The 142957-nt window shown below is 48.7% G+C and overlaps 2 protein-coding genes across 4 annotated transcripts; one reads left to right on the top strand and one right to left on the bottom strand.

The window, feature by feature from the left end:
- Nucleotides 1–2652: 2652 nt before the first annotated feature.
- On the top strand, nt 2653–94976 carry UNC5A (unc-5 netrin receptor A). 3 transcript variants are annotated; one of them, XM_028718449.2, is made up of 16 exons: nt 2653–3836; nt 77912–78133; nt 78581–78724; nt 78985–79088; nt 79538–79718; nt 80627–80794; nt 81540–81704; nt 83818–84006; nt 86589–86888; nt 87439–87526; nt 89129–89297; nt 90532–90765; nt 91156–91305; nt 91687–91851; nt 93201–93379; nt 93857–94976. In XM_028718449.2, exons 1-16 carry the CDS (start codon nt 3734–3736, stop codon nt 94020–94022), a joined length of 2727 nt encoding a protein of 908 aa, XP_028574282.2. In that variant the 5' UTR covers nt 2653–3733; the 3' UTR covers nt 94023–94976. The 3 variants fall into 3 exon arrangements, with proteins under 3 accessions (XP_028574282.2, XP_028574284.2, XP_077780771.1); XM_028718451.2 differs by lacking the exon at nt 2653–3836 and adding an exon at nt 75208–75631; XM_077924645.1 differs by lacking the exons at nt 2653–3836; nt 80627–80794 and adding an exon at nt 75208–75631.
- A 214-nt stretch (nt 94977–95190) lies between these two features.
- Nucleotides 95191–114081, bottom strand: HK3 (hexokinase 3). The gene is made up of 17 exons (XM_028718447.2): nt 113117–114081; nt 111046–111194; nt 109605–109724; nt 107357–107455; nt 107153–107252; nt 106580–106763; nt 104960–105115; nt 103766–103999; nt 102694–102998; nt 102019–102167; nt 101719–101838; nt 100942–101037; nt 97864–97963; nt 97277–97460; nt 97035–97190; nt 96001–96231; nt 95191–95542 (listed from the first exon to the last, which is right to left on the bottom strand). The coding sequence occupies exons 1-17, from the start codon at nt 113745–113747 to the stop codon at nt 95419–95421; spliced, it is 3138 nt and encodes a 1045-aa protein (XP_028574280.2). The 5' UTR covers nt 113748–114081; the 3' UTR covers nt 95191–95418.
- Between the last annotated feature and the right edge of the window lie 28876 nt (nt 114082–142957).

Below are 142957 nucleotides of genomic sequence, written 5' to 3' on the forward strand. Positions count from 1 at the left end.
TTCTGCCCAGTTGCCAGCTCAGCACAACAGTGAATGCCTGCTCCCCAAGTCTCTCTCTCTCTTTCGTGTGTGTGTGTGTGTCTCATCCTATATTTCCTAAACTGCCTCTAACATTATCAGAATGTGTTTGTGTGTGTGTGTGGGGGGGTGTTATCTGTCACTCTTGGGGCCATTTGCTGTCACCTTTCACTGACATCAGAAGAGCAGCCAAGTAACCAGAACATGACCACAAGCAGGGATCAGTTGTGCATTCACATTTACTTGATACTGCTCAGTACCTGAAATTCCTCTCCCCGTCAAAACCATTCAGGGGATGATGAACACCTGCTGGCTCATGGCCAGATCTTCCCCTCAGCCTCCCATCAGCTCTGGTCAATGTGTGTTGAAAAGAGGGGGGTGTTTCTATGGAAACCCCAGTGCTGGGCAGTGATGTCACTACCAAGGCAGTGTCTCATGCAAGGGGGGGGGGGCTGTGGCTGCCAGGATGGGCGTCCCCTCAGAGAGCATCACCCCCTTTTCCCCTCTGACATTTAAAGTGTGCCTGTGCTGCTGCATGCTCTTTGCAGGATGCTGAGACCTGTGGTGGCAGAGGTCGGGCAGTACTGACAAAGCAGAGCAGGCTCAGGCTGGGATCTGTGGTGGGGAAAGCACCCTCCAGCGAGACTCTGGGGGTAGGGCATGGGCCTGGCAAAAAAGCTCTCAAGATAAACACACACACACGCAGCACAAGAGCATTCTGTAGGAAGCTGCAGCAGGAGCAGATTTATTCAAAGTTCTATAACAGACAATTCCATTCAAAAAGCCCAATGCATTCTGGGCCACAGGGGAGTTGTGTGTGTTAAGAAAATGCAAGCTTCAAATAAGCAGAAGAAGGGGTTGGTGTGTGTGTGTGTGTATTTAAAGGTTGTGAACTTCTTACCTTTGGCTAGATCTGCTCCTGCACCTACTTCCAAATTGCTCTCAGGCAGCCCACCCTGCTTGAGGAGCAGTCAAAGGGTGAGAAATTGGGGTGGGGAAGGGGTTACCCTCAGCCATGTGTTTTGCTTATCCCTTGGAGTGATGGGATGACTGTATTACTGGCAGCAATGCCTGGCTGGCACTTGGTGCTGCAGAGGAGCTAACTGTGGCCAGCAGTTTCCCTCTCCACAAAGTCAGGGTAAAAGATGGAAGCCCTTATGCAGCTGCCAAAGAGATCCCCGGAGGATGGATTTGGCCCCACTTCCCAGCGCCCACAAGACACACAGCAGTGCGTGTCTTGCAGATGAGGGATGGGAGACTCAGGCACAAAGCTCACTCGTGACCTTGGGCCAGTCCTTGCCCCTCACTCTGCTCTACCTCGCGGGGTTGTTGTGAGGACGGAATGGGGACGGGGAGAACCATGCAAAACACTTTGAGCTTGGAGAAAGTGTGGAACAGAACCAAAGGGTGGTATTCAGCTCCGCCCTACTCAGAGTAGACCCATAATGAATCTATGCGAGTTCGGTCCAATTCATTCCAGTGAGACTACTCTGAGTAAAACTTAGTTGCAGAGGCCACCCTAAATAAACAAACAAAGTGTAAGGGGAAGGCTCCTGCGTCCTGCCCTCCTAGTACCATGTGGTGAGCGTTGGACCTGGTGTGTTGAACTACGAGCCCCGCTCTGTACAAAGAGGCAGCGCTGTCGCCCTTGCCTGGCGCGCGCGAGAGAGTGCCCGGGGTCTGCTCCTGTTCCGTTTGGTCTTTCTGTGCGAATTGTCTGTTGTTCTTTGTGTTGCTTTGTCTCTTCGCCTCCCGCCCTCCCTCCCGCTCCCCTCCTCCTTCGGCGCGTCTCCGTTCGCCGTGTTCATATTCTGCGTTGTGTTGACATGCGATGTGCATGCATGCATGTGGCTTGCGGTGCAACTCTCCCCGCGATGCCATGTGCCCGCCGCCCTCCGTACGTGCGCCGGAGTCTGCCCGTATTGTTCCGAGCCTGTTTCGTCCCGTCTTTTGTGTCTCTTCCTGCAAGAGCGGCGTCTCTCTCCTCTCTCTCCCTGTGCCTCTCCTTGCGTTGCAAGAGGCGCGGGCTTCTTCCTCGCCAGCCCCCTCGCCTGACCCTGGCGCCCTCCTTCCCCGCCCCCTCGCCGGGCAGGGTTGCCCCGCGGGCTCCTTCACACCCTGCGCCCTTCCTTCTTCCGCCCGCCGCCTCTGCTCCCCGCCCTGCTGCGGCAGAGACGGCACCGGGAGAGCGCGGGGGTCCCAGGCAGCTCCTCAGGGGACGTTTGTCCAGAACATAAATGCCGGTGATTGGCAGTCCCTGCTCCAGACAAGCCCAGGACTGGAGTCCGGACGAGGCGGCAGCCGGACGGGACTCTCCGGACCCCTTGGGAACGACGCCTTGCGCCCTCAGAGACGTTGTGGCCACGGGGGGGGGGGAGCGGGGGACTGGAGCCCTTTATGAGGGGAAGGGTCCACTCTCCTGGAGCTGGGGGGGGCTTCTTCCTCCCTCCCTCCTCCCCTCCTTCCTCAGCCCTTCTCCCGCTCTTTCCCTTCTTCTGCGATGTGTGAATGCTGCTCGCTCGCCTCTCAGGAGTGCTGTGGAGGTGTGATGATGTCTCCCAGAAACAGCAGAGATGGCTAAGGGGGCGGCGGCGGCGGGATCGCTGCGAGGGGGGTGGGCCGCTGCGGGGCTGAGAGACCTTTGGCCCCGTCCTGTGTGAAGAGGGGGCTGGGGGGGCGGAACTGGGGCTTCCTTCGAGGAAGCCTGCTCGCCTCGCGCTGCTGCTGCTACTGCCGCCTGTTGCTCCTCCGGGGGCGGGTAGGGAAGCCGCGGGCCCGCGGGGAGGGAAAGTGCTGTGAGGCCGGCCAGTCGAGAGGATTCCTCGCGGAGCCAGCCTCCTGCCCTACCACGCCATATAAAAAGAATAGACTAGCAAGCGCCGGGCGCCCTTGGCCCCCGAGCCCACCTCCCTCTCCGAGCCGGCGGCGGGCTTTCCCTCCCTCCCTCCCTCCCTCGCCGGCGTTGCCGAGCGAGCCCGGCGCGGGAGGTAGGTGTGCTGGGCTCCGCCTGGCGGCTGCGGCTCCCTCTCCCTCCCAGAGGAGGGCTTGTTTGCGTCTCCGGAGCTTGTCAGTCTGGAACCAGCTGTTGCTCCGTCCCTTCCCGTGGCGGATTCCAGTCCGGGTTTTGCAGCCCCTCGCTGGCTCTTTCTTCTTTCTCTTCTGCATTGCCGCGGACAAGGTGCTTGCAGCCAGCCCGGCGCTGCCTGGCAGTGAGTGGCAACGAGGGTGAGACAGGCAGAGAGACAGGGAGAGAGAGATTGGCATACGCGCAGAGAGAGAGAGAGAGAGAGAGAGAGGCGCGCGCACACACACACACGCAAGCCGCGCCGCCGCGACCGGCCGGCGAGGGGGTCTCTGCGGCTGCCCGGCACGGAGCTCCAGTGCTGGCTGCCGGATCGAGCCCCCTTCTCCTGCCGCCGCCCCCTGCCAGCTGCCCCTCGAAGCCCTGGCGGCGGGTCCGCCCGGCCATGAGCAGCAGATGGAGCGCGCAGGGAGCCCGCGGCGGGCTGGGGTGCTAAGTGCCCCCGAGGTGCCTTGAGGAGTTGTTGCGGCGGCGGCGGCAGCAGCGCGGAGCAGACTCCAGCTGGGACACCCCCGCTCCAGTGCTCCCTGGGCCGTCCCCATCCCCTCCTCCTCCTCCTCCTTTCTCCTTTCCTCTCTCCCTGGGCCGGATCCTGCCCCGTCCTCACACGACGACCCTCTCTCCTGCCGAAGGATGGCTTTATGGCAGCAGCTGGGAGCCGGTGCCCGCCTGGGCACAAGACTATGGCATGTCCTGCTGGCTGGCACGATCCTCACTAGCCACATTCATCCCAACGGTGAGTCAGAGCGCTTTTTACGCGCGGTGGCGTCGGTCTGGTTGGAGCAGCGTGAGCGGCTCTCGCGGTCTGCTCGGGTGCCTTCCTTGACGGGTGGCAGCCTCGGGGACGTGGGGGGGGGGTGGCGGCGGCGGCGTGAGGGGGCGGCTGGAGCGGAAGAGGCATCTGAGTTCGGTTCGACGGGGAGTACGGTGGGCACTGGCAGAGGATGCGGCGCCGTGGCTTCAGCCAGGGGGCCAATGGAGCCGCCAGGTGGCATCGTCCTAGGAGTGGGCACGAGGTGTGTGTTATGGAAGCCAGGGGCTCGGCAAGCGGGAGTGGGCGCGGATCGTCGTCGTCGAGGTGCGCGGGGAACCCTGGACTCGACAGGGAGCCACTCGGCATCACCAAGTGTAATCACAAACTTTCCAGGCCGACTGCACCCCCTGCTCTGTCTAAAGCAGCCATTGGGCTCTGTGCCATGTGCAACGCTGCCTCTGCCACCCGCTGCCCTGGCACTGCCAAAGTGTGTGTTGTGTCTGCAGCAGAAGGACCCTCTTTTCCGGGGCTCCGTCCTGATCTCTCAATGCTTGCCTTTCTGCCCATTGCTCCTACCCTTTGATTGAGTTAAAACAAGAGCTGGGGGGCGTGGGGGTGTCTGGCTGCATCTCTGCCCCCTCCCCACCCACCTTCTTGCCAATCCTCTTGGCTTCAGTGGAGCTCACAGTCTTATTTGTCTTGCTTCTCAGATCTGGCAGGCAGCTCTTTTTTTTTTGCAAGGTGACCGAAAGGGTTTTGTAGGAAGGATGTGAAACAGAGACTGCTTGACTGCTCTGGCCTCAGCAGGATAACTGGGACCTCTCTGTACAGGAGGAATACTGGAAGTGGGACTTCCAACAACTACGGGGGCAGTTGAGCCTAGAGGTTGGCAGGGGAAGTTTGTGGTTGGGGTAAGGGGAGAAGATTATGGTACATAGATTTAACCTGAAAAGCCCTGGGTCTGTGATGGGAACCCCAAGCTGAGGATTTGACGAAAGGCATGGGGCCTAGTGGTGCATCTGCGTTCAGTTTGCCCTGTGCCAAAGAGAGGAATATTGATGTGGGAAGGGGTGTGTATGTCTGTGTGTTATTAGGATGACAGAGGGTGTCTTCAGAGGGTTGGCTAATTGTTTCACATTCCTCTCCAACAAAGACACCCATCTGCTCACCCAGAGTTCAATGTCCGGCTGGGCTCAGAGGCAGTTAGTTTCCTGATCAGAGCAACATCCAAGGCTTGAACAAAAAACAACAACAGTGCAGCCCTCCAGCCTCCATGAGGCCTGGCAGGGCTTTGATTCCCAAACTAAATAGTGGCGAACTGAGGCCCAGAGCCTTAGGGACATTGCCAAGGTCAGCCAGCAGGTCAGTAGCAGAGCGTGGAACCGAAGGAGGACAGCCATTCTCATTCCTCCCACCCTCCTTCTCTAAGCAGAGTTTGGGGGAAGCTAACCTGGCATGCACAGGTGTGTCTCTGGAATTGCTTCTGGAGCCTCATCAGCAGAAGGATTTCCAAGCTACAACCCCAGCCACTCCGTCATAATGCACCAAAGATACACACACACACACACACACACACACTCATGGACGCACGCTTTTCAGGATCTCTTGAGGATTAGAAGGGTCCTTTGCAAATTGTTTGCAGCTCCCACCAACCCCATACAGCAAGAGGTTTGAACATATGCTAGGCACTCGTGTGCATGCATGACAAACACAGACACATTCACAAATGCAAAAGATAATGTGCACATATACAAACACACACACACACACACACACACACACACACACGGTGATTGCATTGTCAGCAAACAACCACAACTGCACACATGTTATGCTGCCTTTGATCATAACAACTCCTCTCTAGGCAACACGCCTCCTGGCCACACACTTGTATGTCACAGAGCCCTTCAGTTACGCACCTAGCCAGAACACCTGGCAATGAGAAATACATGCCCTCTACAGAGCAGCCACTACCAACTGCACAAACAAGCTGCCTATTGTAGAGCTGCACAGTGATTCTTTGAAAACCCACACATGCCACAGGCTGCTTTGAAGGATGAGGACCTGGACCTGGCAGCAGAGAGGAGCATGAGTGGATACTGTTTTGTCTTTTCACTCCGCTCTTCTCACTGATCTCAGTGCCAGCCTGTAGGGAGACAGCCAACTTTCAAGCCAAGCAGGGGGTAAGTCTTCCCGTCTAGAGGCACAGTCACAAAAGGGGCCCTGCTGAAGATGGTGGGCGTTTCACCTGCCTGGAGGCTGCAGCTCATCCTGGCAGCATAGGAAGCCTTTCGCCTATGGATGAGGGCAATTTGACCCCTTTGCACAGAGTGGGCAGGCAATTCCAGAATGCAGACAGTTTGTTCAGTGCTTTCCCAAATCTACAAGAGCCCAAGCCAATTGCATCATCAATTATTGTGCTGTTCTGAGGACTCAGGGAGCCACGGCGGTATCAGCTGTAGCCAGGCACAGTGTCAGAGCTAAAACAAGCATTGAAAAACTGCTGGACTAATAATTGCCTCTCCCCCCTACCAATGCTCCATAATCCTGACTTTCTCAGCCTGCTCCCTTAGGATCACACAACTACCTTTTCATCTCAGGTTGTCTTTGTCCCTTAGCTCTCTTTTTGCTCCCATGCATTTTCCCCAAAGTCGTGTCTCTTGGTTTTCCTCACTGGCTTCTTAAGACAAATGGCCCTCAGTTCAGCTCTATGATCCTCCACTGCCTTGATGCCAATTTCCCTCCACAGTTCTGTTTGTGGGGAGTGAGCAAGGAGATCATATGGAGTGAGGTGACCCAACCACTATCAACACATAATACAATATCACCCCATCTTATACTGCTAGCCTATGGTTGGGTGCATTCCCTGCACAGCACCGAAGTGGATTAAAATCTTTTCCTCCATTTCATTTCCTCCAGAACACCCATGGTCCACCCATTGACTCTCTTGGGCTGCCCTGATAGCTTGATGGTTTGGTTAAAATAAAAAGTAGTACAGTATGGGGTAACTGATCTCTGTTGAAATTGATCTTGTGACCCCGGCATGTGCTCCAACGGAGTGTTGATTGGAAAACTCACAGTGGACTAAGATGTCAGAAATCAACAGCTGTAGATGAAGGATGCCTCTGAGCTGTGCCTGGGGTGAGATATAAGGGGCCAGTGGATGTAAGTAGGAGGGATCTGAAGCCTGCATTTCAGTTGGTGTATTACTGGACTGCCTCTCCATTAGGCAGCCAGGTCTGTGATTTGCCCTGCCTATATGCCAGTGGTGAGATAAGACAAGGCATCATCTGTTTATTTTCACAACTTCATGGTGCCCCCAGAGTGCTCCTTGCCTAAGTTAAGCTACAAGTTAAGGAAGCATACAATCCCACCTCCTTTTGATAAGCAAAAGGAAAGGACAGGGTTGTCAGATCAAAATAAAAACAAAGGACACCCTGGAGATGTGCCTTGTGCTCCACAGAGTTATGCGGAGGTGAAATGTTCTTAGATAAAAGGGGTGACCTGTCTGCTTGGTGTTCTTGATTTGCTTGGATGTGAGGTGCAACCCTCTATAAAGCCTGAGATTTGGAACAAGTGAGCTAGTGACAAAAGACAACTCTGGGAGAATCCCATGGCAAATGTCATACGGTACCGGGTCTGGCGTGAGAAGATATGTTCTCTCATTCACTCACTAGAAGATGCTGTCTTCATAAGGACCTTTGAGTCTGGACTCTGCAAAGGCAGAGAGAAGGATGTAGGTACAGTAGGGGAATTCTCTTGGCAGAACTAGAAAGGTGAAGGATTGGCGAGGTAAAAGAAAAGACTGTGGTGGCAGGCGCCAGGTCCCTATGTTCCCATAATTACCTAATTAAATACTAATGCAGAGATGTGGAACCTGTGGACCTCCAGATGTTATTGTACTACAATTTCCATCATCCCTGATCACTGTTCATGCTGGCTGGGGCTGATGGGAGCTGGAGTCCACAGCAGCATCCCAACCCTGGTACAAACAGCACACAGTGGCCATGGGATGCTGATGGACTGTTGGAGGGAAGGAGAAAGAGCAACAACAAAAAACAGGGGTAGGGACATGGAATGGAGTAACCTGGGAGAGAGAGCAGGGCTCTAGCCAGCCAGCCAGCCAGCCAGCCATGAACAGGTGCACTCCATGCTGCAATATTTTACTGTCAATCTCTCCATGTGATCATTCTTATGGACATGGGTGGCCATACTTAGAAGCTGAGTTATGAACCAAGGGCCCTGCTGTACAAGTCCTCAGATGCTACCCCAGCCCAGCCAGAAAACCTCAGAGGCATGCTTTGTAGAAAGAAAGGGGGAGCCCAAGAAGATTCCTGATCTAGGGACTGGTCTCAGTGCACCAGATGGCCCTCCACAGTCTTTCACATGCCTTATATAAGCACCTCTGAACTGCAGTGGTTTGCAGGATTTCCCAACCTGGTGCCCTCCAGGGAGGTCTTGGTTGGACCACGACTCTTGCTATCCTTGACCATTGGTTGTGCCAGCAAAGGATTATGGGAGTTGATACTCAAACATCTGGAGGGAACCAGATTGTGGATGCCAGAGCTGTTGTGTCCATGAATACCAGTTGCTGGCAACTGCAGGTGGGCAGAGTTCTGTTGTGCTCAAGTCCAGCTTTCAGGCTTCACCATCTGGTTGGCCATTGAGAGAACAGGATTAGTTGGACTGGACTAGTTGGCCCCTTTGGCTTGATCCAGCAGGGCTCTCTTCTTATGTGGAAGGCAGGGGCTTCAGGTGTGGCACAATATATTCATTTTCTCCATGCCACAGAAACAGAGGCAAGCTCCAGAAGGGCTGATTGCAGCCCAGAGCCATTTCTAAACACTATGGTGGTTTCCACAGTTTTGGAAGCCTTGGTTTTGATAATGCCAGTATGGCTTAGGGAGGATGGGGCAGTGAGAATTGTCAAATTTGCACCTTTCTGGAGTGGGAGGGAGGTAGCAGTCCAAAACCAGGGTGGGCTTTGAGAAGCCTTTCCTATGCTGACTCCCTCCCATTGCCTAGACGGACCTCTATGGGTTTTTGTCACCTCCACCCCTTCTTCCAGCAGTCTTGGTGGATCACCAGCATATAACCTTTCTGCCCCCACAGCTCCAAATCAAAACCAGCCAGCCTACTCAGACTGACAGCTGAATGTCACCTTTCCCAGAGATGGAACTTGGTTGAGAGTTCTCTATGAGTCTCTCTGAGAAATACATATGAAGATAATTTAGGGGAGCTGTCATAAAGTAACACATTTTTATTCCCGATTAATCACAGTCACCAATGTGGATTAGCATCACCACTCTAGCTTTTAATGCAGACGTGAGGAAACTACCTCTGTCCAATAGCCACATTCCTTCCAAAGGGCCACATGCCGGTGGTGGGCGGGGCCAGGGCAAAAGTGGGAGGAGCAAGGGATGTAAATTTTGCCTTTGCAGACCTGGACAATTTCTAAATACACTCACACACCCAGGCACCCAAGAGGCATGATCAAAGCTCAAGGACACATTCCAGCCAGGCAAAAACATTCAAGGAGGGTATGGAGCAGGGGAGAATCCTGAGGGCCATATAGAGGGGTTTGAAGGGCCTGAGGTTGCCCACCTCTGTTTTATTGTGTGTTCTCAAGATTACTTAATGTGTGTTTAATCATCCTTTTGCTTTGCGTAATTGCAGAAGCTAAAGCATAGTAAGTTGATGGACTCCCACCTCCTTCTCATTCAGTGCATCTTCTGGGGAGTGTACTCCCAATTCCGTGCTAATCTGTGTTTTTTATTCTGGGCTAATTAACACAGAATGTTCCTTTATAATCCTCAACAGGTAGTACAATCACCTTTCCATTCTTGGAACATTCTTTGTAAGAGAAAAGAGGGGTGGTCCACCTTTTTTGCTAGTCTTCAAGCATTCTGGTTATAGAGTGGTTTTTCATGCGTTTTAAAGTCTATGGAAGGTTAGCCTTATATTATCTTGTAAACAACCCCTTAAATAAGCAGGGGTCATTGCAGCAGGAATGAGAAGACGGTGACGTTACCTTTGTGTGAATCGTGAAGACAAACATTGCTAAAACCTGCATCCTGAGCCCTGCTTATATTGCAGTTTTTAATTTTTTTAAAAAAACGTGTCAGTAAAAATGTGTTCATAAATCAGAGGAAGTAGGGAGAAGCTGTAAGAATAACTGGAGGGCAGGGAGCCCTGCCTTACCAAAGCAGTTCGATCTGTTTAGTCTCTCCAAGAGAAGGGTAAAGGGTGACTTGATCACAATCTCTAAGTACCTACATGGTACAGAAGGAGATTTCTGACGGCAGGCGGCTCTTTAATGCAGCAGACAAAGGCAGAATGAGAGCCCCCGGCTGAAAGCTGAAGGCAGACAAATTCAGACAAGAAATTAGGTGCAGATAAGCTGCACCCTCTTAGCATGGGGAAGAAAGAAAGTAACCACTGGAACAATCTAGCTAGGGAATTGCCAGACTTGCCTTGCTGCTACTGCTTTTTTTGGGGGGGGGGGAGCCCTCATTCACAATAGCCCCTTACGGCAGAACGAGGTATGTGCAAGATCTTTCATTATCTCTGCGTTCCAAGCAATGTGAACACCAAACGCTTCCTGGTGACTTTGGGATGACATCAGCTGGGCAACTTGCACTGAGCCGTTTCATTTTGTTTCTTGCCAGCTCATACTGGGGTCAGGTGCGTTCAGCTCCTTCCTTCAATATTGCAGGAGAAGGAGACGCGAGGGGCACTCTCTTCTTTTCTTGAACCAGAGAGGCGTTCATGTGAAGTGAGGCTAAATGCCACCCAACCTTTCCAGGAGCTATATGCCAAAGTCCCTTTGAATGTTTGGGTAAGAATCTCTGGCCCAGAAGGTGCAGAAACTCACAATGGACACTTCCAATGTTCTGATATTGGGGTCAGAGCTCAGTGGTAAAGCTTTGCATACAGAAAGCCCTGGGTTCAATCCCTGGTGTCTTCATGTAGGACTAGGAAAGACTCTGGAAAGCCACTTCCGGTCAGGGCTTTCACAATACTGAGTTAGCTGGAGCAATTGTGTGGCTTGGAATAAGGCAGCTTCTAAGCTTATACCGATGTCCCTACAGTTTTCTCTTCTACAGTTCCAGGGTTTGAGATCGAACGACTTTCATCCTACCTGCAGTTCCTTGAGAATGCTCAGAGGAGGAGCTTCAAGTCTTTTTGCCTGTTATGTAGTTCTCAGCTCCTGGTGAAAGGAGAGAGAGAGAGATGCAGGAATTAGTTCCCTGTGGTATGGTAGGGGGCCTCTGTATGTGTCCATGTGTGTATGAGAGAGAGAAACAATATCACAACTACGTGGACAGGACCGATCATGCATCTCTTTCCCATGAGACTGAAATTGGCCTGCTACTGGAGTCGTAAGCAATGGGGAAAGACCCAAACAATCAGCACTATCTGCATGCTTTTTCTTGCTGTTGGCATGGCTGGTCCACCCATGAGGCAAAATGAGACAACTGCCCCAGATGGCAGGATCCACAGGGGCAGCAGATCCAGCCTCCAAGGAATGCATGTTGATTGATTGACCCACGACAGTAGGAACATTGGAACCCCAATAGATCAGACCACTATTGTCCACACCAAGGATGGCCACATTGGCTTTCCCAAAATTGTTGTTGGACTACTCCTATAATCTTCAAGTATTGGTCATGCTGGCTGGGACTTATGGGAGTTGGGAATCCAAAAATATCTGGAGTGTTACAGTCTCCACCCTTGGTCTACCCTGACTGGCAGGAGATCTTCAGTGTTTCAGGCAGCTATATTTGGAGAGACTGCAAATTGAATTTATGCAAGGGCTTTGTTTTTGCACACCAGGTTTTCCTTGTCCAGGTAGATAGAGGAAAACAATACTGAGTGAACAACCCCTGCAACAACTGCAGGCACTCGTGTTAATATAATCACACCAATATAAGAATAACAGAGATCCTGAAGTGCATCTAGATATGAGAATTTTGCCAGTGGTGTGACCCTCAGTCCCTGCCAGCATCTGCTAGTATCTCCATTTAAGATTCCTCCTATTCAGGCCTTTCTTGTACTGCCACCCCAAGTCTGACCCCCCTCCAGGGTTGTTCTGATTCTGCACCCCTCTAATAGCCTACAACTAATCCATAGTTGTAGCTCCCCCACTTCCGCTGTACCCGAACTGAGCTTCAAATGGGACCACAAGAGCATAAGCCACTGTCCCTAATGCTGGAAACTCAAATGACCTTTGGATCATCACAGGCAGGTCATGATGAAGATTTGTTTGTCCCCAGCATGTGTTAATTAGAAGTAAACTGTTCCTGAATATAGAATTCCTTTATTCATTCTCATGGCTAAGACACATTGATCAAACTATCCACCATTAATTTGACTGATCCTCATGGCCTCCACCACATCTTGTGGCAATAAATTCCACATGCTAATGATGTACTGCATGGCTATATTCTTAAGTATCCTGAGTCTGCTGCCAATCAATTTTTATTTGGATGATCCAGAGGTCCAGTATTTTGAGAGAGAAATCTATCTATTCATCCTATTCACGCCATTCAAAATTTTATAAACCTCTATTATGTTCTTTCTAAGTCATCATTTTTCCTAACTAAGAAGCATCTCCCTTTTTAGCATTTCCTTTTAGGGAAGATTCTCCAACTTCCTGATTTGTTCAGTTGACTTTTGCTGCGTCTCCTGCAGCTGTGCTGAGGATGTCCCTCATCAAGTCCTCCCTATTTAGACTAAGTAGGCTGTCAGAAATTAGGGCATGTCCCCCCCCCCCTAAGCAAATATTGATTAAGGACTTTTTTCACTCATGACTCAACAGTGCATGTCTGTTCAGATACATCGGGGTTTTCCAAACTTGGGTCTCCAGCTGTTTTTGGACTACAGTTCCCATCATTCCTGACCCCTGGTACTGCAAGGTAGGGATGATGGGAATTAAAGTCCAAAAATAGCTAGAGACTCTAGTTTGGGAAACCCTGATATACACAGACACACAATGTATTCAAATGGGGGAAAGGCTCTTTCTGCAAAGTTAATTCTACCTCATACCCCCTCATAAGAGCAGCTCTGCTGGATCAGACCAAGGGCCATCTGGCCCAGCATCCTATCTTCACAGTGGCCGACCTGATGTCTATGGGAAGCCCACAATCAAGACCTCGTACCTACTGATAGCCTCATCCTCCATGAATTTGTCTAAGCCTCTTTTAAAGCCATCCAGGTTGGTGGCTGTCACTGCCTCTTGTGGGAGAAAATTCCCAAGTTTGCCTCTGTGCTGTATGAAGAAGTACCTGTCCTGAACCTTCTAACATAATTGTTTGTATTTGTTTATTGCATTTATATCCCACCTTTTCCTCCAAGGAGATCTAAGTGGCATGCATGTGAGGTAGGTTAGGATGAGAGGCAGTGACTGCCCCAAGGTCACCCAGTGACCTTTAGGGCCAGGTGGGGATTTGAACTCTGGTCTCCAAGATTCTAGTCTGACCCCTCTTAACCACTACACCACACTGGTTCTCCATTAGGGACAGGTTGCCTTATACTGAGTCAGTCAATTAGCTCAGTGTTGTCTGCACAGGTTGGCCACAGTTCTCTAGGGTTTCAGATGAGACTTTGTCCTATTGTCCCAGCCCTACCTGAAGATGTCAAGGACTGAATCTGGAGCCTTTGCCATGGGACAAGAGTCAGCTTTGCCTGCTGAACAGCAGCCTCAAGGGGGAGAAAGGGGAGTGACTCTACCTGCATCTGATCAACCTTCAAGGACTTAAGAGGAGAAGGTGCTGATGAGAACCAGCTGGCTTCAGCCTTCTTAAGCAGAGCTTCAAGCAGCAGGTGGATGCTGGTAGCAATGCTAGTAGCTCCTGGCCCTACCTTGCTGTTTCCTGCTTGTTGTGACCCTGGACCCCATGATCAACAGGTTCCCTGACCCCTGAACCATCTGACCCCATGGATCACTGTTCATCCAGCCGTAGGACTGGATCTGACTTTGGATGCTGCCTCTGCCTCCAGGCAAGTACACCTCAGAGACCATGACAACCTTCTGTATGCAATGCATATTCTCCGTGGTGGAGCAAGGGCCATAACCTAAACATTCAGCTTCACTGATAGTCAGGGTTCTGCTATTATGAGAAAGGGAGAAAAGCTGCTCTCTATCTGCTTCTTCCACACCTTGCATAATTTTGTGTGCCCTCTGTTATGCCTCCCCTCACTTACTTGCTCTCTACTCGAGTTTCGGAACAGAGGCAAATCATTCCACTAATACAAATGGTACTGATCGCTTGGGACTGAACCACCACTTCAGAATGCAGGACAATATTGTGTTTCGATGCCCCCACCCCAACACACAATCTCTTATTGCACATAGAAAATGAGGAACATAAGCACATACAGAAGAGCCCTGCTAATTTAAGTGGTGTTCTAACCTTTGGGAAAGACACAAGCAGAGCTTAAAAGCAGCAGCCCATTTTGTATCCCCCACAAGGAGTATTCGGGGGCTTCTGATCTGTACCATTCAGAAATTGAGGGGAAAGCTTGCGAGAATCCTCTCTGGCATCCCTCCCCCCCCCCACACACAGGCAAGAGATGCGTGGTGTGTTGTGTTTTGTTTTGATGATGTGGAGCTTTCCCTCCTATGAGCCCCTCACCTGCATTCCAAAGTGGTACACTCCTAGGACAGCAGCACCATGTGCTATTTCTGGAGGTGTAGTTCAGCTTGGAACTCTTTCCCGGTCTTTCTTAGGCTGGATCGATCTTACTGCCTGAGGGCCCTTTCAAGTGCTAATCCTGTCTGAGTCTTGGATTTTCCTTCATTTGTCCCTGTATTACAAAACCAGTCCCATGGGTTGTGGGGCTTTGCATAATAGGCGGCTATGGGGGTTCTCTATAGGAGAATATAGGAAGTCAGACCATTGGTCCACCTCGCTCAGCATTGTCCCTGCTGACTGGTAGCAGCTCTCCAGGGTTTCAGGCTGGTTGCAAGGTGGTAAACGGTTATCTAATGCTTCCTAGGGATGCCCTGGGAGCAGCAGAGCTTACTTCTCAGACAACCTGACCATCGATCCTCATATAGAGGTGGCAAGCCCAGCCCCAGGTCAGACTGGGCTCCCAGGAGGGATCTCCTAGGCAGCTTGCCCTCTGATTTCTGACTTCCGTATGAGAAACCACAGATGTGCGTGCCGGCCCAAATGCATTGAACAAGGCAGAGTAAGGTGTGTGTGTGTGTGTGTGTGTGTGTGTGTGTATTTGTGTTGGTATGGTGCCTGGGGATCTGTAGCAGCTTGTGCTTATATCTCTGAACTGGGCTATGGATTAGCTTGCGGTACTGAACGTCAGCCCAGGAGCAGGGACTGAGAAATGGATACTGCTCCAGAAGGGGGGCTCTATAATTTCCAGAAGATACACCTCCCTCAGTAGCTGACCCGCATGGTAGCAACCTAGATGCCCCACAGCCTCTAGAGTAAACCTAAGGGGCTGTGAGAGAGTCCCACATCCATAGCTGTTCTCTGGACAAGGTGGTTGGTTGTGTGCACGTGTTTTTGAACTCCAGCTTGCGTCAGCCAACAGGGCCAATGGTCAGGGGTAATGAGCACTGTCATCTGACAGCAGGGTGGCTCGCCCCCCCCCCATCCCTGCTATGTGTGCATGCATGGTGGAAGCAAGGGCCAGGGAGGAAGGATCAGTGATGTTTGAGAAAGTTTCCTGCGGCTGTAATTATGTGCTTGGGTCATCAGACAAGCGCTGGAGCCAACCCAGCCATTTCGTGGAACGAAGCAAGGAGACCCCCTACTGGGCAACTCTAGACTAACTGGCCTGGAGCTCTCTCCACTCAACCTTTAGGAGTTTCCCCCAAATGTCACTCAAAGCCATTACGCTGCTATTTGTGTGCACATGCGGGCACTGTTTATGCAGGCTTGAAAGCGAAAAAGAAGCATTAACACCCCCCAATGCAAGTAGAAATTGCATTTGAATTGCAGAAGAGATAAATACGCACACATCAGATGTGTGAAAAGGGCCACAGAAGAGGCTGGCTGGCTTTTGCCCTGGAATGGAAAAGGAATTGTATGTTAGGTCCGTGGCTGGTCATGCCCGTGTCAGAGATCTATCAGAGCTTGACAAGCCCCAGCCACACATAATAGATCTATATGCTTTTGCGTTTTTGTTACTGTGACAATCACTATGGCTCACAGAACCGGCAGGGCTGGAGCAGACCACAGAGACAGAACAGCTGAGGAAGGTGCTAATTGTGCAAGGCCTTACCTGCCAACATTTCCCTACTTCACAAGTCTGCTTGCTAAATAATTGCCCCATCTCCACATGGATGCATTTTGTGAAGGAGGCCAGGAGACAGGAAATGTGTGAGGAACTGGAAATCTCCCTATCTTGTGGGACACACCAGAGGCTGAACTGGGAGAGAGATTGCAGCGGGGATGGGTTTGTGGTGGTGGTGTGGGGGGCACCACCACCTCTCAAAATTACATCTCCCCTTCCAGGCAGGGCAAGTTCCATTGCACCAAACACCATTTGCCTCCAGGGAGGAATAGGCAGAGGCACTCTGTGCAGGGCGAGAAGAGCCGAAAGCCCTCTTCCCTCACTGCATGTTCCTTCTAATGTGGGGCAAGCTTGAGATCCCATTGCTGGGCACTGGCTGTGCGTATGTGGGGAGTCTACAGTGGCTGCCTCTGCCTGCTGCATCCCCCCCCTCCTCCTCAAGGCCTCTGTCTCCTCCTCCACTCTGCAGCTGGAGGGACCAGGGCTCAGGGTGACCTTGAGGCTCCAGCAGGAACGTTATTGAATCCAAGCGTTTGATCCTCAGTTGCAATTAAAGGAGAGGCAAAGAATTTGCTTGGCCTCCTGGAGCCACCGTGACACTCCCTGCTGGAGCAGCTGCTGTATGTAGTCTTGCCCCGGAGGGTTGAGAGGAAGGGAGAGAAGGGGATCGCAGGAATTTTCAGTAGTGTGGTCCCTTCCTACCCAGAACCTCAGTTTCTTCTCCTCCCCCAGCCCGACAAATGCCCCACAGACCCCAGCAGGCACACCCCTATAGCTTCTCTTCTTGCACCAAGTCTTGCTTTCATCCTTCTGTCTGAACCTGGCCCTCTCCCGCTCCGCCACCACGGTGATTCCGACTCCGAGCTCCATCCCCCTCCCCATCTCCAACTCTGCAGCGGCCCCTAAATCTGGGACAGGTGGAAGTGGCTGTGGCAAGCGGTTGCTGAGGTGAGTGGTTGCTACGGCAGCACGGCTGATGCCTGACGACCGGGGAAGCATCTGCCATTAATCAGGGCAATAAGTGGGTCTCTCAAGGCAGGATGCTTGGTGCAGATCAGCAATTAGCAAGGGCAGCCTCCCTGTAATGAGCAATTGTGGTAACAAGGGGGTGGGTGGGGAGAGGCAGGAGAGAGGCAGCGGGAGGAGAGTACCCGGCAGCCCCTTTCCCTCCCCTCCACCACCCCATGAAATGCCTCTGTGCTGCAAGGGAGCTGTTAGCGGCTTCTGTGCTGAGCTTGTTGGAGCCCAGCTGCCTCTGCCCCAATTAGCCCAGTGCCCTTTCCGCTATAAGTCGATGTTACCAATGTCGGGTTTGTAGTCTGGCCTTTGAAAGAAGCCGCTTTAATGTATTCAGTGACAACTGGGGAGCTGTGTTAAGATATCGCTGTCAGAGCAGGAACGCAAGCTCTGGATCTTTGTTGACCTAGACACTGTCTTGCACCCCTGGCAAAATAGCAGAGAGGTGAGCTGGTGTGTGAGCGAGGCTGGTAGGCTTATAGATGCTCTTATCTGTTCATCCTTCCTTATGTCCAGGCTCCACTGCTTTCTGCTGCTATTCTTGATGCATACTCCCTCCAATGTATGCTCTGCCCCAGGATTCAACAATGAGTTGGTCCGACTATTGAAGTGCTGTCCACGTCCGAAATACTGCCAGGTTTATGATCCTAATTTAACATGACATGCGTTAATTCTTGGGCCTGATTCTCTTCCTCACTCAGGTGATAAATTTGTGTTTACTTCTGGCTTACTCAACCTCGGCCCTCCAGATGTTTTGAGACTACAATTCCCATCATCCCTGATCACTGGTCCTGCTAGCTAGAGATCATGGGAGTTGCAGGCCAAAAACATCTGGAGGGCCAAGGTTCAGGAAGCCTGGTCTACTTCAAACCGCAGGCGGGAACTTGAGCAACTGAGTGTCGCTATTCTGTACAAAATACTCCCTGCACATAGAAAACAAGCTGTCAAGTAGGGAAGTGTTCTAGCCTAGACTATTCTGCCTGGCTTCCAGTCCCCCCCCCCCCCCCACCTCTAATGTGCAGGCAATGTTAGGAAAACACTCCACAATTTAAGTCCCGTCCCCCCTGCAATTTGAAGTGGTATAGTCTAGGCACATGTTCACCATAGTGGTGAGAATTAGGCCTAAGAAAGGTTAGTAGGAAAAAAGCAACAGAAAATGGAGTATGGCTGTTCCTTGGGCACAAGCATAGGAAGGAACGATGGGTTAAAAATGGGAAATGACGGCCTCTACTATCACAGCTGTGTCACTTCAAAGCGTCGACCAGGGCTCCCGCAATGAAATGCTATTCCACACAAACAAAAAACCCCTATGTATAAAATGGTAGTATATAAGGGAGATTCCTGTCCTTAGTAGACCTGTTGCCTCTGGCAAGCTGGCTGGCCCCAGCTGTGTGATTGGTTTTTTCCTTTGATAGCTTTTCTATGATCCAGTTACTAGACCCACACCACTTGGGATGATCATATGGGACTTGGCTTCCCAAGATGTAGAACTAACTCAGTAATTCCTATAATACAGGAGCTCCGTCATTGTCACCATCACATTCCATAATGATGCAGATGCACTTTCCTGTATCAGGGAAGAAGAAACTGTGCTCCCCCCCCCCCAAGTTGTTGGGCCCTAACTCTTGTTAGTATCAACCAGCATACCCAGTGCTTGGGGATGATGGAAGTTGTTGTCTTGGTCAAGATAGCAAATTTAATTAAAAAATTTAAAAACAACCTTTGGAGGGCCACAGGTTTGCTACCCTTACGCCATACATACCCCCAGCAATGTATGTTCTCTTATTTTGCCCTGGTATTGGGGAATGGGGTGGGATCTGATTATGCTACAACACAAGCGCCAAGGATTTCTGAGCAACACACCCTCCATTTTGGGATTCTGGGTGGTCTTTGTAGCCCAGCCCTAGCCCTGGGGATGTGCTTGTTGGCTGGAGGGGCGGCAGCAGAGATCTTTGCAGCCTCTAGTGCTTTGCTAATTGCATGTAATGGGAGAAGTGTTATCAGCTGAAATACTTAATTAGCTAAATTCCATTGTGATGCAAAACCGCCACTGACAAATTCATTTATAACAATCACTGACTTAATCAGCACTTGGCCCTACCGTTTATTGCGAGTACAACATGAGGCTGGGAACTGGGAACCAACTTCAGTCTCATGAGCGCAACTCCGTTTGGCTTTCCAGCCGAGAGCCTGGCGGCAGGGAGTGTGATAGAAGCTGTGTGTGAGAGAGAGGCACTGGCTGAGGAAGGAGCTCCTATCCTCCTCAGGTGGCATGGCAAACATTATACCTTTGAAACACATCCTTTCCCTCAGAGAATTCTGGGCACTGTAGTTTACCCTGCACAGAACCACAGTTCCTGGCAACCTTAACAAACTCCAGTGCCCAGAATCCTTTGAGGGAAAGAACATCCTTTGAATGTGCTTCAAGAGGCATAGAATGTGCAGAGCCAAAGTTGCAGCATCCCAAATTATGACAGTTGGGTCTGGAAAAAAATAAAGGAGTGGTGGTGAGACAGAATCAGATACAGTTCTGTGATGCTGGGTAAGCTATGAACTGCTGCGTTTTAAACTATGGTTTTAGGGCAGTTTCCCCCAGCCTGGTGCCCTCCAGATGTACTCAACTCCCAACTCACATCAACCTTAGTATAGACAGGGGTGATAGAAGCTAGAGTTTAATAACATCTGGAGGACACTAGGCATGGGGAGGTAGATTTAAATGGGCACCTGGTGCCCATTGAGACTGGTAGGGTGGAAGGCAGGGAGCCCAACAGCAGGTGGCGCTAGAGTCAATGAGAGGCAGAGCCAACTAATTCCAGTAACTTCCTCTTCCCGGCTGAATTCTATAATAGCAACACTAAAGGTTTTCCCACACTTACCTCTTGCCCTACTCTTTCCAGACACAGGGCCACTCTTTAATGCTACATACATTGAAGCATTTTCTTTTTTGCCCCAAGCTTTCCCTGTAAAAACACACTATTTAAAGCTGAATCAGGGCAAAAGTCAGTTCAGGTTTTCCACCGATTGATGTTTCCTCTGATTGAGCTTTAAAGAGCGGGTTTTTGGCAGGGAATGCTCTGGAGCAAACAAAAGGGTGCTTTGACACGGAACTTTAAACCATGGACTATATCTAGAAAGCAGAGGGAAGGCAAGTACAGCGGTACCTCGGGTTTCATATGCTTCAGGTTACAGACTCTGCTAACCCAGAAATGGTACCTCGTGTTAAGAACTTTGCTTCAGGATGAGAACAGAAATCGTGCTCCGGCGGCACGGCAGCAGTAGGAGGCCCCATTAGCTAAAGTGGTGCTTCAGGTTAAGAACACTTTCAGGTTAAGAACGGAGCTCCAGAACGAATTAAGTACTTAACCCGAGGTACCACTGTATGGATAAGTCCTGAGACTAAGGAGGAGGCTGACAGCCAAGGCTGCCCCCTGGAATGGATGCAAGAAACGCATAAGACTTTCCCAATCTGGGTTCCTTTAGAACAGGCATGGCCAAACTTGGCCCTCTAGCTGTTCTGGGACTAAAACTCCCATCATCCCTAGCTAACAGGACCAGTGGTCAGGGATGATGGGAATTGTAGTCCCAAAACAACTGGAGGGCCAAGTTTGTCCATGCCTGCTTTAGGATGAAGCTAAGGACATATAATTAGTAACAGCAACAATAATTATTTAAAAGGCAGGCAAGTGGAGGCTGCTTAGGGTAGATTGAGGTTGCTGGGGCAAACCAGCCTCCATTGCTGATTTATGATATGACTCCCAAATATAGGCTCTAGCCGGGGTTAATTTATGTCAGGACCCAGCCCTCCCTCTCCATAAATGTTCAGCACTATGGTAGAATAATAAACATTTCTTGAGCATGTGCAGAGTGCCTCCTCCCCATCTCTCTCACCCACCCCAAGGTGTAAAAGATAAGGAGTTGCTTCAGCCCCGACCTCTCTGATTCCAGAAATGATGTACCTGCTCTTGCCTGGTTCCATCCTGGGTGGGCCGTGCTCACTCTTGACAAGCCCCTCGTGGGGAGCTATATTTTGGAAATGGCACATCTTATCCTGTCAGTGATACCTCTGGCTTGATTTTGATAAGAGTGGGAACTCTGGCCTGTTTTGCATCCAACCTCTGCTGTGTGGCTGCTGCAAAGCGCCTTCGCTGTGGCTGCTATTGCAAAGCATGGGTCACATGTCAAAGTGCCACTCAGTTGGACTGGCCCAGGCCCCATAGGCACCACGCATGCCAGGGATCACCCCCTGATCGGGGCTGCAGGTGCCTGGGACTTTTACATATTTCTAAAAGATTGCAAGGACCAGCCACAAGGAAGCTGCTTTGTGGTGGCAATCGCACCTCACAGGGACTTCCTGATGACAGTGACAACAGCAGTGGGTCTTGGGTAACTCAGACACTGTCAGTTATGGAGTTGTTTGGCACTGGGATTCTCAGGGATTCCTCCAGGCAGGAAAGAGGTGGAGGTGGGTGAGGGAGAGAGCAGCTTTCTGTAAACCTCTTCATGGCTGACATGTCCTCCCACCCCTTTGATGCTCCTGGCTTCAGCCTGGCTGGTGGGCACAGTTCCAGCTCCACCAGCCAGGACCTCCTGCCAGATCAGCTTGGCCCAGGTGTGGTGGATGTAGCTTGCTCCTCATGCAGAGCCAGTGACATAAGCAGTGCATGGATCTTGCAGAATGAGGTTCAGCCTGCCCAGTGCTCAGTGCGTAAAAGGACTTGGGGGAACCCAAAGGACCAGGAAGAGGCCCCAGAAGTAGAAAGATTTTAGATCTTTCTCAATTTTTTCAAAGGAAGACCTGTGTGTTTGTGTGTGTGTGCGTAACAGAAGCAAGGAACTTGTTGGGAGGTACTCACGTGGGCAGCTGGGTAGGCCTGTAAGCAATGTCTTGCACCTCTCTGTTCTGTTTTTTATGTCCAATTTTGCACAGTGTTCATCACCTAAGCAAGTCTTTAAAAAAATAGTAGTAGTCCAGATACTGTTTTTCAATCTCACCCAGTTATGACTTCCCAACCTACCTCTACTCATTGGGGTGGGGGCATCAGGTTGATGAAATCTTATGTAGAAAAGAGCCACTTTTGCAAAGAGCATGATTGCAACACTGTTTACAAAGAATGGGGAAATTAGTTATCAAGTTCTTTTCTTTTTGCAAAGGCATATAATAGCTTTTGCAAATAGCATTAGAGAAACCAACTGTCCCAGAGGCTACCAGTTACCAATCAGTGCAAGCTCATCCCACTTCCAGTTTATGGGACTGGAATATCCAGAAACCACTTTGCCCTAATACTACCCCGATATATCCCAATAGTGTCATCAGGTGTAGTCTCTTCAGCTCCAGTACATAAGGAACCGAGGACCTACCATCAAAATCCTCTGTGAAATGAAAGCCTTGGAGATAGCAGAAATGTTGCCCGTGGACTGCTTCTCTCCTTTTGCATGAGGATCATGCCCAGTGCAGAGTCAGGTCCCCTCCTGGGTTCTCTCCTAGTTCTGGGAGTGTTTGTTCTGCAGAGATCAGTAACCTGGCTGTTGTTTGCTTCGTAAACCATCTAATGCCTTTCGCATTGATGTACAAACAAGAAATCAGTCTAGAGGTCAGCGCAGTGGGGACTAGATGTCAGGACTCCTGGGTTCTTTCTCTGGACATGGATGGATGAAAATAAAGAGGGGAAGGTCTCTTTCTTACCTTTGGCCATTTTCTGTTATGTGGCTTACTTTATTTGCTTAGGTTGCGAACGGGTTGTGCACTGGATCTAACGGTGTGTGATTTTGTGTGTGGCTTCTGACTCATTGTGGGGAGAGCATACATGTTTCTGGAGTTTTATAAAGCTGAAATTCTTGCTTTGGGGCACTTAATTTCCCTGATGTATTCAACTAAAAATCACTTGCCCAATGATTGGCTAAGATTTGTCTCAGTCAACAGGGAGGTTAACATTATTTTCATCGGTTATGCCACAAAATGCTGAGATTTAGACATAGTTTTAGGTCCTGTGGCTCCTGGCCAACTGGTGTCCTCTGATACTGCCCCTTCCCATGAGCAGGCACCTATTTTCATCTCAACCTCCCTCCCCAATTTGAGTTTCCTTCTCCAAAGGAGCACAGGTGATCCCACAAAGGTACCTCATTTCAAATAAATTCGTCCAGAGCCAACATGTCTCGGCAATGAAAATTGCCAGTCCTTGTTGGCTGGCCCAGCTAGCCTTTCCTAACCTCACTTCCCAGTGGTCTAGAGACACCAGCCACAGCTTGCCAGGCCTAGCCTGTCTTTGGCTGCTAACTCACTGGAGCTCAGCCCAGGTAGAATTGGTGCTTGACGACTCCAGCTGGCATATCCCAGTTTTCTAGTATTTGCCCAGCTGGATAGCCATCAATATTGCATTCCAGTGTCATTAGCAATAATGAATCGGACTTCCTTCCTGACAGTATGTATCTCAGGATATATCTTTTCAACTGTCATGCAGATTTCACTCCAGGTGCTCTACAAATGATCCGTCTTGGGGTTGGAATTATTGTGGGGCAGTGTGGAATTGGCTGCATGAACGTGGAAAGGCATATATTGGCTAGTGACCATGTCATCATTAATGATTAGCAACACCACTCCATTCCTCATGCCATACATTAGTTGTAAGTACATTTAAACACACCCTTTAAAGAAAGGATACTTACAATTGTATAGTAGCAGTGAAAAGCCCTCACTCTGGGCTGGTGAAGTGGCATAGACCAGCATGGCAAAAAACAGCAACAACCTAATTCCACATATACATTCAGAGAGTCTGAACTGGTGGTGACTGAACAGGAACAAGAACCAGGTTGTAGTGAATAGCTCAATGGCGATATTGTGCATCAGCGTGCATCAGCTGTGCAAAAAGTGAATTCTGTGCTAAAGGATCGTTAGGAAAGGGATTGCAAACACACACACACACACACACACACACACACACACACAATCTGCCAATATCATAATGCCTTTACTGTACACAAATCTCTGGTGTTACTGCACTTGCAATACTGTGAACAGTTCTAGTTACAGATAGGTAGCCGTGTTGGTCTGCCATAGTCAAAACAAAAAAAATTCCTTCCAGTAGCACCTTAAAGACCAACTAAGTTAGTTCTTGGTATGAGCTTTCGTGTGCATCTGAAGAAGTGTGCATGCACACGAAAGCTCATACCAAGAACTAACTTAGTTGGTCTTTAAGGTGCTACTGGAAGGAATTTTTGTTGTTGTGAACAGTTCTGTTTGCCTAACCTCAAAAGAGATATTGTAGAACTGGAAAAGGTTCAGAAGAGAGCAACCAAAATGATCAAAGGGATGGAGCAACTCTCCTTTGTAGAAAGGTAGATTTGGATCTTTTTACTTTAGAGTAAGAGGCGACATGATAGAGGTATGTAGAATCATGCATGGTGTGGACAAAGTGGACAGGGAGAAAGGAGAAGTTTTCCGCCATCGCTCCCAATACTATGACATGGGGCCATCCAATGAAACTCAGTGGTGGAAGATTCAGGACAGACAAAAGAAAGTACAACTTCACAGAGTACTATGACCCACAAGAGAGCAATGGCCATAGACTTGGATGGTATTAAAAGAGGATTAGACAAATTCATGGAGGACATTAAAAATGACTAGACACAATGGCTCTGTTCCACCTCCACTGTCAGAGGCAGCATGTCTCTGAGTACTAATTGCTGAGAATCACTAGTGCGGAGAACCCTGCTGCACTCGGGTCCTGCTTGTGAGCTTCCCATAGGCACCTGGTTGGGCACTGTGGGAACAGGTTGCTGCTGTGGGTCCTTCTCTTGATTCAGCAGGGCTGTTCTTATGATCCAGATGGTACTACTCTCTCTTTCTGCACTCCAGTGATTCGGTTGTTTGTTCTTTAGTAAGGTCCTGTCCCCCGCCATCTCCTTGATTATGTTAGAAAGGGATATGATGTGGTTGAGTCTGAATCGTAACAAGCCACAAACATCCACTCAAAATGCAAAACTTTTAATTCTCTAGGTTTATAGATTGTTCACAAGAAAGCTCAAGGTATCCTTGTGTGCTGTTCTCTGTTTCTTACATACCGTACTCTAGATTTTGTGGGTAAGCCTTTGGGAGGTGGGAAATCAAGTGCGGATTTCTACCTCTATTAAAGGTAGGAAATGGGTGTATTTCTTGCCTCTTCCAGTCCTAGAATGCTATGCTTAATATAAATTATGCAAAGCAGTAATATGTATGCAATAATATGTATGCAAATACCTTTAATTAACATAACTTGCTCAATTGGCATATTTTCTTCTTAACCAAATATTTGAGTATTAGGAGAATTTACAGTTCTTTTGGCAGAGAGTGGTGGAATGGCTGGATGAAATGCATGCATGGGTGGCAATAGGAGAACAAAGATGAAGGGCACAAAGGTGGACCAGGAGGCCAGGAAGAGCCACCCAAACTTGCTCTCCTAAGAAGTGTAGCCTTCTGGAGATAAGTGCTCCAACACAGAAATTTATTATGGGTGCAGGAAACCTGGCACTCCCATGGGTTGGCATGTTCTCTTGAGCACGTTGATCTTTTCTCTCTACTGAAATTAGTGGAGCAACCTGCGCTTATTTGAGTTCTCTGTGTGCATCACATCTCCAGGCTGTGGCTCAGTGGCAAAGCATCTGCTTTGCATGCAGAAGGTCCCAGGTTCAATCCCCAGGTTTTCCAGGTATAACTGGGAGAGACTTCCTACCTGAAATCCTGCAGAAGAGCCACTGCCAATTGCTGTAAGCAATACTGGTAGATTGACAATAGTATGACTACGTCTAAGGCAGCTTCTTGTGGTCTGTATGGGTATTTTTGGATATTCTCTATGAAAACTAGACACAGGTTTTAGAAAAAAGCTAAATTCTGCACCTGATGCCATACATACTTCTGTCCATGCATATCTGAAGATGTTGATGATGATGGAGTCATATTTATAGGGGATCACAAACTGTATGTGCCAGAAAGTGTCATGTGCAATTGCACTGACTACTAGAGCACCAAGCCTTAGATAATATCACTTCACTTGGCACCGGATAGGTTGCAGCTGGAGGATGGTATGTCCAGTTTCAGTCACCAGATTTTAAGAATGCTGCAAAGAAACTGGAGGGAGTTCAAAGGAGGGTAGCTAAGATGATAAATGGTTTGGAATGCGAGACGTATGGGGAAAGGTTGAAGGAATTGGGGATGTTCAGCTTAGAGAAAAGAAGATTAAGAACATGATAACAGTCTTCAAATATTTAAAAGCCTGCTACAAAGAAAATGGGAAACAGTTGTTTTCCCTCACGACAGAGCAGGACAGCAGAAAATGGCTTTAAGATGCAGGGAGGAAGATTTGAGTCAAATAGTAGGGGAAATGTCTAAGTTGGGCAATTGAGTACTCCTGAGGAAATAACAGAACATTAAGTCCCTATGTAGGGAAGTCATGGAACTGCTTTCATTTGTGATTTATAGAAAGTGGCTAGATAAACACCAATCAAATATGATATATTGGATTTAGATTGCCAAATGTGGCTGATTTCCCCCCCAAGAATAACAACTAACACCCTTATTCTGAAAGATCACAGCTCCATTAAGCTTAATGGATGTGCCTTAAGTTATTCCAGAACACCTCTATGCATCTCTTAGGAAAGAAACCCAGAACTCCACATGCCTCCTCCTTTTTTAGACTCGCATCTGGCAAGTGTAAAATACGCTCTCCTTCGTTGTGACAGGTGGAGCGTAGACTGAGTCAAACAGTAGGCTGATCCTTGAGGTTCTTTGTAGCCCATTGAGTCTGTGAAGCTGTATGTAGGAGCCCACCTCTCCCCAAAAGTGTTTGTGAAGCTGGTGGGAAGAAGGGAATCTCCAAGGCCTTCTTTCCTGGTCAGATCAGTTGTAGGGAAGGGGAAGCATAAGACTTTCCATCTGGTATTGAAGGTGGTGCTGCAGTTTAGCAGATACCAAATGCTAGACCTCCCCTTCTCCAGCTTCATAGATCACATCAGAGGGCACCTGGTAAGAGGTAATTTGTGTATTCAAGAGGAAAAGAAGGTTGGTCCATGTGCATTGCCTGAGAACTCAAAAAGCTGGTGCTATTTGTAACAGACTGTGCGAGGCCTGACTCAAAATAGGGCTGCCTCATATGCCCCAATATTCATCATCTTTTCTAAAACATCTCCCAAGGTGCTTATACTTGAACCCCTCTAGGTTACCAGCCGATTAGAAAAAGGTTTGCTCTTGTACCTTCAGGAGCAGCTTGATCTGTAGAAATCAGGAGAAGCGAGGAGGTGCTTTTTGATGGTACAGAAATAAGCACCATCACCCTAATGCCTGTAGATGAAGCTGATGTTAAAGGCAGAGGAGCACAGGATGGTAAAAAAAAGTTGATCTCCTTATTCCCCCACCGTTGCCTATGGCTATTCTACCTGCCACAGCAGGTGAGCACATCTCAGACAAGACTATTTCCCAGCCTTGGAAGTTTGCTTTGCTTCTTGATCCCTGCAGAAATATGTAAATCTGCAATATGTGCAGATATGGTGCCTCAATATAGCATTTTAATCACATCTGAGAAGACAATTGGGGATGGGGAAGAAAAGTGCAAAACACAGAGCTGCCTTTTTTGGCAGGGGATAACCTGCTGCAGCGTAAACACTGGATGCATCTTTAATTTGGCAGCAGTTAAACGAATCAGTGGTTGGATGCAAGAGCAGAAGAAGCCCTTCTGAACAAACCTCATGTCCAACTATGTTTTTGCTTTAGGAAAGTAAGATGAAGTCATTTCCTAAGTATCCTCTTGGGGCTTCAGTGCTGAGGGATGACAGGAAAAAAGGTAAAGCATATGAGCTTGCTAGGTGAAGCCACTGAGTGACTGAAGGAGACTTACGGGGTCTCCTTGGGCCAATCTGTATTCCTTCTCAGCCCAGCCTACCTCACAAGGTTGTTATGTGGATACAAAGAGAGTAACCACCAGGCCACCTTGAAGGAAGAGATGGCTCAAAATGGAATACATAAGTAAATAGAACAATAGAGCAACTTTTTTGTTGTTTAGTCATGTCCAACTCTTCGTGACCCCATGGACCAGAGCACGCCAGGCACTCCTGTCTTCCACTGCCTCCCGCAGTTTGGTCAAACTCATGCTGGTAGCTTCGAGAACACTGTCCAACCATCTTGTCCTCTGTCGTCCCCTTCTCCTTGTGCCCTCCATCTTTCCCAACACCAGGGTCTTTTCCAGGGAGTCTTCTCTTAGAATCATAGAATCATAGAATCATAGAGTTGGAAGAGACCACAAGGGCCATCGAGTCCAACCCCCTGCCAAGCAGGAAACGCCATCAGAGCACTCCTGACATATGGTTGTCAAGCCTCTGCTTAAAGACCTCCAAAGAAGGAGACTCCACCACACTCCTTGGCAGCAAATTCCACTGTCGAACAGCTCTTACTGTCAGGAAGTTCTTCCTAATGTTTAGGTGGAATCTTCTTTCTTGTAGTTTGGATCCATTGCTCCGTGTCCGCTTCTCTGGAGCAGCAGAAAACAGCCTTTCTCCCTCCTCTATGTGACATCCTTTTATATATTTGAACATGGCTATCATATCACCCCTTAACCTCCTCTTCTCCAGGCTAAACATGCCCAGCTCCCTTAGCCGTTCCTCATAAGGCATCATTTCCAGGCCTTTGACCATTTTGGTTGCCCTCCTCTGGACACGTTCCAGTTTGTCAGTGTCCTTCTTGAACTGTGGTGCCCAGAACTGGACACAGTACTCCAGGTGAGGTCTGACCAGAGCAGAATACAGTGGCACTATTACTTCCCTTGATCTAGATGCTATACTCCTATTGATGAGGCCCAGAATTGCATTGGCTTTTTTAGCTGCCGCGTCACACTCTTCTCGTGAGGTGGCCAAAGTATTGGAGCCTCAGCTTCAGGATCTGTCCTTCCAGTGAGCACTCAGGGCTGATTTCCTTAAGAATGGAGATGTTTGATCTTCTTGCAGTCCATGGGACTCTGAAGAGTCTCCTCCAGCACCATAATTCAAAAGCATCAATTCTTCTGCGATCAGCCTTCTTGATGGTCCAGCTCTCACTTCTATACATCACTACTGGGAAAACTTTAGTTAAGCCAAATTACCCATCAGGAGTGGGGGCAGCAGGGCTTTCATGTGATAGTCAAAATTAGGCACTTACTGTATTTTTAAAATATAATGTCACTTGCACACATCTTACACATTCATTTTAAACGCAATGTTTACAAAGGCAATCTTTGGGCGGCGGGGGTGTGATATGCAGTTTGTCTCACATATAAAATAAAACGTATGCTGTAACACATACGTTGCTCAGACATCACTGTCATTCAAAATAGAACGGTTTTCGCGTAGATGGAAGAACACACACACATTGCACTTTTTAAAAATACAATCCTAGAGACTCGCGCGCCAGGTTATGATCCCGCGGGGCCACCGTGGGGGCGGAGCCCTCGCATTTCCAATCTCCTCCCCTCCCGGGTGACTTGGCCAACCCCTCCCCCAGCCTTTTCGCTCTGCAGGGTTAACACCAAAGTTTCCTCGTTTAGGAAGCGCCATCAGAAGCAATTATTGCTTTAATTACCTGCTGTCGGCGCGGGCCGGGGAGGTTGTAAAGTGCGCTAAAATCTTTCATTGTAATGGAGTGCCAGCCCCGCGGCGGGAACTCGATTTATAAGGCTCCAGATGGTATCTTTAACTCCGCCGTGAAAACCCGCAGATTCTTAAAGGGGCCCCCGGGAGTGGGCGGGCCCGATCCGGGGGGCGAGGAGGGAGGAAAGGTGGCGGGTCCGGCAGAGTTAGCCAGAGGTCTAGCTCCGGGCGAGGGGGGCCACACCGCAGGGGATGGCGCTTACCGCGGGACCTGCAGCGCGCCCCAGCCACGCGTCTCTCCTGGGAGTGACGCGGTGGCTCGGGCGCCTGTAGGCTCCACGCTGCCCAAAAAAGCAACGAGGGCCTGCAGACAGGGCGCCGGAGTGGAGCACGGCTCGGGTTCTGGGATTCTGGCGCGCCCTGCCCCGTTCCATCTCGGGGGCACCTTGCCCCACGTCCTGTGCGCGCCGACGCGGCTACCTACGCCGCTGGATTTAGCGGCACTGGGGTAAGAAGAGCTAGGCTGGAGCTGGGGGTGGGGTGGGGAGGTGAAAGCGGGAGGGAATCCCGTTGCATTACGCTGACCAATGCTTTAACTTCCCAACCTAGAGGGAAGGCTGCTTCAAAGCCTTTCTCCGCAACCCCTAATAAAAGCCTGCAGCCTGGTTATTTATTGGTAAGGTAAATAAATGCACCGCAAGTTTTCAGAGTTGATTCCACTGATTTATTCTTTCGCCGGTATCCATCCAAATAAAGGGTTATAAACGCTTGTGAATCTTGGCCTCAGTTATGCCCCATAGTCAGCCCTGCTTCTCCACCCAAACATGCCAAGCGCAGCCAGCTGTCAAAAGTGAGGTGAGGTGAGGTGCAGGCCCCAAAATGTTCACATTCAAGAGTGTGTGGAAAAGGCAGAGAGATTTCTAGAAGCCAGCCGGCAGGGAGCTTCTGCTGCCCAGAAATGGAAAGGAAGGGAACTGCTCAAGGTCATACACCCCTCCTTCAAAGCAGGAGGGGTGCCAGAGAGAAGGAAGTTTGGGGTATTTGGCCAGGAAGAGGAGCACAGGCCCCATAAGTAATTGTTGCTGTGAGGTGAGGAGGTGCACCTCCCCATCGATGAAGGGGTGAATGAACTACACTGGGAACAAGGGTGCGAGGAAACCAGTAGTACTTCCTATTCACCAAGAGGCCACTAGAGGTGGCAGTGAGGGGGACTGCTGAGGAGGAAGCAGATTCGGCCTCCAAGAAGTGCTGCTGCAGCTGCCAGTGCCACCTTGACAGCAGGAGCGGGCAATGTCTTCCATGGAGGACAGATCTTCTGCCCCTGTGGATCCTGCCTCATCTTGACTTACTGGTGAGCAAGCCCTGGGTATAGCATCCAAGGTTCAGTCCCAAGCATCTCCAGATGGGGCTGAGAGATCAGTCTGATATTTTGTGGAGAGCTGCTGCCAATCATAGCGGTTGTCAACCTGTGGGTCCCCAGATGTTGTTGGACTAAAACTCCCATCATCCCTGAGCTCTGGCCTTGCTAGCTAGGGGCGATGGGAGTTGTAGTTCAACAACATCTGGGGACCCACAGGTTGAGAAAGGCTGGCTGAGCTAGATGGACCAATAGACTGATTCATTAAAGGTAGAACCTGTACTCCTAATGTAGTTTATACCTCACTGAAGGCTCATAGGCAGTCTCTGGGCTACTATTTCTGTGCTAGGAAACGCAAAAAAAAGGAGGCCTTTGTTCCTCCTAGGAGGTGGTAGGAACTGGGGGTGTGAGTGGAGTAGGACATGGGGTCACCCCAACAAGGAAACCTGTTACATTCTCTGCTTTCCATCCTTGGGTATAGCCAGGATTTTTGTAGGGGGGCAGGCCTTTTGTGGGGGGGGGCAGAAGCTCAGTTAGCTATGGATTTATATGGATTTCTGTTGATTTAGAGGGGGCTACGCCCATGTTTCCATCCCCAGGGAGTCTCCCCACACCCATAGGGTTTCCTATCTGGTTACTGAGCGATGTGAGGTTGGAGGGGTGGTGAATAAGCCTGTCCACCACTTAAGGCCTTGGTGTGCTGCAAGGGAAGTCAGTGTTTTCTTACTCAGGTGGATCAGTCTCACTTTATATTAATGAACAAGACAGTCAGGCATTGGGCATAGCTTCCTAAGCTCTCTAGGTAAATTGCACTACAAAAACAGTTAACCATTTTTTCCCCTCCCTGTGGCCTTTCGTAGAATAAACGAAGGGGGGTTTCAGGCCATTGCTGGACATGTGAAAATGACCTTTGCAAATCTGGAAATGAGAACAGCTGAAATGCATTGTTTAAACTATGTGTCCAACTACAGGGTACTCTTTTATTCTATGCTTTCTTGAACCAAAACCATGAAACAGATAAAATGACACATATTAGTAGTCCAACATCTAGTCCACTACATCCTTTTTGAAGGACACATAATTCTTCCTCAAGCAGCTCCTTTCCTTTCCCATCTGAGTTTTGTGGCTGAATATTTACACTAATGAAACTTGATATGAACTGGATCTACTGGAAGAAAGGTACTGTTTAGCTCAGCAGCTTGCATATTGCCACATCAACATACTGTAGAGTATTTTATGTGGCATCTATTCTGCATCTTATTCTCTGATTCTCTGAGACTAACAGAGCAACCAGCAACAATACCAGTCATAGTATTATGTCACCAGTAGCATAAACAACCACTTTGCATCACACTGTCAGGTTGTGAGTTGCACAGTTCAGGCTCTATGTTCTCTCCTGCCACCACATTTGGAGGCTAGCCCAGTATCTATCTGGAATCTCGGCCATGGATCTTGGATTCTTTGGTGCATTCCATTGGAGGCACTATTGATTTATTGCTTGTGAATCACTATTGTCAAAGAACAATGGCATCTTATCTTATCCATTCTTCATAAACAGGTGTCCACAGATCTTTCTAGCTGTAAACTCCACTTACTGAGAAATCTTGGCCTGTACTTCAAAGTCAGAGGCAATGTTATTTGTCTACTTTTAGATTTTAATTAATAACGAGCTGAACCCCTCAGGGCTGTTTCAAGCCTTATTTTTTGCCAGCAGAAAAGGACTTTGTGATGGAGGTGGAGGAGGTGGATGCTGAGAACATAAGTCTTCATAATGTCAGAGTAGTAAGGCACGCATCTGAAAAAACGGATGTTTATGCGATGTGCAGGTTTTCTTTTTGTTTTTTAGTCATATGAATTTATTCTCTCTGCTGGAATTTTTTATTGCAAGTTGTTCTTTTATTATATTGGTATTTTATGACATTGTATTTTAATTGTATTTTCTCACTTTATGTTTGTGAGATACCCAGGGAACAATGTTATTGGGTGGTCTCTTATACATACAGTAAATAAATCAAATCAATTAAGTTGCAAGCTAGATCTGGGGTGCTTCTGTTCATAGACCCACCTTACAGTGTTGTTGTGGAAGCAAGCGGGATAAAGACAGTATAGTGCTTGTGCAAATTAGAAGTCCTTAAATAGGAGCACTGGCCTAGGTCATTTGTTCGAACCACAGATTATATCTAAAGTAACAAGTTAATCTCCAGGAAACAATCATAATGTGTAATAACTAAAACTGCAGTTCCTTCCTTAAAGCTATTATACATCATAATGCTGAAACAATAAAAATGATAACCACAAATACAGTCAACAAAATTTAAACTGAAAGGCATCAAGTTACAATTTTCCACATACTGTGCCTTGGCTTAAGGTGCAGCAGCAAATGCCACCCAATAAACAATTTTCTGATCCACAGCAATAAGCAGCTACTTGATTATTTGAATTCCTGCCAGATGCTGCTTGCCTTTTTTAAAAACACACCAAACAACCAGCCTCCCAACTAAAACAGGAGTAGCAGGCTTTGTAAGATCTGCTAGTTCTATGTCAGTTTGACATTTAACTGCTTGAACATTACAAAATCTCATGCCCACTTTCCCCCATTTTCTATGTCCACATGAGAGTGGGGAAAGCTACTGGCTGGAGAAATGGATATAGAAGTCCACATACCTGGTGGTTGTTGTTTTTTAAATTAAAATGGTAGCAGCAGGGTATGACTGTACAATGCCTTACGCTAAGAATAGATTGGCCTCAAGGCTTAATTTGTGCCAAGGCCAGAATCTATTTCTAACCTTAGGATCCAAGAATACACAAAACAATTAGAAAGCAGTCTGATTCTGAGCACGTACAGTGCGCCAAACCCTAATCTGTCCTCACATTCTTGAGGACCAAGGTGGGGACTTTCTTTCCAAAAAGCAAGCACCTGCATCATAAGAGCCCAGGATAATTTTAAAATAAACCCACATTTAAAGCGAGGGAAGGCCTGGAAGACACTGGGATGGGGAGGACATCATCCTCTTCATACATTTTGCTTCGGTGTAGAGACACTTCCTGGCATTCAGAGAGGCACTGGCCTCCAAAACCAGGCTACAGCAATGGACATAATGACTCGAAGTATATACTTGAAAGCGTTCACACGGCCTTCCAAAACCCAGCTCCAGTTTTCACGTAGCGAAGCGCGGCAGGAAGCAGGCCAGGCCCGGCAGGCCCCGTTCCCGGGCAGGGCGCCCTCGCTCGCTTCCCGCCCGGAGCAGGGCCGCGTTTTCCTGCCACTCCATCACTCTTCCGCAGCTCGACACTCCGGCGCGCTAAGAGATTCCCGCGCGCTTGTTAGGGGGCAATTAATTAAAAGCGTCTGGCCCGCGGGGCTGTCCCCGCGAGGGCGCTGGCGGGAGAGGAAGAAAGCGACCGGGGGAGGGAGGGGTGGGCGCTGCGTGTCAGCTCCCCGCTTCTGGTCCCGCGGGAGGCTGCGGCTGCGCTAATGGGCTTCCCAGCTCCAATGTCTCCGCTTCCTTCTACCTGTCTGTACGCATCGCATCAGCCCGTCTCCCCAGGTCACGGGGGTGGGGAGGGGAGGAGCGGCTGCTTTTCTTCTCTCCCCCTCCCCTCGCTTCCTGTAGGTGGCATCGGGATCTTGCTGAGCCTCCAGTTCCCGGCGTGACTCCGGCTCTCGAATGTTTTGGGAATGGACCTGGCCAGCAGGGGCCACCCTCTCAGTAATTCAGCAGAGAAGCCCCAGAAGCGTCTTCGGAGCGAGTTTCTCCTTAGTTCGTGGCGCCCCCTCCCCCCGTTCAGCGGCCACGGCCTGCATGGGGAGGAGGCGTCTTATGGGTGACCCGGGTGTCAGGATGCATGCGAGCGGCCCCAGAGGAACCGAACGGACCCGCCTGGGCAGGAGGCGAGAGAAAAGCAAAGGGGAAAGAGGAGCGTGAACGGCAGGCGGGCAGAAGCGCCTCACCTCCTGAGCAGCAGGCTTTTCTCTCCGAAGCGGCGGCGGAGCTTAAAGTCTACGAACTGCAGGGACTGGGGAAGAGGCAGGCAGCTGCAGCGCGCGGCGGCTCCGGGGCCTCCCTCGTGGCTCACGCCGGAGAAAGCCACGTGCCAACATGGCGCTGAGCGGCCACGTGCGCGTCTAGACGGAGGGCCATTTGTTATCGGTGGTACAGAGGGAGGAAGAGCGAGTTAGGAAAGTGCGCCTGGTGGAAATCATTTGAACTAGATTCGGGCTCATCCTCCAGTGAAGGACGACTCTCCGTTTAAACGCAAGACGAGCTTGAGAGGGGAAGCGGGGCGATTCAAGGACGCCAGACAGGGCGAGCCTCAGGAGGACGTATCCAGGCAATTGCTTCCACTTCAGAGGGGAGAAAAGAACTTATCTTCGGCCTTGTCAGTATGCTCACCTTAGTTACCCAATTAAGCTGTGCTGAATGTTGGGCCCAGGCAGAGCTGAGTGAACAGGAAAGGGCCAAGCAGCATACTTGAGCCCTCCAACCAGAAATTTGTGACCCACAGGGGCGGACTTTGGGAATATGGTGCCCTGAGCGAGGACAAAAAATGACGCCTTCCCAAAAATATGTATTATTTTCACAATAATTCCTTTATTTTAGTATTTTGCGCTGCTCTAAATCCAGTGCTGGTGGCTGTGGGGGACTAGGCAGAAGTCTAGGGCGGCTTTTTCACTGCCGGGGAGCAAGTGCAAAGAGTTTTGCCAGTCCACTAGTATGGAGCAAAGAATCTGAGAGAGAGCCTGATGGGAGATGGAGCTGAGGAAACATTGGCAGACAGGAACAGAAAGGGATGATGTGTCAGGAAAACAATCAAATTTGGGGGAGTAGGGGCACAAAGAATTAGCTATCATTTATATCCCCATTTTATCCTCGCTACAATTTTGTAATATATAGTCCCTGAGCCACATCACCAAAATGACAAATTCTTACCATATGAGATGGAAAATACTGAATGTAATTTTGGTAAGGAAATAGGTAGTAGACTTAATCACAAATTATATACATCCATCCCATTTTCCCCCAGTATAAAAAGAAAGGTTAATGCTGTAGAGGCAAGTCAGTGACAGGAGAAGGAGATGGGAGGAATTCAGTAATCTGGGAGTGAAACCTCAAGGACCTCTCACTAAGACATGGGAACAGGAGCAAACTAGTCTCTTGCAGGAAACAACTGTCAGGGTATGGCTGTGGGAACATCATCAGGGCTCACAGAGCCTGGTGAGGTGACCCAAGGAGTCCAGTGGTTCCAGGAAGTAGTACACAGAATAGATTTTAACATTTCAGCTTGGTGAAACTTAAGACTGGTGCCAACATCAAACCTTGCATAACCATTAAGTTTCCTCTAGCGCTAAGATCCTGTCTGTATTCCACAGAATAAGAATAAGAGTTTTTGTTTGTTCAGGCACGCTAGTACATGCTTTAGTACTTTCCAAGTAGAGAGCAGGAGTCAAGATTTATCTTGCCTGAGGTGCCTATAGGACAAAGAATATGATTGTAACCACCACTCTATGTAAGACTTAAGTGGCTAATGCACTTGCCTACTTGATAATGTTTTGTGTTACGACAGCCATGTGTGTAATTCATGCTTCACTTGGCAGTTAGCTGGAATTTGTTTACCTGTTCCCTGTCTCCCAGAATCTTTTTATCACACACCCATATATTCTTGGTTTCCCCTAGCTCTCCTTGTGTCCTCTCTGTTCCCCTATTAATATCTAACTTGGTCTTTTATGCTGTTCTACATCCTTCTGAGACATCCTTGTGGATTTCCCAGTTCTCCTCCCTCTCAAACATTAGGTGTACTAGTATTGAGGGGACTCTAATCAAGATCTCTGTAACAGAATACTCTACAGCCCATTTATTAGTTTCCTTCTTGTTACAGAAGCACAGCTTTGGATCGGAGTGGTTACACAAGAACGTAGCAAGTGGTTATGCTGAATCAGACCATTGTCCATCTAGCTCAGTATTGCCTACACGGAATGGCAGCAGCTCCCCAGGGTATCAAGCTGAGAATATCTACCTGGAGATGTTGGGGATTTATTCTGGGACCTTCAGCATACAAATCAAATGCTCTGCCACTGAGCTATGGCTGTTTTTTCAACAGCCAGCTCGTTTCATCAAAAAAATTCAGAGTTTTTCAGACAGTTTGGATGCCATACATCATTGGTTCACGGTCTTGCTTCCTTCCACCTCACCTGCTCTCTGGTTTGGCCTGGCAATGTGCAGTCCACCAGGGGAACCCATTTCAGGAAGATCAACACAGATGGTGAACCTCACCTGTGGACAGCTCACTTCATCCATCCACTGTTGGCTGTTAGTAACTGGTGTTTGCTTGGTTCTGTGTTTTAGTGATGAACCGCAAACAGCTTGAACCAAGCTCCATAGAGGCATGGCTTGGAAGCCTCTTTTTCTGGTGCTCAGCCAGCATGCCTGAGCCATAACCTAGAGGGACATCCCCTCTGTGTGTTCTTGGCTGGGCTTACTGTGTATGTCCAGTTGGCTGCTTCCTTTGTCACTGGAGCTGTCATGTGCTGGGGATCTAGAGGTCTCAGCAAGCCACTTAGAGGACAATGGCCCAATCACATAGATACAGTGTGGAGCCTGCACACTGCCAGACCATATGTGCCTGTTGGGGACAATAGCCCTCCAGTTAATATTCCTGCCAGACGGGCCTCTCCTTTCAGGGAAAATGTTTCCTCTCCCTTTATCAACAAATTCAGAGCATAACTGAAAGGGCTGGAGTCTAAAATAAAGATTGCACCAAAGAGAGCACACTTGGAATGTGGCGGCTGGCTTCTCCACCAGCAGAGACTTCACTTGTGTGGGCAGAGGCCAAAAGAGCCCCAGTTAAATGCACCATGGGCCAGCGACCCATAGCTAGAGCAGTGTTTCCCAACCTTTTTTGGGCAAAGGCACACTAGTTTGATGAAAAAAATCTCGAGGCACACCACCATTACAGCCCCGCGACGTCAGCGCGCAGCGTCACGCCGGGAGGGAAGGGCGCCGGGGCGCTGCTGCTGCCGCCGCCGCCGCCGCTCCCGGCAGGCATGGGCCCAGCTGAGGCGGCGGCTGTTGTGGTGGTGGCGGCGATAGCGGGCGGAGGAGGGGGCGGCGGCGGGGCCGAGGTGGGTGGCGGGGGAGGCGGCGGCGGGTGGAGCAGGAGGGTGGCCGAGGCCGGTGAGGGAGTAGGGTTGCCCGGGGCTTGAGGAGCCGTCGCTGGGAGTTGCTGCTGCTGTTGTTGCTGCTGCTGCCCGGACATGCCGGCCTCCTCCTCGTCCGCTGTCTCGCGCTCCTCCCTTTTGCGCGCGCTGCCCCGCCGCCGCCCCATTGGCCGGGTCCTGTCAGCTGATCCTGTGTTATTTCCTGTGTGTGTGTGTGAGGGGAGAATGGAGAGAGAAACCTCGGCACCACCACCGCGGAGCCGCCCCCGGCTCGACGCGGATCCTCACCGCCGCCGCCCCACCTCTCGCCGCCCGACTCGCCCACCTCCCTCCCACGGCACACCAGGCAACGTCTCGCGGCACACTAGTGTGCCGCGGAACACCGGTTGGGAAACACTGAGCTAGAGTAATGAGAGCCATATCAGCACCATGGACAGGTCAGTATTCAATTCCTAGTTTAAAGCAGCTTTCTTTGAACCACCAGTGTCTGGGCATGCGAAATCCCTAGGCCAGGGGAAGGCAGAAGGTAGATCGAAACTGACTGGTAAGACTCTGGATGGTCTGAAATAGATTGGCAAGGCTTTCAAACTCCCAATTTATTACACTGCTTAAATTAAGGATGCCTGCGAAGGGGCTTGCCAGGAGTGGAATTTGTGTGTGTGGAAGTACCATAAGCTCAGTTCAATTCTGGTATTCAAAACCAATCACTTTGGCTCAGGTTTGATTTTTTTCTAAGTGAATATATCTCTGGTTGGTGGATCTTAAGTTTCTAGAACACAGCAAAATAGATCTTCCCTTTTTCTAGGCTGAATAGGAGACTTCCTAGGAAAATACAAGGACTCAGTGCTGAGTGCGGTCAGAGTTCAAAGCCAGTGTAGCTAGCCTGAAATTCACTGAAAACTAGAGGGCTGGCAGTAAGGCACCCTAGAAACCTTATTGAGCTCTTCGAAAGGAACTCTACTCTGTGAACACTTTCACACTCCACTGCCCATGGCAAGAGAGTGCCAAAAACCCTTTCCCCTGACTGGGGAAATCATAATCTTAAGCAGTCAAGGGTGATTTTGAGAGAGAGAGCCAAGTGTTACAGGATGTGTCATGAATGAAGTGTGAGAGTGAGCTGCTTCAAGCAAGGATTCCGGAAATGTTTTTTGGAAGAGAAGTCTAGTGGCCCAGGACTCTTTTCTGTTCTGCACCTGCATGACCCCACTTTACATGGACAGCAATTTGGTGTTTGGTACACTAAACAGCATCCAGAGAATCTCTGTTTATATTTTAAAAGCGTGTTTCTAGTCCTTGACAGACTAGAGATTTGCAAGTAAGGGAGTTATTTCGGAACCCTCAGAAATCAGAGAAGGGATTTGTGGAATTCCCAGTCATCAGAATGCAAGGCCTTTTCATAGCTCCTTGGGATGGATAGAAACAAATAAATTATGCAAAGTAAGCAAATTGGTGCAGATTTGCTCAGCTTGCAAAACTGATATAGGATGCAAAAGCCAGCTTTTCTTGACACAGAATTGGCAATTTGGCATTGAATGTTGAACCCTTCTAATATACACAACCTTACCTGTGAACTATATGGTAGAATGATGAACCTTTTCCCCGTTTTGGCTGCAGTGTGTTACTACTTGGAAAACCTCCTGGGAAATTAAGAATAGCTGCTGCTTTGCTTAGATGGCCTTGTGACACGGGCAATGTCCTTTCTTCCTGGGCTTGAGTGATGTCAGCTTGGGCACAAGAGAATAATGGGTTCCATTTGAGGGTTGAAGCTTTTCTCCACCCCCTCCATTCAGCTCCTCCAACCCATCCCAAAACAGGCTCCCAAGGCAGGGCTTCCTAGCATCTCCTTTTACCCAGCACATCAAAAGTGGCGTAAGAGGAGCTGTCTGTCCATTCATAAATGGAACATTCCCGCAGTGCTTAATTAGGCTCAGCAGCCGAGGCGAGCAGTGTGTTCCAGGCCTGATCTTTTGTTAACAAAGTCTGAGGGGACAGTAACTGTGGAGTGAGTGATGGCCACATGCCTTCAGACAGCGGAATTTAGAGATGCTGCAACTGCTGTCTACATCAGGGACAGGCTTTGGAGGGGCTAGAGAGGCAATTTGCTTTGGAACAGGTAAAGCGCCAGATTTGTAATTTTGCCTTTCTTTTAATGTCTCTGACTCCTCAATGGACACACACAGAGAAATAGTCCTTATCAAGCATGGTAACTGCAAACTGATTGGGAAGTGGGTAGGATTGGCTTCATAAATCTCTTCTGCCGATGAGGCTATAAAAGGATGCATCACATGTTCAGGTCCCGTCCCCCCCCCCTCACACACATGCACGCCAGTAGCTCCACAGCACTGGCAGAAGAAACAAAACACCACTCTGCTGTCTCGGCCACATCATAGTCCCATACTGAGCAATATTACCAGGGTCTTGCTTGCAGCAGAAAGGGCTTGATAAATGGTCTGTGTCAGAGTCGCTCAGCTCTGTGCACTAACATTGTCACTGGAGTGGACACATTGGGCTCGTATGCTGATCTAACCCATCAGAGTAAAGCCCAACATGGTGTCAAGGCCTGTCTGCTCCCAGAAGCCTCACATGGCAAGATCCTCCCTCCCTCCCTGCTAGAGAAGTAGGAGGCTTGTTAGACCATTGCTTAAGTGAAATCCCAGGAAGCTTGTTCTTGGTGAGCTCTGGCCACACATGCTAAAACCCCTTTTGTGTTCTCAGACCAGAGGTAACAAGTTTGTTCGCATTTTGCTGGGTTTATGACTCTCTTTGGAGTTTCATTTCTGGCTTCTCCCTGGATGAACACTACCTGAGTTCTGGGCTCATGGGGAGAGGGAAGGAGTGAGGGAGACATTCTGCTTGTTACAAGTTCCTTGCAGGTGAACTGGGACAGTCTTTTCATTCTCCACTGCTACTCCCCATTAGATGAGAGGACAGGGCAGTGCACTCTCCTGCTCTTTCTCAGATCAGTGGGAGAGTTGCTGCCTTGACTCCTCATGGCTGTTTTCTTTCTCTTGGTGGTGCTGAGCCCCTAGCTGAATAGTGTCCTGTAGCCCATGAGCATTATGCAGGTGGGACATACCTTTTGGGGCAAATCATCGTGCTTGCTGTGCCTACCGTAGTGGTCTTTGGAACATAAAGAGAACAACAGCTAGATTTTCAGTGCAGACTTTTATCAGGAGAGATCTGTTGACAACACTGGATGATGGATGGTGGGTTTATAGTAGTAAGGGACGAAACCCTCCCAGAATTCCACTTCTTAGGCACTCAGATGTGCCTCTGGAGTAACGGTATGTGTGCAGTATTTCAACCCTTGTTGCTAAAGATTATTTTCAGTTCTGGAGCACATGTGAACATAATAGCCCTGCTGGATGAGGTCAGTGATCTATCCAGTCCAGCATCCTTTTCTCAGTGGCCAACCAGATGCACACTCAGGACCCAAGCACATATCCTGTCCTCTTGCAGCTTTCATCCATTGGTATTCAGAAGTATCCTCCCTCTGACTATAGGAGCAGAGTATAGCCATCATGGGTAGCAGCCTTATCCACCATGAATTTGTCTAATCCATGGGATCTGGAGAAGGGGATAGAGCAGTTGTAGTATTGTGGTTAAGAGCCTGAGCTGTGAACCAGGAAATCTAACCGATGGCAAACCACTCTAGCCCTTTTCATGCATTACTTGCAGGTAGGGGCATTACCACGATTCCTCTAGAGTGGGGCTGTGCTTTTAGCCCTCCCTTGGTCAGTGTTGCCCATGGTTGTGAAAGTCTACCATGTGAGATCTTGCTCAAGTATGGGGCTCTGTTGATGTAAGGGTTGCTGAGGCAAATATATCTGAAGTGCTTTGGACTCTCCCAAGCACAAGCTGGTTGGTGCAGAGGAACTTTGTGGTGCCACTATTGGAAAGGTCCAACCACACAGGGGCAGCTGCGACACAAATGGGTATTTGAAGAGTGAGTTGTAGATGGTTCTATTCTGCCCTATGCTGATAGCAGAAGGTCCTATGTTGAAAAGGCTTGCCTTCTCCGGGGATCAATGGGCTGCACATCTTTTTTAAGGGGCAGAGGACATTGTTCTGGGCTGTAGTGACTACTGTGTCAGGTTAATGTGCTTCTGGTTTGTTAAATCTCATGAGTACAGCTTGGTGGGATCCAGCTGGTGTAGAGTAATAAGCCAAAGCAGCCGCTGGGTCTGGAGCACACACATTCATCACCCTTATCCATCCTCCCCCCCCCTCAACCCCTGGTCTCTTCCAAATGCTCAGCAGCTCTTTGAAAATTGGCTGCTGCACTGGCTGCAAGCGGGATGTTTCTGAGGATCTGTGGCATTGTGCCTCTTGTCAGAACTGTTGCTATGCGCTACCTTGATTCTGTCAGATCCCTCATTATTGTGACTGACAGCAAGCGGTTGGCCTCTCCTGTCTTTCATTTGCCCCACTGCAGGGGGAGACATACACATGCCTACAAAAGCAGCAGCCACTCACCTGAAGGTGGGGTTAGTTCCAGAGGGTCTCAGTCTCTTTCTGCCATGATAGCTGCAGTTCTTTTGCTTTGCCAGCCAAAGCCTCTACGTTTCTATCAGATTAAGAATGTGTGTGTGTGTGTGTGTGTGTGTGTGCGCGCGCGCACATGTGCACGTAAATGTTTGCTTAAGTGTGTGTGTGCCTGGCAGGACCCTCCCGCAGTGTGTAGCTGCATATAATATTTGTGCCTCTCTCACAATGCATCCATTTCCCTAAATGAGCTCACACTCTGGATGGCAGTTCTCTCCCCCTGTCAGGGCTGTAATAATAACTAACTGGGCTGGGAAGAGGTGAGCTTTTTGATGCTTGTCTCCCTTGCACAGATACATACATTACCATAGCCAGAAATAGCCACATTAAGCAGCCCCTGAAGTGGCAGGATCTCTAGCAGTCTCTGGGGGTTCAATTCCTGAGCCATCAGGAGGGCATAGCAGAGGCCTGTTGAACCCAGATGTGCTCTTATAACCTCTTGGACAGTTTCTCTCCTGATTCTGAGACTGAAGTTGCATCTTAGATGAGCATTACTACTACTACTACTACTACCACCCTATTATTATTATTTTCACTCATGAATCATTTCCCATGAGACAACATGAAGCAATTTGATATATCTGTTAAACCAACTGCATATATAAATACAATTTAAAAAGACATATATAAACGACAACACATACATAAAATCAATTCAAATCAGAAACAGATACCAATTGGGATAAAGATCTCCATTCAGAAGGCTGGTTGAAAGAGGAATGTCCTTAGCAGTTGAGAAGGTACCTGTCTGATTTGTAATGGGAAGGACACACTAAAGGCTTGATTCTGACATCACGTGAGACAGAACTGAAAGGATGGGTCATAGCCTCAGCGTAGGGCCACAATGCCCATGGGTTGTTCTTTTCCTCCTAGAATTGGTGTGTTTGTGTGTGTTGAAGCACCTTTATTGGCACCATGACATTAGGCTGTCAAACTTGAGATGATCTGGTTCAGATCTGAGCTGGGTCTTAACTGTAGCATGAGAGAGGCAAACAAGTCGGTCCTTTCTATGCCCCTGCAATGTAGCTGCCTACTTTCCAAAGTACTCAGAGAGGCTGGCGCAGACGCCTTGTCTTTCCCATTGTGCAACGGTGTGCAAAGGGGAGGGGGTGATGGATGATGCAAGTGGGATGGCAAGGATGGTAGATGACGGTGCATGCCTGCTTGCATCCTGCCACCATCAATCCAGATTTTGTTCTGGAGCTAATCAGTGGGTCACCAGGCTACTAGCCTAGGAATAGGCACCAGGTCAACTGGTCTCTAAATACAGTGGTACCTTGGTTTATGAACTTAATCCATTCCGGAAGTCTGTTCTTAAACCAAAGCATTCTTAAACCAAGGCGTGCTTTCCCATAGCAGTGGGGGACTCAATTTACGAATGGAACACACAATGGGAAGCGAAACATGTTCTGCTTCCAAGGCAAAGTTCACAAACTAAAACACCTACTTCCGGGTTTGCAGCGTTCTTCATCCAAGTTGTTCATAAACTAAGCTGTTCTTCAACCAAGATACCACTGTATCTCTACCACCAGAGCACCTGCATATAAGAAAGAGTCCCCACCCCCCACCACCACAAAGCTTTCTATCTGCACTATGCATTTAAAGCATCATACCACTTTAAATAGTCATGGCTTCCCCCAGCAAGAATGCTGGGAACTATGTTAAGGGTGCTGAGAGTTCTTAGGAGATGCCTTTCCCCCTCAGAGTTCCAATTCGCAGAGCTCCCCATAAAGAGGGATTGTCTATTAAACCATATTTGTAGCTGTGTGAGGGGAATCAGGGTACCAAGTACCAAGGCAAACAATGTACCAGAAGGGTGGGTGGCAGAGGGCACTCTTTGAGGATGCAGAGCTGCAGTGAGCACTCTTCTCACTCATGATTTAAAGACAACAACATGATAATTAATGTTCCCCGGACTTGAAGTCTGGTGGGGAGGCATATGATTAAGCGATCTACACACACACCCCGGTTTTGTCCCAAACAGTGAGGGCCAGAAACCTCTTTTCTGCTGGAAGTGATGAGCACATTCAGGGGATGCCAAGAGCTGGCATCCTACAAAGAACAAATGCCAGTCAGCATCTCCATGAAGTTGCCAGAAGAGGCAGCTGTGAGACTCTCAGACACCCACCCACTTCACTGGGCTCAGCACCCTGGAACCATCAGCAGTAAATGCATTTGGGCCATGCTGTTCCCCTTGCTCACTGCTACAAAATGCATAAATGAAATGGGCTGAATACAGAGCAAACAGCAGTGTTGACGCCACACTCCTGGTGCTCATCAAAGTGCTATAAGTGGAATCATGTGCTTTCCTAGGGAAGGTTTGTTTGGGGAAAATTAGTTTTTTAAGAGCAGGGATAGTCAACGAGGTGCCCTTGAGATGTTATTGAACTCCAGTTCCTATCAGCCCCAGCCAGCAGCAAATTGTCAAAGGTGTTGTATTCCAGAAACCAGTGGTGGTGGGACCATATTGGCTGCCTCTGAATTGGGGCAACTGGTAGCCATTTGCAAGGAGTTTTTGTACTAAGGTACAAATACCTGAGTGCAAAATAGATGCATATCTGCATGCTCTGTTCATTGTTTTCATATTGTATACTGCTTAGAATTTTTTGAAATATTAAGTGCTTTATAAATGCTTCTAAGTTAAATAAAATATGTTTTTTATGGCCATCCCAAGCATTTTTGGCACTTTCAAAGGACCCAACCTTTCTGTAGCTCATAATATCCTTTATGGTGCCTTAGATTATTGCCAAAGGTGTAGGGGCTTGTGCTGTATTGGATCTGTTGTGTTGGCTGCTTGCTGAAGGTAGGCGCTGCTATTGCATCCTGGATTGCATTGTAGGCCCCGTGGCTTGCTTTTTGAGATGATGCAGATTAAACTAAGTTGGCCAAAGCAGATGTCAAAATGGAAGATTGCTCAAAATGGCTGATTGTGGGAGCTCTGTGTGAGAGAAACCCCGATCAGAGGCAATGCTGAAGGGTGACGCAAGCAAGAGAGACATAAAGGAAGGACAGACACCTGCTTAAGCTGGGAATTTTGCCCAGTTAGTTGTGGTTAGATTGTGGTAAGATGTTCTGAACTTTGCTATTTGGAGAGATTGCAAAATATATTAGTGGTTTGGCTGTAAAACAAAGTCCCTCTACGAGGACGCTTTGAGATGGTGTGGACTTTGACGGGAATAAGGGTGGCCCCTCTCTTGGCAGAAGGACCTCCTGAAGATAAGGTAGCAATAATGATGGTTTGGCCTATGTAAGTGTTTCTGTGTTTTATTCTGATCTTTTGGCTGTTGTTGTTGTTTTTCCTGCCTAAAAGAACCGTATATTTGTATAGCTGCTCCCAAACCACACTGTTCTCTGGTAACCAGAGCAACTTCAAGAGGTGATGAACTTGTACCAAGGAAGTAGAGATGGGGAGATGCGCTTACCCAAAATTTGCATGTTAATTGAGACTTACTTCAGCGAGATTTGTAAGAACCAGTGTCATCAATTATGGAGGAAGGAGCTATCAAGTGCTCCAAGCCCTAATGAGGGATCTTTACACTCAAAAGGCTGTCTGAGAGGACCCTTAATGGGAAAGTTAGCCCCTCTCCACCCTTCCTGCCCCCTCCTCAACACCCTGCCTCTAATATCTACTTATACAAAAGAAGCAGCGCGTTAGCAGATGTGCTTACGTAAAATTTGCATATTAATTTGAGTTGTGGTTCTTGAGGTAATTAGTTTTAATATCCACCTGACCCTGTGCCAAGATTAGCTCACGAAGGAAGACGCCTTATCCTGAGTTGGGCAATTGGTCCCTCTGGCTCAGAATTGTCCCCACCGGCTGGCAGCGGCTCTCTGGAGTCCCCGCAGCCCCACCTGGAGATTCTGGGGGGTGAACCTGGGCCCTTCTGCATGCAGAACACATATTCTACTACTGAGAAGCACAGTTTATGGAGCCACCGCCATAAGCTCTGCATGCACTGCCTTTAAAAAGAAATGGTTTTCATAATATTGTAGTGTGAGTTTGTCAGTGATCTTCGACCTATGTGAGCGTGTATATATATATATACAGTATTTGTCTAATCCTGTTCCTAACACAACTAAGCACGTCTGCTGCGCTTGGCGTAGCAGCCCAAATCTAGCTAGGGTATGTTTCATCATCAGTAGATATATTTTGTTTGTTGGCTTGTTTTCTTCTCATCCTAGTATATATGTGTAGTGAACTGCTCTCTATTGTGCCTGCATCTGGAAAAATTCAAACATTCTGACCTTCTCTGAAATCTCATTTAATTGCTGGCTTCTGCGATAGGCAGGAAGCTCCAAACCCCCTGGTGGCTATGGCTAGTGGTGCAGCAATAAAACTGCTAGCACATTTGCAAAGCTAAGCAAATTGGATGGGGAACGGTGTGTTGAAATTCTTGCATTGAAGGTGGTTGGACTAGATGATCCTTGGGGTCCCTTCTAACTCTACAATTCTAAGATGAGCTTCTCTTGATATGCCCACATCCCCAGCTCTCTTTTAAAGTTCTCTTACCAGCCAATGCATTTGTAATAATAATAAAAACCGTTGTACCATAAGCGTTAATCAAAATTATGATGCAACAATAATATTTATTATCTATAACCATTATGATTCGCATTTGTCTGCCACTTTGAAGCAACTTAACAAAAAGAAGAAATACAAAACAGGTAAAATAAATGAAAAACTTAGTAAGAAAAAGAAAACGATGTACAATACAAAATTCCTAAAATGCTCATCTGACAATACAGTATGAAGGAAATGTCCCACCCTGTGGTGGGATGATGAGCTGCTTGTGCGTAAAATGCAAGTCCCTCAGAGTTTGATCAGGTTTTCAAACCTCTGCCTGTGACGGAGCCCCTCCGGCATGGCTGCGTCAATCGCTAGTAGAATCCGAAAGTGGTTGCTTTCGGAAACGTTTCCAACATAAAAGCTCTTTCACGGAAACACGTCTTCTGGACTCTCTGCGTGACAGTTTCCGGCGAGGCGTGGGTGTCCCTATAGGAGGTCCTGAGACCTCTCCACTGTTTTCGCTGGAAACGTCTCTGAGCCACCCCTCCGACTCACTTTCCCTGGAAGTTCCTGCTCGCCCCCTACTGGTTCCCTCTTCAGCTGCTCCGTCTCTTTCAACCTGAGGGAGCCTTTGCACCTCCTGTCCTTCCGATGGCAGTTCCCTGACATCCACCTCCCCTCCAGGGCCCCCTTCACCCCCTCCCGTCTCCTCCCCTCCGGGCTGGGAGGAAGTAAAACCCCTGAAAGAACCTTCCTCATCGTCCGAAGTTTCGAACACTTCCCTCCACCTGCTACTGTCCCTCGTCTCTCGATACTCCTCGTCTTCGGAGTCTATTCCCTCTTCCAACTCCGACTCCGTGAATCCTTCCATTTCCTGTTCCTCGTCGGTGGTGCCGAAGTACTCCCTCCTAAACCTTTCTACCGGCTGTGGTTTCCTAGGGAATCTTTGGTGGAACGTTTCTGTTAAAACCTCGTCATTGACCTCCCCTGCAGTCACCCAGGTGTTTTCTGACTCCGGTTCCCCTTCCCACGCCACCAAATACTCTACCTGATTTCCCTTCCACCTGGAATCGAGGATTTCCGCTACATGGTTGCTGCGTTCCCTCTCTTCCAAGGCTGGTCCCCTGACGTGCTCCCCTTCACGTCCCCCCCTGTATGGTGACAGTAACGACCTGTGGAACACTGGGTGCAATTTCATGTGGTTGGGTAACCGGAGTTTGAAAGCCACCGGGTTGACCTGCTGAATGACCTCAAAGGGTCCCAATCTTCTGGGCCTCAATTTCTTACAACCCCCTTTGAACGGCAACCCTTGGGTTGACAGCCACACTTGATCCCCCACCCTTATGGTTTCACCTTCCCTTCTGTTCTTGTCTGCCTGCTTCTTATATTGTGCCTTGGCCCTTTCTAAGTTGAGCTGGAGCTGATGATGGATCGCTTCCATCTCTTCTACAAAATGTTCAGCCGCTGGAACGCTCCATCTCTCCCCTCCCTCCCCTGGAAATGCCCTGGGGTGACACCCGTAATTAGCCAAAAAGGGGCTCATCCCTGTGGACACATTCTCCGCATTATTGTAGGCAAATTCTGCCAGCGCCAACTTTTCGACCCAATCGTTCTCTCTGTCATTGACATAACACCTCAGATATTGTTGAAGAATGCCATTTGCTCTTTCCGCCTGCCCGTTGGTTTCAGGGTGCCGGGCCGTTGAAAAATTGACTTCCACGTGCAGCAAGCTCATGAGCTTCCTCCAGAACCTGGAAGTAAATTGTTTGCCGCGGTCTGAGATCACCCTCAAGGGAGCCCCGTGCAACCTAAAGATGTGTTCTACAAACAACTTCGCTGTTTCTTCCGCTGTGACTGCATGTGAGCATGCTACAAAGTGGCACATCTTTGTTAACAGGTCTACTACTACCATGATGGCTGTTTTCCCCTTGGACTTCGGCAGATCCGTCATAAAATCTATTGATACCGCTTCCCAAGGCCGTTCTGGTGTGGGTAATGGTTCTAATAACCCTGCCGGCGCCCGTCTTTCCCCTTTGGCTCGCTGACATTGGTCACACCCTCTTACATACTCCCTTACATCTTCCCTCACCTTGGGCCACCAGAATTCCCTGGTAACCAACCACATGGTCTTGTGTTGCCCAAAATGTCCCGCCGTGGGGCTATCGTGCAACTGCTTGAGTACTCTCCCCCTCAATTCACCTTCGGGTATATACAGTGCCCCTTTGTAATACAATGCCCCATTTCTTTCCTCAAAACCTTCGGGGCTCTCGCCCTCCCCCCTGAGTCCTCTGAGCTTATCCTGGGCATATTCATCATTTTCCGTTTCCTCTACCAGTTCTCGTTGCCCCACCAGCGCCGCCCCACACACCCAGCGGTCCTCAGGGATGACATGTCTCTCTTCAATCGCCCCCTCCCCCTCCCAATACTCTGGTTTGCGGGAGAGAGCGTCCGCCCTGACGTTTTCTGGACCTGGCACATAACAAATTTCAAAGTTGAATTTAGAGAATTCCTGTGCCCATCTCACTTGTCGTTGGTTGAGCACTCGAGCTGTTCTCCAATACTCTAAATTCTTGTGGTCGGTGCACACTTGCACCTTGTGTTGTGCCCCAATTAATAAATGTCTCCACCTCCGGAACGCTTCGTGAATGGCAAGTAGTTCCCTGTCATACACCGTGTAGTTCCTCTCGGATTTATTCAGCTTCCGCGAGAAGAAGGCACACGGTCTCCACTCTGACATACTCCTCCCCGGTTGAAGAAGTACCGCCCCTACCGCCCGGTCGGACGCATCGGTTTCCACTCTCATGGGTTTTCGTAAATCCACATGCAGAAGTTGTTCTTCCGAGGCGAAAGCCCTTTTCAGTTCTTCAAATGCTCGCTCCGCCTCCGCCGTCCAAACAAATTTCTTCTTGCTGCTGAGGCAGTCGGTGATGGGCGCCGTCAAGTGGGCAAAGTTCTTGATGAACTTCCGATAAAAGTTCCCAAACCCCAAGAATCTTTGCACATCCTTCTTGGTCTTCGGTGTCTTCCATTCCAGTACCGCTTGGACCTTGCCTGGATCCATGGCCAATCCCTTGTCTGACAAGCGGTACCCCAGGAATTCCACCTCCTTGGTATGAAACTGGCACTTCTCCAGTTTCACCCACAGCTGGTTGGCTTGCAGCCTGCCCAACACTTCTCGAACGTCCCTCACATGCTGCTCCTCATCCTCCGAATACACCAACACGTCGTCTAAAAAGGCCACACAGTTCTTGTAGAGCAAAGGCCCCAGAACGTGGTTAATAAACGCTTGAAAGCACGCGGAGCCTCCTTGTAGACCGAAGGGCATAACGAGGTATTCAAAGGCTCCCAAAGGGGTGAACATGGTGGTCTTCCATTCATCTCCCTTCCTTATGCGTATCAGATTGTACGCCCCCCGCAGGTCCAGCTTTGTAAAAATCTTTCCCTTCCTTACCCTGGTCAAAATGTCATCAATTCGGGGCATAGGGAAAGCCAGGGGTTCCGACACTGCATTCAAGGCCCTGAAGTCACACACAAGTCTCGGCTTATCTGTGTTTTTTTTGTCCACAAAAAACACTGGGCTGCCCCCCACCGCTCGGGACTCTCTGATGAAACCTCGCTTCAGGTTTTTGTCAATGAACTCCCTCAGCTCCTGCATCTCCCTGTCGGACATGGCGTACAGCTTGCCCACTGGGAGTTGGGCCCCAGGGAGTAGGTTGATTTGACAGTCAAAGGGTCTATGCGGCGGCAGTTGGTCTGCTTCCCTTTCGCTGAATACGTTGCTCAGATCTGCGTATTGCGGGGGCACCTTCCCTCTGCCCATTACTTCCATCCCGGCTAGGGTGACTCTGTCTCCGCCCTGAACCTTCCCCTGCTTGCAGTGTTCTAGGCAATGCGCTGACCCAAAGGAGACCACCCTCTGATGCCAGCCCACTAGCGGATCGTGTAGCGCCAGCCAGCTCATCCCCAAAATGATGGGAGCTCCTCCCAAGGTGGCCACATTAAACGCTATCCGTTCGGTGTGCCTTGCCACCCTCATTATCATCGGGACAGTCTGTTGGCTAACTTCTCCTCCCAACAGCTCTCTGCCATCAATCGTGGTCACCTGCAAGGGATTACTTAAAGGGATGGTCTGTATCTGGTGCTCAGCTGCAAACTCCTTACTCATAAAATTACAGGAGCTGCCTGAATCCAAAAGCGCCTTGACCTGTAGGGGGTGTCCATTTGGCAGCTCTAGTGACACTTCTATCACTAAAGCAGGTCTGGGTGGTTCTGGCGTGGGCACTTTCACTGCTCTTTGGCCTGGCTGCTGTGCCCCGACGGTGGCAGCCAGGCGTTGGCTTTTACTTGCTCCTTGTTTTCCTCCTCCCTTTCCCCCACAGCTCCTGCCATCCCTTGCCATTCCTTTCTTTGTGGGCAGACTCTGGCAAAGTGCCCTGGCTGTTGGCAGAGATAACATTTCTTGGCGCTCTTTCCCTCCTTCTTCCGCCCTTCACTGGGATTTGAAACTGCGCGCGCCCGCGCTGTTCCAACTTCCATCGGCTCTGCCGGCGGGAAAGGTGGCTCTGGAATGTCCGGAATGCGCAGTTCCCTCCAACGTTCTCCTTTCCCTTCCCGCCTTTCCAAAGCTCTCGCTTCCTGGCGCGCTCCTATGGCCAGCGCGGATTTGGTCAGCTGATCCATAGACTCCGCCCTTGGCCCCCGGGAAAGTTCATCTTTAACGGCCGAAGAAAGCCCCTCTTCAAAAAGCATTTGGATGGGTTCCGCCGATAGGTCCCACCCCAATTTATGAATCAGCATAGTAAACTCAGTCCAGTACTCACGGACAGATCTGCTCCCCTGTTTGCAAGCCATTAACTGCCTTCGTACCACCCCCTGCTCAATGTCACTGGAAAACATCAGGTCCATGGCACGAAAAAACTTCCTCGTGTCCTTTAGTATCTCATTATTCACTGCCATCAGGGGTCGAACCCAATCCTTCGCCCCCCCTTCGAGATGGCCAATTACAAAAGCCACTCGCGATTCCTCGTCGGGGAAGTCATCATACTGCAGGTTGAGAGCGTATTGCATCTCAGTTCTAAAGGCATGATAGTTTCTGGGATCTCCCCCGAATTTCTGCACCAATCCTGGCACCTTTCTGGCTATCGGGGTGGTTTTCTCCTTTCCCTTTTCTGCATCCTGAGCCCTCCTCTCCTCAAGCCTCGCCGTTTGCATGGCCAGCTGGATCTCCAACGCCCTGTACCTTTCTTCCAGGCTTGGACCTCCTCCAGCTGCTCCTGCTCCTCCGGTTCCGGCTGGGTCGCTCATGATGCCGCTGCTTGCACAAGCTGGCTTTCAGGGACTTTCGGATTGCTGTGGTGGGATGATGAGCTGCTTGTGCGTAAAATGCAAGTCCCTCAGAGTTTGATCAGGTTTTCAAACCTCTGCCTGTGACGGAGCCCCTCCGGCATGGCTGCGTCAATCGCTAGTAGAATCCGAAAGTGGTTGCTTTCGGAAACGTTTCCAACATAAAAGCTCTTTCACGGAAACACGTCTTCTGGACTCTCTGCGTGACAGTTTCCGGCGAGGCGTGGGTGTCCCTATAGGAGGTCCTGAGACCTCTCCACTGTTTTCGCTGGAAACGTCTCTGAGCCACCCCTCCGACTCACTTTCCCTGGAAGTTCCTGCTCGCCCCCTACTGGTTCCCTCTTCAGCTGCTCCGTCTCTTTCAACCTGAGGGAGCCTTTGCACCTCCTGTCCTTCCGATGGCAGTTCCCTGACACACCCCATGCATTCTACAATGGCATGCCTGATTTTGCCACTGTGGGAAACAGAATGCTGGACTAGATGAAGCTTTGACACTGGGCCTCAAATGTTAGCTGGCCATAATTTTGGTTAGTTCAAGGAAGAATAGGTATAAAATTAGGAATTCCTGGGTACCAAGATCCAGGTTTGGAGCAACTATTCTTTGGTGAGAGAACCCAAGCAGAGATTTAAAATCACAAAACATGCAGTAAAGTAGTGTGTGGAAATATAGCCTGTTAGACCTTTAAAATATGCCCTTCTGAGTTTCTTTGAAAGTTTCCCTCTTCCCTCAGCACAGGAAAAGACCACGCATTTGGTAAATTAAAAATTGGTTTACTTACAAACTCTTCAAAGGTCTGGTTCATGTGCTTTTCCATATATCTGCACAGAAAGGTTGCACGGGCAGTAAAAGTTTGGTTCCAGAATGGCAAACGTTCCTAAATTATTGGTATAGGAACTTGAGTGGTTTGTGAGAGCCATGTGGCTAAGCCGAAGCAACCAGCTTTAGCCTCTTCGCAGCTTCTGCAGGGGAATAATGGCTTGATGACCTCACTCACAAGGTGAGCTAAGCCTGGCAGGACAGCTTACTATAGAGTCTATAGTATTAACCCAGGCATAGGCAAACGTGGCCCTCCAGATGTTTTGGGACTACAACCCCCATCATCCCTGACCACTTGAACTGTTAGCTAGGGATGATGGGAGTTGTACTCCCAAAACATCTGGAGGGCCAAGTTTGCCTATGCCTGTATTAACCCCTTCATGTATGAATTAGACTTAAGTGTATTGGTTATATGAGGCTGGTAAGTGCACAGTCTTTTTCTCACCACTGACCCTGACCCTTGTGGCATAATTTCTGAGCACCTCCAGGCCCTAGAGCAGGGGTGTTTCCCATAGGCATCTGGTTAGCCACTGAGCGAATGGGATGCAGGACTAGATGGAACTTTGGCCTGACCCACCAAAGCTTTGGCCCTTTGCCCGATGTTATGCCACTTTTATGGCCTACTTTCAAAGTTCCTTTGCAAAGCACCAGTTTCCATCTTCGGCAAGAGCATTCTGTTCTTCCCTTGGCAGCCCACTAAGCAGGTGTGGGGGAAACCTCTGGCCCTCCAGATGTTGCTGAGCTACAACTCCCATCACTCCTAGCCATTGGCCATGCTTGCTAAGTCTGATGGGAGTTTTGGCTCCATACCATCCCCACCACCACCTGCACCAGAGGAAGAGGAAAAGAGAGGGGAAGAGAAAGAAGGGAAGGAGGTGTCAGGAAGAGAAATGGCAGGGGGAGAGAGGGAAGGGGTGGCTGGCTTTGGACCTGAACACAGTCAGTATGCAGCCACCAACGGGGTACCCCTAGGGGAATGGGGCCATTGACACGAAAAAGAGAAAAGGTTGGTCTAGTGCAGCCTTTCTCAACCTGTGGGTCCCCAGATGTTGTTGAACTACAACTCCCATCACCCCTAGCTAGCAAGGCCAGAGCTCGGGGATGATGGGAGTTGTAGTCCAACAACATCTGGGGGCCCACAGGTTGAGAACTGCTGGTCTAGTGCAATTGCGAGGGCAAGCTCTGATTCTCCCTACCCTGCAAATCCAAGCTGGGTAAGAGCATCAGGGACCCTTCCTGCTGCACTGAGAGAGTTGCACAAAGCAGTAAAATTCCCCACTGTTTTCTGAGTGGCTCACTGTGTCAGATGAGGGAGACTTCCCCATTCTCCTCCTGAGCCTGGAGGAGGGCAGCAGAGTTTATTGAAGCCCATGCTGGGTTTGGGAAGGCTCGTAAAGGGCCAAGACCCCTCTCTGCTTTCCTGTCCATTCTCAAACCAGCACTAGGTCCATGAGGTCCGTTATCTTTCTCCAGGCTTGAGAGAAGGGGCAAGGAAAAATGTGCTCACCAGCAGTGGCAGGTGAGTGAGCTCATTTGTGGGGTGCTTGACTTTTTATCTAAGAGGACCCTATTCAGGTTCTTACATTGGTATGGACCAGAGTGCGATGGGTAAGAATCCTGCCTCCTCTGCAGCCTGGAGTAAGCTGAAGCGAAATGATACATTTCCCAGGTGATTGTGTGTCTTGGGTTTTTCCTTTTCTTTTAGAAATAGCTGTGGGGGCTTGATCCAGATCACTAAAATAGTACCCCAGGAGAAGGGATTTACCCCTGAAGGTGACATTTCCTTCAATAGCACCTTTGAGCCAAATTATAGTTTCAGGGGGATTATTTTTTTGGGGGGGGGGCTGCATTTACTGCAGCTCCAATCCATTCCACCCCCTCCTGCCCATGGCTATTTCTGAAAGAAAAACAAGCCTGGAATAAATGATCACATGCCAAGCGTATTGTCTAGTCCAGGACTTAAATTTCCCTGTGGGTTGAAAAGATTTTAATCTTTCTCTCTCTCGTACAGATTTGCTCACTGATAATTTCTGAATTATAACACACCTGTCTTCCCTATCAATATATCTGTACGCTTGCTATCTTTGGAGATAATTAGTTGGATTCAGACTCAGGTAGGTAGCCAAATTGAGGCCCAGTTGAAATCTGTTTGGAAAGTTAATAATGACTCATTATGCCCAATGGACTTCAGTGAGATCTAACTAACTTAGTCTCGATCCAACCCAATATCTCTTCCTGATTGTGAAACCTTCTTAATAAGTGATTCCCATTCCAGAGCTGGTCTTCTACCAGAGCACGGCTGTAGGAACAATAGCAAATGAGAGAACATCTATACCTTACTATTGTTTTTGTTAAGAGAGATGTCCTCTGGAACCACCAGTTTTATCACCAAGGCCTTCATGACCAGTTGTGATAGTGAGTTTGTCTGACAGCATTTCTCCACACAACTGATTCTAGTTGTGCACAGCCCCTCTTCTCTCTTCATTCACCAGACAAGGATGTACAAGTTGCAAATGCTGGAGCATCCTGGGAGATAATGGAAGCCAGTGTCTGGCAGGTGGCGATAAATTACCATCTGGAAAAGTGGAGTCATATATGTGAGTTACACAGTCAATATCCTAGGAGAGTAATAGTCTACACCAGGCATGGCCAAACTTGGCCCTCCAGCTGTTTTGGGACAACAACTCCCATCATCCCTAGCTAACAGGACCCAGTGGTCAAGGATGATTGGAATTATAGCCCCAAAACAGCTGGAGGGCCAAGTTTGGCCATGCCTGGTCTACACAGACTCCTTGTATAAGAAGGGTTAACTTTGAGAATTCCCAGCTTGCTGGGCTGATGGGAATTGTAGTCCAAACTAGCGCAATTCAGATAACCAGTCCTGTCTGTGCCTCCCTCCCTCCCTCACCCTGGAACATAGGTCTCTCTCAGAACTACAAAAGCAAAGATGAAATGTTTGAGAATCGGTGTGTCGTGGTTAAAGTGGTAGAGTAGGACTTGAGAGACCAGGGTTCAAATCCTCACACAATCGTGAAGCTCGGTTAGGTCCTTCATGGGTGAACCTCAGCCTATCCAATCATGCAGGATTGGATTTGAGGATAAAATGGGGAGTGGGGTGAGAATTGCCTGCCCTGAACTCCTTGGAGGAAAGGACAAATACACATGTAAAATGAAAATAGCTTGCATGCATCATGGTGATTAAAACAATTAATTGGAAAGTCCAAGAGGACATGGGGGTGATGCCCTAATGCAAAGCAAGACAGCAGGGCATGGATTTTGCTAACAACTTCCTCCCATCTGGGAAGAGAGTCAGAATGAGTGCAGTGGACATCAATATCCGTGAAGGTGAGGAGGAAGAAGAATTGGTGTTGCTTTATGGATTAGTGTCTGGTGACTACTGGGGATAAGCTTGGTCCTAGTACAGAGAAACCCAGCAAGCGTAACCTCAGTCATATAGTGTCTCATCTGCACAATATACACAGCCTCTATGAGGACTGGATGCTATCCATTTATGGCATGCTGAGCAGAGCCTGATATCAAAATGTAAGGGCTGACACCCAGCTGGAAGTTAGACCAGCTGACCTTGAAACCTCTCCATCTCTGTGCGGGGGCTGATTATGGGCTTGTTCAGTGGTGAGAGGAAGGCTCTCTATACATGCTCAAAAGCACACTCTCTCATTTCAGCAGTTTCCATCTTCCTGGCTCTAGAGGCAAGCAGTATATTGGACTACTAAAATAAACAATCCAGTGTATTTTCACAGCCTGATCAAGTTGCTGGTCTGCCACTGAGGCTGCTCCCCCAGCTTTTACCACCACCCCTGCCCTTGAATGCCTGCCTCACTGGCAATATCCCTGTTCCTGTGTTCCTGGGGAAAGTTCTTGCCCTTGGGCTGCTGCCTCCCTCTTTCCACCTGAGGCTTGGGGGCAAGAACAGCCAGAAGTCTCTCCCCCACGCCCCACCCTGCAACACTTAAAGGCATCACTTTCTCTATTCAACACTGCTGGGAGGGATAATTGATACTAAAGCCCTAGTTAATGCACTGGCTTTGCTGGGGGATTTATCGCTGCCGATAGCGTCTCCTGCTCCCAATTACCCATTTAGCTGCTGAGATAACAGGCTGCTCAATCAGCCCCATCCCCATGGTTATATACTGCAGCTCGATGCTCATAAATACTGTCCAAGCACAGCTGCAGGCACCTCCTTGCAGGGTCATGGTAGGAGCTGCTGGCATCCATTCTGCAGAGTCTTGCCTCCCTTCCACCTGGCTCAGCCCTTGCCCTCCCCCAAGGCCTCACCTCCCTTTCCTGCTCCTTGTCTGGGAAATGTAGCTCAGATCCATCACCTAGGTGACTTCAAAAGCATTGAGCCTGTTTCCATGACAATCCTGATGCAGGTGAGCAGGGCAGCAAAGGCAAGAGGGCAATCTGAGCCTGCCTCCCACTGCTCCCAGGGGTGCAGGCCTCCCTTGAGGGTGCCAAACCTCTGTCCTGGGAAGTCTTGGGCACTGTCTCGACTTGGCAGAGGCTGCAGTGCTGGAGAAAGTCAGTTATAATGCTGCTTTTATGTTGCATGGTTCCCTCCCTGTTTAACACCCCCCTGAACACCACTGGCACAGTCTCAACCCCATCTGTAAAATGGGGATAATTGCACTGATCCCCCCCTGAAGGATCTAATAAACAAATACAAAGGTTTTCTTAAACACCACAGGAAATGCTACACAAAAGCAAGTGCATAAAATTCTCATCTCTGAAACATTCCCTGCCCAGAATTAAAACTGGAGGTACCCTTCAATCTTACAGCCAAAAATATTTATTTTTAAAGTGTGGAAGTGTAAGCATTGCTCACCTGCTGAAGCCTACATCTCATGTAGGAAACTACCTTCAACCAGGCTATGTACTTATCTAGCTTAGTATTGTCTCCTCCGATAAGCAGCCAATCTTCAGAGTCTCAGGGCAGAGGCTTTTGCTCCATTGCATGCTCCTGATTGTTGTTTTCAAACTGAAAATGTCAAGAGGAGAACCCGGGACCTCCAGCACACAAACGTGGGAAGTGCTATGGAACGGTGGTCCCCTTCCTCTCTGTTTCTGCATGAGTCACTAGGATGAGAGCGACTCCTGGTGGGATGAAAGCACAGGAGCTGAGGGCAGTCACTCAGACAGCCTCTTCTGAGAGCAGGTAACTCTGCTGAGTCTCTGCATCAGGAGCGATTGGATGAACCAGTCACATGCGATGCCAAACTGTACCCCTGCCCTGCCAGTGGAGAATGATCGAAAGGAGGTATGACTGGAGCAGTAAATTGTTGCAAGATGCGGCAGGTAATGAATGAATGAAGGCTCATAAGTGACTGTATTTCTCATGGTACATTGTTTGGGGATCGCAGTGCTAAGGATAGTGGGTTATATCCAATGTCAGTCCTACTCAGAGTAGACCCATTGAAATGAATGGGCATGACTAGCTTGGGCCTATTCATTTCAACTGGTCTGTTTTTAGGAGAACTTGGCTGGATGCTACCCAGCGATGACAGCTACTGTATACCTGCTACCCAGGTCCTTGCAGCATGTTGTCCCACAGAGCTAATTCAGGGGCCCTTTCCCCTCATGGCAGCGAGTCTTTCCTGCTGCCCCAGCAAATGCCAGCTCACCCAAAATGGCAGGCTCCTCTGCAGCAGAAGGGCTTGGATTTTGCATGTTTCCCTGCCATGTGTTCGTCGCTGTGTCAAGTGGTACAAAAGGAGGAGTTCACTATTACAACCATTAGTGTAATGAAAGGTGGCAGCCCCTTGATGTTGCAGCAGCCTGGCATAAGGAAGGGATTCGCTGAGCTCCCACTCTCTGCCTCCACAATCTGTGCCCCCAACAACACACACACATACACACGGCCACATCCCCAGCTATTAAAGGGGCCGGGAAGATAATGAGCTGACAGGGAAACACAAAATCAAGGCAGCCCCCAAGCTCCCGTTGTGCTCATAGAAAGAAACAAGATTGTAATTACAGGGACAGCGGGCAATTAAGTGGGTTGAGGGCTAATTAGTACTATCAGGTGGAGGCCTGCCACAAGGGACTTTCCCCACCAGCTCTGCAGGGATAGCAGTGATCGGGGCAGTTTACTAGGGGCAGGAGGGGAGGCAGGGGGCTGCACTCCGGCTTGCGCTCAAGAGCCAGCCCCAGAGAGGTCCCTATCCCAGCCCTATTGCTGCAAGAATAAGCCAAGGTCATAGAATCTTTGAATTTGTAGAGTTGGATAGGGCCACAAGGGTCATGTAGTCCAACCCTTTGCATGGCAGGAATATTTTGCCCTACTTGGGGCTTCAACCCATGACCCCTGGGATTAAGAGTCTCATGCTCTCCTGACTGAGTCATGCAAATCTTTTGCCAAGTTAATATCAGAGTGTAGGTATGGACCCAGTCATTAGAGCTCCTATATGCAGGTGTACCCTACGCGGGTGGCGGGACACGGGTGGTGCTGTGGGTTAAACCACAGAGCCTAGGACTTGCTGATCAGAAGGTTGGCAGTTTGAATCCCCATGATGGGGTGAGCTCCCGTTGCTCGGTCCCTGCTCCTGCCAACCTAGCAGTTCGAAAGCACATCAAAGTGCAAGTAGATAAATAGGTACCGCTCCAGCGGGAAGGTAAATGGCGTTTCTGTGTGCTGCTCTGGTTCGCCAGAAGCAGCTTAGTCATGCTGGCCACATGACCTGGAAGCTGTACGCCGGCTCCCTCAGCCAATAAAGCGAGATGAGCGCCGCAACCCCAGAGTTGGTCATGACTGGACCTAATGGTCAGGGGTCCCTTTACCTTTATGCAGGTGTACCCTAGGTCTCTCTCTGTGTGTCTGCACTAGATCCACATTTGTTGTCGATGAGGATTCTGTTTCCATGCTGGGGACAAGCAATTCATTGACATTTGAGGCATAACCTTTATGAATTCAAACCTTTAAAATGACTGTAAAGTTACTACATATGAATTCTGCCTCCTTTCCCTAAAGACTTCAGTGCAGCAGCAACAACGCCCCTCCCCATTTTATCCTCACAACAACCATGCAGGATAGATCAGGTTGAATGCTGTGACCTGCCCAAATCCATCCAGTAAGCTTTGTGGCTCAGTGGAGATTTAAACCTGGGTCTCCCTGGTCCTCGTCTGGCGCTCACACTCTGCTGCATTGACTATCAATGATCTGAACCCAGACCTCCCCATTCTTAAACGGCTGCTCAAACTAGTACACTGCAGGTAGCCTAGCATTGTCCTGATTCCTGCCTAAACAGCATTGGGAATGGGCCCAGAAGGACGCAACTTGTTCCAAGCCAACCTCCCAGTCTTACATCTATGTTGGAATTGTGAGTTTGGCATGGGTTCCTACCAGGGTATGATTGAGGAGCAAAAGAAGATCCTCACAGTTAACATGAGGAGGTGTGAAGGGTGCTTGTGGAAACCTGTCATTCTGTTCATTAACAGTTTGGGGGCTTGTCACTGAAATCGGGAATCTGACAGGTGTTTATACTGCAGTATCAGGTGCAAAAGTTCTGGTGGTTAAGGTCCAACTCTGCTAAAACGAAGGGTTATGAACAACCAATGTACGGTAGCATTGTCACTTGTAGGAGGCTGTCCCTAATTTCTGTACTGAAATCCTGAATTCTACAATTGAAATGAAATCTGTCCATCCAGATCCGATTATGCATGTGCATATCTGATCTTAGGCTGCTGTCCTAATCCCACTTACCTGGGAGTAAGCCCTATTGAATTCAATAGGACTTGCTTTTGAGCAGGCATAGTCATTGGGCTACTCTAAAAACAAATAAACTGTCACGCTGGCCAAGGGTTTCTGTGAAAAGATTTCCCGGTCTCAAAGTCCATCTGCCCTATTTTGCTGCTCCGTAGCGCTGTCTGAAGACACTTCCGGGTCACGTGGCCAGCGTGACAAAGCTGCATCTGGCGAGCCAGCGCAGCACACGGAAACACCGTTTACCTTCCCGCTAGTAAGCGGTCCCTATTTATCTACTTACACCCGGGGGTGCTTTCAAACTGCTAGGTTGGCAGGCGCTGGGACTGAGCAACGGGAGCGCACCCCGCAGCGGGGATTCGAACCGCCGACCTGACGATTGGCAAGTCCTGGGCGCTGAGGTTTTACCCACAGCGCCACCCGGAAGTGTCTTCGGACAGCACTGGACCCCGGCCTCTTAAGTGAGATGGGCGCACAACCCCAGAGTCAGACACGACTGGCCCGTACGGGCAGGGGTACCTTTACCTTTACCTACCTCCTACATTAAAACATTACTGTTGCTGCTGTCTTGTTACATTTATACCCCACCTTTCCCCAAGGAGCTATAGGGTTCTGCCTTTCCCCATTTTATCTTTACACCGACCCTGTGAGGTAGGTTAGGCAGAGAAACAGTGTCTGGCCCAAGGTCACCCAGAGAGCTCCATCTCTGGCCCATGGTCACCCCATCTCCCAGTCCAGCACTCTGGCTCACTCAGGGTGGTCACACACAGTCTCCCTTTCAATACTATTTGCACCTGCAAAGTTTTGGGAGTGACCACATTGCTTCATTTCCAGTCAGTGCATTTCCTGTAGCTTCTTGCAGAAATCCCATAACTTTTTATACCACAAATGTTCTGGTTTATTTTTGTCCAGCTTTTGGTGCGCTATAGCTCCTCTGGACAGCAATAACATGGTTGTGTTGGGGAAGCACTGCAGAACCAACCCAAGTGGGATAAATCCACTACTATGCATTATTATTGTGTCCAGTGCTTTTTTCCTGGGGTACACAGGGGTGCGCATGCCCCTAAACACTTTGTGAATCTAACGGGAGAAGAAACTAAGTTTCTTCTCTAGCACGGTGAATCTTCAGTTCTGTTGAATAGCACTGTGAATCGCCAATTTCATTGTTACCACCTCCGATGGCGGCTTCATTTCCCAGTGATTTTCTTGAGTCAAAATGAGAGTACCCCTAAACATTTTTAAGAAAAAAAGCACTGATTGTGTCTATAACATGTTGCAGAGGACACCTGCAATGAAACATCTGTCTTGGGGGGGGGCAAGTCCCTCTCCAGGCCATGCCCCCCACTCTCCTTAAGAACTTTCCCCTGACTCTTACTAGCCTGGATGTGAAGAGGGGTGTGGGGGGTGTGGGTGTACAAACCGTTGACTGTGTGACTGAAGTGCAGACTATATAATTGTAAGAATCAGTTCCCTTGCTATGCCCTCTTTGGCCTCTGGCCCTGCTCGTCATTGGCATGTGGCACCTGCAGGGGTGCCAACTTGAATAAAATATTTCAAGGGGGCAGGTAATCCCGACCCCACATAATTAATCACATGATGCAGCACACACACAAACCCCATTTGAATGGCAACGCCTATTAACTTTTGGGGCCCCGGCTCCCTCAAATATTTTATTGGGGGACCGAAGGGACCTTGGCCCCTAGGAGTTGGCTCCTATGGGTGCCTGGGAAGTCCACCACAAGAGGCTTGGGAAAAGGTTTGCCACACCTGACGTAGCCCGTTGTATGTGGGAATGGTTAGCGAATTAGTCACCGAAGTACTCATCCTAGAAATTGACTAATATGTTTGAAAACATTTGATACTCTGTTTCTGTAACAGCTCAGGAGGTTGGATCTAGGATATTATCATCTTGTTAATGAAAAGGAATGGGGTGGGAACACTTCTATTATGCTTAAGAATCTCAGAGCCTTTTCAGATCATAAAAATATGGAGGTTTACCTGTAGCGCTCTCTTTGCAATAGTCCTGATCCGGTGCCAGTTGCACAATCATTCACCCCCACATAATAGAGGAGGGCAGTCGTTTTGCGGCTGTTTGCCATTTGTTTTTGCTAAGTAGAAGGCTGGGCGATCACTCCAGGGCTGGCTTTGCACAGCAGGGGAGCACACAGGCAGCAAGAAAACGGGGAAAAAACAGCTTCCACGCAAAGGTTCCTGAAATGGCAGTGAAAGGAGGGGGCCGTAGGGGCAGATGTCAGCTTTTGGGATGTTAAAAACAACCAAGCGAGTGCTGGATGAGCTGTTACATCAGGGCTTACTTTGTGCATTGGGGAAACACGTAGCCATCAGCAAGATAAATTATTATCTTTTAAAATAAGAAGTGCCTAAAATAGAAGTTGGCAGAAGGATCCAATCACGAGGCAGAGGACTAGGGCATTTATTGTTCAGCACTGGCACTGGCAGAGACAGGATGACAGAAGGCAGGGTTGTAAGTAGCCACTCACCTGGTTGCCTGTGGTGAAGGCCAAAATGGATGTGGCAATAATTTTACACACAGAACATAATACTCGCACAAAACCAGAAAATGGCACAGACAATTGGTACTAGCCTTATCAATGCATATTTTATTCCGAGCCTCCAGATTTGCACAAACCTAGAAAATACACAATCAACTTTACAATTCCCTGGCTGTGTGTTTTTGCACACTTCTTGGTGGTGGAGGTTGTTGTTTTAAAGCAGGGTGCATGTAGCTATCTGCACACATGCCCTACTGGTACTTAATTGGCATAACAGAATCAAGAAATTAGAAGGCAGCGACACACACAAAACGGAATGCCTACTGGTATGAACAGCAAAGACAAATCAAATATATGCAATATACAAATCCATGTTGGTGCAAACTACTCTTTTCTAGTTCGTCCCTCATTGGGGGACTATTCCTATTCGTCCCTCATTGGCTGCTCAAGATTGCTTGGGAGGTCACAATGCTGCAGAGACCGTTGAAGCCATGACTGTCAGAGCACCCTGTTAGGGTTTAGAATCCACATCTAGTACCTGAAGCTCAGGTGTGAGGAACCTGTGGAACTCCAGATGCTGCTGAACTACAGCTCTCATAATCCTTGGCCACCAGCCATGCTTTCTGTGGCTGATGGGGCTGATCTGGAGGGCCAAAAGTCCCACACATCTGTTGTCCTCTCTTGGCCTCCTTGGTCCAGAGTCCCCAAATCTCCCACCTGCTTCCTTAACACAGTGTTCAGTCCCAGTCCTGCTTTCTCCTTTCTTCTACTTGCTTGTCTTCAGCACCCTGTGGCGCCCAATGTCCATGTTTGCCTTCCTTGTCTCTTCAAGGGCCTAGTCAGCCCCTTGGTTCTGCTTTTGCTGCTTAGGGGCTCCCTGCACCTTAGCTTTCCGATATCTTTTCTTGTACCTCTTGATTCCCAGCCAAAGTGACGGCTTTCCTTTCCTTCATAGAAAATGGATTGCAAATTGTTTAGTTCCCCGAGCAGGTAAGCAAACATTCTGAGTAATCTCACCCGCTCAACCAATGAGCGCCAGGTGCTTCTCCATCACAAGTGCAATTCAGTATCGATGTGTTAGTTGAAGGGGAAATGCCGTTTTCCTACAGGCAAAATGCATGCTCCGCAGTTTGGCTAGAGCAATTCTGTTTTCTGGAGCGCCGCCATTCCTAACTTGTGCGGCACATTGTTACCCCGACTTCCTCTCCCTGCCGCCTTCACCTCTGCTAATACCAGACCCATTCCTGATCTTTCTGCACCTCTTCCTAATCCCAGGTCTGTGTTCCCATATGCACAGCACTGCAGATATCCCCCACCTTCACCTCCATCTCGCAGTCCTTCCAAATAAGGATATATGGGCAATGTTCAGTGCTGCCAATGCACCTAATACCAGCCAGCAGCAAACTGGTGGCTTGTATCTGGGCTCCCTCTTATTCTGCCTCGCCTGCTTCCCTCCTTCTGCACTCTCCCCCCTTCCACCGTCAGCTTCTGCTAGCACCCTCAATCTTCTACCTCCACACCTCTAAACCTCCCATTTAGAGCTCCCTCTCAACAGGGACCGTTGCTTGCGCTACTGTGCTAGATTGTGTGCATTAGTTTTTGTGACAAAGCTGAATGCCCAATTTTAGAGGCTGCTAAATTCACTTCACCTGGTGGGATTAAAAGCGCAGGGCTCTGCAGCAGCAGCAGCAGCAGCAGCAGCCCTCTTGCATTGCCAGGTGCTCTTTCCCTGTGCCAGGCCCAAGAGGCCTTTGGCTGGGGACGGAGAGGAGAAGAAAAGGGCACATTGCACTTTATTGCCATAATGTGGCTTAATGAGGAGTAAATGGAATAAAGAAAGTGGTTTCCAATAAGATGATGTTTCTGGCCGTAGGTGGCTTGCCTGGCAATAGATGAATTGGGCAGATGCACAGGATATGTTTGTGTAAGACCATAGGAGGCTGCATAATCCAGGATTACAACCAGAGTATTTGATATGTGAGTGGAGTGGCTGTCTGGCAAACTGATGTGTATATTTTAAGACACATTTTTGAGCATCTCATGTGCATCTTGCAGAGCAGTTGCATGGCAATTGCATTTTATTTCACAAGCCTCTCACTGGCATGTATACACAGTGCTGTGTTTGTCGGTGCATAGATTCTGGGTACCATTTTTTGAGTTTGCTGCAGCTAAACGGGTATGAAGGAAGGATGCAATGTGTACTTGATGCATTTTCTGAGTTTGTGCCTCTACAAGTGCATTTGCCTGCAGGTACAGCGGCATGCTTGCTGCATGTGTACATTTTATGGCACATCTGCCTGACAGGCTTAATTGTGCACAGTTCCTTGCATGTGCAGACATACCTGTGCTAGTGTTTGTTGGACCCAGATGCCCCCCTGCTTGAGCTGCAGGCAGCTATGCTAGGGAGTGGGGTGGGGGGTTGAGAGTTGTTAAATCAGTGAGTTATGAAATGCCTTTATATCCAGGACAGGGGTTTTAATTAAATTAATTGCCAGCAACGCTGTAAAAGTGCTGAGGGGTAATAACCGGAGCGTTATGGCGCCGTTTATCTTCCCCACGTAAATTAGCTGCTGCACCTTACTACTCTCGGCAGCCAGACGTGAGCAGGGTGCAATGCCTGGCAGGTTGAGTCTCTGGGAGCTGCCAAGGGCAGGGAGGGAGAGTCCCCTGCCCCAGGCTCCTCTTTCCCAGCTGCAGTAAGTGGTCTGTGCTATCGCACATCTGGCTGACATGGGGCCAGTTGTGGCGGGAGGGGGTGCGTGTTTGACTCAGCAAAGGCATTCTCTCCGCACCAGTCCATACTGCCCTCTTCTGGCTTGCTGGGAGGCTGCAGGCCACAGAGCATCCTTCAGGCTCTCTGTGCCAGACTGACCGATGGGAGAAGTGGGTGAAAGGAATGCTGTTTAGACAGCGCCTGTTCAGTGGCTGCAATGCCTGGGATGGGGCTTGTAGGGCTTGGTGCAGGAGCAGGTGGGAAGGGCCTTGGGACACTTTGCTCAGTAACAACTGAGGGGCAAGGGAGGAAAGAGGTCTCCTCAGTGTTGCAGGCAGGACAGGAGGCCAGAGACCCCAAAGGCAGGGAGCCAAGGTCCAGGGGGCATGAATGAGGCTGCCAATTGGCCTAAGACTGGACTTGGTAAAAAATATGGTGGTACAACATCGTTTTCAGGGCAGGTAGCTGCATTCCCTTGGGTGGGGAGTAATCTAGGGCTGCATACCAGCAGTGGGCAGAGCCAAATCCAAAAACTAGCAGGGACAGCTCTTTTCTGTCTTTCCTTATCTGTCTGTCTCCTCCATTCATGTATCATCTTATGTATTCTCTCTCTCTCTCTCTCTCTCTCTGGATAGACACAGGTTCCCCTCACCCTGCAAGCTTGGCTCCCTCCTTCTGGGACCCTCAGCTTTCACTCACTCCCAGCCTCTCACCCATTCATTCATTCATTCACTCATCCATCCATCCATCCTCTCTCCACCCCACCTCGCGCACACACATTCCCCCCTGTCCACCAGCCTCCAACCCTGCCAGGTAGGAGGAAGAAAGCAATGTTGGGCCCTTTTTTGCCACAGAAAACTGTTGCTACTGAAACTCGCTAGCTTGATGCCCCCAGATCTCAGAGTCTGGATCATTCCCAACCGCCAAGTCACCTCTAGCCTCAAACTACACAATGGGGAAAGTGCGGAAAAGTGATGGGGAAAGTGCGGAGCTGCTGCTCTGACTGCCTTCCCTGTGGGCAAGAGGGTTTCCTCATTGCCTTGCCCTCCATTTTGGGCGTCGCAGTTCTGATACACAGATGAGAAATCTCAGGTTAAATGCGGCTCTCGGGCCTCTTTATCTGACCCTGGGGTCTCTCTGAAGCCAACAGCCTTTCCCCAAGACATGCCCCATACAGTAGCCCTGCTTTCCACCCCCTCGGGCTGTTTTTGCCTATCTGTTTTTGCTCTGCTAATGCCTCCTGTCTGACTGGATGGAGGACAGGCAGGCCCCATCCACTGCCAGCATGTGGCCCCCCAGAAGGTAGTTCAGTGGGGAATGTGGCTCCTAGACTGAAAACGATTCTCCACTCCTGCTGTAAAAGCATTATTTACAACAGAGTGTGAGGGCACCACAGGGGTGGAAACTGCGACAGCTCTGCTCGTGTGGGATCTGGTCATAAGGGGAAGGCCTGGACCCTGCCCTGCCCATGTCCCGGCCCCTCGCCTTGTCCTCCCTTGTGTTCTGGGCTTGATGAAGCACTGGGGGCGGCAGGGGACTGCGGTGGTGGGGCTGCATGCAGCTCCCTGCCATGGAAAACAAAGCCAGCGCTTGATTTGAGATGGAATTTGCCCCTTGTATATTATTCCAGCAGTTCAGAAATAATTTCCACTTACTCACAGATGATGATTCTATATTTAATCTCTCCTCTCTCGGATGAACATAAAATGCCAGTTTCTACATCTCTGCAATTTCTCACTGTTTAGTCAGCCAGTCTTTCGGTGGCAGCGAAAGAGACTTCCTTGCCTTAGCCATGATGGTTTTTTTTCTGCTGTCAAAAGGTTTAATAAACAATTCTTACCCTCTTGGCATGCATCACTCAAATAAGCCAGAGCTTCTTATCTGCACATTTGACAGAAGGTTTTGTTGTTATATTTCCATTGTGAGTCAGACCCTCCCCCTCCAAAGCTCTAACGTTTAGCTCTTCCTCCAATGGACGGGGTTCTCTGTCTTCTTTCTAGCCCACACTAGACTAGGGGGTTGCAAGACTTTCTCTCATTCCCTCTAGCTGGAATTCTAGGGGTTGCCAGAAGATTCTGGAAAATCTCTTACCTTTGCAGAGCCCAGGTGAGGGTGAGCTTGAGGTGACAGCTCAGTAGGATCCATGGGGCTCAGCTGTGCGGTAGGAGCTTATTTCTAGACAATGAGCTTCTTTCTTTCCCTCCAAGGGAATAAATGTTTGCTGGGGGCCACCGTTATAACTGTGTGCTACTTCCAAAATCACCATCCTCTGGATTCAGTCTCACAAAGCCATCTTTTCTTCTTCTTCTTCTTCTTCTTCTTCTTCTTCTTCTTCTTCTTCTTCTTCTTCTTCTTCTTTCTTCTTTTTCAGCCAGAAGAACTGTTAGCATATGTCAGTGGATCTGCTAATTTTGACATCATTTTGCCATTTAGATATGGATTTTTGAAGTCTACATAGAGGTTTGGTTTTGAAAGCAATGGAATGGAATGGGGGAAGTCCATGGTGATGGAGACAAAATGGTTTCAGAGGCAAGGGCTAATGAATCATGTTCATCTGGGCCATGCTGTTCTATCATGCAAAATGGAGATGGGGCCCATCTTTGGGGGGCTTTAGTGTGGCCTGGTCACTGATGGTGGACAAATGGGAAGTAACCATCAGTTTGTCTCAAAGCCCTTTGTTCCAAGCACCTGAAATGTACCTGGAGTTAGATCTTCAGCAGAAACTAGTTTTTACCTGGCAGTGTGTGAGTGAAGGAAGACCTGGCAGGGTCATCTTGTGTTTTAAGACTGACTTTGCTTTCACTTGGGGACTGGTACTACTTGCACTATGGACTTGCTTCTGCGGCCCTGTAATACCCATTCAGCCTTTACGGATTAGTAAATAAAAAATAATGATTACAACATCACAAGTCTCTAGGGCTCTTTTCTTCAAAAGAAGCTGCCTATGTAAAAGCTGCCCTGAGCATTTTTAGACAAAGAATGCTGGACTAGATAGACCTCAGTCTAATATAGCAGGCTGGTTAAGAACCTGAGGACAAGTACAAATATTTTTGTGGCAGCTTCCCTCTTTATAGCTGTCTTCAGATTGTTTATAGCTCTCTTCGGTCTCATCATTATGCTTGGGTTAGATTCCCATTTACATCTAGTTAGTAGCTTCTAGCAACAGTTTAGCTGCCTATTAATTTTTTTATATCCTACCTTTCCTCCAAAGAGCTCCAGGTGACATATTTGGTTCTCTTCCCCTCCACCGCCTTCCCCTGAGGCTAAGCTGAGCAAGAGTGTCTGGCCTAAGATTACCCTGTGAGCTTCCTGGCAAATGAAGATGTGAGCCAGGGTCTTCCCAGTCCTAGCCCAACCTTTTAGCCCAGGGGTACTGGAGGAGATATCGGTATCTCCCCAACCCCTCTCTGGCCAAGTTGGACAGACGGGAAGAATCACCTATCAGTGATGGCAGGTAACCTTTTTTGCCTACAGGGGTCTTCAGAAGTCCCCATCAAAGCACTCTCTCAAGCTGCACTTTGAAAGAGCTTCAGGACATCTGACAACCAGCTGATTGTTGAGTCTCCAGAAGCTGCTTTTGAAGGGACGGGCACTTTGAAACGGACTTCTGAAGAACTGAGAAGTCAATCTAGTCTAGCACATATTTTGGTGTGGCGGCCCCAAGGAATAGCCACATGATCATTAAGGGGATTCAACAAATGCCAGAAGCAATGCCTGCAAGGTATGCGAGAGCTGGAGGTGTCTTGGGGGGCATGGGGGTGTCATATGAAGGCATATAGTGAATGTGTGCTCATTCTGAAATTTGCAGGTGAGAACAGGACATAAAAGAAACGAAAGCACAACAGTTGTGTCTGTGAAGGATGCACTGGTTTATTTTTCATTTATGGCCCACCTTCCTTCCCTTCCATGATAGAAACCAAGGTGGCATACTTTGGGTTCCCAAGAGGAGTCTCCCTTCCAGGCACTGATCAAAGCCAGAACTGCTTAGCTGCAGCAAGGTGCTCACCTCATGTGCTGAGTCTGAGAGGTGTTTGGGGTGGAGCATGAAGGGAGCTCAGGAAGTTGTGAGACAGGCAAGCGAGTCCAGGGATATTTGCATTGCACATGTGAAAAGTCTGGCAAGGAGAACCTGTAGGAAGCATTTTGGAAGCCCGATAGGGGTGTGAGGGAAATCACTCTACCGTCAGGCTTCCAATCCCTTCCGGCACAAGTGGGCATTCTGGAATGAGGGCTGCATTTGGGAAGCCCACAGACGAGGACTGGATATGTGGGGGGCTTTGTGGGAGGCAAACGGGTGGGTGTGGAGCATGTGGGGAAGGGGTATATGTGGGGAGCAGGTGAAAAGTGTGCAGGTGGGCGGGGAGCAGGCGGGGAGCAGGCTCGGCGTTAATTCCCCTGCATTCCATTCTGTTTAATTGCTTATTAAATTCTAAGCAGCCAATTATCAGCAGCAATTACAGCTCCGCGCAGTGACACAATCGCCGCTTTAGCATTTGTTAATCAAATGCTTATTTAGGAGTCCGCTTTATTAGCTGTTGTTGGAAGGAGAGCCCAGTCCCTGAGGCTGGGGGAAGGGAGCTTCAGGGCTCCCCCCTCCCCACGTTCTCTTGCCTTCCATGATGCACCTTGACTCTTCTCTCCCTTGGGGTTTCAAATGCCTCTTCTCCTGAGATGCGCCAGATAGGCAGGCCAATCATCCAGAATGTGTAGAAACCAAAGCAGCCGCCGCTGCCATTTGGTGCCTCTCCATGAAGGCATCGGTTCAGGACATTGGGAATGAAGTGTTCATGCACCCATTGCTGGGGACCATGACTTAGTGGCAGAGCCCATGTTTTGTACATAGAAGATCCCAGTTTCAATCCAGGTGGAAGAATCCGCCATGCAGCAGACTGAAGCAAGCTGATTCTGGAGGCCAAGCGGGGAGTGGGAGGAATAAATGCGGCAGGAATTTAATATCTACGCAGCACGACTTTTTAAAAGTGATGGCTAGGGCAACCCTTGGCATCTGCTTCAGCTAAAGTCTTAGTCCAGAGGTGAAGATCCGGTAGCAGGTGATGGGGAAAGCCATTCCTTGGAAAGCTGATGCCAGTCAATGAACAAAGAGTCTGACCTGGTATAATCCAGTTTCCTATATTCCTATGATCTGGAGTAACGCACATGTGAAACTCTGCTTTATACAGCCGGAAGAAAGGGCCTCGGGGATCCTGACAGAAAACAACAACCCCTGCCCCCAGTCTAGCCAATGGCGTTATTGAACATTCACTTTGAGTGCTGTAGCTGCATTGCCTTGGGGAAGGGCGCTGCCTCATTTCAGCCACATCCAGGTAGCCATAGCCAATCAGGGACAAGGAGATTGTCCCCAGTCAAGAGGCAGGAGGATGAGATAGGCAGCTACTGGCAACTAATTGGCTCCCTTTTTGCAATAACGGTACATGTTTTATGCATCTGGGCATGAAAAGAACCATTCCAGATATGAACAGAGAGATGGGCGAAATGTGCAAAGAGATTGTCCTGTGGTGTAGAAACTGAGTGCATGATTTGATGGTACGTCTGTTCCAGGTCAGCACTGAAACATGTGTGTGTGTGCCCGTGTGATCAGAGTGATTAAATAGACTCTCACATGAACAAAATGTCAATCTAGGAGCCTCTTAAGGGCAAGTGAAGGAAGGATGTCGCTTCTTTTAAACACGCAGGAAATTTCAGTTCAGTAAACAAAACTACTGCTATGTATAATTAGAGGGGGAAATGTATTTCTCTTCAGTTTGGCTTGTCTGCCAAGTAATAATCTCTATGACAGCAACAACCTACAGCCAACATGACTTTGGAGGGGGAATTCAAGTCTCATCCATGGTAAAGACCAAAATTTTAGGAACGCATTGGCACTGATATTAGCTGTGCACTACCATTTTTTGTGATTACAGTGATACCTTGGTTCTCGAACTTAATCCGTTCCAGGAGTTCGTTCGACTCCTGAAGCTGTTTGAAAACCAAGGCACGGCTTCTGATTGCCTGCAGGAGCTTCCTGCACTCAACTAGAAGCCACAATGGATGTTCGGTTTCCGAAAAGTGTTCACAAACCGGAACACTTACTTCCAAGTTTGTGGTGTTCGGGAGCCAATTTTTTCGACAACTAAACCATTTGAAAACCAAGGTACCACTGTACTATTAGCACTAGGTCAGGGGTGCCCAAACTTTTTTCAAAGAGGGCCAGATTTGATGAAGTGAACATGTTTGAGGGCCGACTGAAGTTGTTGAGCTTCTTTTACAATTTTACCCCCCCCCCCAAGTTGTTGAGTTTTTTTGGATTTTACCCCAAGACATATAGTGCCACAGGGGCCAGATTAAATCGACCGGCGGGCCAAATTAGGCCCCTGAAATGGACATGCCTGCACTAGGTGGAAAGGCATAGCTATGGAGGTTTTACCCTGAAATGCTAGTTTTGGATACGGACTGGAAGAATTTATTTATAAAACTTATACCCCACCATAGGAAATCAAGTCAGCTAATGAAATCAAGCAAACAAATATCATACACACCCTCATTCAAAACAGCAAGAATAATAAACCCTATGTTAATATAATGAGCCAAAAATAATGACTGTCATTATGTGACCGATGAATAACATAGAATAAAAAAATATATTCTGGGAACAGCAGTCAAACTGCAAGTAGCAATATCAATTAAATCGCATAGTATTTATGAAGATCCAAGTTTCACCAACTGCTGAAAACATTATTATAGCACCTTGGGGGCCTTGGCAGAGAGGTAGTAAATAATTGCAAAAAAACCCCAAACAAATAAGAGTGCCAGGGCCCAACTGATCTCAGCTGGCAGGGCGTTCTACAGGGTGAGTGTCACTGAAGAAAAAGCCCCATGTGCGGCAGCTAAGCTGTTTGCTTCACAGAGTCAATGAATCTGGAGCAGTGTGTCAGGTGATGACCAGAGCATGCAGGGAGAACCATATGGAAGGAGGTTGGTCCTTCAGAAAAAAACATATTGAAGGTTCTTTTTAATCAGCTTTGCTGCAGGGAGAAAGGAGTTAGTATGCTGATGTGGCTGTGTAGTGCATGTGCACTTTGCAGGTTTTCATTCAGAGATGAAGACTGTGAAACTATCCACACCCCAAGAGGGGGTGCAGCAATTGAGCCAGCATCATTCCTGTTCCACTACTCCCTTTGCACCTCCCTCTCTTCTGCTTGGTGGGGGGGCGCAGAAAGATTCCTGCTTCCATGTCAATAGGAAAGGAGGCTGCATCTCTGAGCCCCACCATTAATGTTAATCTTCAATTAAAGCTTTTGCTTATTGATCAATTGATCATATTGATTTAAGCTTGCAGAACTAGATAGTGTATTGGACTGAGAGGCCTGAGGTGTGTTAGGGTCCCTCTCAGCTGCAGATTCTCTTGTTTGCCTCAGTTCATGATCTGTCCAATGGAAATTAAAAAATGACTACCTCACAAGGTTCTTGGAAGCATATAGACCAAAAAGATTCTTGTTAGTTTTGCTTATTATGGATTTATCCCACCCTTTTCAACCAGGAATTCAGGGTGTCATACGCAGGTTCTCACAACAACCCTGTGAGGTATGTTAGGCCGAGAGATAACAACTTGTCCAGGTCAGCCAGTAAGCTTAGTGTTTACATAGGGATTTGAACCTGGACTTCTCTGGTCTAAAGGTCAAAGAAGATGTGATAGCAGAAAGACTTTGATCAGATTTCTAGTGGTCCCCCCTTTAAGGGGGACTGATTCTGAAAAGATGATCCTCTCTTGAAATTACTACTTTCCTTATGGGGCAAAACATACAAAAGGAAAATATGGTGATCAGGTGTATGCGCACAGAATTGGGAATATTGTTGCTTTATTATTTTGTTTGCTAGTTGACTAATGCCAAATGGTCTTTAGGTGACTCACAACAATTCTAAAGCTTGCAGAATTTTAGAACAACAAAGATAAAGCAACCTTATAACATTTCACCCACCCCACCCCAAAACCAACAGCTCAGATTTGAAATAATTACGGCGCAGGAACTGGCACATCACATGCCTGAGAAAAGAGCAGTGTGGGAGCACAATGCATTGAAACTGCTCCTATCCCATGTGGTGTGTGGATGATAGGTAGCAAAGGGTAGGTCCATTAAGGCTTGGGAACTACCTGCATATTACAAATAAATCTCTAGCATAGAGACACTAGGAAGCTTAGGAGGTGGTGGTGGTGGTAGTTGTTGATCATATACATTCAATGTGCATTTAAAGCACACAAGTCCCCCACGAGAATCCTGGAAATCATAGTTTGTTTGCAAAGTTTTAAAATAATTATTTCATTTTATAATGTATATAAAACAAGAGAGAACAGTTATAACAACAGACGGAAATTAAAAGATGAAAGACAAAACTATAAAAGAGGCAAGTAGAAGGTGACCAGTTGCACGTGGGTTAAAATCACAAAGTCCAAGTAAAGACGATCGGGAATCATAGTTTGTTAAGGTTGCTTAGAACGGTAGCTCGGTGAGGAGGGAAACTACCGTCCTTAGGCTTCTTTGGGGGAAGTCAGGTGCTGTAAATGTGCACTGGGTGTGCTTTAAATGTACAGCAACGGGTGGGGCGGAAAGATGAGTAAGGGGAGAGCAGTCAGGTGCCGAGGAGGACAGGACACTCCTGTGCCCGTCTTCAGTGGTGGTGTACAGTACAAGACGGCACTTGGGCGGCTGCAGCTTATCTCATCATTGTAATGCTGCAGGAGTGAAAATCCCCTCTTGTTGCGCGCAACCCTGAGAGGTGCGGGAGCCTGCGCTGCGCTAAACCGGCCCTTCCTGCTGAGGAGGAAGGGAGCAGCAGCAACAATGGCAGAGCTTCCGAGGATTGCTGTTGAAATAGGATGCAGAAGGGAGCGGCGGGGCAGGCGAGAAGAAGCGCCCGCTGCGAGGAAGGAGGCCTGTCCGAAAGGGGCGCGCGTGTTGCGGCTAGAGAAGCGGCCACGCGAAGTCGCCGCGCGTTTTGCTCAGGCTCGCCGCAACCCTGCTCCCGCCAAAGGAGCAGCGCGGGGCCTCCCTTTCGCCGCGGCCGGTTTGCCTCGGCGAGCAGGCCTTCGCCGGCCTCCCCGCACGGGCCGCGGGGCCTCGGGGTTGCCTGCGGAGGCGCTGCCCTTGCGGAGAGAGGCGCCTGGAGGCCCGGCGAAAGCGCGGCTGGGAGGCGGAGGGGAGGGAGCGGGATCAGCTCAGCGTGGCATGACGAGACGAGGCCCCCGGAGAAGTGAGCTATGTCCCTTATTGGTCACACTACATTTCTTTTTCATTAGCAGTTAAATGCAGACATGAGGGATCGGCGCAGGTTCACTGGGCGCGCGCCGTGCGGCATTTCCGGCCGTGATGGATTAGCCCCGGTGGAGGCGGCGGCGGGGACGAGGGCGGGAGGGGGGAAAGCCTGCTGTCAGCAGCCCCAGCTGTGGACGCCTGTCATGGGGGGAGGTGGGGGGGGACACCGTGACACACGTCTCAGCAAATAGGAAGGACAGGGAGAAGAACCAGGGCCTCGCATTAGGGTCCAGGGATGAGGGCACAGTGGCGGATGAGGTGGGACAGGCTGGGCGGGGAGTAGGTTGGTTGTATATATTACAGGATAGTGTACCTATTGGCATTTCCTCGTTGTGTCTGCTAGTTGCCAGCACATTCTCCCCATGTATGTGTTTGGCTGGTGAGCACTACTGGCTTTCTTGTTTTGTGAATGAGTCTGGAACCGTCCTCAGCATACACTTGTGCTTCAGAAATTCTGGAATTGTAGCATCCAGGCACGTGGGCGAAGCAGAAGAAAATGTGGTGCTTTAAGCATTTGCATATACATTTTAGATGATAGGGCAATTGACATTTTGAAGTGAAAGATTCCAGAATCCTTAAGTGTCAGACAGTGTGCTGACCCCCACACTGAAGTGGATTGTAATCTCTATGTTAGCATTTATGTATTCTTTTTTAAAAAAAAGTGTTATCAGCATCTAGCCCACCCCATTCCCAGGACAGCCAGCAACGTGCCATTTTACTGCAAAATCGCATCGCTTTAACCTCATTTGTGCTATCCCAGCTCAACACAGGCCAGTGACAAATGGGAAGCAGTGCAAACATTGCGAAGATTTTTACCTAACACATATTGGAGGATATGTGGGTTGACTCTAGTGAGACAGAAGGCGGAGGGTTCTAGCTCTCCATATCTGGAGCAATGTGAGTTACATCTAATAGCTGGTTTTATCTGAGCCGATCATCAGATTGGGCTTCCTGTTACTCAGGCGTAGGAAGCTGAATTTAAGGCATAAAGGAGGGAATTTAAACCTGAACACTGTTTCTATCCATACATCACAGGTTGCCCGCTTGTCCCAATAAGAAACTAAAAGGGTATTTTTAGACTTAAGTTTGAAGAAGGAACCCCAAGTTCATCCATGAACAGTATTAACAAAGCAATGAGATGGGGGGGCGGCGGCGATTGTAGGTTAAAGCCAAAGGGCATTGCCAGTATTTTGCTTGGGAACATACACACAGGCAAGTACAGTGGTGCCTCGCAAGACGAAAAGAATCCGTTCCGCGATTCTCTTCGTCTAGCGGGTTTTCCGTCTTGCGAGGCGTTCGTCTTGCGGGGCACCACTGTATCACAATTGTTAGTAGCATCAGGCATAACCAAAAGTTAGTCCATATTGTAAACAGTCAGGAAGTAAAACAAACCTACACACAATCAGTGAGCATCTGCTTCACATGCAGAAGGCCGTGGGTTCAGTCGCGGGCATCTCTACCTAGGGCTGGGAGAGTGCAGGCAGTGTTGAGCTAGATGACCCAGTGGTCAGACTCAGTATAAGGCAGCTTCCGACTACCACACCATCTGTAAGTGTGCATTCCTGTTGAAGGCAGTATCTAGAACTATCACCTCTGATTATCCCTGTTAATACACAAGCGTGGGATGATGTATCATGTGGCATTGTAATGCTCTTAACTTACTCCTCTTAAAGTGCTTTCTGACAACTCCCACCAGCCTCCTAAAATTTTAAAAGAGTTACTGGTAAATGTCAAATGATGGTGAGTTTTTGACACTTGCCGGAGCATACTCAATAAAGAGGAAGTACTTGGGGGGGCTTTCTGTTGGCCCTTACCCCCAGTGGTGTTTGGTTGGATGCAGCAGGACTGAGAACATGGCCATCTGAGTTGGCTGTGGGGACAGCAGCATGGCTGAGAGCTCTTGCTGCAGTTGCTTTCATTAATGTTACAGACCAATTAACTGTGTAATTAGCCGAGATCCCCAAAGAGCTGCTGCTACTCTGATTACAGTGAAGGAGAGTTGAAGCCTTGCCCTTTAACTGAAGAAGTTTGATCTTAGAGGACTGCGGGGTTTGGTGGCCAGCAGAGCAAAGGCATTTTGCATGTACTGATTTAACCTTGAGGTTTGGAATGAAATCCACCTATGCAAGGCCCATGGTGCAAACCTGACTCTTTATAGCTTCTGTGAATGTTGTGGTTGCTAGTGTGCCAGTTTCTAGCCCCTCTCCTCTCTGCCCAGGTGCCCAGCAGAGTGCCACAGTGCCCATCCCTGTGCCTGGCTCTTCCTCCGACCTGCTCCCTCACTTCCTGCTGGAACCGGAGGATGTTTACATTGTCAAGAACAAACCGGTGACACTGGCCTGCAAGGCCACGCCTGCCACCCAGATCTACTTCAAGTGCAATGGCGAGTGGGTGCATCAGGGCGACCACATCATACAGCGCAGCATGAACAAAACCACGGGTGAGTGCTGGAAGGGGTGGGGCATCAAAGGGCAGCAGAGGAGTCTTGTTTTGATGGCTCCAGGGCCAACACTCAGCTCCTGTCCCACTGCTGACCTGGAGTTAGGAGGCCTCATATTTATACTGTTAGCATAGCTTTTGTGCTTCTTTGGCTGCTGTGGTCTCCTGAGATTTCACCATTACATTTTAAGGTTTTTTAGAGATTTCTCACATGCTTCTGAGCATATATTTGCAACAATCAGAGCCAGAGACATGTTTGGGTCCCCCTCCACACACTTTTCTCATGATACTTGAGGTTCTCTGGAAACTGAACACAGCAGCATTCTGCACACTTACTGCACTTCCACAGAATTGTGACACCCATTCATGTAGAGCTCCTCCACCCACTGATGTCCCCCCCCTTCCCTGCTTTCCACCCTTGTCTCTTTGCCCCCTGGTGTTTTGGCAGGCCTGCCCCTCATGGAAGTGCGGATCGACATCTCGCGGCAACAGGTGGAGAAGATCTTTGGCTTGGAAGAGTACTGGTGCCAGTGTGTCGCCTGGAGCACGTCTGGCACCACCAAGAGTCAAAAGGCCTACGTGCGCATTGCTTGTGAGTGGCGCCCTGCTTACCCTCCTGTCTGCTGAGGGGACCCCTCTAGGACTTCAAACCACCCATCTTCCCTCTCCTAGAGCCTCATTGTCATTCCCCCCACCTACAGCTGAAAATCAAAGCCTGTTCTTTCATGTCTGAATCGACTACGATCAATTGGCTGCTCATGTTGGCAGGGAGCAGACAAGGCTTTGGCCTAGTATGACCTGGGGGGTCTTCAATGTCATCTTGACACCGCTCTAAGCCTCTCTTCTTTCTAGATCTGCGAAAGAATTTTGAGCAGGAGCCCCTGGCCAAAGAGGTCTCCATTGAGCAGGGAATTGTGCTGCCTTGCCGCCCTCCAGAGGGGATCCCACCAGCTGAAGTGAGTACTGGACCTGCATGCTTAATTCTGGGCAGAACTGAGGGGGCCATTGGGGAGAACGGTTGAGGAAGCCCACCAGTAGCACAAAACCAAACCAAACCACTTCATGGGGACCACCCGACGTTGGAACCTGCATCTCCCCAGTGTTGGCTTTGCCACCCTGCAGTTCCTGCAGACGATCTAGGTTGGGTTCGTGGTAGCCCATTCGCCCTCACCCTCATTGCAGCCACTTGATTGACGCCGGCCTGTCTCTCTGCAGAGCTCATTAACGCACATTTCGGAGCCTCCCTGGGCTGCCCTGGTGCTGAGTGGCCTGTCAATCTCTGTCCCTCACTAGGTCAGTGCCAGAATGTGTTTTCTTCTGAGACACGTTGCAGTCGCAGTGTCCTTAAAGGCTACGCGGCCTGACCCAATCCTCCTGCCCTATGTGTGGCTTGTGTCTCCCCAAGGTCGAGTGGCTGCACAACGAAGACCTTGTGGACCCAGCACTGGACCCCAACTTCTACATCACGCTGGAGCACAGCCTGGTGGTGAAACAGGCCCGCCTGGCGGACACGGGCAACTATACCTGCGTGGCCAAAAACATTGTGGCCCGTCGCCGCAGCTCCCCTGCTGCTGTCACTGTCTATGGTAGGGCCCCACCAGGCGATGGGATGGGTGGTCCCCAGGAAAAGGGGACCAATGGGCGAACAGCAGGTCTCTCCATAAGTCTTCAGGGTTGGGGGCAAGGGCAGGAATCTGGTTTCTTTGGAGGCTTGGCTGTAGCTCAGAGGGGAAGATGGAGCAGTGAAAGGGCCGGCTCTACCATTAGGCAGAGTGAGGGAGCCGTCTCAGGTAGCAGATGCTGGTGCAGAGGAGGGGAGTGGCAGCCTGGTGTTAGGGAACAAAGCTGGGTGTGCCTCTAAGATCACTTGCTGCCCTCAGATGGGGTGGGGGATGCCAGCCCACTGCCAGCACTGAAGGAAGATTTGAACTGCCGGAGCCAGCCAGCTTTCGTAAAAGGAAAGGGGAAGAGTTGTGTGGAGGCCAGCTTGTCCTTCCCTTTGGGCAGCACCATTTCTTGGGCTGGCCCAACTGTTTTGGGGTGTGATGAAGAGGGGACTTTGCTAAGTACATGCACCTCAAAATGGAGGAAATATCCATCCTGGAGGTAGAGAGGGGGTGGAGCCAGGGTGGGGGAGCCAGGCTGTGTCAACGCGACGTCGAGAAAGCGATGCTCCTGCAGAATCTCACAGGAGAAAGCGGCATGACCCCCCACCCCACCCCCTCCTCCAAGTGTCCGCCCCTCTGCTTGTGACTCCTCCTGCATCCCCCCATGTTTTCCTGTGTATTCTCCCCAAGCTGTACACACATACCAAAAGCAAGAGGGAAGCTGGCACCCCAGAGCCGCCGTTTTGCCCCAGGAGAACCCTGGAAGCGCTCGGCTCCTTCTCTGGGCCCAGAGAGAGAGCCCCACCTCCCTCCCTGCTGCCAACGACTGGCCCTCCCAGGGCGCACCGTCGTTGGGAGCTCTAGCTGATGCTGTCCCTTCCCCCCAGTGAATGGCGGCTGGTCGACGTGGACGGACTGGTCAGCCTGCAGCACCAGCTGTGGACGGGGCTGGCAGAAGCGGAGCCGAAGCTGCACCAACCCAGCACCACTCAACGGGGGGGCCTTCTGTGAGGGCCAGAATGTGCAGAAAAGTTCTTGCGCCACCCTGTGCCCAGGTACTGCCCTGCCACTGCTGCGCACCTGCTCCGGCGGCTCTGTTTTGCTGTGCTCACTCGCACCCTCGGCCCCCGCCCCACCACCCACAGCAGCGGGGAAAGACTCAAAATCTAACACATAGGAAGCCCAGAGCAGGCTGAGCCACACACGTCTCCCACTCTCAGTCCACTCTAAGCCCCCCTTTTTCTGTTTCAGCCCGGAGTTCGCTGCTCACACAGCTTTGCCTATGCACTATCCCACCACTGTTTGGTTGCCCCTTCCTTTCCCCAAAGTGACCCAGAATGGTGCTGCATGTTCCTGGGACTTGTTTTTTCAGTGCCTTCAGCTCTGTTTGAGCTACTGGTCCCAAGAGAGCAGCTGGCCTTTGACTCGCCTTCCCCTCTTTGCTCTACCTGTCTTCCCCAACCCATCCATGTGTCTGTGTTTGTCCCTTCCCATCTCTGAGCCCCTTCCAAGGCATGTTACAAATATGGAAGGGCCCCCCTTGCCCCATTAGGAGTGGCTTCTGTGGTGGCCAGCAATGGGTCAGCCCTGAGCTACTTCAGCCCGGTCCCTCCTCTCTGTAGCTGACATCGCCTAACGGTGTCCTCTCGACCCACCAAGCTGCTGCAAGCATCCGGCTAGTGAGATATCTGCTTGGGCTTGGAGGGGTGGGGAGGTAGAATTTATGCTGAGGATGAGAAACCATTTGAGATTTGGGATTTTGGTCCCTAAGCCTCTGTACTGCCTCCTCCTGTCTGGCAGTGCCTGGCGGTTGGTCAACCTGGAGCATGTGGTCAGTGTGTGGTGCAGACTGTACACACTGGCGAAGCCGTGAATGCTCGGATCCGGCGCCCCGGAATGGGGGGGACGAGTGCCAGGGGCCTGAACTGGAGACCCGCAACTGCACCAGCGAGTTATGCACTCACGGTGAGTTCCTGCTGCTTTTGAGGAAATATAAGACTCATGCCGTGGGTGGAGATGGAGGGGAGAGATGCAGGTGGTGGCATGAATTTGACGAGCATCTTCTGGCACAGGTGTGCCTCTCCGGGGTGGCTGTGGACATAGGCAACTAGTGCTGCCTCCTGTTGCGTAGCTTTTTTTGAGCGACCTTCCGTTGCAGGCTGATTGAGATGTAAGGGCATTGAGGCCTGTCAGTTCTGGTCTGCCTATCTGTCCGCGTAGGAACTAGCAGCCGTCTGCCCAGCACAGATGGAATCTCTGCTGCCTGGTTTAGCGTTGCCTCATAGCCACAGGCTAGAAGGCAGAAACCCACCTTGTCTGCGGCACCCCCTGGCCCATGCGTCCCGCCACAGGCTCCGTCCCTTAATGAGGAGGCCCCAGAGCTCTCTCCTGAAAGATCACAACTGGTGCGCACTGGCCCAGCAAGCAGGCTGTGTGCCACCCCCACCCCAAGGCAGGAGAGCTCTGCACTGGCCCTGCCAGGGCGGAAGAGTGAGTGACAGGCCCCATCCTGGCTCATTAACTGTTCTAGCTTGTTAGGCCTCCTAGGGGTTTTCTCTTCCTTTTACATCAAATTAACCATTCTCACAGCTGAAATGAAGCAATGGCCCCCTGCCCTCCCCAGGGGGACTCAGGCTGACGGTTTGACCCAGCTGGCAGTGGGGGTGGGGAGGAGGTGCGTGAGGGATTCAGAGGGACAGCAGGGCAAAGTGCTGGTTCACAACACACACACACACACACACACACACACACACACACACACACAAACCCTGGTTCATTTGTTCATTCTTCCTCCCTTACATACAATTCCCTGTACATATGTTGCCTCATAAACCAGACTAATGTGTGTGTGCTTGCTTCCGTTAACACAGAAGCCTTGTTTGTTCTCCCTCACACACCCACACCCACACCCGGCCTGCATTCTTTCTTTTCCCCCTTCCCCCTTCAACCCCCACCAACCTGCCTTCTTCTGTACAGAGGCTTCATACAAAGGACAACACACACTCACACTCTCTTGCACAGCTGGGATTTTGGCCATGGAGCTTTGAAGGTTTCTACTTACTCAACCTTCAGAGATCATAAGCAAGATCCCAATTCTCCCAATTAAAGACTGTCTGCCTTTACTTAGAAATTATGAGACAGGAGCAGAAGGGCTCCTTTCAACCCAGGCTGCAGCCTTACTAACCTTGCCCAAACCAACCTCTGCCACAAAACTTTTCCTGCAGAAGCACCCTTTGTGGAAGGCTGCATCAAGTCCTCCCGTACACCACATTTCAGATCCCCTTCTGAATTATTATTTCTACAAACATAAAGATTTTTAGATAACACACTGGTTCGACAGACAGGGTTATTATTCTTATGAACAATTAAATGGGCTTGTGTCCCAGGCACAATCTCACCCTTACGAGACCCCTTTTCTGTTTCAGTCCTGGGTTCACCATTCACCCAGCTTTGCCTGTGCCTCAGCACCCACTGCTCCCCAAAGCAGCCCTTTTCTTTGATAACATGCTGGTAACATGGCTGTAGTTATTATAAAAGGGAACCACAACAGATGCTCATAAAATACGCTGCTTGTTTTGAATGTCATGTTGCATTTATCTTAAAAATGCGTTGAGAATCTTATCCTGCCACCACCACCCTGCCTAATTCAGACCCATGATTCCCAAAGGAATCTCTCATGCTTTCCACCCATTCCTCTCCAATTTGGATTTTGCATCATTTTTTAAACCAGGACTTGAAGAAGGCTGTGAGTTCAATACTCTGTTCAAAAAGGAGGAGGTTGGAAATGTGCCTTTGCACTGAAGGACAGGGAAAGGGCAGAGGTTTGGGGTGGGTTTTTTTAAGGGATCACAGGTTTTGATTATCAATTCCTTGATGACCTTCATTGCAAGAAGGCCAATGACATTTCATTCAGTGTCTCTTCCATCCCTAGAGACATTGGCGGACTTCCATAGATAATTGCGCACCATGCAATTATGAGCGGTGCACTCCTTCTCCAGAAAGGAACGCCATTATTTTATACAGGGCAACAACTGGCTCAGAATTGCACACCTCTCTGTTCTCCTGCTTCCCCTTTTAGGAACGAATGGCTCTGAGGATGTGGCTCTGTATGTGGGCCTGATCGCTGTCGCTGTCTGCCTGGTGCTGCTGCTCCTAGTGGTAACCCTTGTCTACTGCCGCAAGAAGGAAGGGCTGGATTCTGACGTGGCTGATTCTTCTATTCTCACTGCTGGCTTCCAGCCGGTCAGCATCAAGCCAACCAAAGCAGGTGAGCACCACGCCAGTCTTGGGGTTCCCGGGGATTTTGGGAGACCTTTGCATTGAGTGCAAGCAGCCTTCCTGGAGCCACAGTCAGCTGCCAGGTCTCGACGTGGGGACGGTGTTTGTCTCTTCCACGACTGCAGAACGGTTATGTAAGATACAGCCACAGTGTGTCTTGCCTTGTAGCAAAATAGGATGGTGTCCGCCATTTTAAGAGTCCCATGACTACTGTGCCAACTCTTAAGGCGCTCTTCGGGTTTCCTCCCCTACTCTGCTTCTCCTTCCTGCTGTTACAAGTGCTACAAAAAATAAATACGAAATGGTAGTATTCAACAAACTTCACATACTAGCTCAAGGGGATTTCCCATCCCTCTATTCCATCTGCACTATTCTCAAATTTATTCCAGAGGGTTGGGGGAAACCCCAGAACAGATTTAGAGGGAGGGGGAGAATGTTTCGTCGCACACACACACACACAAATAATTTGACTGAGAGAACATTCATTGTAGTGCTACGTTGAACAAAAACCACAGATCTTAAAAGCACAATGGAACCTGGTGACAACTAGAAACAGTGGCTTAAAGAGTTTCGTTGTTTAAAAAATGGCTTCCTGGAATGAGGTCAGAATAAGCTCAGCTGGTTAGAGTGTGGTGCTAATAACACCAAGATTGCAGGTTCTGTCCCCATAAGAGACAACTGCATATTCCTGCATTGCAGGGGATTCGACTATATATGACCCTCAGGGTCCATCCCAACTCTATGATTCAATTCAAGTCAAGTGAGCAAATGGGAAAATTTATGATAACAGAAGACTAAAACTGTTTAAACACCTGAAGGCTTCCTACAGTAGGCAGCGTAAGCAGAGGATATCTGCAGAGGACTATGTAGGAAAAACCACAGACCCAATAAACACACCAAAAATCTCTTACAAAATAATTATAGCCAGAGACTCACCTCTAGCCATGCATCTCAACACTACTAAGCATTGCCTTTGCCAAAGAAAGATGCAACACCAGAGGGTTAGAAACATGCCATCTGCATATTTTGTGAGAACCTGCTAATTACCCTTTCCAGTTGCAAGGCCCTAATGCTTCCTGCCAGCCCTCACTGGGCTACAGGACACCAACCAGTAAGGGCAGCCCAGCACTGGTCAGAACAGGAGCCTGTACAAGAAGGGTTTTCTAATCATCCCACCCCCAGCTCATCTGCCAGGCATTCTTCAAGTATTTCTGAACTAGTTAATTAAAGTTGGTTCCCCACTAATCAAGAAAAATGAACTTCTAGAGGAAAAGTAGTTGCTGGAATGGAAGATTCAAGACCTTGCTGGCACATCTCTGTCACAATGACTGTCACACCCCCAGAAAGTTAAAAATGTAGGATACCTATTATGTAATGTAGAGGAAGTCAGTAAAATCAAATGGCCTTGAAGTCATCATAGGTATAGTAAAATGACACTTGTGGATAAGCACATCTTTCATCCTAACCACTCCATTTCTGTCATTTTGGAACCGCTTTACAAAGACCCACTAGCCTGGTTGGCAAAGCCATGGCCCAAAGGTTTTAGGCTCTAAAACAGACCATGGTTTATTTTGAACACAGAGCCATGGTCTAAAATGGCTGATCATGAATGAGCAGAGTGTTAGTGTGTGCTTCTCTTCCTGCTTGCCCCCTTCCTTCCATGTGCTGCTTAGGAGCTGAAAGAAACCAGATCCCTGGCCTCATATTGCATGCAAACCAGCACTTGTGGTTTTGTTTTTCTCCAAACAAACCATGAGCAGTAACCAATGTTTTTTCATTGCTTACTGTTTGTGGTTTGCTGGGAGGGAAACAAACCACAACTGTTAATTTGCATGTAAGACTAAGCCAGTGCTCTGGTTTATTTCTACTGCAAGGCAGCCTAGGGAGGAGAGAGGCAGGCACAAAGAGCAAGGGCTGGTCTGTTTTAAACAATAGCTTCACATACATGTGGACTGGGTCATTTATGAGCATCTAGGTGTGGGCGGAAGAAGTATCCTACCATCATTCCATCAGCCACTTAACTTTCTCATCACCTCACGATGCGACCTTTGGCCTTTGAGGCTCACCTCTTTGCACCCTGACAAGTGGTGGGGTGTTAAAACGACAACTGTGTCATGCGGCTAGCTCCCTTAGTCATTCTGCATTTGGATATCCTGGTTGTGTGAATTAGCCCAGACTCCTGGGCTCTGCAAGGGAGACTGTACTGCATCTTGAGGAAGCTGTCTCTGGGAAATAAAATGCATAACCTTATTAATACAAAAAGTGATGGTTTGAACAGGGATCTTTGTTTCTCGGGTCATTGCAGCAGTCTGTTACCCCTGCTGGTTAATGTATTTTGTGCAACATTGTCTGATGAGATGATGTTTTGTGATTAGGCTGCTATCTACCTGAGGTGACTGAAAATATCTGCATTTGCATCTGTAAGCAATATAGGTCTGTATATTGTGCTAAGAATGAACTCTCTTTTCCATTCTGCCTAGAGAAGATCTTTCAGTACGTTCAAACAGCACATGTACTTTGACCGGCCCAGTTTGTTGGGTTATTTACATAAATTTCTCTCCTTCTTTGCAGATAACTCCCACTTGCTTACTATCCAGCCTGACCTGAGCACCACCACCATGACCTACCAGGGCTCGCTCTGCCCACGCCAGGATGGACCCAGCAAGTTCCAGATTGGCAATGGGCACCTGCTGAGCCCCCTGGGCAGCGGGCGCCACACCCTGCACCACAGCTCACCCAGTGCGGACCCTGTGGACTTTGTCTCTCGGTTCTCCACCCAGAGCTTCTTCCGCTCCTTGCCCAGGGGTGGTGCCAACATGGCTTATGGAACCTTCAACTTCCTGGGTGGACGTTTAATGATCCCCAACACAGGTGAGATGGGCAGAGAAGGAAGGCTGGGGATTTGGGAGGCTGAGCTAGGTAGGGAAATGTGTAGGTGCTTTATGATGCTCGTAGTTCCCTTCTGGACCAGCATTCAAGCACACACATGCAAGAGACAGAGGCTTCCTGTCTGGCCTGTATAGGAATACGATAAGTGATCGTTTTGTGGATAAATTCCAGATATAAATTCCACTTTACGGGGAAATTGTCCCGATCCTGAGCAGCCCCTTATTGATGCCCAAGGGTCAGCTTGCCCAAGAGAACATGGAATGTTTATTTCAAGCCTGGACCCATAGGAAGGTCTGACAAGGGCTAGTCCACCCACAAGGCGACTGCCCCTGGTGTCAGGATTCACCGGGGCAGCAGTTCCTGATGTTAATCTTCCCCCCTTGTTCCTGGAGCTGGCTCTTCCCTCACATCTTCTTTTCTGTCGGGGAGCGGGACATCATTTTGGGGTCTGCCTAAGGTGCAAAAATGTCTTGGGCCATCCATGGACACTGTATATTGCATCCCCTTGAGCAATAATGTCTGTGTCCTTTAGGTGTCAGCTTGCTCATCCCACCTGATGCCATCCCGCGAGGAAAGATCTATGAAATCTACCTGACGCTGCACAAGCAGGAAGATGTGAGGTACCCCTCTTACCCTTGAAATCCTTCAACTACCCCGTTAGTGGTCAGTGGGACCCCTAATTTCTCATATACCGATTTGACTCCAGTCCACTGTATGCCTGCCCCGTATGTTCATCCATCACCTGTGGCACATAAGGGCTCTCCTACAGGTACCTGTAGAATCCACAGGGAGTTCTTGGACAACTGCATCCCTGTAGACCTTGTCATGCAGATGGGCTGCAGAAATTTGCCTCCACTCATGAGGTGGAGGGAGCAGAATGAATTGAATGTCACTGTGGAAGGTCAGCTACAGCATCCAGGAAGGAAACAAAGTCTTGACATACACATTACTCCTCTTGCTGGAAAATTCTCAGTGTATCCCTTCAAGATACACAACTCCAGATTATCCCATTTGGCATTTCAATCTCTTATCAGGCACACACTTGCCTGAAGGAAACAAAACTGATTGGAAATAGGCAATAGGACTCATCTACTTGTTCTACATGTACAGAGGCTACAGGGCCAGTAGCACCCCAATCCTGAGCATTTTACATCAAGCTCTAGTAATATCATTCTAGCGCTTCCCACGTCATGCTCCTAAGATTGAACTATATAATCAACAGAGATCACCCGCCATTTCTAGGCAGATTTCTCTGTTGCAATCTTAACTACATCCTAAAATGCTACCAAGCATTTTTCTGATTTAATGTTTTTGTGCTGGTCCTTGACAGCCCACTCTTGCCTGCATCCCTCTGCTCACAGCTGCATCAACAGCAAATGGAGAAAGCATGCTTCTGTCATGGCACATTTAGTGTCAAGAATCCCTTTGGTGCTGGTTGAGGATTGAGGTGGGAGATTTGATTAGGACATCTAAAGCGACCTGGCCTGGAGCATGAAGGATAAGTCATGTTAGCTAAGCGGGTGAGATCTGCCAGCCAGAAAGGACCTTGCCAGGCTGCTCAATGGAGCATCACCCTCTGGCTAGTCATCCTCTAAGGAACTTGACTGCTGCACACTTGTACAATTCCCACCCCCGCCCTGTCCCTGCTCCCTTCCAAAGAAGGATACCTAATGCAACTTATTCGTCGTGGATATATTCTCAGAAATGTTTTTGGAGTTCCCACTTTGCAGATAGCTCCAATAACAGCTGTCTGCCATAACTGAGGCATTTCCACTTTTTCCATGAGCCTTATGCCAATTCACACAGAGTCCCATCTAGCTCAGCACTGACTACACTGATGGGCAGTCGTTCTCCGGGATCTTCCTGATTACCCAGAGACGCCGGGGATTGAACCTGGGACTTTCTGCAAGCGGATGCTGTGCTATTGAGCCATCATCCTTCCCCATTCCCTTATGTCAGCATCCATTTCCGATGCACTTACTGAAGACTGCCAGCTCCAATTCTCTGCTTGGATTGCCAGTAGTAAATGCTGGCTATAACCCCACCCAATTTCTCCATTCTGCTTCCACCGCGCAGTGGTGAGAATGCAGATCCTGTTTGCTTTCTGTGCCCATTGGAATGATAACCAAGGGAAACTAGCTAATGGCAATAGCCAGAAGCGTCTGTGCTTGGCTTTGTATGCCCCTTCTCTTTCCAACTCATGGTTTTCTCTCTTTTTTGAGGCTGCCCCTGGCTGGCTGTCAGACCCTGCTGAGTCCCATTGTCAGCTGTGGGCCCCCAGGGGTGCTGCTCACCAGACCTGTCATCCTTGCTATGGACCACTGTGTGGAGCCAAACCCAGAGACCTGGAGTCTCCGCCTCAAGAAGCAGTCGTGTGAGGGCACATGGGAGGTGAGTGCTTGGCCTCAGGCAGTCGCAAACCAACCCAAAGGCTTTAAGCAAGGCTGTATTGTACTTTTTGCTTTACAAAACAAAGAACCTTCCGGGCCAAAGTAACCTAAATTCTGAAACCTGCTTAAATTATGCAAATCACTCATATTGTTCAGTTTTTTGTTTTTTTTTCTGCTTGCTTTGCAAACTCTATACTGTTTCTGCTACTTCTGAGAAAGAGGAGGAACTATGTGTGATGCTGAAGTCTCATCCTTGGGAAACAACGGAAGTCTTATTCAGCGATCCCTGTAGCTTTCTCAGGGCTTCGCCGTACACTCTCAAGCATATCTTTGCATCCAAATGTTATAGGAACATGCTTTGTAATATATATATGAAAGCTGGATTCTGCCTCCGGTATTACAATCTTACATTTCCCCCCAGAATTGTAGAATATACACTGCCCTATTTTCAACATTAGCAGAATCTGATGGACTGTTTACTGCCCAGCACTGGCACAATTGATTCTGATTTGTGTTCTACAGTGGAGGCTGTGATGGATCCCTCAGACTAGCTGAAGATAGCTCAGTCAGTAGAGCATAAGACTCTCAATCTCAGGGTTGTGGGTTTGAACCCCACGTTGGGCAAACAATTCCTTCATTGCAGGGGGTTGGACTAGATGGCCCATGTAGGTTCCTTCCAACTCTACCGTTCTATGATTCCAGCTTGAATGTAGTGCAAATGTTCCTATATGTGCCTAAAGAGCAACAGTCCTCCTACCATCTCAAGCTCAGTACTTCATCCTTGGTCCTATATACCAGCTGTTTCCTGCTGATATCCCACCCATACAGATTCATTCTCCTTGTGTGTTGGCCAGCCGTTCTTGCTTTATTTTTATTTCAGAATTCATAAACTGCTCCAGATTCAAGGAAATACCCAAGCACTGTACTTCTAGCGTATTAGTCAGCCTTCTCCTTCTGACACCTGTTTGTTTGCCAACAGACCTTTGCAGCTGCTTAATTTTTGATTAGCCGGTCACCTTAATGATTATTTGTTCTTTTAAAATGCAATTTAATTTTTTTAATTGATGCTTTTGCAGTCTACACCACCTTGTACAGTACAGAAATGCTTCTAAAAATAAGCCATAATCTGCACTGGCTCCGTTGTGCTGCTTCTGCGCTCATTGTGCCAATAACTGTTGATCAGGGTGGTTTTTATCTCTCTGCCCACCCCTCCACCGCCTTTCCCCTTTCCTCAGGATGTGCTGCACCTGGGTGAGCCCGTGCCCTCGGAACTCTTCCACTGCCAGCTGGAACCCCAGGCTTGCTACATCTTCACAGAACAACTAGGCCGCTTTGCTTTGGTGGGGGAATCGCTCAGCATGGCGGCTTCAAAGCGCCTCAAATTGGTCCTTTTTGCACCCACTACCTGTACTGGGCTGGAATATGATGTCCGCGTGTATTGCCTCAGCGACACCCGTGATGCACTCAAGGTATTACCCCACAAGGCCAAAATACTGCCCTGGAAATGCCCCAAACATACACACCTTGAGCCTCTTTCCCACAAATTTCACACCTGCTCCAGTCTCAATAGCCCATTATTTGCTCAAGAATCACGGTTGACCAGCCTTAATGCTCTAGTAGGACAGCCTATGTGTCGCTTCAGCGACACTGACCACATGCCCAGTATGTTGCTCTGTAGTTGCAGGGTGTCCAGCCTCACCTAGGCCTCTCCCCTGCCCCACCATCCAGTGATTTTGTCACAACAACCCAGATCAGTCCCTTGCAACTCCACGCTGCGCCTCCGCAGAAGGCGGGAGGCACCAGGAAATGGGTGTTGATGGTTCTAGTCACTCAGCCCTTCTTTGTCCATGCAATTCCAGGAAGTGGTACAAGTAGAGAAGCAGATGGGGGGGCAGCTGATTGGCGTGCCACGGATCCTGCACTTCAAGGACAGTTACCACAACCTGCGCCTCTCCATCCATGATGTGCCCAGCTCCCTGTGGAAGAGCAAGCTTCTTGTCAGCTATCAGGCAAGTGTGCCCATGGGCTCTGGGAGTGTTCTGTATCCAGAGTAGGCGCCCTCTTCTCCTGCCTGCTGTCTTCGCGCTATGTCACCTCTCTTTTTCATCTCTTATTTACTGGGATTCAGTGCAAAGCCCCATATCCTCAGGACCAAGAATGCCCCATGTGAAAGATGCTAAGCTCTTATGAAGCTCCATCCCCTAGCTGTAGTTGTGGGGAGGGGGTAGGTATTTATCAATCTGCTTCTATAGTTTGTCTAGTTCCTAATTCTACTGGCAGTTCCTGACATCATGGGCCTGATCATCATGCTCCTAGGATCCTCATTCCTTACCACTGAGGAAATCCATACACCCCCAACCCAAGCCTGCTCTCTTTCTCTCTCTCTACAGGAGATTCCCTTCTATCACCTTTGGAGTGGTCTGCAGCCTTACCTGCACTGTACCTTCACGTTGGAGCGACTTAGCACCAGCACTTGCCAGTTGGCTTGCAAAATCTGGATCTGGCAGGTGGAGGGTGATGGGCAGAGCTTCAATATTGACTTCAACATTGCCAAGGTGAGGGCAAGGACATGGCCATGGGAGGGTTGGCCAAATGACTTCTGCGGTACCCTTCTGGGTGGCAACCTATCTAGCTTTTGAACGGGTTTTAAATACTTTATGCGCACTTGCAGTTATTGTGTCGAGGACCATTTCATAGAGTTCCCATGGAACAGAGTCAAAAGTGGAAATGTAAGGCAGGGCGGCGTCAATAGGTCTTTCCATCCTAACATGAGGATAGAAAACTAGCGCAGGCTGGAATTGTGTGCATGTTCAGAAAAAGCATAGAATGGGCCAGTTCGGACATGGCTGTGTAACCATAGTTTATGAAGCCAGGTGGAGTGTTGGCTCTGCATGTCCCCATCCCACTCGCCCTTCCTTCCCTTGCACACAAGCTTTGGTGCAGGGGTTTTAGAACTAGGGCTGCCCATTCCATTTGAAATTGGAGTTTACAATTGTCCTTTTTATTCTTATTGCACCCTGTCCTGGGACTTTTTGTGAAGGGCAAGTAACAGGTATTCATAATAAATAAATATAAAAGTGGGGACTTCTAGTACAGTGTCAGTTTACTAACTAGAATATTAACCAGGGTCAGAGCTTGCTTTAATTATCCTGGTTACCAAACCAACACTGGTCCATCTCCCCATTTGAGATGTTGTTAGGGAACTCTTAAGTTCCAGGATCTGTGCAGCAACACCAACGTGCAATGGGAGGAGGAGAGTGGAAAGGAAGAAGCATGTGGGCCCATTGCTCTGCCATGGCTTATGAGACTACATGTGAAGCAGCCCAGTGTTATGCGAGGTGTGAAATTTAACATCTTAATAACCTTCTTTCAAAAAATCAGGTTTTTTTAGTTACTTTAGGGCTGTGAAAGTGTGGCCAGTGATTATTGGAATCTCAGAAGCCAGAGACGTGGCTAACTAGCAATTATGCTCAATTTCCATAATCTGTAGAAGTCACAGGATCCCATTTTGTCTCAGTGCGAAATACATCCGGCCCTGCGCATCACTGCTCTTTACGTCAACAAAAGCCTCCTTTCCCCTGCAGCACTGAGCCTACCCTTTAACTTTTCGTTCCCCTTCACTCCTCCTTTCCCAGTCAAGCGGGAGATATTCTTTGTGATCTTTAGGTATCCTCCTTCGCTAAACCTGTCAAGTAGACAGAATTACCCTTCTGGGGAATATCTGGGAGAAAATCATATTGTGTCAGGGAGACCTCTCCACCTTACTTAAAGCAGCATCAAACTGAGAGAGAATATAAAGCAGAAACAGCCTTGTCTTCACGGGCACTCTCTCCTCCATTGCCTCCTCTCACCATGAAGACTTTGTTCGCCTTATAGGTCCTAATAACTGCTCTCCTTTTCCCAGGATGCACGGTTCTCAGACTGGCTGCCTCCAGACAATGAGGCTGGCTCCCCTGCCCTCGTGGGCCCCAGTGCCTTCAAGATCCCCTTCCTCATCCGCCAGAAGATCATAAGCAGCCTGGATGCACCAGGGGCCCGTGGGGCTGACTGGAGAGCACTAGCCCAGAAACTGCACCTCGACAGGTAAATCTCTATACCAGGAGAAACAAGCTGCAGCTGGTGCAGATCCTACCAGGTGGATGAATCTTGCTTTAGCAGGAACAGGTGACTAAGGTGGGAGGAGGGGTTTCTGTATGGAGGGCCAGCAGGAACAGATGCAGTCACATTGTTTTTTCCTGTGACATAGTGGGGGCAAGGAAGGAGAGGAAACAGGGGGCTCATCTGGACTTCTTTTTGTGCTGCATTTCTAGGAATGTGTCCCTGTGAAAACCCGCTCTTTACTGCTGAACTGGAGCAAACAGCAATCTGCAGAAATCCCAAATTGCCATTTGTTCCAATTCAGCAGTAAAGAGTGGGGTTTTTGCTGAGGCAAAACAAAAACGCTCAGAGTTTTAAAGAGCAGGCCTGTGCCTAGAAAGGATGGGGCAAAAGGTGTGTGTGAATAAGTGCCCCCTTGGGGCTCTTTCTCCTGGGTAATAATGGCCTCTCCTCTTTCCACAGCCATCTAAGCTTCTTTGCTTCGAAACCCAGCCCAACGGCCATGATGTTGAACTTATGGGAAGCCCGTCACTTCCCCAACGGGAACCTCAACCAGCTGGCGGCTGCTGTGGCGGAGGTGGGCAAGCAGGACAGCTCCCTCTTCATGGTGTCGGAGGCTGAGTGCTAAGGCACTTGGTAGAGGCAGCACAGGCCTTTGCTGGGGGATGGCAGAGGGCATCTCCGCTTGAAGGAGGCAGTGTTCCCACACTTGTCCTGCTTTGAATACGCCTGCGTGCTCCGTCGGAGGCATCCTAGCCTCACACCCTCTGTTCCTTGTGCCAAATACAACTAGAAGGCAAGCACACCGGGCTCAGTCTCTAGTAGCCATGGGGTGGTGGGGGAAACTACTGAATGCCTGCCCTGCCACTGCCATGGAGGCTCTGGGACTGGCCGAGGGAGGCTTGCCCCATATACTGCAGTAGGCTGGCAATGGATTCTGATGTACTTCTGTTGGGCTTAGTCATATACCCAGGGCCCTCTTCTTCCCCAGCATGGGAAGAAAGGGGAAGGGAGATGGCTGGCTTGGTGCTTGTGGGGAATGACCAGGACAAAAAGGTAAGCTTGGTCCTGGAGCCGAGAAGCCTGTGCCTCTCCCACTGCAGCCCCCGGAGCGTCCCATGCTGCGATGAAGCAGAGCCGGGAGGGGGGATCCAACAGGTTGTTTCCAGAGCCATCTCTGTATATTTTTGCTCCAGCCCAAGAGATACCCGTGACTTGGTCATAGTGGGCCGCCCAGGGGTTGGTGGTTTGCTGACACTGGGGACCCCGAGGGGACAAGGAGAGGAGATGGTCAAGGGCAGCCCAGGGAGGTGGACCATGCTGTGCTGGATGACAGGATCTGTGCCTCCTTAGTCCTTGCCCAGTGTATATGCAAAGGGAATTGTGCGTGTGCGTGGCAGTCCAATCCGTGCAGTGAACGTGTGCTGGGCCAGGCGGGCCCATGCCGTATTGTGTAAAGATCGTTTTTTATTCTGTATTCAAGTGCATTCAAGTATTTACACTTGGCCTTATGTACATATAAGCGTCCCGCACAGGGTTTTAGCGGGCATGAATGTAAATAAATTATATATATATATTGCTACATGGGACTTCTTGTGTCTGTACTCAACACTAGGCCAATGGAAGCATTGCCAGATCTGGAAAAAAGCAGAGAGTCCAAAGTCTCAGCAGAGCTTCCTTGACAGCTTAGTAGGTGTAGAAATGTCCAGGGTTATTAAGAAGGCACCTCCATTTTAGCACTCTGTCTGTGTTATCTTGGCTTGTTGGGAAAAATATATATAACTTGGAAACCCAAGTGGCAGCAGGAATTTGTTTTATTGTTTTCCTCGCTTGAACATGAATCAGAGATGGTAAAGAGAGTTATAAAGATGGAACACCGCTGCTGACACAACTTGCCTTTCCTGTAGTTTGGCCACAGAGGAGGGTGGAACACATTGCTGTGGGTCAAGGTCTGGACATTGTAGAGAATGCCTTGGTGTCCTGGTTACTGGGACATTTTTATTCAAGTCAAGTGGATGGTTTGGTTATTTATGGGCCACAGCAGCAATCAGTGCAGCCCCCTTCCCTGAACCATCCTCTGACAGCAAGAACTTGACGTTGCAGTTTGGAGCTATCAGAGCCGTCGTCTTATGAAGCTTTGTTGCAAAGCTGAGAACAGAAAGGGAGCATGTCCGTGAGCAAGAGAAAGCAATGTTCAGCCAGCATCACACCCTCCCCTGGTTACATGGTTCTTGGACATACGTTATTGCAGCTTTCCCCTCTTTCCCTCACCCAAAACAGGGGCAGCATTCAACTTTTCTAGGCAGGTGCTGCAGACCCCCATACTCCAAAGAAAACCAGGTACTACCCATACAGCCATACCGCAGCTTAGGAAGAACCACCCTTTACCATGCACTGTGTCTCCCCATAAGTACTAAGGTCCTCCAGCCTAGCATGGATCAATAATGGCTGAGTTTCTCCCCATGCATCAAAACACAATTGTTGTCATCTCTGCCCAACCTAGTCTTGCCATCCAATGGGCAACTGAAGTTTCCATTCCCCTCTTTGCACTCTGTTGGGTTGAGGCCTTGCTTGCCCCGCAGTTTAATGAAGCAAAACTGACTCACTAAGGATGCATCTTGTAGAGTGTCCCATCCACACCAACTGTTATATCCAGCTTTGACACACGGCGGTTCTCTCGGATCTTCTCCACAACTGCAGATATTCCCACTGCACACATCTTAGCGGCACGTGACGACACGGCACGGCACACATCCTTTACCACCAAGGCATCCTCCGTAGATACACTCAAGCCATATTCTTCCAGAATGTTACACACGTAATGGTGACCAGGAGTGCTGCTTACAGAACATTATAATCAGCGGTGGAACTGCTTGAGGCACCTATTATATTCAACAAGAGCTGTTGCCCTCTTAGAAGCTAAGCATTTCTAGTCTCTCAGTATTTGCAGGTGGGATTCAATCACAAACTGGCAAATTCAGGCTGCACAATTTAACTTGATTTGGCGTTCTTGCGCAACAAACCAGCTTCAATCCCAAATCAGTTTTGTTTTTGCAATATGGAAAGTGGGAGGTTGCCTGGTGCAATGTTGTATAACTTCCCCACAAATAAAAACGGATCTAACCTCCCCACAAACTTTGTGCAAACAAATCATTATGGATGCTGTATAAACAGGTGGTCTGGAAGCAACCACATTCATCCTGAAAGAACCCATTGTTCCCCAAAGGGTTCATGCGGCAGATCATGAAGGTTTTCACATTCCAAAAAGGGGAGGGAGGGAAATCCAGGCAATGCCAAATTACTGAGAATTCTGCATCAGCAAGACTAAAGCTTGGTGCTCAGAATGTATTATTGAAATAAATACAATATCTAAAAATTGGCTTGCTTTCCATAAAATCATTTAAGTATGCATGCTTGCAATATAATCTGGGACAAGGGGTACTCGCTTGTCAGAAGGTGATCCAAGACTAGGTAAGGTGAAGTTAAGAATGAGGGGTGGACAGATAACCAAGTAGGACTTAGAGACACCTTGAACAATCGAGTCTTTTACAGGTAAAGACCAAAAGTAGCCTCAGGAATTTGATTTCTGCACCAAACCTAAATTCTACATGAAATGAGAATGTTACGGATACACACTTACTCCTCAACATTTGTTAGGAATTTGGTGGGGAAGATGTTTTTGGTCTTGAGTACTTCTGATGGGCGACCCCTGAAGATGACCTTGCGCATTGTTAGCTCCAGCAGAATATAGCGCACAATCTCGCCCAAGTACATGCCACTGATGAGCTTTTCATACCTTTAGGGGAGATGGAAATGAGTGTCACACAAGGAGACCCTGGAGGCAGCCATCACCCCAGATCACTCCCAGGTATCCAGACTCACCTTTGCTGGCCAGCATTGATGGATTCTGCATCCACTTTCTCATCAAACTGTGTTATGTAGTGCTCGAGGCAGCCATTGTCTCCAAAGGCCCCCCATTCCATATTGATACACATTCTGCCCTCGTCCCCCTCCACAGTGCCCACATTCCTCATCTCCTCCATGTAGCAGGCATTGGTACCCGTACCTGAGAGAAAGGGATGGAAATGAATCACTGATGAAAATGGACTGTCATATTTCTCCCTGCTCTGAGCAAGGAAAGTATTGGGATCAAGCCTGGAGGAAGAATCATCAGCCCACTTGGCGGTCCATTCCAAATGTCAAAATTACAGAGAAAGGTTTACCTGTCAGGGAGCAACCCAGATTCTGGTTATAGATTCCCCCAAAGGAGGTAATATTTTCAAGAAGAAGAGTGGAGGAGGGCATCTGCCATTGGAAATATATTCCCTTGGAAATGTATAATCCCTTTGCCCCTAAAAGACAGATCCCGCTCACCTATTCCCAACCACCCTAGGAATTTTATCAAAGGGCAGAGCAGTATACATTTCTAGAAAATAATAATTAAAATAATGCTGCCGCAACCATCTTACCGACGATGAGGCCAATCTCACAGTTGGGGTCCACATAGGCACATGCCATCATGGTTCCTACAGTGTCATTCACTATGGCAACCACATCTATATCAATGTCCTGGGAAGAGAAAGGGAGGGAGAGACAGAGAGCAGCAAGATGTGTTACCAGGCAACACGATTCCCTATCACCACAGTAACCAGCAGAGACCCATAGGCCCTGTCGCTTGGGAAATAGGCCCCCTCTCCCCGCCCCCCCTTCTGAAGGCCCCTGGGGGCATCAACCTGAAGGGAGCTCTCAAGCTCTGTCACTGCCATTGGGCTGGCTTACCGAATGGTTGCTGTTACGCCTTCCACTTTCTCAGTGGGCTACGTAGCAAGTGACCCATCATCACAGAGTAGACCTAGGGGTGGGGGTGGGGGCTGAGAATATGGAGCACCATAATGCCTTGAACACGCAACACAAACTTCTCGGGCCTGCTTGACATACAAGTTGGTTCGCCTCAGAGCCATTTTGTGCTATGGTCTATGAGCTTTTCAGATGTCCACATGGGTGCAGAACGGCTAGTTTTTGCCAGGAGACAGATGTTAGAAAGCTGGGGATGTTTTTGTGAGTGTGAATTAGCCAGTAAATTGCCTAAATGTCATTGTGATTAGGTCACAGGTTATTTTTCCCTATGGCCCCATCCCTTCAGATCAATGGAACAGATCTAGAGCCGGTGGTTTTAGGAGTGACAGTACAACTGTCAGTTCAAGGTAGCAAGGACCACCCCCCGTTGTGCAATGAAGTATTATGGCATACGACTTAGGCCCAAGCTATCTGAAAGACTATATTCCCTCATATGAAGATGCCCAGGTTATGAGAGCTTTGGGGGAGGCCCTTTTCTTGGTCCCACCACCCTCACAGGCATGCATGGTGGGGATGCAGGAGAAGGCCTTCTTGGTGGCTGCTCCCAGACTTTGGAGCTCCCTCACTAGAGAAGTTAGACTAGCTCTCTCCTTGCTGTCCTACTAGGAAGTGAAGATCCTATTCCAACAGGCTTTAAGAAACTGACTGCTTTTAATTAATTGGGGTTTTGTTTTGTTTTTTTTTAATGATGGGAGGCAGTTATTTTCTATGTTTTAAGCTGTTCTTATTTTATCTGTAAGCCACCTTGAGTTCCTGATAGTAGATTTAATAAACCAAGAGGAAGAGGGATCAAGGGGGCACATGATTAAGCATATTGCTGCACACATCTTATTCATATTATAAGTTACATTAAACAAAAGACAGCATTGAACACTTGAGTTGGGAGGACTGCAACTGCTGAACCAAAGTCTCTCTGAAGTAGTTTTGAAAATAATCCACCTGTTTCATAGATTTTAAAGAGGCAACACTAAAAGCTGCATTTTGGCAGTGTGGAGGAGGTGAATGCACTGATTCTGAGTAGGAATGAATTGTTTTCATTCATTTCATGTTATTTCAGTGAATTTGTAGGGCAGTGCCTCTTTCACACACAAAAATAAAAGAGCCTCCAACAGGGACTTATATAGAACATCATTAGACAATTGAGCTTACAAATCTTAGCCCACACATCTTTTCTATCACAAACTGGTGTTGGGAGGGTGCAATCTGAAGCAAAGTGGTGTGTTGGAAGACGGTGCTTAACCCTTTCCAGGCACTGGTCCAGGCATAAAAGCTCTGTGTCTGAGCATTGTTGTTGTCTGCCCTGGAGTTTTCCCAACGAAAACCCGCTCTATAGCACTCAAACAGAGCAAATGTCAGTTTGGGTTTCCTGTAGATTGCTATGTGCTCTTATTGAACTCTAAAAGATGGGTTTTCATGGGGAAGGCACTGGAGCAAAAAAAAAAGAGGGGGGCGGGGAGGATGCTTGAACACAGAGCATTAAAGTGTGGGCCATGCCTGGAAAGTGCAGAGGAACGGTAAGTGTGGATATGCCCTTATTGTAGTGACAATTTTCTTGTAAATTGCTTAGAGATTTTACTACAGTGGTGCCCCGCAAGACGAATGCCTCGCAAGACGAAAAACCCGCTAGACGAAAGGGTTTTCCGTTTTTGAGTTGCTTCGCAAGACGAATTTCCCTATGGGCTTGCTTCGCAAGACGAAAACGTCTTGCGAGTCTTGCGATTTTTTTCGCTCCCCCCCCCCTTTTTCTAAGCCGCTAAGCCGCTAATAGCCTTTTAGCCGCTAAGCCGCTAAGCCTTTAATAGCCGCTAAACCGCTAATAGCGCTAAGCCGCTAAGCCGCTAATAGGGTTGCTTCGCAAGACGAAAAAACCGCTAGACGAAGAGACTCGCGGAACGGATTATTTTCGTCTTGCGAGGCACCACTGTACTTTGAACTGGTATATAATTTTGATAAATGATTTTAAAATAGAATTTAAAAAACCCTCCTCCCCATCAGGATTTGGGCTTGAAGGACCAAGGAGAAGTGTGGGTACTTAGGGGTGAGTTGTACACAAGTGCAACTTGTGTCCTTGAACAACAACTTTGCTGATTATGGGGCACATCTGTTAAAGCATTAGCCTCAGCTTCCAGTTTTCTGGCTTTGTGGAGCCTGAGCCAACGTGAGATAGTCTTAACTCTGATTTTAAACCAGCAGGTTTTGTGATAATTTTAAAGCCTTTCATTTTGATAAATCAGATTAAGTCTGAATAAAGGTAAAGGTACCCCTGCCCGTACGGGCCAGCCGTGTCCGACTCTAGGGTTGCGCGCCCATCTCGCTTAAGAGGCCGGGGGCCAGCGCTATCCGAAGACACTTCCGGGTCACGTGGCCAGCGTGACGAAGCTGCTCTGGCGAGCCTGCACCAGCGCAGCACACGGAAACGCCATTTACCTTCCCGCTATAAAGCGGTACCTATTTATCTACTTGCACTTAGGGGTGCTTTCGAACTGCTAGGTGGGCAGGAGCTGGGACCAAATGACGGGAGCTCACCCTGCCGCGGGGATTCGAACTGCCGACCATGCGATCGGCAAGTCCTAGGCGCTGAGGTTTTACCCACAGCACCACCCGCGTCCCATACAAGTCTGAATAGTCCAGCCCAAACTATAATCCCTGGCAAATCTATCCAGAGCTCGTGCCCCATATCCCACACATACCGTTTGACGCTTTACAGCCTCTCTTAGCAACTGCACGACATCTTCTCCCACACAGCCTGTGGCACTGAACCCCTTGGTCCATCTCAGCAAGATGCCCTGTGAAACAGAGAAACAAGGAATTGTGATAAACATGTAGGTGCAACTGGACTGCTTTCTCTGAGCTGCTTGCCCTTCACATGTTCATGGATGATTCTACTGTAGCTAAGCTGCAACAGAGAGATGGCAGTAGGAGACATGCAGATAATGCAGGGACCTGCCTCTGCAAAAGTTCTGCAGGTCCTCTAGTTTCTGAGTTTTCTTTAGGCATTGCTCACCCAATCTCAAGTTTATCCTTGCAACAATATGGGCTAGAAACTTGCCAGTGCCAAATTGTGCAGCTTTTCTGCGCTTCCACAGAATTGTAGCATACACACTAGGACAGAGACTGGATCTATTAGAGAGAGATGCCTAACTAGTGGGGGCAGGGGGTTCAACAGGGGTTTTTCCCAATGGACAGCTGAATTTCACAATTTAGAAATCCTACAAGCGGAGCTTTTATTTCAAGTTACTTGTAAATGGTTTGAAAGCTATGTTGTTCTCATAGTGTTTGGAAAATTTTCTCTTTCTATCTTGGGGAACACAAGGTAGTTCAACCCCATTTCTCTCCCTTCCCATCTACCACAAAAATACATCCCCAGCACGTTGCTCCACTGGCTAACCCAGGTAAGGGAGGCAGCAAAGTCCTAATTCCCAGCATCACCACATGAGCAGCAGATCACTTCCATAGGTGCTTCATACCTTGTCCAGGTTCGTCTGACTGCAAGGAAACGAAAAAGTGAAGCCCAGTGGTAGCGTTCGTCCCACAATGCTATGCTTGCTATGGAAATCATTAATGCATTGAACAATGTGATCAAAGAGCTGCAGGAAAATGGGAGAAAACATAAAGCCTTATGAGGTAAAGACAACTTTGGAGAGGAAACGCCATCACTAACAGTATCGCCCATCCCCACAGTTGCCAGTGTCACAGATTTAAGACCCAGCCAGTCTGTAATAGAGACCAGTTCAACCCAGCCATATCTTCCCCTTTCTTGCACCTACCTCTATTGCATTACTCTGGGCCACTTCGGGTGGAATTGTGTAAGTCTCAGAGACCATGTGTACACCACCCTCTTCTTTGCTTTTCACCTGCACCATAAGCACTCGGAAATTGGTTCCGCCCAGATCCAGTGCAAGGAACTCCCCTCTCTCTACAAAATGTATAAGGGACAAGAGCTTGAGTGACATAGACTCTCAACTACAACCCAACACAGTCACTGCAAGGGTCTCCTTCTTTGGCTTCTTTGCCTGAGGCCAACATCATTCCCACCAGTGCTGGCAACTTAAACTATAAAGCCTTGGGAAAGCATCTCACCAGCCCTCTAGAATATTGGTTGTCAACTGAGGGGTCGAGACCCACTGGCACCATACCAACATTTGCTAATAAAAGAAAATGCATATTTGTGCTATAGGCGGGTGCAGGATCTGAAAAGGTTGGAGACTCCTGTTGTTACTAGCAGTGGTTATGCTGCACCCTTCTCAGTGAGATGAACGTAAGTAACAATAACAACAGCCCCATATCAATTAAAAGATTTGGGGGCCCCCAAAACTCGGAAGGTTTTCTCTGGACCAAACACAACTTCCCTGAGACTTTTTTTAAAAGCCCCCTTGAGCTCTTCAAAGCTCTTCCCTCCCAAGATAAAGGCCATTCCCAAGAGGTTGTTCTCTGGCTCTCACCGGTGCCGTCAGGCAAATGGCGGACGTAAGTGGGCAACATGCGGACGGTGGCTGTACTGTGTGTCTCCTTTGACAGACCCTTCTCCATTTCCTGTCTCATCATGGTCCGCAGTGTGTCCATGTCGGACATAGAAAGTCGGAAAGGCGCCAGGACCTGGGCTACTCCTTCCTGTTGGTGTTTGAGCCTCAATGTCGCAGCTGCTACCCTGGCAGCCCCAAAAACACAGCCATGTTCTGATGTGGCAAAGGTGACAGTGCAATCAGGAGCCAGTGATTTCAATGTTTCTTGCAATATCTGACCATACCTGGAGGGAGAGGAAATGTCAGAGACCTTGAAGCAGGGTGACTGGAAGTAAGCTTTCTGGCCTTTCTGCACCTGTCCCCTAGCTTACTATGCCTTTGCTCCAAAAGGAATGTGAAAATTTGCTGGATGAATGAGTCTTTGGGTCTGTTTACATTATCCACATTTTCTAAAATGGCTGAACTCCCTGAGGTTAACAGCCTCCTAACTTTGGACATGTAACAGACCCCCTAGCCTGGGAAATCCCAGTAACCAATTTGAGAGATTCAGATGGATGGATGGATCCATTTATCTGAGTAGTATAGATGGGTTACTGTCCTGGAAGGAGCTGTTATGGCAAGAGAGAGGATAAAATATGCTGCCTACTGAATTTCTGGCAACAATGAATAGCTAAGCTGACTTAATGGTTCTCTGGGTTGAAGGAAAATATTTGTATATCTGGAAGAAGACACTGGAAGAAATGCTTTCTTGGCCAGTGATTTCAGTCCAGGAGAAAGCTTGCTCCAATAACCTGCTCATGAAAGGAAGTCAGGGAAAATATGATGGTTAGTCCAGTGGTCCATAGGAAAGTGGGATTGGTGGGTTTCTTGGTTTTGATTTAGATGAGGGGCAGCCAATATGATGCTCTACAGATGTAGCTGGGCTACAGTTCCCATCATCCTTGATCATCGACCATGCTGATGGCCATTGTAGTCCAACCATATCTGAAGGTCATCGCACTGGCTACTCACGACACGGACAAATATTTATATGCCTGGTACAACTCCTTACTGTGGTCGGCTCTTGTACATGTCCCCGTCCACAGCCACAATGATTTTCAGGTGTGGCAGCCCTTGACTGATCCGGATATGAGTAAGAACGCCAGCCAGTCCAGCAGCACAGAGCTTGGCAGAACGGACATAGACCGCTTGGCATATTTGCTGCACGTTGAAACAGTCTTGGTTGCTTGCCACCATTCCCAGGCGGACAAGGAAGTTCTTGGTATTGGCCAGGCCAACTTTTTCACTGCAGTTAAAGCATACATGAGTTAAAGCAGGGTGGCAGCAGCAAGAGGCATGAGGGAGACTCTGGTTAACTGTTAATTGATCTCAGCAAAGAATAATATTTATTCCAAATTGAAATCACTGAACTCTCCATCTATAATGAACTAGCACGTGTGTGTGTGTGTGTGTGTGTGTGTGTGTGTGCGTGTGTGTGTGTTTAGTTTTGTTTCTACCCATGCTGACTTTTTAGAGACGGACACAAGAACTGTAACAAGATAAATATTTCAGAAAGTGGACGTTGTTAACATCTCGTTGATATTTAAGGTTTTGTTTTTAACGCCTGTTACTTGATTATGCTTTGTTTTATTTTCTTCTTTTATCTGCACTGCTGTACAGGCCCTTCTTACAGCCAAAAAGCATTATCAAAATTGTTTACAAATAAAATAATACCACAAGGGCCATAGCTCAGTAGTATAGCCCTTGTTTTGTATGCAGAAGGGGGCAGGCAGCATGGGAATGCATCTGTTGGTGCTGAATAACGCAGAGTATTAAATGATTGTACTGGGGGGACAAACAGTGACATGTCACATTTACCAGTTCTGATTCTTAGCCTTGTGACACCTTTGCTATTCCCTCTTCCTACCTGATGAGAGATATACTTAATGAATGGCCCACTATAGACACTTTTCTTTAAAGCCTTCTTCTTTTAAGACATCTTACTTGAACAAATATCTCTGGCAGTGTATCTCTGGGTCATCCTACGGTGTATTTAAATGTGCAAGTTGATTCAATCATTCATTCATTCACCTGCTTCAGTGTTGTTGTTTTTTATGGGCTACAGATGTAATTATTTATGTGGGTCCATTCCTCTTGGCTGTTTTTCTAGGGCTAGGCTAACAAGGCATGCCAAGACACACTCTGCTGCTACTGAGGATATCAGGTTGACCAGGTCTCCCAAGACGCGTTTGAGGAACTCACTTACTCTATGATGTCCACAATATCTTGGAGCTCCATTTTTCCCTTGGTAAGCAGGGTGGGAGTCAGGACACCGCTGAAGATATCACCTTTCTCAGCCAAAGTAGCCAAAGTAACACGGATAGTATCACACAGATATATGCTACCGACCAACTTCTCAAACCTGCCAGTGAGAAGAAAGAAGAAAATCAGTGCAGAAAGAGAAGGAATTGAAGTGAAAGGGTGGTTGGCAGATAACTGGTCAAGTCACCCTGTCTATAGGAGAAGTCTTGGCCATTTCCTACAATATTTGCTGCTAAGACAGACAATATCATAGGTTGCTTGTTTGTAGACCACCTGTTCTATAGGGTATTCATGCTGACTGCACAAAGTTCACATAAGGTTACACAATGTCAGCATTCATTCAGGACTTATACAGGAATGACCATTCCCAGTGGCTTCATGTCACCCTAATCTCTGAGCAGAGCACGATTCCAAAGGTACCAAGTTTGCTGATCAGGGCCTGTGTTTCCTTTCAGACAACAAGGCACAGCAGAGATGGTGTTTTCTTTATGATATATGGCTTGCTTACACATATATGCAACCTGAACCTGGGATGGAAGGGCTTCGAGCATTACTCTCCAAGCGGGTTCCATTTCTTCCACGGCTGCCACCTTAGATTCAATCTGTCAACCCACATTGCTCTGACTCCCCACCTTCTCCAGCTTGCAAACACAACCATTTTTCCTCCAGCCTACACCACGCAAACTGCAATCCTCCAACAACTGCTTGCCTTCCTTGACTTTGTATTTCTAACTAATTCTGAGTTGAGAGGGAGGGGGCTTCACCCATTTCCCAGCTGGCACAGTCTTAGCTTTGCTGATTGATTTCTTAATGGGTCACCCTTCACCTTTTGCTCTTTCAATGGCCCATCTCTCCAGTGGTGTCCAAACTTTTTCAAAGAGGGCCAGATTTGATGAAGTGAAGGGCCATGGGTGCCGACCAAAGGGCCAACCAAAGTTGTTGACCATTTTAAAGGTATAAACTGCCACAGCAGGCCAGATTAGGCCCCCGAAATGGACTTTGGACATGCCTGCTCCAGACGATTACTTCATCAGGAAGCCAGCCTGGCTTATATTGTAACATGCTAAATTCAGCGCCTGACACCCAGGAATTAGAAGGGGAGTCTAGGCACCCCACAAATGTATGACAATGTTAAATAGCATTGGGGATATAACTGTGTCCTGAAGCACCCCATGGTGTAAACACCAGGGGGCTGAAAAGCACTCTCCCGGTGCTCCTCTCTGGACCCAGTACTGTAAATAGAACTGGAACCAAGGTAGCACAGGGCTCCCAATTCCCATTCCATGGAGTCGGTGGTCAATGATATCGAAAGCCACAGTCAGATTGAGATGCAGGAGCGAGGTGACCCTCCCCTTGTCCTGCTCTTCGTGAAGGTCATCCATCAGGTGACTGAACAAAGATGGGTACTGAACAATTGCAAACACAAATTTGGAGTTTGATTATGCAGAAAATGTGTTTTTGGACACGGAGCACGACTAACCTTGATTATTCCAGTGAATCCCGGGCACCAGTAACCAATGACTCATTTTTTAAGCAGATTGTTACTTCCTTTACTGTGACTCACATGTTTTTGCCTCGGTCCATGGACTGCTTATCCATTTGCAGGTCAAACTCTGTCGTTATGTCATTCAACTCGCCCAGCTTCCCAAAAGAGCTCCATTCGGTGTTGATACACATGCATCCAGCACCATGCTCCAAGCCTGCTATATGCTGCAACTCCTCCACATAACCGCAGTTAGTGCCAGCATCTACCATATGCAGGAAGGCAGGACACAGGGAGAGAAGCTCAAAACAGGAGAAACAGCATTTGAATAAAGCCTCCGGCTGCACGGCAATGAGAAAGTGCAATATATGCCAGTATCCTAACTCTCACAATAGTTAGGGCCTGCCATTTTGATGAAATGCAACATCTTCCTAGAATGTGTGCTTAGAATCCAGCTCCCTAATTCTTAATCACCAGGGAATTGGTTTCTAGCCCTGTGATGTGGCTACATACTATGCTGAGATTCTTCCAATCTAGGAAGAATAGCCAGTTTCTTGGCACCCCTGCCCCCCACATCTACTATAAGGCATACGCAAGCCTTCCAGCTCAACAGCTTGCTAGCAAGTCGCCAGCCCCATGCAAGGTTTTGCTTACCTATCACCAGCCCAATCTCACATGGCTCTTTCTCAGAATGGCAGCTCAACAAGGTTCCCACAGAGTCGTTTATTACAGCAATGACCTCAATCTGGTAGTTCTGGAGAGAAAAAGATTAAAGCGACTCTCTTGTTTTCTCACCAGAAGCACACCCCCCCCCCCCATGCATGCTTCAGTCACAGCTGACGCAGCCGCTGTCCTCACCTTGCAAGTCTGGTTAAGAGCTGTTTGGAGCAGTTGTGCCACATCATGCCCCTCCACACCTGGCCACCGGCAATCCTTGCTCCATCTGATCAGCTTACACTAAGGGGAAACCAAGCAGGAAGGCCACTGAGAAACTTCAGCAAACCACTGAGAAACCCAGCCCTGCTTCCTACAAGCAAAGTATTCAAGCAAGAGGACCAACGGGGTTATTCATGAAAACATGTCCTGTGATCTTTGAAAAGTAGAAGAATCCAAATCTGAGAATGACTTTGACAATTCATTTATATATTCATTCAGTAACAAGCTCTATATTGGTTTTTAATCAGCTGCCACCAGTTTTGTATTTGGATAATGGGTTTGTGTATTTTCTAAAGAGCTGTGCTATGTTTTATTCTTTTTATGTGGGCTGCCTTGGGAGGATTTTCCCTCCTCCGAGGCAGCGTGCAAGTTCTGAAATAAATGAATAAAACAAATAGCGCAAAATCAGTATGCTGATGACACCCAGCTCTATCTCTCTGTTCCATTTGAATTTGGAGAGGCAGGACAGGTGCTGGGCCAGTTTGGAGTTGGCAGCGAACTGGATGTGGGCCAATAAATTGAAAATGAATCCAGACAAGACCAAGGTGCTGTTTCTTCCAGGTTATTGACATCTGGATGTGGGAACACAGCCTGTTCTGGATGGGGATGCACTCTCCCTAAAGGAGCTGGTACTTTGCCTGGAGGTGCTCCTGGACTCAGCACCACCAAAGGAGGACCAGGTGGCTTCAGTGGCAAGAAGCACCTATTTTCAGCTCTGGCTTGTTTGCCAGCTAGTCCTTCCTAGACAAGGAAAATGTGGCCACAGTTATGTGTGTTCCGGTAATTTCCACCCACCCAGGTGGACTACTGCGATGTACTGTGCATGTGGCTTCCCCTGAAGGTGGCCCAGGAGCTGAAACTGCTGGAGAATGTGGCGGCCTTGCTACTGACAGGTATCACTGGCCAGATGCACATTTTATCAGTTTTGAAAGATCTGCAGTGATAGCCAGTTTGCTTCCAGGCTCAATTCAATGTGCTTCTGTTAACACAGAAAACCCTAAATTACTTGGGTCCCAGATACCTGATGGAGTGCTTCTTCCAATGTCAATCAGCATGAGCATTAATATTTGCAGGGGAGACTCTAGTCATGCTGCTGTTATGGAATGTGGTTTGAGAATAAGTGGTGAGCAGAAGGACCTTTTCAGTGGCAGCCCCTAGGCTTTAAGAATGGGCACCCTTCAGAGGTGCATATTGCCCAGATACTGTACAACAGCAGTGAGGAACTCAATCTGGCCCATGAGTCAGTTTTCCCCAAACCCAGTGCCAGAATTAAGTATAAATTAAATAAGCTATAGCTTAAAGGTAAAGGTAAAGGTAAAGGTAGCCCTGCCCGTACGGGCCAGTCTTGACAGACTCTAGAGTTGTGCGCCCATCTCACTTAAGAGGCCGGGGGCCAGCGCTGTCCGGAGACACTTCCGGGTCACGTGGCCAGCGTGACATCGCTGCTCTGGCAAGCCAGAGCCGCACACGGAAACGCCGTTTACCTTCCCGCCAGTAAGCGGTCCCTATTTATCTACTTGCACCCGGGGGTGCTTTCGAACTGCTAGGTTGGCAGGCGCTGGGACCGAACAACGGGAGCGCACCCCGCCGCGGGGATTCGAACCGCCAACCTTTTGATCGGCAAGCCCTAGGCGCTGAGGCTTTTACCCACAGCGCCACCCGTGTCCCAAGCTATAGCTTAGGGCCCCCCAAAAATTAAAGGGGGGGAAAAGATATACATTTCCAAAATATGAGATAAAAAACAAATAAAATAAAAGCTACATACAGCAACAGTATTTTGGCTCCTATCATGTAAGTAATGGACCCCGCCTGCTAGCCTGCTCCCTAAAATATCACATATAAAGGGCCCCATTACCTTCAGTAGCTTAGGGCCACATCAAACCTAAATCCGGCCCTGCCCAAACCACGCCCATATGCTGCACCCTTGACATCATGTTATGTCAGGTGTGGGGCACATAAAGACATGACTGCAAAGGGGAAATGGGGAGCCTTAAAGTGCACTCCTGACCATTCCTTGGCAAACAAAGCTTGTTCTCAATGCCAGCCAGCCAAGTGAAGTGGGTCAGGAAAGGAAAGTGGGTACAAGATCATGGCTTTAAAGTTCCCTTTGGATTTCCTTCCTATCTCCCGTCTCCCGTCCTGCCTGCTGCTGGGCCAACAAAGTGTTCACCTGGTTCAGCGCAATATGTTCACAAGGAAAGGGAAAGCAGAAGCACAGCGGCAAATTTTTGGTGTTGAGGCTCAGTCCATCCAAAAACGTGGCCACACATTTTGCAAGGAATTCAAAAAGCTGGAAAAGAAAGCACGGTATTAGGAGTACATTCCACTCGCCTCAGGGCACGAGGCCAGCAAATGACGGCAGCAAATATTTGCTGGCAGTGTAGAACCTGAAATTTCACCAGTAGTGTGATCTCACCAAATCACCCAGTAGGGTTTTCTATCAACCTCTTACCACTATATTATTATTATTATTATTATTATTATTATTATTATTATTATTTAAAAAACAAATGCACACAAGATAGAAACAAATATTTTTTAAAGGGAATGGCTCTGACGATGCTTAAGCAGTATAACTGAAACCAGCATCAAGACAGGTTCTGCTAGATACACCCAGAATCTGACTCAGGTTCCGATGTACGTGACAAAATCTGTCTTTTCCCTATGGGGACAAATATCTGTTTTGGGTAGGGAATTTAATTCAGAAAAAAATTATTTGTGGGGAGAAGGGTTAATCTGCCCATTACCCAGTATCACAGTCATAATATGATGGGGGGGCGGCAGCTTGTAGCTACTTTCCGCATTTAAATGCAGGAGATACTGTTAACTGCCAAGGTTAGGGAAATTGTAGGGGAAATTAATAAGGTAAAGGATGTAGAGCAGGAAGAATAAGAAAGAGCTGGAGGAAAAATAGAGGAGAGGAATCAGAATACATGTTAGCCCCTCACTGTATTCAGTGGGGCTGATTCCTGTGTGTGTGTGTAAGATGGCAGCTGAAGGGCCCCAGGATGAGTAAGTCAATTTTAAGGAGCCAAATAGCTGATAGGCTACAGGGAGGAAAGGTGCTCTCAGGGCATTGGGCAGAGAAGAGTGCCAGAAGAGTAAAATGATCAAGGAGGGGCAGGGTGAGATGAAAGAGCAGCTAAGTGGGAGAATGAGAAAGAAAGCATCTGAAAATCAATACAATAATTTTAAATTCAAGACAAACGAAGAAGCTTGTGAAGAGAGCAGAAGGTGCATTCATGATTATTTGTGCTCATGATGGTAACTGGTTGGATGTACTGCTTCATTTCCAATCAGTGCATGTCCCATAGCTTTCCATTGTCATCCTGTAATTCGTCATATCACAAATGTTTCAGTTTTGGTTTGTCTTGCTTTTGTTATGTTATAGCTCAAGAAAGTGCCCTCCCAGGTGGCAGAAGCACTGCAGAGCAACTAGCAAAGGGGTATGGTGTGCAGACTGTCCAGTTTCAATCCAGCACTAATGCATTGCTATTCCATCAAAGACATACTGCAGAAGACATCAGCAACCCAACCCAACCCAACCCAACCCATAATAACAAGCAAAATGAATTAAGTAAGCTGAAGAACTCAAGACAGAGGAATGATACCTGCTCCCCACTGCCGTTGACAATATTCTCAGTAATGGGAAAGTCCTTTTTCTTCATCACCACAGGGTCATCCTTGCGATCTGATAGTTGCAAGAGCATGACCTTCACTTGATCCTTCTTCATTTCTAAACCCAAAAAATCCCCCGTCTCTGAAAAATAGATGTGAACATTAGGATATATAGTGATCAAGACTGCCCATGTCTCATTCGTATGGTTGCCATATAAATTATTTTTAAATTGCTATGGGGGGGGGGAGAGCTGGAACTGAGGTGGGGGGGTGTCTGTCACCAGGACTGTTTGTTTGTTTGTTTGTTTGTTTGTTTGTTTGTTTGTTTAGCCCAGCTTTGCTGCTAATCAATGGACAATCTTAAATTAGAATGTGAATTATTATATAGTCAATAAACACTGATAGATTATTTTCCATGAGGGAGAGGAAGCAACTGTCCAGGGTTTCAGTGGCACACAATAACAAATACAAAATGCAGTAGGCCAATCATCACTTAGGTTCATGATCATCATATGTGACTAGGTGCTGAACGGTGATAGTAATTCAGAGTCACCAGGCTCCATGCATAGGTTTAGAAACTAAAACCAGCTCAGTTGGTTAGAGTGTGGTGTTACTGGTGCTAATAACACCAAGGTTGCAGGTTCGATCCCTGTATGGGACAGCTGCACATTCCTGCATTGCAGGGGGTTGGACTAGATGAATCTCAGGGTCCCTTCCAACTCTGCAGTTCTATGATTCTATAATTCTGTTGAATTATGATTCTATAATTCTTGGCTAGTCTGTGGAAGTGCTTTCAACCTAGCTGTTTCTGCTGTTGATGCAAAGGCAGGAGCTGTCACTGCATAACACATTATTCTTACGATTGTTATTACTATTTATATCTCACCTTTCCACCCAAAGAGCTGGTAGTAGCACTGTACTTTAGAGGGTATCTATGTGTTTTTAAGGATTCTACTGAGCTTCTACTACAACACAGTTCTGCCCCTGAACAAGAAGGGTCATAGCTCAGTGGAAAAGCCCCTGTGTTGCATGCAGGGGGTCTCAGGTTCAATTCCCGGTATTTGCAGGTAGGGTTGGGAGAGTGGGTTCCTTGTCTGAAGCCCTGGACAGCTGCTGCCAGAAAATGTAGACAATACTGAGCTAGATGGACCAATGGGTCTGACTCAATGGTCCAAGAAATGTACAAAGGTGGCAGGTGCCGCTTGGCAATCTGTGCTCAACAAGACCGCAGTTGTATGTGTTAGCCTACCAAGCCTCACAACCCTAAGCAGAGCCCAAGCCCTTCATCCTCACTCAGATGACTGCCTGCTGTATCATTCTGCAGGCCACCTCTCAGCCAACACCAGCATTGTTACCACCAAGCTAGACAGGCAAACTGTGGACATATGCGGATTACCAGATTCTGGGTCATTCTTGCACATGCTAGACAAACCAGGAAATCGCTCCTTCGCAAGGCTCTGTGCATGATATAATAGCATTTCATCTTTCTCTTTGTCCCCCTCCCCTCCCAAAAATGTGCATCCCTGTGTACTCTCAGAGATTCACAAGCCAGTACTTGGAAGTTTTGAAGCCAAATGTGGCAATCGGGAAGCCAGGGTGTTGTGGAAAATAATGTGGAGCAGGAACAAAAGTGTGGAAAGGAATGGTATTCAAAGTACAGCTACATGGGCTGTTTAAAAAACTGGCAACCCAGTGCAAGCTGTAAAGGAGTCTGGAGTCAGCCATTGGTTTTCAACTGGTGGGTCAACTCAGGACCCACTCAGGACCCCTAATCCAAGGTGGACCACAACAGCAGCACTATCACCAGTGGGTGATATATTGGGCGGAAATTAAGAAATGGGCTCCTCAAATGCATGCTGGGGTTAAAAGTAAGTCCTAGGTCTGAAAAGGTTGAAGACTATGGGTCTAGACTAGGTCTCCAGCTGTTTTTGGACTCCAACTCCCATCATCCCTAGCTAGCTGGATGGTGGGAATTGTATTCCTAAAACAGCTGGAGACCCGAGTTTGGGAAACACTGGTCTAGACAACAGTTCAGGCAAACTGCCAAAAAGAAAGCACACTTACCAGTGCCATCAGTCAAGGTACAAACGTAAGAAGGCAGCATGGGTAAAGGGAGGCCATCTTTAACCTTCTCCTTGAGGCCAGTCTGCATGGCTGAATACAAAGAATCCCTCACATGTTCAAGCTGCTCCTGGGGTAGATGAAAGGCCTGTACATGTTTCTGGATCTGGTCAGAAACAGGAGCGTTTTTAGAGGGAGCACGGTGGGGAAGCAGTTTGTGATCTTCCCTGCCCTCAGTACTGGACGTGCCCACAAACGAACTTCTCTTTAACCTGGGAACAAAATTCATCTCCCTGGAGCTCTGTGGTGAAGGTGAAGCTGTAGGTGTAGGTGTACGTGATTGCGAAAAGGTGACAGCTAAAAAAGAGGACTCGCTGGCATCAGAGTCCCGCTGCTTGGGAAGAGGGGGAAAGCCTGAATTACGTCTGGAGTCGAAGGAACTAGGTCCTGAATTAAGAGCAAAAAATGTGTTGGAGGCCGAGCTGGAATCCAGCGAGGAATTTACCACTAAGGAAAACCTATGACGGTCCTCGGAAGCTGGATTGGGACCTGACATGGAATTTAGCAGAAACGAAACTTTAGAACACAGATCATCGTCACTGTCTCTCCGACTGGCTCGGCCGTGGTCAGACATGGTGTCATCGGTCACAAAAAGCCCTCGTCCGTCAAGTCAGCAAAGGGCGGAAAGCGCAAGGGGAGAGCGGGGGCGAGGCAGGCCAGCATGTGGGGCTGGGAGTTGAGTCCGGCTCAGGGTGGGGCGCAGAGTGAGGCCGAATGGGAGCGGGCCAGTTTTGAAGCTGCGCGAGCGAGGCATGAACAGACACACGAGGCAGGGTGCAGGAGGGAGAGGTGAAGTAGAAAGAAAGCAGAGTGGGAGGGAGGGAGGGTGGCAGAGGAGGAAAGGAGAGAGAGAAAGGAGAGGAAGGCTTGGAGCAGGAGGCAGTTGGAAGATTCCTCAAGCGAGAGAGTGGAATGGAAGCGGGGGGGGGGGAGTGGAATGTGGGGCCACAGAGTTATAAAAAGGTCAGAGGAGACCATATAATTGTCTGCATAGGCCGTTTCATGGTTCATACTGAAAAGCCGTTTTTTTTAAAATAGCCTCTGGAGTTGAGGGCTGGGGAGGAGAGTCCCCTGAGGGGATTTTAACCTTGCTGTGACTAGACCCCAGCAGTGCCCACCTCCAAATAAAAGATAGCTGTGGAGTTCACACACTTTCTAATTCAGGTCTTATCTTGAAGAAAGACGTTTCTTTCTTTCATTTGTTTTCTCCACCTTTGAAAAAATAGCCTTGCCAATGGAAATTCCAATGTGAGTGCAGACTTTTGTCCCAATTGGTTGGTGGGGCAGAGTGGCCTATGACTAGGGACAGAGGAGCAATTTTCAAGCCAGATTTATCAAAGTTGCGCTTTCCAAAGCAATATGAGGACTGAAACATAGCTATCCTTCAAGCTTCACACTCATCTGAATTTTGTGATGCAGTTCTCCAGTCAAAAACGTTCACAAAAATTCATATGTTAGGGGAAAGGGTGCATAAGAAGGAATTTATATACAAAATTAACACACAAAAATAGATTCCATTAGGGGGAAATGCTAGTTAAAATGTGTACACCAGTCAAAAATGCATATAGAAATGTATTTGTTAGGAGAAATTCACACTAGAATGCTGAAGAATTTTCATGAGGGTTTTTCCTTTAAAGCAACAAAAAAAACCTTCACAAACTGATGCTGTAATGTGGAGATTGGAGTTTATGATTTGAAAAACAAGAAACAGATAGAACCAAAATTGACAGATTCTTCCGTTCCAAACTATGTCAGCCTTTCATTGAGGTTCACTTTGGATATCACAGGTTGAGGATCAGGACTGAGACTAAGCCTGCTTCCAGACTGTCACCATTTTGTTCCAGTGGATTCCACTGAGCGTGGAACAGTCTGCTTCAGGAGTCAGTGGGCTTTTCACCACTGGAGGCCTATAATCAGAGTTTCCCATCCCTCAGGTGAAATGTGACTTAGCATCAAATGGGGAATGTGCTTACTGAATGAGGTCTGATTGTGCAACAAGATTTTCACCTCCTCTCCTCTCTCTGCACACGCCCTAAACTCATAGCTGTCAACTTTTCTCTTTTCTTGCGAGGAATCCTATTTGGAATAAGGGAAATGCCCTTAAAAAAGGGAAAACGTTGACAGCTATGCCTAAACCTGCCCTGGGGTGTTCTTCAAATCCACCAGAACAGATTTAGGAGGCATAGGGAGGAGGAATGGGGGGGGGGAGTCATGTTGCACAAGAAGACCTTGTACCAGAGCATGCAACCACTTAGTTGAACGCTGCCCAAAGCAACAAGCCCAAATTTATGGCAAGCTTTGAGAACAATGACAGAACAGCTGACCAAACAGGTCCATGCTTTTATTAGCAATTGATTGGCAGCTAGAGAGAAGTGCTCTTACCTTAGACTCATTGCACTGGCTTCGCATAAGAGCTGCTTCCAGGAGCTTTTTCTGCTCAGAGTTCATTAGAACTGAGCACTTGGCAAAATACTCTGTAAGGAGACAATGGACTGGGATGAATTCAGCATATGCTTTGCATGCAGACAATCTCAGATTCAATCTCCAGGTAGGAATGGGAAAGGTTGAAGCCTTGCGTGGTCTAGACCTGTTCTTGGCTTCCTGCTTGTGGTTCATCTGTCCATGACATGACCAGCCAGACTCTGATTTTTTTCAAGTTTGTTTCCTCTCCCATGGGGGATGAGCAAAATGTGCTTTAAAGAAACCACGGTTTAATGTTGTGTGCGGACCACCTTATTGCCAGTGTAGTAGACAATACTGCTAGATGGACCAATGTCTGATTAACCCAGCAGATGGCAGATTCTTCTGTGCTTCCTAGTCATCCTACCAATTCTAGATGCTGGTATCCATTTCGAACAGCTCGACAAGAGCCTTGTACATGAGTGATTGCATCATATCCCACTCATAAGACTCTGTGTTGGTTTTGCTGCAATTGGACTACCTCAGGAAGTTATTCCAGTTCCTTGAGTCAAGGGGCTGGTTGCATTAGTAACATTTTTAATCTTTAGAGATGCAAGTTAAGGCTAATTGTCCAAGTTCTGGTCACAACAGAGCCATGGCAGGTCTGTGTGGAGCTGTGCCATTTTGATATATGTTCACCCTTATTCGTATAGGATGCCTGATGGTAGCCAATAGTACCCTAGCTGAGATCATTTTCAAGGATGGCCACTGGTGTCAGCCAAGATCTCATCCCTATGACTTGCACTCAGCAGGAGTGCAAAACTTCACACCTGAATGAAGCACATGGTAGTTGCAATTATCCGCTGCTCCACCAACACACTGCAATTAGAAGCAAATGCAAAACACAGCTAGACAGAGTCACACTGCTATGCATACCTTAGGATATAGATAATGCACAGTGAGGCAGAATTATCTGGCCACACTATTGCTGGGTGATCTGGCTCATTAAAGACAGTTATGAGGTGGCTTTCTACCATAACCGGCCAATTATTAGAAGGGATGAGATGTAAAACGAGGTGCAAGGATGTGAGTCTCTCCGTGACCCAGTTCACACATAATGTTAAGCAAAACCATGGCTAAGCATGAATGCACAAACGTTTCCCAAGCAAAGATTGCTGAGGTGGGACCCATCAGGCAACACTGTTCTTTCCTGATGAACCACAATAATCCAGAAAGCTGAGCGTATCATTGGTTGCCAATGCGGCTATCGTGAAGACTGAGAAACTCACAAACAGTGGCCAGTATCCAGCCAAACCGTTTCATGAGTGCAAGGACTTTCAGGTGTATAATGGAACTTTCTTCTCCCCACTCAAACCCTAAATCTTTTCTGGGGAGTCCTCCAACCCTCAGGAGCATATTTTTGGAGACAGTAGGGAAGTTCCATTCTGCAGCTAAAGGTCACTGTGCTAGCTTAGTAACATAAGAATAGCTTGCTGGGTCAGGCGAATGGCCCACCTAGTCCAACATCCTGTTCTCGGCCAACCAGATGCCTGTGGGAAACCCAAAAGCAAGAGCCACATACAAGAGCACCCTCGCCTCCTGTGGTTTACAGCAACTGGTATTCAGAAGCCTTAGTGCCTCCTACCATGGAGGGAGAGCAGAGCCATCATGGCTAGTAGCCTCATCCTCCACAAATTTGTCCGGTCCTCATTTAAAGCCATCCAAGTTGGTGCCCATCACTGCCTCCTGTGGGAGGGAGTTCAATAATTCAACTACACACTACAAGAAGAAGTGCTTTAAAAAATAATAATCTGTCCTGAATCTTCCAACATTCTGCTTCCTTGGATGTCCATGAGTTCTAGTGTTATGGAAGAGGGAGAAAACTTATCTCTTTCCACTTTTCCTCTGCCATGCATAATTTTATAATCTTTCATCGTGTCACCTCTTACTTAAATTTTCTCTAAACTAAAGGTAAAAGGTAAAGGTACCCCTGCCCGTACGGGCCAGTCTTGACAGACTCTGGGGTTGTGCGCCCATCTCACTCAAGAGGCCGGGGGCCAGCGCTGTCCGGAGACACTTCCGGGTCACGTGGCCAGTGTGACATCGCTGCTCTGGCAAGCCAGAGCCGCACACGGAAACGCCGTTTACCTTCCCGCTAGTAAGTGGTCCCTATTTATCTACTTGCACCCGGGGGTGCTTTCGAACTGCTAGGTTGGCAGGCGCTGGGACTGAGCAACAGGAGCGCACCCCGCCGCGGGGATTCGAACCACTGACCTTTCGATCAGCAAGCCCTAGGCACTGAGGCTTTTACCCACAGCGCCACCCGCGTCCCATTTCTCTAAACTAGAAGGTCCCAAATGCTGCAAACTTCATAGGGGAGTTGTTCCATCCCCTTGGTCATTTTGGTAACCCTTTTGGGTGCATTTTCCAATACTACAATATTCTTTTTGCGGTGAAGCGACCAGAACTGTATACAATACTCCAAATGCGGTTGCACCATTGATTTGTATAACCAAACAGTTGCATACCAACCAGAAATGTGAGAGCTCATTTATATGGGAATGGACACTAGGAAAGGATACAGTGGTACCTTGGGTTAAGAACGTCTCATTCTGGAGGTCCATTCTTAATCTGAAACTGTTCTTAATCTGAGGTACCACTTTAGCTAATGGGGCCTCCCGCTGCTGCTGCTGCTGCCACTGCCGCCACACAATTTCTGTTCTCATCCTGAAGCAAAGTTCTTAACCCAAGGTACTATTTCTGGGTTAGCAGAGTCTGTAACCTGAAGTGTCTGTAACCTGAAGCTTCTGTAACCCGAGGTACCACTGTATATTGTTTAGTTATTATCCTTCCTTGCTCATGACTGAGAGTACCATCCTTTGCAGCTTTAAACTTAGAAGCTAAGACAAGGTTGATTTAACCTTCTAGAAACAATAATCCCAGCTGTTTTAAAGCAGACTGGATTTTCCCTGATGTTACATCTTTTCTTCCTCTTAAGAAACAACAATCAAACATACATTGTTTTGTGAATAAATAAAAGTATTATTTACTTACATAATCTAAGTCTTGAAGCAGCAATAACAGTAGCAAAATGAAGGCAGGTTTATAACTACTATCTAAGTAACAAAAGTACACAATGTAAATTCAAAAATAGTGTCTGAGATGCAGAGCTCAGACGTGCACCTATGGTCAGCTTGGAAGCATAATGAAGAAAGTGAAGGCTGCCCAGACAGGAAGTATGTAGTGTTACAGCTCCCTGACAAGGCAGACAAAGGAAGTGATCTCACAGAGTTCTCTCTATCAAATTTTAAATGAAAGGTCTGTGCCTCAGCCCCTTCATGTGCCTATCTAGCAAAGCATGAATTGTTGATTTGACTGTAATAATGTTCACAATTTAGGCTAGTGACTGAGTGAACCCTGAGTTGGGAAGTTAATGGTTTGTTTAGTCCTCAGATGAGCTACATCATCACTAGGCAAACAACTGCATTATGGGGGGAAATAACAGATAAATGTGAATCAGCAGATAAATGTGGCAAATTATTGGCTTGGCAAATGAGGAAAAGACAAAAATTAAATACGGTTACAAATTTAGAAGTGGAAGGAAGGAACATCTATAACCCAATTGAAATCCGGAATTGCTTCCAGAGATATTTTAAACAACTATACTCACAAGGGCCGCAGAAAGAAAAGGACATAGACCAATTTCTTGAGACACATGGATTACAAAAAATTTCCCAGGAAAGTAAAATAATGTTGAATCAGAAAATAACTGAACAGGAAATAGCAGGTGCCATTCAAAGCATGCAATTAGGCAAGTCTCCGGGACCGGATGGGCTGACTTCCAGATACTATAAAGCGTTGAAGGAGTGGTTATTACAACTTTTGAAGGAAGTCTGCAATGAAATTCTGGAGGGGAAAAAGGCACCAGAATCGTGGAAAGAGGCTTTCATTACACTTATACCGAAGACAGAGACTGAAAAGACTCAACTTAAGAACTACCGGCCCATCTCGTTACTAAATGTGGATTACAAATTTTTTGCTGATATTTTGGCTAAGAGACTGAAAATAGTTTTGATGAAGGAGATCCATAAGGACCAAACGGGCTTCCTTCCGGGAAGACATTTATCAGATAACGTAAGGAATATAATTGACATTTTGGAAAAGCTCTATGTGAACATAAACACTAAAGTAGCGTTGATATTTGTGGACGCGGAGAAAGCCTTTGACAATATTTCTTGGAGATTTATGAAAAAGAATCTCCAGGGGATGGGGGTAGGCCAAAGTTTTGAAAATGGTATAGGTGCAATATACTCAGAGCAAAAAGCAAAGCTAATTGTAAATAATGTGGTTACGGAAGAATTCAAGATAGAAAAAGGGACACGTCAGGGGTGCCCAATTTCCCCATTACTTTTTATATCAGTCCTGGAGGTTTTGCTGAACATGATTAGAAAGGATCAGCTGGTTAAAGGGGTGCAGGTCGGAGCTAAACAGTACAAACTGAGAGCATTTGCAGATGATTTGGTACTTACATTACAAGAGCCAGAATCTAGTACCAAAAGGGTCTTAGAATTAATTCAAGAGTTTGGTCAAGTAGCAGGATTTAAACTGAACAAATTGAAAACCAAGGTTTTAGAGAAAAATTTAACACCTATCGAAAGGGAGAGGTTTCAGAATGAGACAGGTTTAACAGTAGTTAAGAAAGTGAAGTATTTGGGGATTAATATGACAGCTAAAAATGCGAATTTGTTTAAAGATAACTATGAGAAATGTTGGACAGAAGTGAAAAAGGATCTAGAAATTTGGTCAAACTTGAAGCTTTCCTTGTCTGGTCGAATTGCAGCTATTAAGATGAATGTATTGTCTAGAATGTTGTTTTCATTCCAAACATTGCAGATTGTGGACAAGATGGACTGTTTCAAGAAGTGGCAGAAAGACATTTCTAAATTTGTCTGGCAGGGCAAGAAACCCAGAATTAAATTTAAGATTTTAACTGATGCAAAGGAAAGGGGGGGATTTGCCCTGCCAGACTTCAAACTATATTATGAATCAGCAGCATTCTGCTGGTTGAAAGATTGGCTGCTTCTTGAGAACACAGATATTCTGGATTTAGTAGGTTTTAACAATATTTTTGGGTGGCATGCTTATTTGTGGTATGACAAGGTTAAAGCTCATAAAGCTTTTAAAAACCATATTGTCAGGAAAGCACTGTATAATGTCTGGATTAAGTATAAAGACTTGTTGGGAAATAAAACCCCAAGGTGGTTGTCGCCAATGGAAGCAAAGGCTGGGAAAAGACTCAATGTGGAGTCCAAATGGCCAAAATATTGGGAAATTTTGGAACAAGAAGGGGAGAAACTGAAATTGCAGAGTTTTGAGAAATTAAAAGATAAAGTGCTAGACTGGTTGCATTATTATCAAATAATGGAGGCTTATAAGATGGACAGGAAAATTGGCTTCCAGGTGGAAAAATCAAACTGGAAACAGAACTGTTAGATTCCAATACTAAGAATTTGTCAAAAATGTATAACTTGCTGTTGAAATGGAATACGCAGGATGAAACGGTTAAATCAGCTACGATCAAGTGGGCACAAGATATTGGTCATAACATTATGTTTGCTGATTGGGAGCAGTTGTGGACCACCGGTATGAAATTTACGGCATGTAATGCCTTAAAAGAAAATATTATGAAAATGATCTATAGGTGGTACATGACCCCAGTCAAGCTTGCAAAAATTTACCACTTGCCTGACAATAAATGCTGGAAATGTAAAGAGACTGAAGGTACATTCTTTCACCTTTGGTGGACATGCCCAAGGATTAAGGCTTTCTGGGAAATGATATATAATGAAATGAAAAAAGTATTTAAATATACCTTCTTGAAGAAACCAGAGGCTTTTCTCCTAGGTATGGTCGGCCAATTGGTGCCAAAGAAGGATAGAACATTCTTTTTTTTTTTTTATAATAATTTTTATTGATTTTACAACATAAACATAAACATAAACATAAACAAAATACAAACAAACAAAACACGACTTCCCCATACCTCTCCTTCACTGCATTCTTATTTTAAGATCCTTTTTTTCTAGCAATCCATCATTCAATTTTGTATTTAATTCCCTTTAAGAATTTTCTTAATTTCAATTTTAACAGCTGTAATTCTCTAGATCATATCCCTCGACATCTCAACATTCCACAATTTTACAACAATTTTTAAGATAAACTTTAAATTTTTTCCAGTCCTCCTCCACTGTCTCTCTCCTCTGGTCACGAATTCTGCCGGTCATCTCTGCCAGTCCCATGAATTCAATCACCTTGGTCTGCCATTCTTCCAGAGTAGGTAGTTCTTTAGTCTTCCAATACTTTGCCAGAAGAATTCTTGCTGCTGTGGTTGCATACATAAAAAAGGTTCTATCTTTCTTTGGAATCATTTGGCCGACCATGCCCAAAAGAAAGGCCTCCGGTTTCTTAACAAATGTCCACTTAAGGATTTTCTTAATTTCATTGTAGATCATTTCCCAGTAAGTCTTAACCTTCGGGCAGGTCCACCAAAGATGATAAAAGGTTCCTTCACATTCATTACATTTCCAACAGTTGTTATTGGGCAAGTGATATATCTTTGCAAGCTTAACTGGGGTCATGTACCACCTATAGATCATTTTCATTATGTTCTCTTTTAAGGCACTACATGCCGTAAATTTAATGCCTGTGGTCCATAACTGTTCCCAGTCCGCAAACATAATATCATGTCCAATATCTTGTGCCCACTTAATCATAGCTGATTTCACTGTTTCATCCTGTGTGTTCCATTTTAGCAGCAGATTATACATTCTAGACAGATTCTTAGTATTGGGTTCTAGCAGTTCTGTTTCTAATTTTGACCTCTCCTTCTGGAATCCTAGTTTCCTGTCCTGCTTAAAGGTCTCGTTAATCTGGTGGTAATGTAACCAATCTCGGACTTTAGGCTTTAACTTCTCAAAGCTCTTTAGTTTCAACTTTTCACCATCGTATTCTATAATTTCACAATATTTTGGCCACACTGAATCCATATTAAGTTTTTTTACCTCCTTAGCTTCCACTGGTGATAACCACCTGGGAATTTTACTTTCCAACAGATCTTTATACCGATTCCATACATTATACAATGCTTTCCTGACAATATGGTTTTTGAAATTTCTATGAACCTTTACCTTGTCATACCATAGATATGCATGCCAACCGAAGTTGTTATCGTAACCTTCTAGATCTAAGATATCTGTATTCTCAAGAAGTAGCCATTGTTTCAACCAGCAAAAAGCTGCTGCTTCATAGTAGAGTCTGAAGTCCGGCAGGGCAAAACCCCCTCTATCCTTTGCATCAGTCAAGATCTTAAATTTTATTCTGGGTTTTTTGCCCTGCCAGACAAATTTAGATATATCTTTCTGCCACTTCTTGAAACATTCCGTCTTATCTATAATTTGCAATGTCTGAAACAAAAACAACAATCTCGGCAGTACATTCATCTTGATAACAGCAATTCGGCCTAACAAGGAGAGTCTCAGCCTAGACCATATGTCAAGATCTTTCTTCACCTCCAACCAACATTTCTCATAATTATCTTTAAATAGGTTCACATTTTTAGATGTTAAGTTCACCCCCAGGTATTTCACCCTTTTTGCTATTTCCAGCCCGGTAGGATAGAACATTCTTTATGTATGCTACAACAGCAGCAAGAATACTTATTGCAAAGTACTGGAAGACACAAGATTTACCCACCGTGGAAGAATGGCAGATGAAGGTGATAGACTATATGGGACTGGCAGAAATGACCGGCAGAATCCGAGACCAGGGGAGAGAGACGGCGGAAGAAGATTGGAAGAAATTTAAAGACTATCTCAGGAAACATTGCAAAATTAATGAATGTTAGAACGATGTGGATTTTAGAAATTAAGTGGTTTTCAGCTGTAATGATTAAGTAAAAAGAAAAGAAAGGTTAAAAACTAAACAAAAATTAAGGGAGAGGATTTGCTGAACTAATGAATTAGAAATTGGAATACAGAAAGGGGAGGTATGAGGAGGTCGGGGAAGTAAGTTATAAGAAAATAAGGGAATGAAATTATACTTGTTTTGTTTGTGTTTTTGTTTGTATTATTGTTTTTCTTTTTGTATAATTTTTGAAAATTTAATAAATATCTTTAAAAAAAAAAAAAAGACAAGGCAGACAAAGGAAGTGATCTCACAGAGTTCTCTCTATCAAATTTTAAATGAAAGGTCTGTGCCTCAGCCCCTTCATGTGCCTATCTAGCAAAGCATGAATTGTTGATTTGACTGTAATAATGTCCCACAATTTAGGCTAGTGACTGAGTGAACCCTGAGTTGGGAAGTTAATGGTTTGTTTAGTCCTCAGATGAGCTACATCATCACTAGGCAAACAACTGCATTATGGGGGGAAATAACATTTGGCCTCCTTTATATTCTGTTGCAATGATTACCAAGATACTGTATGTGAAATACTATCAACATTGAAATATATTGTTGTAGTCATGTTACACTTTAAAGGTTACTTTATATTCTCTCCATGAAGAAAAAGAAAGAACCAGCCAGCAATGAATGACCAAAAATGAAGGCCTCTAAAATCTATAAGAAAGGAAGGTGGTCCTAAGAGAGACATTAGCAAAAGGCATCCGGATGGAGGAAATGTGAGACTGAGACGGGGACAAGATACAGGGTGGGCACCTCCAGCTGGAGATAGGATACTTTTTCCAGAGGATGGGAGGTAATTTATAACACATATTGTGTATACTCATCCTATCTTTGCCTCCGGTAAACAAATTTTGCAGCTCTATGTTTTTCCAAAAACTGAGAATAGGCTATAATGAACGATATTTGATTTAGTCATGTTTTTCAAACTGGGTATTGGCATCATTAAGCATTTGTTTTATTTGTTCCAAAGTACTGGAACCAGTGCTATTTTGTGTGGTTTTTTAAAAGAAGTGTCAGTGCTCAAATCTTGATAAAAGTGCAGTGGGAGCCAGCACAAAATAGTTGCCATGGGAAGCAAAAAGAAAGGTGACAGCACTCTGCACCAGTGAGTACTATCACAAAAAAAGCTCTGATTGCAAGGTTCAGAAATCTTAGTTTACAACTGAAATTATATCTTTGCGGTAAAGGACAAAGTGAAGATCAGAGGAGGGGCTGCACCTCAGTAACAGAGCCTATGCTTTGCCCCAGGTTCAATTCCTGTAAGAGACTCCAGACTCCAGAGGGTCCCTTCCCCTCCTATGATTCAATCAGGAGCAGAGGGTCCTGATGGGTGCCAAGGCGGTGTTTGAGGAGAGGGTGGTGCCCATGTTTGCCACAGTGAGGCCTCCTGCTGTAGTCTGTGGTCAGGTCATTGAAAGTGCTTGACCAGAAAATAGCAAGCAACGTAACAATTAGATGGGGACTTTATGAATGCTACCTTTATGTCTGACTATTCTTTTAACTGCATCTGGATTACAACTGAACCCTGTTTAGACAGCATTAGACTATCCTGCGTCAAGAGAGCTGTTCCCAGCTTTGGCAGGGTAATTTTCTTCCTTCATCCAGTCGGCAATGGTTTGACTTGTTGTCACCTCTGTAGAGCATCACTTTTACGTTTTTTTAAAAAAATAATCTAAAGCAAAATAAAAACATGGATAAATCTGACATGCAATTGCAGAAATCACCTTCTGCTGAAAAACCCAAGCGAACAACAAAAACACCCACCAGATGGAAACAAGTCTTGTCTGGTATGCTTGGTGGAGTAAACAAAGACAGCAGAAGAGAAAAAGAAGGGAAGACTGACAACATATGAAAAGCTTGATTGATGGTCAAGTACCATGGAGTCCACTTCCACACACTTTTGTACCTGGGAAAGAACAATAACTTTTAACGAGGCATTTGCCCTTTTGCCAAAGTGTAGTTTGAAGTGTTACATGCCACACCAATCTCTGAGTGGTGAGAAAATCCAGGGGTTCCAGGCACTTTCCCAGGGGTCTGCTTCCTTGGAATGATGGAGAAACTATGGTGTCTTTAGGACAGGGGTCAGCAAACTTTTTCAGCAGGGGGCCGGTCCACTGTCCCTCAGACCTTGTGGGGGGCCGGACTATATTTTGGAGGAAAAAATGAACAAATTCATATGCCCCACAAATAATCCAGAGATGCATTTTAAATAAAAGGACACATTCTACTCATGTGAAAACATGCTAATTCCTGGATTGTCCACAGGCCGGACTGAGAAGACGATTGGGCCAGATCTGGCACCTGGGCTTTGGTTTGCCTTCCCATGCTTTAGGATATATGTTTTTATTTACCCATATTTACAACCTGAGCATAAGGCGGAGCGGCTCACATCATTAATACCCCAACAGATATTGCTTCTCCATTAGTCACAGCTTTGAATCCAGCACAGAGCAAACATGTCTCTGTGCCTACAGCTTCCAGCCTGCTTCCAGCTTAGCTCTCACACTGACAATTGTTGTCCTACCTAGCAACTAGCTGAAGGGGGTGGAGGAAAGGCCCACCCAGCAGCCTGGAGGGCACAATCACTTAGTTGTAGCTCTTGCAACCTAGCTCAAATCTTTTGGGATGTTGAAGAGGGCATTTAAGTGGCCAGCTGAAGTCATTGTCTTACAAAAAAGCTTGTCTGACCTCTATTAGATTCTAATAAGGCTATTGATAGTAACAATGTTCTACCTCAACTGTCAGAGGAAATAAGCCTCTGTACGCCAGTTGCTGAGAATCCCAAGTCGGGGAGGTGCTGCATAGTTTGGGTCCTACTTGAAGATTTTCCTTAGGCATCTGGTTGGCCACTGTGAGAAGAGGATGCTGCTCTAGATGGACCTTCGGACAGATACAGCAGGACTTTTCTTCTGTTCTTAAGAGTAAACTTCACCAAAGCCTGATGATCTAAGGGATCCCAGCCCAGGCTACAACCCTATTACCAGGAGCAAAACAACCGAGGCTGAACTACAAGCTCAAGCTCATACTTGAGGATATTTATGGAAACTTTATTTTCCTGTGTACCTATCGTCCATATCTTATGAGATTTGCTGGAGCCAAGCTGAAGCAGGGCTGGAACAGAAGAAGCAACGTTCTTCACAATGACTTGATGGCGCAGGTCCTTTTCTGTAACACAATGTTCCCTGAGTGACACACACTCTCAGGAATGAAGTGTGTTTTGCCTTGAAAGGTACTTGTTTTCTGAAATAAGATTGGGGAGGGGGATTAAATAGAAAAAAGAGCTACAAGTGATGGAATTCTTTGTGCATTGGCAGGAGCGAGGGACACCTGGTGGGAGAGAGCGACTAGTAGTGGTGCATGAGGGAGTGTGCTGATGCTGCGCTACTGTCCCAGTGGCAGCAGTACTGATGCTGACTAGGAATGGGATATGATGGGGCAGGGTGGTGGCGACAGCAGAAAAGCATTGCACACTGCTGCTGCTCACCAAGTGCTTGTGCAGCTTGCTGCCATAGCAGCCAACCATCCTGGTCCAAAGAAGAAGCTGTGCCCAGGAGGGCAGGGCAATGAGGGCACTCTACTTCGCACACCATGACTGCAGCGACAGAGGGAGCCATTGCTGTGGGCAGGATTAAAAGCTGCATTAAGGCTCATAAAAAGCTGCAGGTGGGGGGGGGGCAAGGACGCTTAAGCTGCTAGGTATCTTATCAAATGATGAGCTTGCAAGAGAAATGGACTTTGGGGAGATAATTGCTGCTTTTGCAATGGAAAAGGCCAGGGGAAAAAATATTGCTTTAAAGAGAATTAGTCTGTTTATAAAATGTTTGGTCTATTAAACATATAAAATAAAAATATTGATGGGGTAATATCTATCTTAGGAACAATCAAAAGGTTAAACAAAAATAGTCTCACCCAAAGTGGGTAGAGGCTTGGTAGATAAGACCCAGTATTGGCTTGGATGTCATGTCAGAAATGTAAAGAAAGTAATTTCAGAATTAAAATGGAAATTTTTCTTTCATTATTTATGAGTCTATATTTATGGTATCATGGCATGCGTGTAGGAAGGGGTGCATGTTAAAAGTTTGGACTATGCTGAGGCCTTGCTTAAAACACAAAACCCCTGCTCCAGAACTTGAGAGGCTCAGTGGACCAGTGGACCTTTACAAGGTGGCTTCAGACTGACTTTAAATCAGCAAAGATCCACAGTAGGGTTGTAATCATATTGCAAATAAGTCCCAAGGTAGTAAAAGCTAATACACAACCCCCCCCCCAACACAACCATAATGATGAGTTCAATTGTCCTCATATGGATTAGGCAGGTGATGCTAGAGAGAGAAAACTTCCCGAACTCGTGAAAAAAAAAAATTCCCAGAAGTCCTAGTTCTGGGACACATGCAAGGAACATTAGTTCTTGATTTAGTCTTATGTGAAGCACAGAGATTGGATCAATAAATAAATATAGCTGAGCTGCTAGGAAACAGCAATCATAACATTGTCAAATTCAACAACTTGGTGGGGGGGGGGGGAGAAATGCCTCTGCAAAATGAAAGAACGGGGAACTAAGCAGGAATTAGAGCCTTTAATAACGCAAAGAACGCTCTGGTGCTATTTAAAAACACTGGATCAGAGGCACCAATATAAATATGAATAAATGTGCCAAATCAAAAGGGATTAAGGTGTATGGCTGAAATAAGGTGTTGATGATTTCTCTCTGAGGAGACAGGTAAACAGCTGGGTGTTCTAGTTATCTGTATTGGGCTCTGCTCCTTCCAACATATTCATTCCTGACCTGGCAAAGGGAGTGAAGATGTGGTAAAATAGGTAGGCACATATGATGCCACAATGTCAAATCAAAATTGGAAGAAGAAGAAGAGTTTGGATTTGATATCCCGCCTTTCACTCCCCTTCAGGAGTCTCAAAGTGGCTAACATTCTCCTTTCCCTTCCTCCCCCACAACAAAACAAAAAAATTCCTTCCAGTAGCACCTTAAAGACCAACTAAGTTAGTTCTTGGTATGAGCTTTCGTGTGCATGCACACTTCTTCAGATACACACGAAATGCACACGAAAGCTCATACCAAGAACTAACTTAGTTGGTCTTTAAGGTGCTACTGGAAGGAATTTTTTTGTTTTGACTATGGCAGACCAACACGGCTACCTATCTGTAACTCCCCCACAACAAACACTCTGTGAGGTGAGTGGGGCTGAGAGACTTCAAAGAAGTGTGACTGGCCCAAGGTCACCCAGCAGCTGCATGTGGAGGAGCGGAGACGCGAACCCGGTTCCCCAGATTATGAGACTACCGCTCTTAACCACTACACCACACTGGCTCACTGGAGATTTCATAACACTGTGAGAATGGTCCTGCCTTTGCCATGCTACTTAGATTAAGGCAATAATAGGTTGGCTTAGTATTACGGCCAAACCCAGGCTCATGGTTTGTCCCTCCCGAGACAAATCACGGGTGGTAAACCACCAATTCTTGGTTTATCTGGAACAGGACAATTGTAGAAAGGCAAAGACCTCAGATTGGTGCAGAGTTAGGTGGACTTAAGGTCCACTGATTTAAATGGCACATAAGCAGGCCAGGCATGGCTCTTTGCTGCACCATTGCTAAAGACTTCATATGAGAGGTGGCTAAAAAACCCCCAACTGTTCCTTGAAGCTTGTGGGAACTGGTTTAGGTTTCAGCCACACACCCCACACAAGACAAAAGCATGTATGTACACCTAGGAGAAAAATGTACCTCTCTATAATACTATTTTCAGCTGTCTTTTAAACACACACACACACACACACACACACACACCTGTGCACATTCAACCTCAGACACTCTCCTGTTTTTAGTGTGCACAATGATGTCCACCTCTATCCAGTGGAAGGTGGTCTATTAGGGTGAATGAAGCATTGCCCCCACTGACCTGCTCTCAGCCAGCCCCCACTTGCTTGCCTCCTTATTTACAAACAGTCCAGGTGGCGGCACAGCCTGTCATTTTCCTGCTCCGTAGCCTCAGTGCTGCACTTCTAGAACTCAGCAGGGAGGAGGAGTGTGCTGGTCCCGGGGGTAAGGTACCTTGGGTGTAGCAGAGTCCACACGAAGAGGGGCGAGGTCCGAGGCAGAGAGCCGGGCGGGGAACAGGAACGCTGGAACAGGAGGCTGTGCAGGGAACAGGAACACCGGATGGTCGGGAACAGGAAGCCGAGCAGGGATCAGGAACACAGGAAGGTCCGAAGCCAACAACGACGTTGCTCCCGCAACCTGGGGCCGGGCTGACTGGGCTTTTATCCTCTTCTAAGGCCAGGGGCGGTCCCAGCCCCCAGGAGCCCCGCCTCCTCTGGCCTTAAGGCGAGCACTCCTCCTGGGGGCAACCAGTTCCCTTCGCCTCTCTGCCCTAAGCCTCTGCAGATCAGGAGAGGCCGAAGGGTTACTGGGCCCTGGAGGAGGCTCACCTGTGGCCACTGAGTCGTCAAGCCTCTCTGGGGCCAGAAGGGCTTCACCTGGGGCCAGCTCCTGATGCACTGCCACAGGTGCAGGCTCTTCAGCATCTAGGCCTTGCCCCAGTTCAGCCGGCCCTGGAGGCGGGGACTCCTGTGCAGGCTGGGATTCCTCTGTTTCATCCTCCGAATCGGAATCCCAGGCCATCACACCATCCCCCCTCCCAGGCCCCCCCCTCAACCGAGGGTCCGGACCCGGCTTGCTGGGGTACGTCGCATGGAACTCTCGGAGGCAGGCAGGTGCGTGGACGTTGGCCGCTGGTTCCCAGGAACGGTCCTCCGGTCCGTACCCCTTCCAGTCAATGAGATACTGCAGCATTCCCCTGCGGTATCGGGAGTCCAGGATGCGTTCCACCTCGTACTCAGGCTCTCCCCGAACCAACACTGGCTGCGGTCGGGGACGGTTCGGGTGGAACTCGTCGGGTGGGGCCACCGGACTCAAAAGGGACCTGTGGAAGACCGGGTGAACCTTCAGGGTTGCGGGTAACCGGAGACGAAATGCCACAGGAGAGACTTGGTCTACGATAGGGAACGGGCCGGTGAAGCAGGCGTCCAACTTCCGCGAAGGTCGAGAGGGGTGGAGGTGGCGAGTGGAGAGCCAAACCAGGTCACCGACGCGAAGTTCCGGCCCCACCTGGCGGTGGCGGTCGGCCTGGGCTTTGTACGCTTCCTTGGCCTGGTGCAGTTGCTCCACCAAAAGCTGTTGCTGGGACTGGAGCTCTTGAAGCCACTCCGTCACCGCCGGGACCGCGGATGTCGGCAGCACCTCTGGAAACAGCCGTGGATGATAACCATAACTGGCCTGGAACGGGGTCTGCTGGGTGGACGCATTCACCGCGTTATTGTAGGCGAACTCCGCCAATGCCAGGTGGTCGACCCAGTCATCCTGCTGGTAGCTGCAGTAACACCGGAGGTACTGCTCCAGCACCGCGTTCGCCCGTTCCGTCTGGCCATCGGTCTGTGGGTGGTAGGCTGATGAGAGACAGACCTCCGTCCCGAGGGTCTGGTGCAATGCTCGCCAGAACCGGGATGTGAACTGATCACCCCGGTCGGACACCACGCGCTCAGGTAGGCCATGCAGGCGGAAGACATGCTGAAGGTACAGCTGAGCTGTACCGATGGACAGGGAGCGCAGTGCACCATCTTGGTGAAATGGTCGGAGAAAACCAGAAGGCAGGTACAGCCACGAGACGAGGGTAAGTCCACTACAAAGTCCAACGAAACCGTGTGCCAAGGGCGCGGTGGAACTGGCAATGGCTGAAGTAGGCCGGGGGGTCGCCCGGTAGGTCCCTTGGCGCGCCGGCAGACATCACAACCAGCAACGTAGCGAGCCACGTCAGCCTTCAGGCGGGGCCACCAAAACTCTCGACTGACCAGATGGGTGGTCCGATACCGTCCAAAGTGCCCCGCTGCTGGGGCATCATGGGCCATCCGAAGAACCTCCAGCCATAGTGGCCCTGGCGGGATGTACAGACGACCGTGGTGCAGCAGAAGGCCCTGATGCAGGAGCAGCCCCGGATACTGTGGGCTGGACCCTTCAGCCAGCTCCCGGAGTCGTTCCTGGGCCCAAGCGTCGACCCGCTGCTGTTCCTGCACCCGAACCTGCAGTGGCTGCGCCTCCTGGGTGGCCAGGAATGCAGCCGGAGGTAGGATCGTGGTGGGTTCTGCTTGCTGTACCGTGTCTGCGTTGTCTTCAGGTTTCCGGGACAGGGCATCCGCCTTCTGATTCTGAGAGCTAGGGATGTAGCGGATCCGGAACTGGAACCGGGAAAAGAACAACGCCCACCGGATCTGTCTTTGGTTCAGCTTGCGGGTGGTCTGGAGGTACTCCAGGTTCCGGTGGTCGGTTCTCACCTCCACCGGATGTCGTGCCCCCTCAAGATGGTGGCGCCAGACCTCAAAGGCTACCTTGATGGCCAGTAGTTCCCGCTCCCACACAGTATAGTTACGCTCCGCTGGTAGGAGCTGGCGGGAATAGAAGGCACAGGGTAAGAGTGGCGCTTCAGGACCAATCTGTTGAGACAAGATGGCACCGAGAGCCGTACTGGAAGCGTCGGTCTCCACCACAAAGGGTCGAGAGGGGTCCGGATGTTGTAAGATTGGTGCCCTCTGGAAACAGGCCTTCAACCCCTGAAACGCCTCCTCTGCCTCCTTGTCCCAGGAAAACGGCGTCTTTGGGCGCAGTAGCCGGGTCAACGGGGTGGTGCGATGAGCATAATCAGCGATGAAGGTCCGGTAGTAATTGGCGAACCCCAGGAAACGCTGTAGGTCCTTGCGGTTCCGGGGTGCCGCCCATTCTTGAACCGCTGTCACCTTCCCCGGGTCCATTTGCACCCCATCTGGAGAGAGCCGGTGACCAAGGAAGTCCACAGTCCGCTGATGGAACTCGCACTTGCTGAGCTTTGCGTACAAACGGTGCTCACGCAAGCGCTGCAGCACGGTCCGGACATGTCCCTCATGGCGAGCCGGGTCACAGGAGTAAATCAGTATGTCATCCAAATACACCACCACGTACTTGTCTAACAAGTCCTGAAACACGTGGTTGATGTAGCGTTGAAACACAGCAGGCGCGTTGCACAAACCGAAAGGCATAACCAAATATTCGAACTGCCCGTACCGGGTACCAAACGCTGTCTTCCACTCATCCCCGGCTCGGATCCGAATCAAGTTGTAGGCCCCCCGGAGGTCCAGCTTGGTGAACACCTGTGCCCCTTGCACCCGCTCCAGCAGCTCCGAGATAAGGGGCAAGGGGTACCGGTCTGGGACAGTAATTTTGTTCAGGGCTCGGTAATCATGGCAAGGGCGGAGTTCCCCACATTTCTTCTTAACAAAAAGCACTGGTGCCGCTGTAGGCGAGGTGGAAGGCCTAATGAACCCACGCTCCAGGTTCTTGCGCAAGAAGTCCTGCAAAGCCTCGCGCTCTGGCTCTGTTAGGGAATATAAGCGACTCACTGGTAAAGGCGCTCCGGGTTGGAGGTCTATGCCGCAGTCAAAAGGCCGATGCGGCGGCAGCTGGTCTGCCCCCCGTTCCTCGAACACGTCCTGGTAGTCCTGGTACACGGCTGGGAGCGTGGGTGCTGCCTCCTCTGAGGGCGCGGCCGCCAGCGTTCCGGATTGAGCATGGGAACATGGGTCTGGGAAGTGCACGGTCCGTTTGACCCAGTCAATCTGAACGTTGTGGGCTTCCAGCCAGTCCATCCCGAGCACCAGGGGGAAGCGGGGCATAGAGGCAATGTCCAAAGTTCGCAACTCCCGGTGCTGCTGGAGACACAGGAGCAGGGGCTGGGTCTCCTGAGTAACGGCACCTGAACGCAGAAGTCGACCGTCAATCGCTTCCACCTGGACCGGTACTGGCTTGTTCCGAAGTGGCACCTGATGATGGGCGGCAAAAGCAGCGTCCATATAGGAGCGGGTTGCCCCTGAATCTACCAAAGCATGGGTGAGGATCCAGGGCCCACCTGGAGGGTATAAACGTACCGAAACCATAAGATGTTGCAAGTCCATTGGTGCGGGCCCATTCTGTACGGTTTGGGACCCCCGGTAGCTAGGGCCATCAGCTACTGGGGTTGGCGGTTTCTCAGGGCAGGACCGAGCGAAGTGTCCACTTCCGCCACAGTAAAGACAGAGATTTCCCTCCCGACGCCGCGCCTTCTCTGCGGGGGAAAGGCGTGGCCGCACTGCCCCCAGCTGCATAGGCTCCTCCGTTAAATCAGTCGTGACCGTGGGGCTGCCGGAAAAAGCTGGTGCCGTGAACTGGAAGTGTCGGCGACCCCGGGCCTGACGACGATCCTCCAACCGGTCGTCTATTTGTAGACTCCGTTGAATGAGAGTGTCCAGCGTGGTGGGACGTTCCATTGTGGCCAACTGGTCCAGTACCTCGTCCGAAAGCCCTTCGAGATACTGGTCCCGCAGTGCCGAGTCATTCCAGGTCAAGTCCTGTGCCAACAGCCGAAACTCCGTGGTATATGCGGCCACCGTGGACTTGCCTTGTTTCAAACGCCGAATCGCCCGGTTGGCTTGACTCCCTTTCTGGGGGTTGCCGAACGCGGCCTCCAAACGATTGCAAAACCCCGTATAGTCTGCCAGCAAGGGGGAGTCTTGCCTGAGTAGCGGCAACGCCCACTTGGCCGCCTGGTCCTTTAACAAACTAATCAAAAAGTGCACCTTGGTGCGGTCATCAGGAAAGTTCTGGGCTCGCCCCTGAATATACAGCTTGGCCTGGGCCAGGAACATGGGAAAGCTGGCCGGGGCTCCATCAAATTTCTCAGGCAAAGCCACTGGGTACTTGCCCGGAGCCGGGGCGTCGGCCCCAGGAGCCGGTAGGGCTTCCAAGCGTTGCTGAAGTGCCACAACCGCGTCACTGAGCTGCTGCACGGTGTGAGTCAAGGCCTGGTTCTCCTGGGCCAAAGCCACCAGTGCAGCCGCCTGTTCAGCCATGGCCTCTGGCTCTTCCCGAACGCACCCCTACGAAGGGGGAGTGCGGGTGTGGCGGGAGCAAACTGTGCTGGTCCCGGGGGTAAGGTACCTTGGGTGTAGCAGAGTCCACACGAAGAGGGGCGAGGTCCGAGGCAGAGAGCCGGGCGGGGAACAGGAACGCTGGAACAGGAGGCTGTGCAGGGAACAGGAACACCGGATGGTCGGGAACAGGAAGCCGAGCAGGGATCAGGAACACAGGAAGGTCCGAAGCCAACAACGACGTTGCTCCCGCAACCTGGGGCCGGGCTGACTGGGCTTTTATCCTCTTCTAAGGCCAGGGGCGGTCCCAGCCCCCAGGAGCCCCGCCTCCTCTGGCCTTAAGGCGAGCACTCCTCCTGGGGGCAACCAGTTCCCTTCGCCTCTCTGCTCTAAGCCTCTGCAGATCAGGAGAGGCCGAAGGGTTACTGGGCCCTGGAGGAGGCTCACCTGTGGCCAGCTCCTGATGCACTGCCACAGGTGCAGGCTCTTCAGCATCTAGGCCTTGCCCCAGTTCAGCCGGCCCTGGAGGCGGGGACTCCTGTGCAGGCTGGGATTCCTCTGTTTCATCCTCCGAATCGGAATCCCAGGCCATCACACCATCCCCCCTCCCAGGCCCCCCCCTCAACCGAGGGTCCGGACCCGGCTTGCTGGGGTACATCGCATGGAACTCTCGGAGGCAGGCAGGTGCGTGGACGTTGGCCGCTGGTTCCCAGGAACGGTCCTCCGGTCCGTACCCCTTCCAGTCAATGAGATACTGCAGCATTCCCCTGCGGTATCGGGAGTCCAGGATGCGTTCCACCTCGTACTCAGGCTCTCCCCGAACCAACACTGGCTGCGGTCGGGGACGGTTCGGGTGGAACTCGTCGGGTGGGGCCACCGGACTCAAAAGGGACCTGTGGAAGACCGGGTGAACCTTCAGGGTTGCGGGTAACCGGAGACGAAATGCCACAGGAGAGACTTGGTCTACGATAGGGAACGGGCCGGTGAAGCGGGCGTCCAACTTCCGCGAAGGTCGAGAGGGGTGGAGGTGGCGAGTGGAGAGCCAAACCAGGTCACCGACGCGAAGTTCCGGCCCCACCTGGCGGTGGCGGTCGGCCTGGGCTTTGTACGCTTCCTTGGCCTGGTGCAGTTGCTCCACCAAAAGCTGTTGCTGGGACTGGAGCTCTTGAAGCCACTCCGTCACCGCCGGGACCGCGGATGTCGGCAGCACCTCTGGAAACAGCCGTGGATGATAACCATAACTGGCCTGGAACGGGGTCTGCTGGGTGGACGCATTCACCGCGTTATTGTAGGCGAACTCCGCCAATGCCAGGTGGTCGACCCAGTCATCCTGCTGGTAGCTGCAGTAACACCGGAGGTACTGCTCCAGCACCGCGTTCGCCCGTTCCGTCTGGCCATCGGTCTGTGGGTGGTAGGCTGATGAGAGACAGACCTCCGTCCTGAGGGTCTGGTGCAATGCTCGCCAGAACCGGGATGTGAACTGAACACCCCGGTCGGACACCACGCGCTCAGGTAGGCCATGCAGGCGGAAGACATGCTGAAGGTACAGCTGAGCAGTTTCCTTGGCTGTGGGTACCGATGGACAGGGAGCGCAGTGCACCATCTTGGTGAAATGGTCGGAGAAAACCAGAAGGCAGGTACAGCCACGAGACGAGGGTAAGTCCACTACAAAGTCCAACGAAACCGTGTGCCAAGGGCGCGGTGGAACTGGCAATGGCTGAAGTAGGCCGGGGGGTCGCCCGGTAGGTCCCTTGGCGCGCCGGCAGACATCACAACCAGCAACGTAGCGAGCCACGTCAGCCTTCAGGCGGGGCCACCAAAACTCTCGACTGACCAGATGGGTGGTCCGATACCGTCCAAAGTGCCCCGCTGCTGGGGCATCATGGGCCATCCGAAGAACCTCCAGCCGTAGTGGCCCTGGCGGGATGTACAGACGACCGTGGTGCAGCAGAAGGCCCTGATGCAGGAGCAGCCCCGGATACTGTGGGCTGGACCCTTCAGCCAGCTCCCGGAGTCGTTCCTGGGCCCAAGCGTCGACCCGCTGCTGTTCCTGCACCCGAACCTGCAGTGGCTGCGCCTCCTGGGTGGCCAGGAATGCAGCCGGAGGTAGGATCGTGGTGGGTTCTGCTTGCTGTACCGTGTCTGCGTTGTCTTCAGGTTTCCGGGACAGGGCATCCGCCTTCTGATTCTGAGAGCTAGGGATGTAGCGGATCCGGAACTGGAACCGGGAAAAGAACAACGCCCACCGGATCTGTCTTTGGTTCAGCTTGCGGGTGGTCTGGAGGTACTCCAGGTTCCGGTGGTCGGTTCTCACCTCCACCGGATGTCGTGCCCCCTCAAGATGGTGGCGCCAGACCTCAAAGGCTACCTTGATGGCCAGTAGTTCCCGCTCCCACACAGTATAGTTACGCTCCGCTGGTAGGAGCTGGCGGGAATAGAAGGCACAGGGTAAGAGTGGCGCTTCAGGACCAATCTGTTGAGACAAGATGGCACCGAGAGCCGTACTGGAAGCGTCGGTCTCCACCACAAAGGGTCGAGAGGGGTCCGGATGTTGTAAGATTGGTGCCCTCTGGAAACAGGCCTTCAACCCCTGAAACGCCTCCTCTGCCTCCTTGTCCCAGGAAAACGGCGTCTTTGGGCGCAGTAGCCGGGTCAACGGGGTGGTGCGATGAGCATAATCAGCGATGAAGGTCCGGTAGTAATTGGCGAACCCCAGGAAACGCTGTAGGTCCTTGCGGTTCCGGGGTGCCGCCCATTCTTGAACCGCTGTCACCTTCCCCGGGTCCATTTGCACCCCATCTGGAGAGAGCCGGTGACCAAGGAAGTCCACAGTCCGCTGATGGAACTCGCACTTGCTGAGCTTTGCGTACAAACGGTGCTCACGCAAGCGCTGCAGCACGGTCCGGACATGTCCCTCATGGCGAGCCGGGTCACGGGAGTAAATCAGTATGTCATCCAAATACACCACCACGTACTTGTCTAACAAGTCCTGAAACACGTGGTTGATGTAGCGTTGAAACACAGCAGGCGCGTTGCACAAACTGAAAGGCATAACCAAATATTCGAACTGCCCGTACCGGGTACCAAACGCTGTCTTCCACTCATCCCCGGCTCGGATCCGAATCAAGTTGTAGGCCCCCCGGAGGTCCAGCTTGGTGAACACCTGTGCCCCTTGCACCCGCTCCAGCAGCTCCGAGATAAGGGGCAAGGGGTACCGGTCTGGGACGGTAATTTTGTTCAGGGCTCGGTAATCATGGCAAGGGCGGAGTTCCCCACATTTCTTCTTAACAAAAAGCACTGGTGCCGCTGTAGGCGAGGTGGAAGGCCTAATGAACCCACGCTCCAGGTTCTTGCGCAAGAAGTCCTGCAAAGCCTCGCGCTCTGGCTCTGTTAGGGAATATAAGTGACTCACTGGTAAAGGCGCTCCGGGTTGGAGGTCTATGCCGCAGTCAAAAGGCCGATGCGGCGGCAGCTGGTCTGCCCCCCGTTCCTCGAACACGTCCTGGTAGTCCTGGTACACGGCTGGGAGCGTGGGTGCTGCCTCCTCTGAGGGCGCGGCCGCCAGCGTTCCGGATTGAGCATGGGAACATGGGTCTGGGAAGTGCACGGTCCGTTTGACCCAGTCAATCTGAACGTTGTGGGCTTCCAGCCAGTCCATCCCGAGCACCAGGGGGAAGCGGGGCATAGAGGCAATGTCCAAAGTTCGCAACTCCCGGTGCTGCTGGAGACACAGGAGCAGGGGCTGGGTCTCCTGAGTAACGGCACCTGAACGCAGAAGTCGACCGTCAATCGCTTCCACCTGGACCGGTACTGGCTTGTTCCGAAGTGGCACCTGATGATGGGCGGCAAAAGCAGCGTCCATATAGGAGCGGGTTGCCCCTGAATCTACCAAAGCATGGGTGAGGATCCAGGGCCCACCTGGAGGGTATAAACGTACCGAAACCATAAGATGTTGCAAGTCCATTGGTGCGGGCCCATTCTGTACGGTTTGGGACCCCCGGTAGCTAAGGCCATCAGCTACTGGGGTTGGCGGTTTCTCAGGGCAGGACCGAGCGAAGTGTCCACTTCCGCCACAGTAAAGACAGAGATTTCCCTCCCGACGCCGCGCCTTCTCTGCGGGGGAAAGGCGTGGCCGCACTGCCCCCAGCTGCATAGGCTCCTCCGTTAAATCAGTCGTGACCGTGGGGCTGCCGGAAAAAGCTGGTGCCGTGAACTGGAAGTGTCGGCGACCCCGGGCCTGACGACGATCCTCCAACCGGTCGTCTATTTGTAGACTCCGTTGAATGAGAGTGTCCAGCGTGGTGGGACGTTCCATTGTGGCCAACTGGTCCAGTACCTCGTCCGAAAGCCCTTCGAGATACTGGTCCCGCAGTGCCGAGTCATTCCAGGTCAAGTCCTGTGCCAACAGCCGAAACTCCGTGGTATATGCGGCCACCGCGGACTTGCCTTGTTTCAAATGCCGAATCGCCCGGTTGGCTTGACTCCCTTTCTGGGGGTTGCCAAACGCGGCCTCCAAACGATTGCAAAACCCCGTATAGTCTGCCAGCAAGGGGGAGTCTTGCCTGAGTAGCGGCAACGCCCACTTGGCCGCCTGGTCCTTTAACAAACTAATCAAAAAGTGCACCTTGGTGCGGTCATCAGGAAAGTTCCGGGCTCGCCCCTGAATATACAGCTTGGCCTGGGCCAGGAACATGGGAAAGCTGGCCGGGGCTCCATCAAATTTCTCAGGCAAAGCCACTGGGTACTTGCCCGGAGCCGGGGCGTCGGCCCCAGGAGCCGGTAGGGCTTCCAAGCGTTGCTGAAGTGCCACAACCGCGTCACTGAGCTGCTGCACGGTGTGAGTCAAGGCCTGGTTCTCCTGGGCCAAAGCCACCAGTGCAGCCGCCTGTTCAGCCATGGCCTCTGGCTCTTCCCGAACGCACCCCTACGAAGGGGGAGTGCGGGTGTGGCGGGAGCAAACTGTGCTGGTCCCGGGGGTAAGGTACCTTGGGTGTAGCAGAGTCCACACGAAGAGGGGCGAGGTCCGAGGCAGAGAGCCGGGCGGGGAACAGGAACGCTGGAACAGGAGGCTGTGCAGGGAACAGGAACACCGGATGGTCGGGAACAGGAAGCTGAGCAGGGATCAGGAACACAGGAAGGTCCGAAGCCAACAACGACGTTGCTCCCGCAACCTGGGGCCGGGCTGACTGGGCTTTTATCCTCTTCTAAGGCCAGGGGCGGTCCCAGCCCCCAGGAGCCCCGCCTCCTCTGGCCTTAAGGCGAGCACTCCTCCTGGGGGCAACCAGTTCCCTTCGCCTCTCTGCTCTAAGCCTCTGCAGATCAGGAGAGGCCGAAGGGTTACTGGGCCCTGGAGGAGGCTCACCTGTGGCCACTGAGTCGTCAAGCCTCTCTGGGGCCAGAAGGGCTTCACCTGGGGCCAGCTCCTGATGCACTGCCACAGGTGCAGGCTCTTCAGCATCTAGGCCTTGCCCCAGTTCAGCCGGCCCTGGAGGCGGGGACTCCTGTGCAGGCTGGGATTCCTCTGTTTCATCCTCCGAATCGGAATCCCAGGCCATCACAAGGAGGGAGACAAAACTATAATTAGTTGGCTTTCACTTACTCTGGCTCCACCTACTGTTGGCCTCCTGCCTTCCACCCTACCTGCTGCGAAGGGGCACCAGCCACCGCTGCCTCTGCTGGACTGTTTCCAGCTCTCTTAAAAACAATTGTGGGAGCCCAACCTCAGACAGTCTCCTGCTCTTTTCAAGGAAGTTGCAAACTGAGAGGCTGCTTCTGACTTCCACCTTCAGCATTGCCTGCCCAGTTGACTTACGGTAGGTTGTTTAACTTTCTAGGAAACGTGATCCAGACTTTAGGAACACAGGAGCCTTCTCTTGTTTATTTGGCCTTTCTGCTTCAGGAGACCAAACTGCTTCTTAATGCCGCTATTCCTCATGTCACAGGCACTTAATCCAACCACATGCAAAACTCAGAACAGCAGTGAGCTGGAATGGGCCAGCTCTGTCCTTGCTGCCCCTTGCTGTTGGCACACCTGCCTCTGGACACGTACATAACCTTCCCAGTCTCTGCTACACACTGCGGTTTTTAACAATTTGCTTAGCACCCACGGTGCACTAGGCTAACTTACCAGCAACCTACTGGTAATACGGAGGGATGAGAAAATGTCACAGTACTTCTGGGGTCAGGTAAGTTACCTCTCGTGCTGCTTCACACCGTTGGAGATTGCAGATAGCGCAGGTTGTTCTTTCAGGTAGAACTTTGCATTCTAGACAACCTAATTTCCTTTCTGACACGCAGAAGGCAAGGTGGGAGACAGCTGCTGCATCTCCATTTCCATAGATTTGGCTCTGGAGGGCAGAATACAAAAAACCTCCCTGTTACTACCCAGAGTGTGGGAACCATGAGAATTTAGGGCCAGATCCCATTTATAAGATACTACACATGATTTTAACCAAAAGGCTGAGAAGTGATCCAGTTCCCAGTTATAAGAAAGAATTATGATGTAGGTGTCATGCCTGCTTTTGAATAGATGTAAGATTAAAGACCTGGGTGGCGCTGTGGGTTAAACCACAGAGCCTAGGGCTTGCTGATCAGAAGGTCACGGTTTGAATCCCCGTGACGGGGTGAGCTCTTGTTGCTCGGTCCCAGCTCCTGCCAACCTAGCAGTTTGAAAGCACATCAAAAGTGCAAGTAGATAAATAGGTACCACTCCGGCGGGAAGGTAAACGGCATTTCCATGCGCTGCTCTGGTTTTGACAGAAGTGGCTTAGTCATGCTGGCCACATGACCCGGAAGCTGTCTGCGGACAAATGCTGGCTCCCTCAGCCTATAGAGCAAGATGAGCCCCAGAGTTCTCCGCGACTGGACTTGGTGTCATAAGGGCAGGATGTTGGGGCAGAGGTCCAAGGCATCACTCTGCAGAATGAGCCACAGGGCTCCCAAACACAGAAGAGCTGGCTTGTCACATTTTAGCTGTGCACATATTATACATTTAAAGCACATGAGTGTCTCCAAAAAACAGCATACTTGTTAAGTATGCTGGAAATTGTAACTCTGTGAGTGGTAAATTATAGTTCCCAGGATTCAGTTGGTTAGAGTATGGTGCTGATCAATCCCCATATGGGACAGCTGCACATTCCTGCATTGCAGGGGGTTGGACTAGATGACCCTCAGGGTCCCTTCCAACGCTACAATTCTATGATTCTACATTATGTGCTTTATTTTTTTTTTTATAGTAAATTTTTATTAGTTTTCCATAAATAAAGAAAAGATAAAACAAAAACATAAACATAAACATAAACAAACAAAAACACGACTTCCCCATACCACCCCTTTTCTGCATTCTTGTTTCAAGATTTTTCAGCAACCCTCTGATCATAACTTAAATATATTTCATGTATTTAACTTCAGTTAGTTATTAATACAACTGTAGTTCTTTATCTCTTATAACTCTGAGCCCCTAATTTTCCAAATTACAACAGTTTTTAAGATAAACTTTAAATTTGTTCCAATCTTCATCCACCGCCTCTTTCCCCCGGTCTCGAATTCTGCCAGTCATCTCTGCCAGTCCCATATAGTCGATCACCTTCGTCTGCCATTCTTCCAACGTGGGTAAATCTTGCGTCTTCCAATACTTTGCTAGAAGAATTCTTGCTGCTGTAGTGGCGTACATAAAAAATGTCCTATCCTTCTTTGGCACCATTTGGCCCACCATACCCAAGAGAAAGGCCTCTGGTTTTTTAACAAACGTTCTCTTCAGAACTTTTTTTATTTCATTATAGATCATTTCCCAGAAAGCCTTAATCTTCGGGCAGGTCCACCAAAGGTGATAGAAGGTTCCCTCCGTTTCACTGCACTTCCAACACTTGATGTTGGGCAAATGATAGATCTTTGCTAACTTAGCAGGAGTCATGTACCACCTGTAGATCATTTTCATAATGTTTTCTTTTAAGGCATTGCATGCCGTAAATTTAACACCAGTGGTCCATAACTGCTCCCAGTCAGCAAGTTCAATGTCATGCCCAATATCCTGTGCCCATTTAATCATATTAGATTTCACCATTTCATCTTGAGTATTCCATTTCAACAGCAAGTTGTACATTCTTGACAAATTTTTAGTATTGGGTTCTAACAGTTCTGTTTCTAATTTTGACTTTTCCACTTGGAAGCCTTTCTTTCTGTCCTGCTTGAATACTTCATTTATCTGTCGATAATGTAACCAATCTCTCACCTTAAACTTCAGTTTCTCAAAACTCTGCAATTTTACATTTTCGCCATCTTGTTCTATAATTTCACAATATTTAGGCCAATTAGAACCCATATTCAATTTTTTCACCTCTTTTGCTTCCATTGGTGACAACCACCTGGGGGTTCTACTTTCAAACAGGTCTTTATACTTAATCCAAACATTATACAGAGCTTTCCTCACGATATGGTTCTTAAAACCTTTATGCAATTTTACCTTGTCATACCATATATA

This window comes from Podarcis muralis, chromosome 2 (genome assembly GCF_964188315.1).
Source record: "Podarcis muralis chromosome 2, rPodMur119.hap1.1, whole genome shotgun sequence".
Classification (NCBI taxonomy): domain Eukaryota; kingdom Metazoa; phylum Chordata; class Lepidosauria; order Squamata; family Lacertidae; genus Podarcis; species Podarcis muralis.

Excerpts from the sequence above, each read along its gene's own strand:
- UNC5A (XM_028718451.2), top strand. The coding sequence starts at position 75,223 with ATGGCAGAGCTTCCGAGGATTGCTGTTGAAATAGGATGCAGAAGGGAG. Across the intron at positions 80,795-81,539 it reads TTGCGCCACCCTGTGCCCAG|TGCCTGGCGGTTGGTCAACC; the intron begins GTACTGCCCTGC and ends CCTGTCTGGCAG. Across the intron at positions 87,527-89,128 it reads CACAAGCAGGAAGATGTGAG|GCTGCCCCTGGCTGGCTGTC; the intron begins GTACCCCTCTTA and ends CTCTTTTTTGAG.
- HK3 (XM_028718447.2), bottom strand. The coding sequence starts at position 113,747 with ATGTCTGACCACGGCCGAGCCAGTCGGAGAGACAGTGACGATGATCTG. Across the intron at positions 109,725-111,045 it reads TCAACGGCAGTGGGGAGCAG|CTTTTTGAATTCCTTGCAAA; the intron begins GTATCATTCCTC and ends TTTCTTTTCCAG. Across the intron at positions 101,038-101,718 it reads GTCAGACGAACCTGGACAAG|GGCATCTTGCTGAGATGGAC; the intron begins GTATGAAGCACC and ends TCTGTTTCACAG.